At 40.8% G+C, this 144,179-nt stretch overlaps 1 protein-coding gene across 2 annotated transcripts; it reads left to right on the top strand.

Moving 5' to 3' along the window:
* The first annotated feature begins 29,621 nt into the window (after positions 1-29,621).
* On the top strand, positions 29,622-136,000 carry MCTP2 (multiple C2 and transmembrane domain containing 2). 2 transcript variants are annotated; one of them, XM_057418149.1, is made up of 22 exons: positions 29,622-30,186; positions 35,941-36,003; positions 37,697-37,805; positions 49,292-49,434; positions 50,236-50,312; positions 51,472-51,583; positions 53,615-53,650; positions 61,989-62,153; positions 63,949-64,079; positions 70,736-70,922; positions 71,799-71,892; positions 75,794-75,896; positions 77,870-77,972; positions 87,711-87,812; positions 88,541-88,615; positions 89,409-89,528; positions 112,699-112,821; positions 115,587-115,628; positions 126,159-126,268; positions 128,910-129,019; positions 131,001-131,098; positions 133,319-136,000. In XM_057418149.1, exons 1-22 carry the CDS (start codon positions 29,641-29,643, stop codon positions 133,385-133,387), a joined length of 2,718 nt encoding a protein of 905 aa, XP_057274132.1. In that variant the 5' UTR covers positions 29,622-29,640; the 3' UTR covers positions 133,388-136,000. The 2 variants fall into 2 exon arrangements, with proteins under 2 accessions (XP_057274132.1, XP_057274210.1); XM_057418227.1 differs by lacking the exons at positions 29,622-30,186; positions 35,941-36,003; positions 37,697-37,805; ... (2 more) ...; positions 51,472-51,583; positions 53,615-53,650 and having other exon boundaries at positions 62,037-62,153; positions 64,014-64,079.
* Positions 136,001-144,179: the final 8,179 nt, after the last annotated feature.

The raw sequence follows: 144,179 nt of genomic DNA, 5'->3' as shown, positions 1-144,179 counted from the left end.
AAGCACTAAATTTGATACCCATGCAAATTTTTACCTTTACTTCTAAAAGCCCAAAGCGGGTGGTGGGGAAAAAGTTGCTATTTAGATAGGCCACAAATAAGAGTCAGTTTACAAACATTAGGAATATTTATGCTGTATCAGACTTTCTCAGCATTCCCACTCCTTCACACTAAGATTTAAAGCTATGTAAAATACAGCTGTGTGAAATATTCATAAAGGCAAATGAAGCAGTAGTCCACGCTTGTGTGGTTTTGTTTCCCTTGCACTAGGTATCAAAAAAGGGGGATATTTTCATTATTTTTTTTCTTTTCAGACAAACAAATCCAAGTATTCATAAATAATCTTTAGAAAGGACACTTGTTTCAGGTGGGAAGTGACTTGCTTTATAAGATTCCATGTCTGTTCTAGTTAATCTGCTCTGTCTTTGGGGACAAGAACAATAACTCTACTGGGAAGGTGTGATTTAAAGAAACCATAATGGACCCTATGGTGTGATCAGAAGTGTCCTCTTCATATAGCTAAGATGCTGGAAAATATTACTGTTCCCCAGGTTATCCATGTCACATCTCACTGCTGCAGGTGGTTCCCTCATTAGAGGCTATGGCAGAGTGATCTACTCCCCGGGTGGAATGAGTTGGGTGAGTAGGAACATCTGAAGGGGGCTGGGGAGGAGGCAGAGTCCCCTTCTGCTGATGCTAGTTTTTAAAAGGCTGTTGAACCTCACCTTCTCTTTCATAGCTCCAGGTGAAATAGGTTCAGCCAAACCCGATTCTCAACTTGCATCAGTCAAAATAGCCACTCAGATTTATGCAACCAGTTCCGGTTTTTCCAAGTGCAGAATAAAGAGAATTCAAATGCCAGTCTATTTGGGAAGAGTTTTGTATGAATGCTGGGAGAAACAAAGGCTGTAGAATAGGGTTTTGGGGTCATTTTGTTTTTGTCTCCCCAGCAATTGTTTAGCAAAGTTACTGCCAAATGCAGTGAAGTGAGGAGGAAGATATGTGTTGGGTGCTTGAGTGCAAGGTTAGAAGGGATGGGAGGATAACATGAAGGCACCTTTTAATTAAGCTGAGCTGCATCAGCATGAAAAGGAACTGTAATGAATTGCCATAACTCATCTTGTGCTGCCCCAGAGCAGTGTGCAGCAGAGCTGTCTGTTCCTGTGTGTCCCCATGGCCCCGCGCCCTGGACCAGGGAATTGGATGGAATGAGCTGTGTCCTCTGCTAGGTGGAGCAGGTAAGCATTGGGATCATAAATCCCCTGCTCATTGCAGTTTTGCTGCTTACAGTATCTTTACTTTCCATTAGGATTATATTAATCTCACATTTCTTTTTCCTCCTTATCTAGTTCTGGAACATCCTGAAGCAGTGGCCACAGGGAGAACAACAATGTAAGATGAGCCAGGCTGGGCATGGAAAATAATTCAGGTATTGACTGGAGAATATTCTCTGCCTTTGGAGGCTTGCTAGGTTTGGTGCCAATATTGGCAAGGACCTTTAGAGTCTTTTCTTTATTCTAATGTGTCACAAGGGTCTGCTTTCAGGGACTGTCTGCTGTTTTTACAAAGCCACTGTCTTGCTTTTAAAGGAATCTGGTAGGAGAGAAAATATTTTAGATGCTTTTCTCTGATATTTGCCCAAGGGACCTTGTTTCCTATAGTTTGTGGTCTCCTATAAGATAGATCTGTATTGGTCCTAAGGTAACATAATATTGTTCTGTGGCGTCTGAAATAGTGAGTGAATGTTGCGGACATCCTCTAGAATTATAAACTGTAGCAGGGTTGCCTGTATCTGCAAAGCTGTGATCTACTTTCTTTCCTAAACTAAATCTTAAGGTGTTTACTGGTAGTGGGGAGAAGAACTTGTACTTTTTCCTTTACCAAATCCATATACCCTTTCTCCTCATGGTTCCCTATCTAACTTCCCAGATTACTAGCATGTTTTCAAGGTCAGAGTTTGGAAAGATTCCCAGTTTGCTTCACTTAGACACCATTGTAATTATAATTTCACAGTTGGCCTTCAGCAGAATTGAGTGCCTCATCTCTTGGAAAGGAATATGCATAGGAAAATAAATAAAAGCACTTACCAGCTGGTGCCTAGTGAATTATACTGTTCGAACTTCAAGGATATTGAGTAGTACTTGCTTGATTGGCACTTATGTGGATGTTTGACTAGCACCATTTGACTCTTTCTAGCACTACATTCAGGAATATATATGCTAGTGTAGTTTCTTTCTTGCATTGTGAAAAAGATACTTAAGCTCTCATGAACCTTCTTTGCTCCTTCTAGATATTTGAGCTCTTCTCTTCTTGCCAGCAAATGGTCTACATTCACTTCCCTCCTTCTTGATCCCACAGGATTGCTTTCTTTGGTCCCCTTCTCATAAAACATAGGTGGAGACAGTCTGTAGCAGCAGCTGGCTGCCAGAAATGCCTTGATTGCAATGCTATTCCAGCAAGGAGGAGATGTGTGATGTGCCTGCCTGCTGTCAGCTCTTAACCTCTTGTGTTAGTGCTGGATGACTCTCTCCCTTTCTGTTTCTCCCCTTTATCCTTCTCCTCTCCTATCGCCTCAGGAAGGGGCTTTATAAATTGCATGTGAGGATTAAAAGGTAAGTGAGAACGCTTTGGTCTCATCCTCCTTGTGTAAAAGGTGTCATGTCTTCCTTCATCAGCTGCTAGGTCACAGCTTCCAATCTGGAAATGCTGTCTATGTAGAAAGAATGTTTTAAAAGTTAACATGGGGAAAGGCTTTTCCCTAGAAGTGTGGGAGATTTGGAGTCTGGTTTCTACTCCACTGGAAAAAACAATGAAATGATCTTCAGTTATCTCCAGGATTTATCAAAAATAAGACACTTCAGTGCTAAGGCTGCACTGTAATAGAGTCTGTATTGCAGGGAGTTAATATGCTTTAGAAAGCAAACAGTACAACCCCTTGTACTACACTGTTGAAGCTTCTGTAGCTGTTCTTTAAATGGTCATGGAGTGAGTTGAGATTCTGAACTTGCCTGAGCAGCAGCTTTTGTGAAGGGTTTACTGGCAAATTTATCTTAGTAAATCAGGAAAAGTTTAGCTACCTATAAATGTTCACAGTGATCAAGGAGCAAACAGTTTTCTATGGTGGCAAACGCCCTGTTTTCTGCAAGAGCAGATCTCTTCTTATTTGGCTGCCTCATCTTTCTTAGGTACTAAATTATTTGCATCAATTTGAGATTCATAAAGAACAAGATGCTTAAATGATGCATAATGTTGGAACATCCTGCCATGTGATTTATAGAAATGCCATAAAAGTGCATGTATTATGCTAAGCATTAGGAAACCTTTTAAAACACCCACACTCAACAGGTTGTTTTCTATCCTTTCTTTTGCTGTATCTTAACTCTAGATATCGAGGTTGGTAAATGTACAGACATAAGAATCTGTTCTGGGGATAATTCTGTACCATAATCTTTGTTGATATCCCTATGCAAAGCAGAACATGCTTTTATTCCCAATTTATTGATTCTCACGTGGCTCTTTTCATCAGTGCTGAAGCTGGATGTATAAAGCACCTGGCAGTCATTTCTGGCTGTTACCTGGAAACATCACTCTCAACTCTTTAGTGTTCTTTCTCCCCTTCAACTCCCCTTAGTCCTTAAGTAAATTGTTTATATTAAAAACCTTAACAGTAACTTGTTGGGTTTATCTGGGATAAAAAGCAAGCTTGATGTACTTTTGTGTGTACATACTCATTTTATATCAGTCACAAACTGCTGAGACAAGGAGTAGGCATTTCTTTAAAGGCTGAAGTACCATAAATCTCTAGACTGGCACTTGTAGTTTATAGGGGCTGAGTGGCTGTGGTGATCCTCCATACATGTGGAAGATGAATCCCAATGAGTGCTCTCAAAGTCAAGTCTCTTCTACACCTCAAATTCACCCAGTTTTTAAATCTTTGTTATATCAGGTGCTGCTCTGTCCTTTTGGCCTAATTACCTAAACTCAAGCTGGATCCTGTCAAACCAGAGGAAAGGGAATATAGCTGTGTACATAGAGGTGGGGTTTTCACCTGGCCTCACTTAAGTTTATGCTCTCAGTTAAAACACCTGGGTTTTTAAAGAGGAGGGATTAAGCAACTTGTGCTCAGGGATTGTTTCATTTACTTTTGCCAGTGCAAAAGGCTTTTGTTTCATGTCCTGTCTGCAAAATGTTCGACCTTGCTCTAGGAAAGGCTCCAAAGTAAATTAGAGCAGCCTTGGGGGCTGTTTTAAATCACAGCAGCTGAGGCCTTACCCCAGCACTTCATGCCTCCACCCTGTGCCTCTTCCACCAACACACTCTACAGTAACCTCAAATCTTCACCTTTTCATGGAGAAAACTCACTTCTTTGCTTGTCTGGTAGGTTTTCCTAGGCTGGGAAGCTATCAGATCTGTTTTACAAAGAGAATGAGAAACCAAGCCCACTAGCTTTGCTGGGAAACAGGCATTCACCAGTTACTGTAATTCAGCATTGCTCTTTATATTCCGAAGCACTTTGATGGAGCAGGAAAAACACAGCTAGAATAATTGCTCCTGGATATTGTGCTTTCAGATGCAAACTAAACCATTCCTGAAGCTGCTGAGGACAATTTTCCTTAACTTCCAGCATTGTGCAATCCACCATATGCCTTCTCTGGGGTTTCCACTTTGCTCTGACAAATACCGGCCTCTGATGGAAGCAGGGCAGGGAAATTGATGGATCAGTGGAATGATCCAGTACCAACAAATCCATAGTTACAAAAATAGGCAGTTATTCTTATCATTTCCTTGTTCTGACACAATTTCCTGCCCTCCTGTTTGCCTGTTCTGAAGATGGCCTGGATGACAGATCTGCTTTGAAGACTGTCAAACCCCTCTGCAAAGTACCTCTCCTGTTAGGAATAGCTGTCTGGAAGAACAATGGTTGGGAGCAGGGTCAGAAGCTGCGCGATGTTAACAGCCTTTGATCACTCTTGGCATGTATCCAGTCAGTGCCTGCTGTGGGCACTTGCTTGTTTTTAACATTTCTGATTATATCACACTCTTGTACAAGAACCCTGCTTTGCTTGATGAGTTTTATTGTACCTCCTAGAGACTCAGTTATCTCCAGCCCTCTTGGACCAGCTCAGAACAGGAGAGGGATGTGGGGGCCATGGAGATGCCCGTATATGAGCTAGTTAGGACATGACTGGAGCAGGCAAGGGAGGAAGGTGAACCAGTTTAATTAATAGGGTTCTGCTAGTGCAGGTTTATTTCGACAGAAGAGGATTAATGAAATCTCACAGCTGCAGCTCTGCTGACAGATCTGTGTGTAATAATGTCTGGCATGGGGTGGTAGTGAGCAGATGGAATTGGTAACCTTTTTGTCAAGTACAGCTGTCTGTGGCGTAGGAACCACGACAGCCTTTAACATCCCCATCAAGACTCTTATGGTCGATGTATGATGGCTCTAGGGGTCTATGTGACAGTTGGCCTGGCTTTGCAGACTGGTCACCTTTAAGTTGTCATCCTCAAACCTTGATAAGCTTAGTTATGATAGTTCTTGTCTCATCTTTGGACATTTTGCTTCTTAAATATTAAAACCTAATTGAAATTAAAAGACTAAAGAGTCCACAGGCCAGGGTTTCTTTTAGAAGTCTAATTTGCCTATGGGATAATGATTGGAGAGCATCACTAAGTGAGGCTCGAAGCAGACTTGTGGCTGTGTCTGTATGTAAAGATTTTTTTCTGGTCAGGAACCTTAATATTGCATAATTCATTCATCATCTAGAAGTATGTGACAGACTAATACCCCTCAGAGTCAACACTTCTAGTTAGCCTGATTAAACAGTGTACTGGAAATACATATTATTAACATGTATGGAGTCTGCTGTGCTCCCAGTTTTAGACTCTGGGTTTTGGTTTAATGAGAGCTCTGTGCTGTAATTAAGTGATAAGCGCTGCAACAGAAAAATATTATCAGTAGCAGAAATGAAAGCAAGTAGTTATTTTTCCTCATTCAAGTCTATTATGAGGAATGCAAAGCTTGCTTCTTACCTATCAATTATTAATAAACATAGTTAAACTCTCCCATGCTAAAAACTTCTCGTGTAACTTTTCCTTCAGCTATCCCAGATCACAATATATGAGCAAATGCCAGTTCCAACAGACATCGTGCAAGGTAGGAAAATACTCTCTTGAATATGCACTTCTCTGAAAATTGAAAATAAAGAAAAATGGCTTACTTTTTAGAGTCTGGAAGGGAGTACAACTCTTAAATTCATGTCCCTTTTCTCTACAGACAGGACTTATAAAGCTTGTGTTTGCATGTTCTTCCTATGAAGATCAGTTTGTGAGAAAGTGGGGATAATACACACCAACGATCTGTTTTTAATATGTAGTTAATACTGCGTCAGTGTATGTTTTAACCTGTATTACCTTTTGGCTTAGTGTTTAAATCTGACAAAGAGGAATGGGGAATATGTGTGAAGCAGTTTAGCTGGAGTCAAAGCAGAAATGGGTTAAGTATGGGAGATTTAAACTTCTGGCTCCTGTGTTTGGAGCTCAGCAGGAGCTGGGACCTCCTTCCTTTTCCCATGGCAAGATCTCAACATTGCCTGGTGCACCTACTGAGCAGCAAAGAGGGACAGGGAAGCAGTGAAGGTGCCAGTCTCACCTACTTCAAGGACCTAATGCCTCCATGCAGCTCTGGTAAGAACACAGGGCTGGAAGCTGAGAACTCCGGGCACCAGTTGTCCCTTTTCAAGAAGTACAAGCAGAAGCCTCAAACCAAAATAAGGCACTCATCTTTTCCTTTCCTACCAAACGCTTTGGTGTTACTGGAAGGATCAAAATTTCATATTCTATTCCTGACTGTCGCTGGTTTCCTATGTACCCTTGAGCCAAACATGAAACAAAACCTTAGATCATATTAGTCACTTTTATGGCAACGCTTCTGAGATGTGTGAGGATTAATTGATTAATGCTGGTAAATTCCTCACAGATTATTGGACACAATTGCTTATTTAACTCCCTGAGAACATTTTTGTTCTAGTTGTCAGCTGCTCTCAGGGGCACATGTATTGGCGCTACTGTTGGGATGAATCAGAAGCTGAATCTTCAAGTGTTCTTAAAGATCATTGTTTGCATGCTAAACAGTCCTCTGTATTGCTGCTCAATGAATTGTGTCAGGAAAATGACTACATAAACACTAAATTATAAGATCAGCCACAAAATGCAGCCTGATTAAATAGCTCTTTTTGAAACCTATTAGTAAATCCGGAGTGGTTGAGACGGTTCTCAACTTCATTCTTACCAGGTACAGCCGATCAGAATGTAACCAGCGCTGAATGGCTTGAAATGGTTAAACTGCACACAAACACCGGCATGTGATTAAATAGAGAGAAGAGGAAACTTGAGGTGGTGATGGTTTCATTTCTTTGAAATTCAAGCTCGGGTTTCACCATGTGGCATTTCCACCGTTCAGACAAAAAACGGTAAGTGACATTTCAGAGTAGAGAATCCAGCTCTAAACACTATGTAACACATTTAACATAGAAGGTGAATCATAATCACTTCAAGTGGGATGAAAATGTGTGTTTTCAGGGTAAACTGCTCCAGTTGAAGGTGAGGAGTCAAACCATAACTAATCATTCATGTCTTAACTGACATGCTTAAGTCTCTTGAGATCTTGAGTACATTTATTTGCACAGAAAGACTTAAACATTGCAGCTAGCTTAGTTTGCGTTCTGGGAATGGCTTAATGCTCACAGACCTGGGGAGCAAGCACTCGCTTGGTCCTGCTCCAAATTCTGCCTGTAAACCATATGCTCAGCTGCAAGGCAAATGAGCTGCTCTTAGACTTGTAATTCTCTGTGCTGTGGTCATCAGGACTCTTGCGACCCAACTCTCCAACTTTGGAATAAAAGAAATAAAGCACAGCACTGAACTCTCACAAGCTTCCACCTTGGGTTTTTTAAAAGCCTTTATCAGTTACATACTTGAAGGGTTTGTGCCCTAGGCTAACAAATGTCAAAAGCAATCTATTAAGCAAACTTCTGTTAAGCAAGTCAGTAAAGTTGGTGGTGAATAGGTGGGTGCAAACAGAACTGCTCAGAGGCACAATAAGGGGATCTTCAAACATTCGGGTGGTGGGATAGGAGCCATGAGGAGGAATCACTGAAATGATTTTTACTGAGTTCAGAGGCTTGTTTTACTACATACACTGCCCACGGGGCCAAGAGGAAAGGGTTTTTTAACATACATGAAAGGTCTGTTTTCTTCTGTGATTGGAACTCCTTGTGCCCCTGTACATACAAGTCTCTTCCTCACTACCCTGAAGATGTGCTACTGGAAACAGGCTGTGCAGAGAGGTGGGCTGGATACTGATACTTCACTCACTTGCTGCATCTCTGAAGGCAGCAGAACCTGTGATTAGGAATGCAGCTAAATGTAATGTCTTAAGTAGCCTCATATTGAACCACATTGGCCAGGTTTTGGTAAAGGCTGGTTAAGTCATTTTTTTTTTTTCTTTTAGCAGTCAGACTATGTGAGGAAAATGAGGCTAAAAAAGTTGAATTTTTTCTTTGCTGAGAAGAGAGCTTTTCTTTCCCCTATGAGAAAATGAGCCTTTCACACAAAAGCTGTGTAGGATCTGATAATGCCAACTTTGGTTCTCAATTACATATTTTTCTATTTTCATCCCTCAAAGGAATTGATAATGCCATCCTTAATAAAATCTGGAAGAAAAATGTTTGTGTTCATGAAGGGAAGGTGACTCCTTGTGAGTATTCCTGGAAAGGTAATAAGGGATCTTGTTTACATGTATGCACTTACATTTCTCCTGTTAAAATGTTTCTTTGCTATGGTTTTAGCTCTGCATTTGGTTTTTGATGGTGTGTTTTACACTGGGATTTAATTAGTATTTATCCCTAAGTTCTGTACTTGGCAAGTTAATGTCAGAATGATATCTTGGCCCTTGATGGCTTCAGGGTGCATTGGATATGCTCATACAATATCCTCGCCTCATGCTTTATGTTGACCTTTTGCTGCCTTTAGTAGGGTTTTGGTGATATTTCCGAAGTGTCACATCCCCCCCTGCTCTCCCCCTCAACCTGCCAGTGATGTCAAATTATTCTCCACAGGATCTGCCCAGTATCATCCTCTTTCTCCTTTCTTGGTAAGCAGTGAAGTAGCAAAGAGCTTTGATGTTCGGGACACTGTAGGCTCAGATAGCATCCCATCACTGTCCTAACAGTGGCTATCACCAAATCTGGGCTGATTTCTCCCATCACTTCCCTTATATTTCTGCAGCGAGGATTTATTTTCTTTACCATTTGACTTCAGAAAGTCTGAGGGATGCTCACTTCTGAAAAAAGATCAGCACACAGCAGGCAATGTTTGGTTAGCTGAGAAAGTCATCAGTTTTGAGGTCTGACCTTAGTACATTCTGGAGACACATAGTACATAATGGTCTGACCATAGGACATATGGAGACATCTCTCCATTTTATAGTATTATAGCAGCTTTTGTCAGATGTACTATACCTATATACTGTAGTAAACTGTCCACAGGAATTGTTAAAGGATCTTTTTTTTTTTTTGTTAGATAAGTAAAATAAGTATTAGTATTTGTTAAAAATATGTAGAATTAACACAAATACCAGTAAATAGGTGTATTGTTTCAAATATAAGATAAATACAGGATGAGGTCTCAATAGTTCTTGTTTCTTGTTTCTTTGCTATAGTTGGATGTTCTGGGAAAAACATTTTAGCTAACTATGAATCTATCAGATAGAGGAAAGAGGACCATGAATAGATCAAACAAGGAAAGAGCCTACAGGGGCTGAGTAGTACTGAGTCACGACATCCACCAGCCTTCACAGGAATGAGAACCCAGATGTGACTTCTCTTTGAGTATCTCTTAACAATAGCATGTCTCAGTGAACATGTGAAACCAATGCTGTTGTAGAACAAGGTTTTTCCACCTCTGTCAGTACCTTCTCAATAATATTTTCCTTCTAGTCCCTCATGCTAGTATTTTCCCAGCAAGGCACACAATGAATGTGTGCTGATCTCCCACCTTTTCTAAATGAACTGTTGAAGGACAAAGATAAGCAGTGACCTGGTCCTGATCGGACAAACACAAAGGCCTCATGTAGTCCCTGTAAGTGGCATGTTCCAAGGCAGCTGGAGCAGCTATCACCAAAGACACCTTCATATTTAGTCAGAATTGAATACAGTTGCGTGATGATTTCCAAGAGAAGAAAATTTCTCAGGCTAATCTTTTCCAGACCCCACAGTTGGGCAGTCATGTAACAGTTAATGGATTTATCTTTCTATTGCCACTATCTCACAGCAAGCTCTTCTCATTTAGCTGCATGTTGGGTACAAGAATTTAATTTTTGCCTCTCTTGTCTTCTTCCCGTTGCAACCAAGGAGCACTGTTACATTTCATTTTGGCAGACACACGCACAAGCTGCTTTTCTTGCTACTCCAAAACCCATCAGTCTTCTTTATTAGATTGCCCTTGGGCATGCTTACAATTTTTTCCTCTCTTGGCTGTAGTCTGTGACAAGACATGCACAGAACTATTTTTGATACACATTTTTTTGGGATCACAGAACTAACAGAAGAGTATTTTGGAGACTATGCTCTTGTTCCAAACTTTTCCTAATTATCTGAAGCTGATACCTTTCTTGGTTTAGATGAAAGGATGGCAACAATATTAGCAGGACAAAGTTTTCCTTCTCTGTTTTCACTTTAGGTGATTAGTTTCCTGTTCTCTGCCAACTTCCCCTTAAATTCTTCATTGCAAGAGCTAAGTGAAACTGCTAAGTAAAACTGCATTTAGCAAAGCTTTGGGAGTTATATGCACTTTAGAAGTTGCTGCAAACTTCTTGATATAATTTTGACCACAGTAACTTAACGGTGTTTTTTGAGGCTGTGCTGGGACATCAGGATCTGATAATTCAAACATGATGCTTAAGTCAGGAGGCAAAATAAAGCTTTGCTATTTTTTCTCCCTTGATCCTGTAAAATTGCTTATGTGTCCAAAGCAATAACCTTACCTCTCTGTAGTTCCTTGCTCCTGATATTGTGGATCATTGTGAAACTGTGCATGTGCATGAACTCTTTCTCTCCAGATTTGGTTGAACAAAATGAATACTGGCTTTTATGATGTTTTCCCCATGTTCTTATTCAATGGCTAGTGGAATGATTCTTTGCACTGTGACAAACCCTTCCCACATGTGCATGTCAACTTCTGTTTTGCAATGGCGTAACACAGTTGCATCACCAAGTTTCAGTAGATGACAGGAGGAGAGTGTCACTGCGTCAGCTAGGCTCTTGGACAGCGTGCAATTTCTGTTGATGAGGGTGATAGGTATGGAAGGTAAATTCCATCACTAAGCTCTTCATTTCTTCTTGTCTCATTGCTCTGCAGCTCACGCAGTGATACCACATTCAACCGAGGTTAAACATCACAGGTGGGAGTGGTGATGTGAACCAAGAAGGTGTGTGGTGGAGCGTGAGAGCTGGAGTTCTTCAGAAACAAGCTGGGGGTGCAGGAGCTGCGGGGCAGCGTTTGCTCTTTCACGCTGTAACAAACCTATGGAGAAACACGTGTGGGACCTTGTTTCAGCTGCAGACGTGCCAGGTAAGCAAATCATCTTGCCTGGTCCTGCCTCGGTTTCTTTGCCTGAGCCACGCAGCTGTGATTCTTGGCCCCTTTTTTAGGCACCTGGACACACAGCCAAGGAAAAGCCTTTACGTGGCAGGGCTGCTGCTCACTTTATTTCCCTTTGCCTGCAGTCATTACGTACTTTCCACCTCCACCCTCACCCAGGAGAGTGCTGCCGGGCCCCTGCCCTCCGCCACCACCTTCCCTATGGCTTTTGAGACAAAACCCCCGGGCTTTTGGATTTGGCCGGGGGATGCGGGGAAGGGTGAAGGCTGGAGCTGGGGATGCTTCCGGTGGCTGGTGGTGGTGCTCCGAGGGAAGTGATCCTCGGAGGGGACATGGGGCGGTCCAAGGGTAATGGGGGGTGTCCGAAGGGGGAAAATGCACTAGGATGCTCGGAGGGGGAGGCGGGATGCGGTAAATCCAGGAGGTTCCGGGGCGGGAAGCGCTCAGGGAGGTGCCGGCAGCGGGACCGCCCCGGGGGTGGTGGCGGTGACAGCGACACCAACACGTGCCCGCCCCGGCGCCGCGTTCACAGCAGCGTGGAGAGCCCGAGGGGAGCCGTGCGGAGATGGGCGGCTGGGGGGTCCCCGCGGGTCTGCCCGGCACGCAGGTAACCCCGCTGCCCCGGGGAGGGGGGGTATCCTCGCCGGGCTGGGAGCAGGGGCTTGCCGCGGTGCTCGGTGCTGCCTGGCACCGGCTGCCGGCGGCTCTGGGGCTTGGCGCGTCCTGCCGTGCTGCTTTGGGTACCGAGTGCATCCGCTTGGGAAGAAAGACCACAGCTGGATGGCGGTGGGGGTTGTTTATTAATTTATCTATGCTAATGCTTTTTATGTTGTTGGTTTGTTGTTTCTTTTTTTTCCCCTTATCTATGTTTGGGGGGGTGGTGGTGGTTTTTTTTTTTTTTTTTGTTTTCAAGAATCAGATTGGAAAAGATCTTTAAGACCATCGAGTCCAACCTTAGCCAGGACTGCCAAACCCTCCACAGCCCTAGACGCTTAGTGGATTTTGCCCATTTTGTGCTAGCCAACTTGCTGCCCTTGTTCATGCTTTCCCAGCTATCCTGGCGATCTAACTTCATAGTGGAAAGCTCGCGGTTACTTTGTGCTCCTCTGTGTATTGCTTTAGTGATGCTGCATGGGATACTTGGACCTTGGGTGGATGTTTCTGTTGTTGTTTACGTGAGAAAATTATCCTCTCCTTTCCCAGCCAGCTTTCCCTGAACTGATCCATCCCTGTGTGTACTTGCTTACTGGCATTGAGTTGGGTGGTTGTGGACTTTAGTTAAAGAAATAGGCTATTTGAATGTTGGATATTTAATAATATTTAACATTTTATTATTGGATATTTAATAATAATCAAATATTTATTTATTGGATATTTAATAATAATAAAATGATCCTTAAAATGAAAGCAAACAACAAAGAAGAAACACGCACACAAGTGCAACAATGCAGCAAAGTTGCTTTAAGGGTACCTTTGAAGGAATTTGAAGATGTAGGGTATAATTTAAAAAAACCCCATAAATCTGTTCATGTGCTTCTAATGAGAAATATTGTAATTTTTCAGTGATGTTCCCATAGAATAACTATGCAAGTGGCAAGAAACCAGTTGGTGCTCCTAGTTTTATGACAGGCAGTTGTTCAGTGCACACTTAATGCCACATAGTAGTAATTCAGCTTCAAGAAAGTAGAAATTCTCACCTGGATAATTTTGTATTAATTTTCCGTGGTTAAGCTGTAGAATTTGTCATGTATTTTACAGTGATTTTGGTTCATTCTCAGGAGATTAGACTGTTCAGTGGGTATATCTAGCTGTCAGAATGAACGAGTGTATTTGAGTGATAATCTTGTTTGCTGTCTTGCTGCTGTTCAATAACATCACAAAACAGCATATCGTAAAGCAAATAGACTTTAATATGATGTAGTCTGAAGATGATTCAGTAGGTGTAGTTTCATTTTGCAGTTGATGTGTGAAGAAGAAAATGTCACAGAGGACATGAATTTCATGTAATAAATTTTTTGGCACTTCATTTTTTTTCATAGGACTGGTAAATTTTGTGCTGTTAAGTTTTAAACTTTGATTATATTGGAGAAGCTACAGAATAGTTTGTAGTTTTGTGTATTCAAGGTGTTGATTAAGAAACAAGGGCAGGAAGAGGGGTACAGCTGTCACTGACAGTGGGTGCAAGGCCAGTGCATAAGACAGTAAGAGGACTAGAAGCATTGCTTATCATGTCCTTTGAGGTAATTATGCCATAAACTGGCTCAACTTAACTGCAGGTTGTTTTTTTCCAGTGGCTTTTGCATTTAATAATACAAGCAGCAGCTTTCAAACTAACTGCACTGATGAAATTCCTCTTACCTGAACAGATAGCTATTCAAAAATGTACCTGCTTAGGCAAGAAAGGCTCCTGAGGAGAGCAGCAATTGTGCTTTGTATGTTGAAGTTCACTGGGATTTGGGGCTGCCTGTGATGGAGCTGGTGTTGGGGCTGTGTGTGTGGCAGGGGTAGGTTTGGGATGAGGGATAAATCTCACTTCAGAAACTTCTCAGTTCTTCCTGCTTTGATTTTCAGGCAGTATTGAGTGTCTGCAGCTGCTGCTTTAGTCTGCATTGTGCTGATTTGCCCTTCTTATCTCTTAACACTAATTTCTTATTGATAGCTGAAGGTTGCCATGAGACTTTCACCACTGGCTGTGAACTTCATGTGGGACATGTATGAAGACAGGTTGAGAAAGTTGGGGCTGTTCAGCCTGGAGAAGAGAAGGCTGCGTGGAGACCTCATAGCAGCCTTCCAGTATCTGAAGGGGGCCTATAGGGATGCTGGAGAGGGACTCTTCATTAGGGACTGTAGTGATAGGACAAGGGGTAACGGGTTAGAACTTAAACAGGGGAAGTTTAGATTGGATATAAAGAAGTTCTTTACTGTGAGGGTAGTGAGGCACTGGGATGGGTTGCCCAGGGAAATTGTGAATGCTCCATCCCTGGCGGTGTTCAAGGCTACGTTGGACAGAGCCTTGGGTGGCATGGTTTAGTGTGAGGTGTCCCTGCCCACGGCAGGGGGGTTGGAACTGGATGATCTTAAGGTCCTTTCCAACCCTAACCATGCTATGATTCTATGACATAAGCAACACCTTGTGCTGTCAGTTTTTTAGGAGACCCTCAGGTTTTATGTGTTTTGGTCACTTATTTCTATACCATGAACTAATTTAAGGGCTGGGCTTTGAATTTCAGTCTGCCAAGGAGCAGAGAGATGGGGTCTCTCATCATCTCCATGCTGGCTGTGGTCCTTCTGCCTGGGCAGCAGTCTGCTGGCATGGGAGAGAGGGAAACTCTACCTTAGCAGAGGAGAGGAAAACATGCTAAATATGCTCTGCATTTCCTCCACGCCTTTTCCATCCTTGAGTGGAAAATTGCTCCCAATTTCCTCAGATTTGGAGAATTTACATTGGCACCCTTCCCACATTCCCATTTTACTTCCAGTTGTATTTACTAGATAACACACGCTTGCATAGAAGCTTGTTTATAAGCCAAAGGAACATTTTTCCTCAATCTCTTCCTACCAGAGTTAAGCACTGAGATGTTCCCTGGGTCCCAGGGGGCTGTTTCTCAAGACTAAATTGGTCCTTGCAGGATTGTGAGGATGTTAGAAGCCTGAGTGCCTTGAACTTTGATTTGAAATTGAGTATTGGGATAACCGCTGCACCTGAGTGCACCTCTATTTTTTAAGCTGTTGATGCTATCAAATCAAATCATAGAAGCAGAAGGAATATTCATGTTTAGGTTATTTGTGTCTAAAGGCTTTCTTTCTGTATTCCTCATTGCCTTATGCATGAGGGTCCTAATGAAGACTGGGAATGATAAGAGAAACTGAGATTAGTGTCCTGTGTTTTATCAAATGATTGATCGCTTTATTATGTGCTTGGCAATTTCTCTCTTGAAATTAGTTTGGGTGTAGCTACAGGTTCACCAGCATTGCCACAGAGTGGGGTGATTGTTGTGTGGGTAGGAGGTTTTGGTCCAGTTTAGGGATCGGTAATAAGGAAGCCTTGTTAATGGAGACCTTGTGTTAGATGTTCTCCATCTTTTCCTGGACACAATGGATGTATTCAGACAATTCACTTATCTCAGCTCCCCCCCCCCCCCAAAGCTATTATATGCCTGCTTTGTGTGGCAGTTCAGTTGTTTGGATGGCATAGCAGTAACCAGGCTCCTTGAATGAGCTGTGATTTTCAGTTAAAAGGAATTATTAGAGAGGATAAGGCAGAAGTAGGCAAAATCTGAATGATACGGAGTAAATATAGAAATTATTCATAATTTCAAATAACTCCAAATTTTAAAGGGGTGGGAATAAATAAGCAAACATAGATGATTTTTTTAATAAGGTACTTATCAGTAAAAGGAGATACTGTTTCACAGAAGCACAGTTTATCTGTGGAACTCACTACTGCAGTGTCTTTCTGTTGCCTATGAATTTTAAAAGTTGTTAGGCAAGTTAATAGAGAAAAGGTATGCTAGGATGATAATCACGAAGATGCAGGTACAATTTCTAGTGAAGCAGTCCCTAAATCCCAGATTGCTGGAAGCCAGGAGATTATTTTGCAGGTAGAATCATGATTATTTCCTGACTTTATATTTTTCTAGCATCTGCTTTTGGTCAGAGTTAGAGGCAGCTTAATGGGCTAAATTGCTATTTGGAGTGATGCAGTCCAATTAGATGATATACGTGATGAAAATTTGGATGAGTTTTTCTCACATGACTGCTGCTTTGTCCAGAACAGTTCCATGCAGGTCAATGTTAGATATAACTTCAGTTTTCACACTTGCGGGAAAACCTGCAGTAAATAACGTGATTAGCTCTGTGTTTCCTTAAGTTTTGATTAACTGCCTATTTGTAACCATCTGTTAAGAGCACAGATTGAGCTGACATATTTCAAGGCTACACAGCTGCTGCAAAGCTTTTGTTACTTTATCACTGGTGAAATAATTGGATTATTGTGTGAAAATCTGGAGGATGTTAAGATTTTGGGTTTGATTTCTGCTTTCTTAACTGTATACTGCTTTTTTTTAAGGAAGTTTATTTCTTCTTTGTTAGCTTCACATAAGCAATCTCCCGACCTGTAGGCATTGTTTTAACCTTTGGTTTTGATGCTTACACCACCTCCTGTTAAACCTGCGTCAGGGCTGATGGTGATGGATTGTGTGCATCCTCACTTTCCCATTGACTTCAGCTGCTCCTTGTGTAAGGACCCTTGAGCTGGGAGTCTTCAAGGCTGCTTGTGGAATTGGAGCTGGAATGTTTCCAGTTTGGCTGTGTAGGTGTCTAGAGGGGACCAGAGAGGTTCCTTGTATGGATACGTAGGATGCACGAGACTCGGAGGAAAGCCTTTGGATAACACTTTCTGGTGGTCCTTAGTTAAAACTACTTAGCTTTATTGTTTGCCTCTAGTTTACGGTTGGTGTATGGTGAGAGTTGGAGCTAAGTGACCTACAGGGTGACTTTTCTGCCTGCTGCGGTGGATGCCTGTTTCTGTATTTACACAGATGCTCCTTCACTAGCTTGTTTCCACTTTCCCACAAAACTTGCTAAAATACAAGCAGTGTGGGTTTTGAGATCTTTGTTTTGTTTGCCTTTTGGGATGGGGAAAAAAAAAGGGATATCTTATTCATATCCTTCCTTTCTGGAAAGTACTTGTACCCTTGACATTTCTTCCTGTTGCCCATTCCTAGGAACTACATTTTCAAAAGTAAATTTTGCTTTACTGGAAACTTTAGGTTTGGTCAGACTTCATTGTTTTCAAAATTCTTGGAATTGTATGGCTTTGCTCTCTTAAGATCAGAGATAAGGGCTAATTTGGAAATGAAAGATTCCTGGCTCTATTTGATACCAGAAATTAAGGAGCAGAAGCAGCTCTTGTCTTTTCAGGATTTGTGGGTGTGCTTTCATTCTTTGCTACTAAATAGATAAGCCCTGCTCTAGAAGTAAGCTCTAGCCAGGACAGGGTCTATATAACCTATATTGTTTGATAATCTCTTAATGTAGATGGATGCAAATGAGGTGGCCATACTAATGTATTTGTTGCCATTGATGTGGACGTGGCAATGATCTGGAGCTGTCAGCAAGGATGGGGTAGACTCTCTTAGATCATATTATCATGGCTGTGGGTTATTTTTAAAGTATTTGGGTTTAAGTGAGAAGGGATTATGGAGCTCAGATCTTTGAAATTTTATTGGATGCAAGTTCCCCTTAAAATAAAATCCTATGAATCCTAACATTTTTTACAAGTTAAATTAAAAATATCCAAATGGATGCAGTAACATAACTCAGCTCCTTGTCGCTGCTTCCCTGGGTTTCAAGTGGAATGTTTTTTTGCTGTCTTCCCTCATGGGAAACATCTGCAGAACCAAACGGCAAATAATTAATGCTCATTCAATAGCAGGCTTTGTTCCCAGTTTCTTGTACTTGGAAACAATTAACTGTAGAGTTTTGTTTTGTCTTGTTTTTCTGTTTGAGTGCAAACATCTAATTCCAGTTACATATTTTAGTGGATTCTGTAGAAATCCTGCTATTTTTGATTGTGGTTATAATGGGTGCCCCCCACCCAAATTCAGACAGTGGTAATGGTGATAGTACCTTTTTTTTTAATGTATAAATGACTGAATTTTGTTCAGGTTTGTAAAACTATGACATGTAAAACCTCATGACAAGCTCAGGGAAGACATTTGTGTTTTGAAACGCAGCCCGTTTCCTCCAGTTCAGGAAGTGTTCTGGTTCAAAATCAACCACACATGGTTACCTCATAGATTTTTATTTTTTTTGCTAAGTAATACTGTCTGGCCTTTAATACTGAGCAAATAAAAGCTGAAAAAGATCGAGCATTCATCTACATAGGTGTGAAAGTTGTTCAAATCAGAGTACTTCCAAACCTATTTATCTGGCTGCAAGCAGTTTGTTTTAGGACACTTGGCCGTATCTGGTAGACACAGGTAACTGGAATGTGGGTAGCTCTTAAATCCGTTCAAAAACATTACTAGATATTACTGTATCTTTAAAGGTTTTTATTGACACCTTGCAAAAGTTTTGGTCTGAGCTCTGTGTGATTTTAATCCATTAACTAAACCAGCCTTAGGCAACATGGTCTAGTGTGAGCCATCCCTGTCCATGGCCAGGGAGGTTGGAACTAGATGATCTTAAGGTTCTTTCCAACCCAAACCAGTCTATGATTCTATGATAATGACAGCTGAATTAAAATGCCTTTTAGTTAGTATTCGTCAGAATTTAACATCCACGATTAATAAAATCTACCTTTTGTTTGTTAATTAGGGGCTAAGTGGTCGTAATTTAGGCATTAACTTTTGAGACTACATGAATGGGGCATAGTAATGGCAAGTGTAGTGATCAGTTTGAGCTGCTCTAAACTGCCTTGCCTGGAGCTTTGTATGGATAAAGGAGGATTAAAACCAAAAACCCCCACTGTGGGTAGCAGTATACAAATGAGCAGCCACTGTGGTTGGGCAGCATGAGCAGAAAGATACAGATATCCTTAAGGGAAGGTACTTAAAGTTTACCAAACTTTATCCCACCGTACTTAAGGCAAATTTACCCTCGATGAATCAGGATTACAGTGGTTTTTAAGGACTCTGTAATGTGTGTGCAGTTTTCCCCAATAAAACAGTTTGATTTTGACAGATATTAACATCTTGGGTCCACGACCTGGATGTAGCATGAAGCTTTCACTAGCTCTGTTTGGACCTAGGATGCGTGTTCTTGAGACTGATGCAGCTGAAATGGGATAAAATCCAGCAAACTCAGGCTCTAAATGGAGAATCTCTTAAATTCTGTTAAAAATACTTTTCTGTTGTCATGAGACACCCAAACCTCAACATGAAAGGTGAGCACTCCATTATTTGATGGTGTACAGTGGGAATAAATAACGCTCTTATGGATGCATGCAAGTTCTGCCAGGAATCGCTGGTCCATAACAGTGTTCCTCAAAGTGTGGGGTGTTTCCTTCCTCCCTCTTCCAAAATGCATTAAGGGGGTGTGTAAATGATTAATGTGTTGTGGTGAAGTGAGACAGGCATCAGATACTGCTGTATGATGTCCCCCTCTAGCCCTGACTTAGGGGCAACAGCTCCAGCAACTGTTTTATGCAATGTGATGATGGTTATACTGGGTGAGATCAAAGGTCCATGTCCCTAGGGCCTGATGTCTGACAGTCACTGGTAAGGCATGTGGTTAGAACAGCATTATATCAAAGAAGCCCTTACTGAGGCTCAGAGAGGACACATTCTGAAAACCTGGAAAATTCTAGGTTAGAAACAGAAAACAGGAGGAAATAAGTGACTGGAACACTTGTGTAATGCCAGTGAGCCTAATTCCTACATAATAGTTGCTTGTAACTGCAATGAAGACGAAGGTGTGCAAAATGAAAGCTACAGAGCATGTTTATCATATAAATCAAATGTCTTAGAAGAAATGAAAGTGAATTTTGAATTGCTTCATCAAGCACAAGTAAGAAGCATAATACTAGCTCAGCTATGCCAGCGTTTCTGGTTTGGGGAGCTTTTCTGATTGCATCACTTCCAGGAACACACCAGAAGTAACAAAACCAGGCTTTATTATAGAGGTGAGGTTCTCTGAACTTCTGCAGGTAAAATCTACAACAGCTCACTTCATACATTGTAGCAAATTCTTATATTTAATTTTTGACCATTTTATTCAAACTTAAATTAGTTACTGGATTAAGAGTCTGTGGTTTTCTTTAAATGATGTTGATATTTAGGGGCTTCAGTTTTAGCAAACCAAACCCCCAGTGTTAAGACTCAGGAAATGCCAAAGTGTGATTGCCAATGAGCATAAGTTCAATTTGCCAGCTTTATCTGCTCTTGTCAATGGGAAAATAATGCTCTAACGGAACGCAGAGACAAGGTGAGTATTTCTAGTGCCAGGAGGCTGAAAACTCAAAGGGTGTATGAAAAGATAAACCTCAAAGCTGGTTCTGTACTGTGACAAATGACTGGCATTTAGAGATGTGTGCTGGCATAAATTTTAGTCTCTCCAATTGGGAAAAAGAAAAGTTTAAAGAAGTCTTCAGGTTTATGAAGCCATTTATGTGCTGAACATTTTACTGTTGTGAGTTCAGGGGAGCAGTGTGTTTGTTTTTAGTTGCGTACTTTGGCTTCTTCATATGTAAAGTACTACATTATTGTCCAGGATTCAGTTTTTTCACCAGAATCACAACTATGAATAAGGAGGGTGAAGCTCCTTTAGTGCAGGAGAAGGGTGTCTTGATGCATTGGTTGCTTTTCTGTGTAGAACAATCTTGCTAATGGAAGTTTTGGCATTTTTTTTTTTACCCAGAAGTGAGGCTTAAACAAGAGATGCTTTCTTGGTGTTAGTGATTAGTTTGGGTGTACCTTTTTGATGTTGTTTATTATCAAACTAGTGTTTTGCTGCTTAACTTTATGAAGTTAGCCATATAATGTAGTCCTGGTAATGTAGGCCTAGTCTTATTATCTAAGCTACTGTCATCTGTAAAAGCATAGCTTATTGCCGAAGGTTAAAATTCCTCTTAAAATTGCTTCCCCCCTTTCTGTAGCAGAATTTGGAGTAATGTTGTAACTGGATTTAGAGTAGCTGAGGATCCATGAAGTCCGCTAAAATGTTCATGTATTTTGAAATAGAATTATGTGGGTGAGCTTTGTCTTTAAGTTATTGCGCTTGTAACATGTATGCAATAGTTCTGCACATAGTCGATTTCTTAGAGACTGGAGAAATGCTGTGTGTCTTCCAGCAATATATCCCTAGAAAAACACATCAGTGACAATGAGGGGTTTTTGTTTTCTCTCCACAAATAAACACTTGTTTAGCAGTTACAGCCTGGAGGTCAGGCCACAGATTCATTGTGGCTATGAGTAAGGCTGAGGATCTGATGACTGCTTTGAATGCTAAATATTTGTTTTACTCTTCAATTGAAGTCCCCTGTGCTTCTCACAGGCTTTCAATTTCACTTGTGGTTGTGGTCTCTGTGCTGTTAACTGGGTGCAAACTGTGTGTGATAGTGCAGGAGATGGCACTGAAACCCTCAAACATTTGGCTTCACCAAGAGCTTCCAAAGGGCTTTATTCATATGTGGGTTTTCCAGTCTTCCTTTCAGCTTTCTCAGTAGTGATGCACAACCCCAGATATCCAAGTGCAGTGATTTTCTGTAAGGTAACTTGTGGTTCTTGCAGAAAATGATGATTATTACTGGTGCAATTCTCTCATTCAGTGATACGCTACAACACACCAAACCTCTATTTTCTTTAAGGGCAGTTGCCTTCAGTCTCCTGCCATTGTGAATTAGGAGACTGTAAAAGCACTGGTTCATTTTATCTCCGGAGATACCCAAACCGTGCTGAGATGTTAAACGTGAAAGGACATTTAATCACACAGGTCAATACAGATTCAGAGTACTCTCAACTCTCCTGTGTGTCCAGCTTTAACTGTGATCTCTGGCCCTGGCACGCGCCACATTGCTGTTTGGAAGAGGAACGTGCTCTAGTAAGGAAGGAAAGAGGGCAAACTGCATCAGCATGCTTAGCACGAGCTTTTGTCCTGTTCACGTTTCATCAGGCCGTTTCTGTGGACCAAAAGTGTTCTGTTTAGGCCACTTTGCTAAATCTTTGTTAAATAAAGAACCATGCAGAGCTTTTAATAGATCTTTCCTATGTAGCCACTGAGTTTTGATAAGTAGTGTGACAGTAATAGAAGCTATTTAGGGAGCATTGCTGGCTCACACTCAAGTAATTTGCATAATAAACATTAACTTCTTTTATTTAAATATGGGACTTAAGTGCTAGTAAAAGGCACTGGCTCATTTGGCCTCCAGTGGAAATGAGTCTCCAGTTTCCTTCCTAGGTTTGTTTTCCCTGAGAGTTATGAAATGGGATGGTCTATTTCTGTGCACCTCTTGTTATAAAAATATACCTTTTGTTGTAAAAGAGATGAGCACAGGCTTGAAAGGAGAGAGTGAGGAGGAAGGAGGCTGCAGGGCTCCACTGGAGCTTCTCTTGATGGGCACCAGCTCCTGCAACACTTTGCCTGATTTCTCCCGATCTTGTGTTGCTCCTCATGTGAGCCCTGATAAACCTCTCATTTCTCTATTTATTTTAGAGCTTTCCTTATCTCGCTCTTACTCTGCTTGTACCTACAACTCTCCTTTCCCCTATCTGCTCATCTGCTTTTCCTCTTCCCTTGCTCCTGGAGGTGCTCTGCTCTAGGTACTGCCTTTACAAGGGATCACCTGAACTGACTGGGAGCAATAAGGCAAGTTATAAAACAAACATAGCCAGTGGTGAAGCAGCATCCTGATTATTAGCATGATCTCAGCACATGGCACTGTGCCTTCCAGGGGCAGGATTTGTCACTCCAGGATCTTTCTTGGAGTCTAGTTTGACGTGCACCTCATCCCCTGTGGCACAGGGCTGCGGGAAGCAGATCTTCATGCATAGGTGTCCCCAGAGACGTTTGATGCTCAGATGGTGTTTGCGCTGTAAAGATCACATTTAATTGTACCAGCTTGGTGCGGTGCCATGAATTAGATTGAAAAGATTGAAGGGGCCTTCTGGCTTGCAGAGGTATGATCGTAAGCTACAGTATTTTGAAAGAAGCTGAAAGAGTGGAAGAAACTTGTGAAATATCTTTTGTAAAGATACACCCAAACACTTCCTCCTCCATTTCCCCCATACTCATCAGTTTTCTTTTGGTTTAGAACAGACAGAAACAAAACAAAAGCAACACTTTTATAAGCTGGAGGCAGGTGCAGGGCTGGTTGGGTTTTTTTTTTGGTAACTTTCACTATCAGATGCTATTTTAAGATGCTTGTAGCAGCTGATCGTTCTGTTGCTTCTCACAGTTACTGTCTGCTCATAAACCTTGAGAAAAAAGCTCTCCAGATTGTGCAAAAGTCTCTAAGGAGTTCGAGCGTCTCTGTTCCTCTCTTGTGTGATAAGTGGAGGAAGACGTGCTCATTTTGTGTGTTTGTGAAAGATGAAGCTCGTCACATTAAAAAAATGAAAGCCAAGTGTGGGATGAGAAAGCCCAGAGCCTAATAACCAAGGGGTCTCTTAACCACCTCCCTGCCCCAAAACAACAAACCCAAAGCCTTGAAAAACCCCAACAAAACAACAGTCTGTCTTAAGATGCCTGTATTATCTGCATGTAATAAGCAGGCTTTTCTTAAGCGTTGTATTTACCCTGGATAGTTTCAGTGATCTTCTGCAAGGACTGTAGGTTTCTTTCAGCTTACATCAAGAAAATAAGGCTGCTTTATTGGGCCTACTTATTTCCATTGAAGCATATAAAACTGTCTGTTATGAAGCAGTTGTACTACATTGGCTGACAGCAACAGGTCAAGTTTTTACTTTAAGTTTAGCATCCTACTGCACTTTGCAAATGAGTCTAACAATAGGGCAGCATAAAAGCAGGATCTGTATCAACTCACTGGCATCATTTGAAGCCCTACAGGGAAGCTTGAGCTCAAACACAGTGGCAAGATGTGGAAGCTGGCCAAGACATAACCCCACTTTTGCAGCAAGTAACTGATGCAATGAAGACTTCAGCTACACTTCAACAGTGTGCTCCCTTTGATGCTTGCTAGTACTAAAAATAATTGTAGTGCTGATTTCCCCAGGGTAATTAGCCTATGCAGCATCAGATTGAAATCAGACTTTTTCTGGTGCCTTATCAAATTGAAGTTCAGGTATTTACCATATGCTATAAGACTCAGCTGCAGGAAGAAAAGGTGTCTTAGTTTCTCAGTATTGTGATGTATGTATCTAATTCAGCATCCTTCTTAGCTTCTGTGATCAGACCTAGAGAGGAATGGTTTCAGGCCCACCTAGGTCAGCCTTTCGTTTTGGGCTTTCTTCTGCAACACTTGAGGGTGCTGATAATCCAAGGAACATCCTGCCCCTGGTAAAGTACTCTTTTCTTTTAGATGTTTTAAATATCATATATATGAGTGCGGTTGGTGCTGGGTTTGGAATCCTCCAGGATAAAATAGTAACTCTGAACAAAGGGTTACTTTGTTTGAATGACAGTGTCTTATCGATGTGGCTGTTGATGCTTATCATAAAGCTACTGTATTTCCAGATATCATAAGCTATTGCAAAGAAGGTAGTGTAGGTTTCTTTTTCTAAAGTAACTATACTCATTAGTAATGTTTTATATTTGACTGTTCTAGACACAGTGATGAGAAAAACCTGCAGAATTTGGTATTATCTGTTACAGAAATAACCACCCAGCACATACAGCTGTTACTCAGCTGAGAGCTATTTTCCTGATATGAGGAATGATTTGATTTATGACTCCTAGAGCCAGACAATGGAGTTTATAGCAAAAAGTTGAAAGAAGGGTACAAAAAGAGGATCCCACGCCTTTCTTCCATTCCCTTATCTCCTTCTTGATGTCAGTGTTTTTCAGCACACTGAATTCAGAAATTATAAATCAAAAGTATTATACTCTTATTAGAACTTTCAATAGCCAAATACTGTGCTGCATAGCAGAAGTGTAATTAGCCTTGTTTATGGCTTGTATAATATTTCATGCGTTAGGTTTTCAGCTTGAGTCTGTGCCAGTCAGGCAGAGATTGGGGTGACTATCCTATGCCAGAGCAGCCAGAATCAATAGAGGTTTTGCAGTGAGGGAGTTTTCATTAGTTCCTTCCAGTTTGAGCCTGTGCAAGTGAGGAGCATCTTCCTAACAGCCTCTAATGCCTGTTAGTAATTTCAGCTACAATGGATTCAAATGTTGGCTACTCTTTAGTTGTAGCTGAAAACATGAATGAGGCATTGCAAAGACGGGTGGCATGTGAACTGACCCAATGTTTTCACCTTCATTAGGTAAGCAAATAGAGTACAATAATTACTAGACTTAATGAAGGTTGTAGTAGGGGTGGTGGTACTCTGTTTCATTTTTATCTCCTCACTGGCTTTGGAGGGTGCTTCAGTGAGCATCGTGCACTGCTGGGTGCTTATGGTCACTTAGTGAAGAAAGACAACATATTCCATAATTTCCAGTGTGTAAATCAATTTGGTTTTGTTTGCTAGCTTAGCTACATTGGGTACTTTCATAATGTTTTCAGAGTATCTTGTAGCATTTCTCACTTGTGGCTTTCCTGGCTTCCTGACAAGACAGTAAGTGAAGTAGATTTACAGAATGGTTTCTCTAGGCTTTCAGTGGTGTTTGAAATATCTCTTATAGCCACCTGTTATAACACCTAAAAAAATCACTTAGCTCTAAATATTAGAACAGCTTAAAGGAGAGCTTAGAGCCTTAGAGTGACAGAAACCAAAGCACATAAAAAAAAGTCCCAAGGACCATAATTAGAATATACTTAAAGGAGGATAAAATGCTAGAAATATTTGTTGTATCAGTCAGATGTGAGCTGTGACCACCTTTTTTGTCACTAACGCTTTCCTTCTTGCCCCCAAAAGAGGAGGAAACAGCAAAAGAAAAGCATACAATAAAAATGGCAAGTGCAATCAGAAGTGGTCTCCCTGAAAGAAGAGATTAAACTATATGGATTCTTCTGAGCATTTGAGATGTAGCAGTATATTAAAGAGAAGGCTGAAGAAGATAGGCTGAAAAGAACTTTTCCTTTCCTTACATAAGAACAAGAAGTCATTCAATGAAATTAAAACCAACAAAGTTAAGATGGATAACAGGAAATGTTTCTCTTTGATTACTGCTTGCAGATTTTTGGTACAATGTGCCATTGATGTGGGGAAAGAATAGAGAGGCCAAACTTAGACCAAGAATTTGGCCAAGTATGCTTTCCCCTCTGGTTGCGTAGGGAATATTTGGCAATATGGTTGGCACCAAACTTCTGAGGCTGTGGAAGGAAGAGGGAAAGCTGCTGGCCTATGAAGGATAAGGAGTATGTGAACAACATGTTGGTACAGAGAATATGCTTTTTATAAGCAAGGAAGAACTTCTTGAAAATTATGTGTTTCTATTGATGATGTGCAGTATGGAAAAGTAAAGGAAAAAGTGATGTAGGAAGAAAGAACAGTTGTGTGTGTGAATACATTCTGATGTAGCATGGGGGTATCCGTGAAGCCTGCCACTCCTGGCTCCAGCACTGTGCTGGGGAAGGAGGGTGGTCCCTTCCCTGATCTTCCAGCAATCTCTTTGGGGAATAGGTCTCTGGTCATGGTGGGGATGTTTCTTTTTTTCTGCTTGAACTAGTGAAGTGAAAAAAAGTGTCACTGTATGGATGACTGATGCATTTGCCCTTCAGACTGTATTCACCCTTTTCTCAGATCAGAACAGATTGTGTACTGTTATTTGTGTGTTATAACCATCATTTGGATTAGTTTGTAAATACAATATTTACTCCTGCAGCAGGAGTGTGGGTATAAGGTGGAGTATGCCCAAACTCCTCGGCAGTTCAGGGATGAGCTTGCCTTTTCTGTGGCCTCAGTCCAGGCAATCCGCTGCTGCTTATGCAGTAAATATCACCTCTGTGTTTTCCCAGTGTGGGAGCTACTAGGTAACTGGAGTCATACACTGCTATTCTGGGTTCAGTGCAAGTGGGTCTTAGATACACAATATGGTACCCTGCGTCATCCTTGCTGCATAGCCATTTCTATTCAGCAGCGGAGGGCATGAAACTGGGAAAAACATTCAACTTGGGGAAAGTAACTGGGAAAACTTAAAGGAATAAGCCCACTGCTAGGAAACAAAATCTCGAAGTAAACAAAATAAAAACAGCAGTGGGTTGTCAAAATGAGACAGGTAGAGAATAACAGGAAGGGAATAGGAAGCAGTAAGAGCCTAGGGAAGTGGATGATGAGCGCTGCCCTGCCTTTATTTACAATGTCTTCGCTTCAGTGTGTTTCTGTGTATGTAGGCGAGCAAAGCGGAGAGCACTGGCAGGAGATGAGTTGTTTAAATGAGTCCCAGCAGTGCGTTTCATAATGTTTTGTGCAAATGTGTTTAGCCTCATAATATCTGTTATTGCCATGGGATGCAGTGCTTCCAAGGAAGCCTGTGGCTGCCTTGTCAAGCTTTTGTTTAAAGAGGGAAAAGCCTAAGTGAAAGCCACAGGCAGATGAGAGCAAATTCAGCCGTGTCTCTGCTGAGCTTGTGCAGGTATCGCGTGCTGCTCCAACACGGGCATCCCTGCATCTCCTCCAGTTAAATGTGGTAGGGGTGGCATTTATCTCCTTTCTCCCCCTCTGTAAATCTGCTCATCTTGTACTTCACTCTGTAAATCTGATTAATCTTGTACTTTCACAGCAAGAAAAGAAAGCCCCACCATGCCTTTGTTTCTCTCTCTGTGAAGCTCAGAAAATTACTTTTGGTTCTTAGTGATGATGTGAGGGGTGAAAAAAACAATTTCAATTTGTCCATGTGTTCTTTGATACTGGGACTGAATTCTGGAGATAAGAGGTGAAGATACTGTGTTAAGCTGATGTATCTACACTAGCACTGCTTCCTATTTGGGCAAAATCTGTTACTGCCTTGTGAATGCATGTAATACCATTAAGGCATATTAATTTTATATGGAGTATAATGATGCTGTTATTACTCATATATCAATATAAATAGGGGGAAGACTGTGCAGCTTTAATTACATAGTAATACAGTTAAAGCATTTTTTTGTAGATGCCTGAACACTCTGCAAGTATAGTAGGGTTAGTCATAAAATTATTTAAATAAGTATCTGGCCATACAACTTCATTCAAATTAATTAATGTAAGAGGTTTCTTTGAAAGCAGACAGTGATTTCTCTGTCTGGATTCGTGCAGCAGATGTATTTCTGTTGCCTGTTCTGATGTTTTCTCTAGTGATCAGGAAAACTGTGGAATAAGTCATTTTTGGTCAATAATGCAAATGTTAGAATGTAAATACACTGAGTTTTGGAAGCGGCGGTCATGTAGTTAATGGGTATGCATTTCTAAGGCCATAGGTATATACTCTAACCACTGTATGCATGTCTTTGCAACTGTAAAGGAGTAAATCTGCAGGTTCCATCAGCTTTTTTCCTCAATGAGTTTTGATAATGATTTGACTATCTCTGCTTCACAGAATAAGGATGGTTTCTCCGCTGTTAACTGCGAAAGACGCTGTCTGTGAGGATATTCCTCTGCACGGAGGGGTCCATCCGACTGCACTCTTACAATGCAGATACAGTAGGTGATTTTGTTTTGGTCTTCTTGTCTCTTCCTACTGTAAATATGCTCAGTGTGAACCAACTCAAAGGCGAGTCCACCAAGAGGTTTCAAAATCTGTGACCCATCCATTTTTCTCCTCATATTCTCTCATTTACCTTCTTTGTGAGGAACACTAATTCTGCTGTGGCAACTTTCACTGGCAGTGGGTTAACATAAGGGAGTGTTCTGGGGACTCAGCTGGGATTTCTCATGCTCTATGTGCCCTCTTCAGTCTCAGCTGATTTTGTCATGGTTGTCCACTAACACAGTGTGTAAGAATCCATGTAGCCTAGGAAATAGCCCCCAATTCCCTACACAGGCTGGAAAAACATCAGCAGAAATTACAGTGCCAGCTCTGACAGCATTTTTCATGTGCTAGCATTATCGTGATTTCACTCCCACCGGTAAGTTTTGTACAGAAACAATTTCAAATTGGATAAATCTCAAAACTTTCTCTAGCTGGGACTTGGCAGAAGAAGAAATATAACATTTCCTATCAGCAATCATAAAGCAGTGGGCAGACGTTGCATTTTAGTGTAGGATTAAATGCTTGTTCCTGCTGTTTTCCACCTAGATAATCAAGCCTACCCACCAGATCGAGATTGTATTTGGAAGCACTTACTAATGCGGTGTGCTTTGTTGTAAGTGTTTAGAAAAATGACTGAAAGTTTCAAGATGAGACAACATGAATCATAATCTTTGGCTGCTGTTCACTTATGATTGACTTGCCTTCTTCCTACGTTCCTTTTAGTCCCCCTGGGAATTGTTGAAGCCGTTCCATGCAGGAGCGTCGTGGTTTAAGCCCAGCCGGTAACTCAGAACCACGCATAGCGGAGCTTTCCCTTGCAGCAATGGACTTGGATAAATCATCTGTCTGGGGATCCCTGAAACAGAAAACCAGACCATTCCTGCGAAACCTGAGCGTGAAGAAGACAAAGAAGAGGTCTAGCAAGATGGTGGAGAGGAAGGTCCGTTCCTTGGACCGACGCCTCAGTGTGTCTGTGCCCGACATGCTGGAGGTGGAGACTGTTACAGAAGAAGAAACGACTTATGTGAGTACTCAGGTGTTCTCGAACTGCTCCCCCGAGAGCTTCTCCAGGTCTGTGATGTCCATGAGAAGCAGGAACTCTTCAGTGAAGCCAGTGGGAGAGGACTGGCCATGGGCATCGCAGCAGGTGTCACCCACGGAGGAGACGGTCACCCACCCGGATGCACAGGTTGCAGGCAGCCCTGTGTCCGAGGGGAAGAGAAAACCCAGCACCGACCTCTTTGAGCTGCTGCAGAGCACCCACCTGAGCGCTGCTCTGACGGACGAGGGGGCAGAGGTAGGTGGCTTGGGCATCAGCCAGGCTCTGTGGCCTCATCGGGGTCGTGCTTCTCCTTAATTGTCAGGGTTATAAAGGGATGGAGGAGGGGGCCCTATTCAAGGAATGAATGGGGGATAAAAATAGACCTAAACCATATGTGATATACAGATTATTGGAGACTAATTTAGATATCCTTTCAGTCATAGAATCCTAGAATGGTTAGAGGTGGAAGGGAACTTAAAGGTCATCCAGTTCCAAATGCCTTCCACTAGATGAGGTTGCTCCAAGCCCCATCCAACACTGCCAGGGATGGGGCAGCCACAGCATCTCTAGGTATCCAGTGCCAGCACCTCACCACCTTCATAGTAAAGAATTTCTTCCTCATGTCTAACCTAAATTTACCCTCTTTCAGTTTAAAACCATTCCCCCTTGTCCTGTCGCTACATGCCCTTGTAAAAAGTTCTCTCCAGATTTCTTGTAGGTCCCTTTTAGGGAAGACTGTTAGAAGGTCTCCCCAGAGCTTCCTCATCTCCAGGATGAACAAGCCCAGCTCTCTCAGCTTGCCTCCAGAGCAGAGGTGTTTCAGCCCTCTGAACATTTTTGTAGCCTTCTCTGGACTCACTCCAACAGCCCCATGTCAGCTCCAGAGCTGGACGCAGGACTGCGGAGGGGAGGGGTGGTCTCATGAGGGCAGGATAGAAGGCGAGAATCACCTCCCTCAACCTGCTGGACACGCTCCTTTTGATGCAGCCCAGGATGCGGTTGGCTTCCTGGGCAGTCTAAAGCTACAAAATAAGCCTGCTCCAGTTCGCTTTTACTTTATTCTGACAAGGTTATGATCCTTCAGATTTGTTGGAATTGCCTGCTGAAGTCAAGAGTTGTTGCAGCTCTCTGGGCTCTGGAAAGTGCTGCTGACACATTTGCCATAGTTACCCTTTTTGGTTAATATAGCTTACCAGGATCAGTTTATAGCAAAATCAATTTATCTTCTGCCACTCAAGGCCCAGCTGAAGGCAAGAGGTAAAAGGTGATGGGTGAGGTGAACTCTGCCTGTACCTGGAATTAACCAAGGAAAGCATGTGGTGGAGAACGGGGAACATGTAGCAGCATGCTCAGGGCTGTCCTTTGGGCTTGCATTGTGATTATTCAGAGCAGTGCAAAACCAAAAGGTTTCTTCCGCATTCCCCATCTTGTCCCCCTTCTTCCATTTACTCTGCCTCTGCGGTCAGTACTTCTGTGGCTGGACAGAATGTCCCAGGAAGAAGAGGATCAAACACCAGTGTGCTTCAAATCTGACATAAACCAGTAATTCCTGCCTGGCCTGGGCAAAGTGGGGAGTCCTGTGGATTACACAATCGCTTTGTAATATAGACAGCAGATGAATGCATGAAACGAAATTTCTTTCATTTATGTTTCATGGAAGTTTATCTCCTGTTGAGTTTTCACTGGGCAGGTTAGACTTTGAACTTTCTGAATCCTTTTTCCCATACCCTCGTTGTTACAGCTGTGGTAACGACTTTCCATAGTCATCCGAGATACAAAAATGGTGAACACGTTTTGGTTTAAAGCCCTCCTTTGGGATTGGTGGTTTCACAGGTTGATTAACTGCATGATCACAATGATGGTTAGTGCTGCCATGGGAAAAATGGTCTTTTCTGATATAAAACTGCTTGTTCTGCATCTTGAAGGTCTGTGTATTCTTATCAAAGCAGTGTTAGTCTGTTGTGATGCAAAGTGTCAGACTCGTAGTGACTGACCATCGCTTCCAGTTCAGTGTTGCTGAATTGTTAACAGATTTGCTTCAACTTACTGGACTGTACCATAATGGCCTTGAGTTGCACCAGGAGAGGGTTAGATTGGACATGAAGAAAAATTCCTTCATCCAAAGGTGTGTTAGGCATTGGAACAGGCTGCCCAAGAAAGTGGTGGAGTCGCCATCCCTGGAGGTATTTAAAAGACATGTAGATGTGGTGATCAGGGATATGGTTTAGTGGTGGGCTTGGCAGTGCTGGGTTAACAGACTCAATGGTCTTAAAGGTCTTTCCCAACCTAAACTATTGTATGATTCTGTTATTATTCAGAGGTCTACATAAGAAAAAAGCTGAAATAGAATATCAGTTTTTTCTGTGCTTAAACCTTACTCTGAAGTTGTAGCAGCTCAGTATATGGTAGGCTGAACATTATGAATGTGTCATTATTTCAGGAGTTCTCTGATAGCCACAGTTCTTTCCTGCTGATGTAGATGAAAACCTCTAACCTAGAATCTACAGCAGCAGCACCAAAATTAATCCTAAATCCTGCTTTGATCTGGGGCAAGCTAAGTGCTTTAGGAGAAGGAGGTACTTGTACAATGATGGAATAGCTTAACTTCAAATCAAGTTTCCTCCACATGCACAATCTGAGTCTGGCTGATTCTCTGCAGCATTTATATCTTTCCCAAAATGTGTATTTGTGTATGTGCTTGTGTAAGTCATTTAGTGTTTACTTCTATGGCAAATCATCTTGCTGTGTGAATATCCTGCCTTCCTTCCTGTAATCTGCCTCCATTTACAACTTTCAAATGCAGAAAGTTTTTTTTTTTCTAAAGAATATATACTGGAGTGAAGCAAAGTCGAAATGGAAAAGGAATATTAAACAAATTTAGTTATGTTTTAAATTGAATTTGGTGAAAACCTCAATATTCAGTTTTTCTGTACTTCACCGAGCACTACAAAATTTGTATTCCATGTGCCTTGGATGGGATCAGTTTATTGTGGAAGTTGTTGGTCTCCTAATAGTGGATGGGGTTGCCGTGAGTAGCACGACAGTAATTCATATCTTTCTTTTGGGAGCATCATCCACTGATCAGTGAGGTAAATCAGGAGGAGGAAGGCAGATCCCGGGAACAAAACAAACTAAAAAAAGCAAAAATGTAGGTTGAGCTTTCTTTCCCCCTAAATTGCTTGTCATATGGCACCTACTCATTTCCTGGTTATCTCTGGTCACCCAATACCATGAGATACTTGCCAAGCATCGTGCATGAGCTTAATGTGGGCTTGTGATTTTTACACTCACCTGAACTCTCAGTACAGAGCTGCCAGTGCTCTCAGATTGTGCCATCTTCCATAGAGGCTCTTGACACACTACTGTATTTCCATTTACTAAGAGATTTACTATTTCTGTTCTCTATTGCAGCCCAGCTAGGCAAACTGGAGGATGAGGAAGTAACAGAAATTGCATTGAACCCCTCTCTAGAATCCCAAAATCATAGCATTTTAGAACAGTTTGGGTTGGAAGGGACCTTCAAAGGTCGTCAAATCCAGACCCCCTTCAATGAGCAGGGACATCTTTACCTAGATCAGGTTGCTCAGAGCCACATCCACCCTGATTGATTCAGGTTGCAAAGGGCACTATTAGTGCTACCTTATGAGCTGCGTTTTGGTTCTGTGTCATTGCTGAAATGTGCTAACATCACTTTGTTTCTTACTAACACCTTGCAGTGTGTCACTGGCAACCAAAAGCCTCATCCCGTTGCTGATGCACTCAGTGCCCTTTCTACCTTTCTTCTGCAGAAAACAAGAGGAGATAAAGTTACAAATCTTATCAGGAGGAATATTTGATTGATTTATATATATGTGTACATGTGTATATACGTACACACACACACACTCTTGTTTGATTTGTCTTTACACAGATATATTTGGAACTATGACCTGCTTGGTGAATGTGGCCACGTTGGTTTATACTTTGAAGTTCAGAAACATCACTGTAGTTAGATAAAAAGCTAGATTTCAAGACCATATTTTCAGTGAGTCTTTTGTCTATATTCAGTGGGCTCACTGCAGTTGTGTACTTAAACTAATAGCAATTTACATTATGTGGAGCTAAAATGAAAAATCAAAGTTTTTTAATTTAAAAGTTATAATCTTTGTTCAAAACCTGATGTAATGGAAGTAAACAAAAAGCAGAATAAACACAAAATCATAACTTTGAGGGTAATATTATTATAAGAGATACCAAGCTAGCAGAGAGGGTGCTTATTATAATTTCAATGCAGTTTTGTGATTCTGTGTTTTTGCCATGTAAAACAAGCTGTAAAGAGAAACCATTATCAGTGCCAATGATGGTGCCTGAAGGAGATCCCTGTGAAGCCAGGGATTACAAGAAATGCTAGGTTTAATGTACACAAGTGAGATTTTATTCATACTAGTCAGGAAATTCACAGTTAGGGTTCCCCTAGCAGCTGTAACTCAGCTCTGTTGTGCGAGAAACTTCTGCTGCTGCTCTTTATGATGATGATTTTTCTACTTTTAATGTGTTTTTGCAAGGTGGCCAAGTTACGATTGCTGTGGGAACCATAATGTTAAATTTTGTCTGTCTTGCAAGTGAAATTTTCCTTGCAATGCTTTATTACTGTACTTCCTGATATGTAAGATATGTATCTGGGAGGAGGAGAATCACTACACAAAAGTGTATTTATATTTATTTCAGCATATCGGTATCTTTAAGATTTATGATCTTTGGTGGTTCCTGTTTTTTTTCTCTATTTGTATAGTGCTCCACTCAATGCAGCTCACATCTGAGAAATTTGGATGTTACCACATTGCATATAATGACATTTTCACATGAGGATCAAATTCCACCTTGTGTGCATTTCTGTGGACTGAGTTTATTCTTAGCATAAATCTTTAGATTTGAATGGGCTGTGATTGCCCTGTGTTAGACCAGAAGTGTTGCCCAGGCACATAGGTCCTCTTCAGCTAAAGTGATGATCATAGACTTATAGCAGTCAAAATAGCATCAGAGTGTATTGACTGATGAATCCCTTCCATATGTCCAGACAGTCTAGACACTGTCTCACCATAGCCTCAAGTTTTTAGATGAGTCAGTAGTTGGGAAGAAATGTTTGACTTCCTCTCCTGTGCTGGGCACCAAATAAAATCTTTTGGATCTTCCCATTACTGCACAAAGTGGGAGAAAGTACATGTCCAGCATCTAGTTTCCCCTTTTGTCGTGGTTTAACCCAGCAGGCAGCCAAACACCACACAGCTCTTCACTCAACTTCCCCCTGCAGTGCCAGCTACCATCTTCCATACCAGAGAGGCTTTCACTGCTTGGCTTGCTTGATTGCAGTGCATGTTTCTCACTCATGCTTGAATCGGTTCCAGGCTACTGCCCCTGTTATCCCAGCATTGGATCAGCCAGGTGAGAATGTGCATGCCTGGATGGTGGCCAAAATATTTTTGCGTATCTCAGCTCACTCAGAGACAGGGATCAGGATGTTACCACCTCATCTGAGTTCTGTGTCTTGTCCTCCTGTTCTCATGATGGCCCTGCTTCAGTGTAGTCTGCCTCTTGAGCATACTGAATAGAACTGAGCAGGGCTCTGTAGGCATGTGCCAGGCCCCAGCATGTCGCAGTGGTTTGTGTCTCTAGAATTGACAGGGTGACAGCATACTTGTTCCATATATTTTATTAGTCTTTCAGAATTCTGCACTTGTTCAGAGGTGAGTTCCAAAACATTGGCGGTACCTACTGGCCTAAGTACTTGCCTGTACTATCCCACCACTCATAACTATCCAGCCTCGGGGTAGATGTCTGGGTGGTATTCTTAAATAGTTGCTTAAGTTTAAACAAGACCTGAAATGCATTCAGGAGTAGGAGACAGCAACAGGAACGTGCTGGCTTGAACATCCCAAGGATATTCAGAATTCTCAAGGGCTGTTGTAACTAACCTGGATCCTTAAGTTATTGTCGTCTAATTCGTTGTATTTTTTTGTTGTTGTTTTATAGTACCCGTGTGGAGAAATGGATTTAGACTCTTCCACATCATCTCAGATTTTTGATGATCACATGGTAAGGCCTTTCATTTTAAAGCATTTTGAAACTTGATCAGAAGCACAACTTTAGCTTTAGGTTCTTTACTTCCTACAAATTAAAAACCCCATCAGGTGAAGAAACCTTCTATAGGTTTCCCCAGTGTGGTATTGTCCTGAGTTCAGCAGTAGCAGTCATTTTTCTCCTTAGCTGGTGCAGTGCTGTGGTTTTGACTCTCAGCCTGAGAACAACACTGATAACACCGATGTTTTTAATTGTTGCTCAGTAATGTTTACTCTGAGCAAGGATTTTCTGAATCTCATGCTCTGCCAAGGAAGAGGGGAAACCGGGAGGAAGCAGAGACAGGACACCTGACCCAAACTAGCCAAAGGAGTATTCCGTATCACAGCACATCATTCCCAGGATGTAGAACTGGGGGCAGTTACCTGGAAGGGTTAGATCACTGTTCGGTCAGGCTGGGTATTGGTCAGCGAGTGGTGAGCGGTTGTATTCTCTTTGCTTGTTATTTCCCTTATCATCATTATTATTACTGGTGGTAGCAGTAGTGGTTTGTGTTATACCTTAGTTACTGGACTGCTCTTATCTCAACCTGTGGGAGTTACATTCTTTCAATTCTCCTCCCCATCCTTCTGGGGGCAAGATGGGGGAAGAAGGAGGGGGACTTGAGCAAGTGGCTGCATGGTTCTGAGTTACCAGCTGGGCTTAAACTATGATTTTGTTTAATGGTGTTTTTTGTGGTTTTAGGTTTTTTTTGGGTTTGGTTTGTTTGTTTTTTTTTTCAGTAGTGCAAAGCACTTGCTAATGCTTCAAATAGACCCAAAAGTTCTGGATATTTTGAAGTAGTCTATAATATCTATATTGTACTGCTAATGGATGAAAACATCAGGATAAATACTTAACTAGCAGCCCAAGAACAAAGTGGATTAAAATAAAGACAGCAAGTACCTGAACGTGGCTGTAGGGTTTGTCAGACAAGAACAGTTTGAGGGCAGTGTGAAAAGGCATTGGCAGTTTTGACACACATTTTGCATATGATGCGTGTTTGCTTAATCCAGATGAACTTCTCTACCTTTGCCCTCTGATAACATCTCAAGTGCTGTCCAGAGGCTGTTTTTGCTGGATGATGCTGAGGTGTGTAACCTCTCAGCATCTCGCATGAACAAGAAACTTCCTGAGTTTTACTGCAAGATCTCACAGCCAACACTGCCTACTGCTGTGTTTCTCTCTTTTGAACTGGGTAAAGAAATGCTGTCCTCTCAACAGCTATGTGAAACGTGCACTTCCTTATGAGGCCATTGAGGAGTATGAATGAAATTGATGATCCTCATGGGTTGCTTCCAACTTGAGATAGTCTATGAATGCACAAGAAACAGTTAAAAAATAATAGTGCAGAAAGTTGGTAGGATTTGGAAGACTGCATAGAATCGTAGAATGGTTAGCATGCATTTGCGATTGTTAATATTACTACTCGCCTTCAGGTATAACCCCTCTTGGGTTACCCCTTGCTTTGTTGAAGGTACCTGATGCTCATAATTAGCCATTTGCTAAACAAAGCCTGGCAAAGAAATAGCTTTCTTTTTCCTTCTTTCTGTAAAAATTTCTATAAGGAAAGACAAGAACTTTGTCTCTGCAAAACCAAGAGAACACCTGCTTCATTCATGGGCCACTTCAGGAGGTGCACAGCAGTGACCAATTTCTTTGCTCTCCTTAGGTTCTAGAGGAAGCAAACGATTGCTTGGGTGACCTGCCCAACCCCTTTGCTTACCTGCTGACCATCCACCTGAAGGAAGGCCGGAACCTGGTTATCAGAGATCGCTGTGGTGAGCCCCACCTTTCAGCTCATTTCCTCTGAAATTCACACAGCTCTCCTATCAGTCACTTCAGTTTGGCAGCACTTGGCTTCTATTCATCTCTGATGCAACAAGTCACTGATTTATATCACTTGTGCAGGTCAGAGCACTCAACCATTGGGTTGATCCACCTTGGGTACACAGGGGAGACAGCTGCTCCTCCTGCCTGCTGTGCAGCTGCAAAGCACCTTCTTGGCTGGATTTGGCATCTGCACCTATTCAGGAACTGCAGAGTCAATAACCTGGAGAAATTCTATCTGAGCTTAAGAAAAACCAAACCCCAAAACCAAACAAACAAAATAAAAAAGGCCAAAGAATACGTTGAAATCTGTTAAATGGTGGAGCTGCTCTAAGAGTGCTTTTGCAAAGAGTTATCTGCAAAGATTTTATTGGCGGGGAAACCATAGGAACAGGGCTTGTAACACAACAATCCCCTCTAATCTGGGATGCAATTTAAGTATGACAACGTGCCAAAAAAAAAAAAAAAAATCCCAAAACCCACCCCCAAAAGACATAGCACATAAATTGGAAAGTATTTGGGGAACTCCTGGATAAACTGTGGGGAAGTGCCTGTTGCTGTTAGCCTGGCTCTTCTTCAGGCTGTTGCAACTGGGAGTAAAAGTGCTTATGAGCAACCAGCTGGTAGTTTCTCTGCTTGCTGTTGAGGGCTATCCTGCCAGAGGTTCTGTGGCTGCTTCAGAACCTTCAGTCTGAACCTGTCAGAACTCTTCCATATGTCCACTCTCTCTGCATTTTACACTTATTCCTTATTTCGTATCTTTCTGTATGTGGAAACAGTTCTGTTGTGTTTGCATTGCAAAATAGATGAGCAATTTGGTTTTTTTTGAGATGAAGAAATAGGGTTTACTCATAAGGTTTTAAAGCAAATAAGCTTGCACAGCCTAAAGGCTTGTGAAGGTTTGCATCTGCAGGGATCCATCTGGATTTGGAAAACTTCTCACATGTGGTGCTTGTTGTTGGGATTTCTATTATCTGTTATCTTGGTCAACTTTTTCCATGCTGGTTCTTCATGTCTTCATGAAACAGTAACTCTTGGCTGAGTATAGGCTTGTTTTTCCTCTTAGCTTTTAGAATGAGTGAATGAGTACTGTCCTGGTTTCTTCTGGAATAGCTAATTTTCTTCCTAGTAGCTGGTACAGTGCTGTGTTTTGGATTTACTATGGGAATGCAGTTGATGACACCGATGTTTTAGTTGTTGCTCAGTAGCACTTACCCTAAATCAAGGACTTTCCAGTTTTTAATGCTCTGTCAATGAGGAGGTGCACAAAAAGATAGGAGGGAGCAGAGCCAGGACAGCTGACCCCAACTAGCTAAAGGGATATTCCATACCATAGAATGAAATGCTCAGTGTATAAACTGGGATGAGTTGGTCCAGAATAGCTGGTTGCTGCTCAGGGACTGGCTGAGCATCAGTTTGCCGGTGGTGAGCAGTTATGTTGTGCATCACTTGTTTTGTTTTTTCCCTTGGGTTTTATTCCTCTGTCTCTCCCTTTTTCATCATCATAATTATTATTATTAAATTATTAAGCTTATTCTTATCTCTACCCATGAGTTTTATCTTTATTCCCATTTCTCCCCATCCCAATGTGGGCAGGGGAGTGAGGAAGCTGTTGCATGGTATTTAGTTGTCAGGCTGGGCTTAAACCATGACAAGTACTTAGATTAAGTTCTTTACTTGTTAAACTGAAGCATGTATTTCCTAACAGTGTAGCAGTTAATTGGATTTACTAGGAAGGCAGCACAAGCCAGGACACATCTAGGTGTCTCTATGGAAAAGATGCTAAAAGTGAGCAATTCTAGTAGAGTAATATTTCTAAAGGAGACAAATTATAGTTTGCTCTGGGCTATGTTTTGTTGTGTAAGAAAGCAAATGCTTGTCTTGGTGAAGCATTGGACAACACAGTGAAACAATGTAAGCAAGGAGAAAAAAGCATTTTGATGTTGCTCTGTGCTTTGTGGCAAATGACTGCTCATTTAGCAAACTAAGTACGTGAGGTGATGCATCATTCAGTAAAATTCCTGCTTCCTCCCCCAGCACTGGGAAGGGGGAAAATACTGGTTTAATGTTTATTCTTCAGTCATCATCATGTTGCAGTGGTGGCTACTTAAAACATGCTGCTGATGTACATCTTTATAGGTCTCTGAAGTCATCCTGGTTACTTAGGATCTTTGCTTGCAACCACTGTGCATTTTGCAATGTGCTTTCAGAAATGGGAAGTTGTTGGCTTTGCTCATCTCTCCTGTGTGAGAAAACCTCAGAGTAAACTTGTGGGCTGGGAGAATGCGACTTTCCCTGTCTTCCCCGACCACAATGCTGGATATAGCCGTTGTGCTGGGGTATACCAGCCTACTCTAAATAATCTGAATATAGGAACATGTCCTGCAAGTCAGACTGTAGCTTGGGCTGGAGGCCAAGTCATCCTCATTCACATTTTGGGAATAGCAAACTCCTAGTGCTAACTAAGCAGTGCGGCCTGACACAGCTGGGAAAGGGTTTCAGTCCCTCTTCCCATGGTTTTCTGGGGGCACTGGGAGCTCTCCAGTGGGTTGTGTCCTGAGTTTTATGTGTGTATTTGAGTTAGAAGCCTAGTGTGTGCAAGCGCAAAAATGCTGTTGTTAGGTGGGAGTGGTAGCAGAGCGTTGGAGTTCATAGGTAAGAGTAACAGTGTCCTGCTGTTAGTTGAATAAAGCAGTCACATCTAGTGGTAACATCTTGGCTGGGAACTAACTCCAGGTACTGTGTGGAGCATGCTGTATGTTAAATAACAAAATCTTCACATGAAAACCATGGACTGAGTGCAGAGTGTGTGCCAGCATCCTTAGTTGAATGCTGACCTAATCCTTAGGTTAACCCGGGTTAATCTAAGTTTTGTAAATGTCCTAAACTTTAATATTCAGTTATTATGCTATCAGCAATTGCTGGGGGGGAAGTCTCAAAGCAATCATCAAGCAATCAGTTTAGGTCTTTTTTGGGGTGTAAGTTATGTATCTTCTTAACTAAGGAAATGGCACCCAGGCGCAGTGTCCTGTCCTTGTCTCTCAGGTTCAGTTTCAAGGTACCACTGCTCGCATCGCTCAAGCCCAGCACGGGTGGCTGATGCCCTCTCGTGGCGGTTCCCCGCCGAGCCCGCAGCGCGGCCGGGGAGCAGCGGCCCCCGCTCCCTCCTCCCCGAGCTTGCCGCTGCCGGCGTCTGCTGCCCTTAACGGCAGAGCTTCAGAGCTGGGAGGGGATGCAGCAGCTTTAGTTGCGTTTAATTGCTTACAGGGTTGGATGGGGCTTGAAGCAACCCGATGTAGTGGGAGGTGTCCCTGCTGTTAGAACAAGATGCGGTCTAAGGTGCTTTCCAACCCAAACCATTCCTTGATGTCTCTGCTGTGTCTTCCAGCTCTATAACAACTTTTAGTGTAAGAGGTGACAAGCAAGTTTCTTGGGAAACCTTAGAGCAGCCTTCCAATACCTAAAGAGGCCTATAAGAAATCTGGAGGGCGGCTTTTTACAATGGTACATAGTGGTAGGACAAGGGGGGAAGGCTTTAAACTGGAAATGGGTGGATTTAAATTAGATAATAGGAAGAAATTCTTTGCTCTGTGGGTGGGTGAGGTGCTCACACAGGGTGCCCGGAGAAGCCGTAGCTGCCCCATCTCTGATGGCGTTCAATGCCAGGTTGGAAGGGACTTGTAACAACCTGGTCTAGTGTGAGGTGTCCCTGCCTGTGACAGGCGGTTGGAACTGAAGGAGCTTTAAGGTCCTTTCCAATCCAGTCTGTTCTATGATACGATGCTATAACATGATAAGTACTCAAAATTTGAGCAAAGTCTCTTGGTCTAGCTTTCTGTCTTTGTCTCCGCCTCTGTTTTTTCCCAGTGTAAGAAGTATACACCCATGTGTGTATAGCAACATATGAAGATAAATCTAAGGTATGTGGCAAAGGAGAAATATTTCTACCATTGGAAACTCCTTGTTCTACTCTACAAATTAACTCATTATATGCATAACAGTTGTTAAGTAGGAATTAATTACACTTGGTTGAACAAAGGTGACTCGTAGTTCTGCTCATAACTGCAAGCTATAAGACCAACATGTGGCTTTACTTTTTCCCAACTTTCCAGATATTTTTCCAGACTTTTTGCCTCACTATGTACTGCTCTTTCCAGCATATGTTCCCTTTGGTGTGATTTAAATTCCTCCTTTAGTTTACCAGATTTTTGTTACCCCCCCCTTCGTATTATTCCTGTTAACATCTACTCTCTCCTATTTTTCTCTTCACTGAAGGTTATGGATCTGTGTGTTTATATACACAATAGCAAAAGTTTGGGCTATTTATAGTATACTTGTTATAGTATTACTAATAGTAGATGTATCTTGGTGATGGTGAGGAGTTTGCGATCTATGTAGTTTTAATACTGTAAGTACTTCTGCAGAAAAGAGAAATAATTATCTGGTTTAAAATTATTAAGCATTCTGAATTACCAGTGCTCTAAATGCTGTCAGTTTGTTGCACCCTTAGTGGTTTTATGGCCCCATTGAGACTTTTTTTTTGGATGAACGTCGCAGCTTCCACTTCCACATGCTTTGAACTGGGAGAGGCTGGAGCCCATTGTGACCTGCTGGCTCACCTTGATAGGGCAGGGCAATGGCTCATGTTTGTTTTGGGTAGCCTAATGAAACCTGAAATGTCTTGCTCCCTTACGGCTCTGAGATGCTCTGATTGTGCCTGCACAAGTCACCTGTTCACAATGGTGATGCTGTGACACCGAGCAGCACGTGATGCTGCAGCCATAAGGAAGTGTTACCGTCACTGAGTTGACAAACCTGGCTGTAAGAAAAAACAGAAACTGGGGTTTGAGTGCCTGTAAGGGTGAGGAGCACCCCGTTTCCAAATCCTGTGCTTTCAAAGTATGAGTATATCCTTTCATCTGTTAAACGGTGTGGTTACAAGAAATATGTTTCTCAGATTTGATGTCAGCTGGTGAGTGGCTGTGGTTGCTGTCTTTTATTCCCCCCACCTCAGCCTCATTGCTCCAGCTTGAATTTTTCTTGTGTCTCTTTTTCCACATGGTTTTGTGTTTTCTAGCACTTTACAGGACCTTTGTGCCCCATCTCTGTTTCTTTCTTTTTCAGGTTTCCTTTGCTGTTGCCTGTTGCTGCACTTTGGTTTTGCTCTCATTTCTTTCCTCTCATGATACAGGCAGCTGCACACTGAGGGAGCAGGGTGGGTTGGCTGAAGTAGTGCAGAGCATGCTGTCATCTCGCTGGGTGCATCCCACCTCCCCATCCAGAGCACATCGTCTGCTCTCACACCAGCACCCCACACTCCAGAGGGTCCCAGTGGGCTCATGCTGCTGGCTTTGCTTGTGTGAGTGGCTCCTGAAGCTGGCTTTACTGCATTATGGGCAGCTGGGCAGCTCCTAGCATTAGTATGAGCTGTGCCAAAACTCAGTCTCCCAAGGACAAAATAAAATGAAAGAAAAAGGACACAATAGCATGTACTTTCACCTTTAAGCAGTAATGAACCCACAGTAGCCCACCACTCATAGCTCTGGGCTATCCACTGCCTGGGTCCACGCTGACACCAGGGTGCTGGAGAACGGGATGTGTTTGTGCTGGGCTGGGTGTTTGTCAGCTTAGAGCAAGTCCATTGTTTGGAAAGCAAATGCTCAGAGCAATTAGGCTGAATCGCTCCCTGCAAACATGCTGATTAATTTAGGCTTCCTCTGTTTTGAGGGTATCTGCAATTAGATCATTAGTCCTTCAAATTTATTAATTATTGAGATGTATTAGGCAACTTTTCACACTTATTTTTGAAAGGCGTAATCATGGCTAATTTACAACTGCTAAGAATTTGAATGGTGCTGGGTACTTATTTTGATGTTTTCTGGATCTCGTGTAGCTCTGCTTGTGCTGCAAGCACTTGTCTGTGCCAAATCCAGTTTCTGGAATTGCAATGTGTGTGGCTGAAACTTTGCCCTAATGCATCGTGATGCCTGTGAGCATCCCTCCTGGTCTGGCCACGAGGAATGAATGCACTAAGTCAGGAACCTCAGGAAAATAGATTGAGTCAAACAAGAGCAATTAATCCATTATATTTTGTAGCTATATTTGGTGAATTAATGTTAAATTAAGAGCTGTAAAGATGGCAGCAGAGGAGGAGGACACATAGGCCCCAGAGAATACCCTATGTTTCTTCTTTTGTGGGCAATTGTAATTCAGAGCACAGGTTTCTTAAACTGTCCGAACTATCTCTGCTTTAACAGCTTTCACTGCATCTTTCTGGGATCCCTGTAAGGAGATTTTCTTAGGCCAAAGACTGAGAATGCAAGAAGATGCAGCTACATTACACTGAAGGTCCTCAGTGCTGTCTAAAACAGAGATGTGCCCTGTCCTTGTGCCCTCCTGTGCCTTCATAAGCCCTGACTGGGAATACGGTGTTCAGTGGGACTAATCTTGCCATCATCTGTTCTTTGTGTTATTCTTTCCCTCTTGTGCATCGCATGGTGTTTTGGTAGAGTCTGGTGGTTTTTCCTTGTTCCTTTAGTATTTTTAAAACACCATTTCCTATGTGTCTTGCATAGAGCATGCTGTATCTACTTCTGTGTGGTTCAGGCTTTTTCCCCTATCTTTTTAACCTATCAACTGCATGTTTACATGTACTGTATACTTCGCTGGTCTTTTTTGTTTATTGTTTTTTGTTGTGGCGGGTTTGTGTTGCTTTCTTTCTTGTTAGTTGGTTTATTTTCCCTTGGAACCTGTTGGCGATGCTTGTTTCCAAACAATGTTTCACTTCTATCTGGCCACATAAAACTAACTGGGCACAAAACTTTCCAAAATTACCTGAATTTCCTGCCAGCAGAATACTTTTTCTCTCTGATTTCCCCTCTAAGCCTTGATCCCAGCTATTTCACTACAAGAATACAGCGGTTTTCCGCTTAAGAAGAAAAATGCGTGTTCCATTTTAAAATGTCTTTTACTCCTTGTTGTAAATAACTCCGGTAATTCTATTTCTAGGAAGACTTGAAGAAATGTATTCTTTACGTGCATATAAAAGAAATCCTTCATTTCCTTCTTCAGATTAAAATCTAGGTTTTAACCAAAACTTAAGATGGCCTAGATTATATTTCACGCTGTTCTTTGATATTTTTCCCCAGGATTTTAAGGCAACTTGGTGGTAATTTTTTATTATTTATTTATGTAACGAGACTTGTTTCATATGCTACATTTCCAGTAAGTTTACTCCTGTAAAACAGTGTGTGGCTTGAAATGATATCTGGTCTTCTGGTTTTGGTTTGGTTTGGTTTTGTTTTAATTAAGTCTGTAGTAGTATTACACACGGTTGATGTGATGCATCCCTCGGTAGCTGCTAGAGGGCAGCAGTATCCATTTAAAAGCACCATTAACAGTTTCTTGGGCTGCTGAACCCTCTCCTGCTGCTGTGTCCCAGCAACTTTTGTTCCCTGAAGCTGCCTCACATTTTAGCTGATGGTTGGTCTGCCTGCACTGCTTAGTGTTAGAAAATAGAAGTAAAATAGGTATTATACAAATGAACTCAAGGGAGCATCCCTGTTGAGGTGTGTATGTTCTTTCTCTAATGGGAAAACAGGCCCAGCTGATGCAGTGTTGTTTTTTAGAAGTAATCCTTTCCTTTTACTGGACTTTTTTCAGGCTAAAAAGTAGGTAATCTTCTTTGGTTTATATGTTTTGTCCATGCATTTTACTGTGTGAGAACCTTCTTGTCCTTGCATAACGTTTAAGTTAACCTTAAAGCGTTACACATTGCCTTTCCCACTAGAGAGGAATTTTTTTCTGGCTAAATTCTCAGCTGGCTTCAAGAATAATTGGTCTTCTTGTGTGACTCCCTCAACATTGTTACAGTTGTTGTGACCGAGATGAACAGGTTCAGACCTTGCATGCCAGAGGAGCCTGGGTGCATGTGCTTAGAAACTGTTGACTTGTTTGTCTGTAGTAGGAAATGGCTGCTGGAAAGCTTTTTTTAATAGTCTGATGTCTTCAGAAATTTCTCAACTTCTGTTATGTTTAAAGGAAAACTATAAGCAAAAATCCTTCTTTAGATCAGCTCATGCCTAAAATCACTAGGCTTTTCTGGCTAGGTTGTAGACTGTCTATAATAAATAGTTTTTTAATAGATCCAGACATCTTTCTGATCTTGAATCTAGACTTCAAGCCTTGAACTCAAATGCAGTTAATTTGCAGTCTGTGCTGTTCATCCCATCAGGTGAAGCTTGTCATCTAGCTTATTTCTCATTCCCTGTCTCCTTTATGACCTATTTTGATTACCTGTGTACTATAAAGAAAACCAGGAATGGACACAGTGACCCAGGAGCTTCATCAACATCCCAACAGCAACTTAAGGGAAGCCTTTGTATCATCACCCCCATCGTTTCCCTCTTGGCCATCAGGTCTACCCCAGCTCCTGCCATGGAACCCTGGTGTGTGCCGGCTTCTTCACAGAGGTGAAGGTTCGTCTGTTTGCTGGCACAGAGATGTCAGCCCGTCATTTGTATGATCCGGGAGCCGTGCTCCCGCACTGCCGGCCCCTTTCCCCTTGCCTGCCTAGTTGAGATGTTACCCCTGTGACAGCCCGACAGGCGAGCGCCGCCAAAGCCCGCTCCCCACCGCAATTATTTTCCCTAACAATTAACACCGGTACTAACTTGACACCTTTCCCTTGTTTGGCTTTTGTAAACCATCATCCCCTTTTCTATTAATTCCTGGCATTAATATTTTCTTTCGCCCAAGTGCTGCAGCTCACCCGTGAAACAGTTTGAACATTATGTAGCTGTCAAGATAGCGAGGGATTACCCAGTGTGCCTTGCCGGAGTAAGTGACACCACTGAGGCCCCGCTTTGAGATGTTTATTTTGAGAGTAAGCTGACAAGCATGAAGGCTTGATCCCAGAGTGGCAATCTTATTTAATTAAAGGCCTCTTTTTATTATACCTCTTTTTTTTTTCCCCGTTTTTTTATATATTTTAACAGAAATACATATTTATATAAATATATACCCCTTTTGTATGTGCATGTTTTCATGCAACAATGTTTTTATAGAAATGTGTAGAAAATATAGAAATATATATAAATAGAAAGAAAGACATTATTGTTAAATAGGAAGACATTATGTGTATGTGTGTGTTTGTGTGTATATATATATATACACACATATATGTATGTATAAAAGAATGATTGCTAAAGTCTGGCTCACGTGAACAGTTCTGGGCAGCCCTTCCCCCTCTCTTTATTTTCCCTTACTGTATAACAACCTGGAAAGCTTTCAGAGCAATAATGCAGTTGGGATGCTTGGAGTTTTATGCTTGCAGCTATGGAACTTGCTGGCTGTTTGCTTTCTCTGCATCCTATTTTTCCTCTCTCTGTTCAGGTTTTGCCCTTGTTCATGGGTTTTTTGTGCCAAAAGCAGATGAGTTATGGCCATAGACCACCTGCCTCCATCACCCTCTTCGTGTTTTCATTTCAGCAGTTGTTTTCCTTGTCTCAGCCAGTTGCTATTTCATGAACAGAATAGGTGTGGACGTTATTACTATTATTCCTAATAATGCAGCTCGCTCCTGGTTATCCTGTAAATAAAAACCAAACAGTTCTTTCAGTTTCTTTTTTTCTTCTGTTTTTTAGAAAAAAGGAGCTGGAAGAAACTAACACCAAAAAGCTTGATTTCTTAACTTCTGCATCCTCGGAGGGCTACTACCCATGTTGTGTGGCCACAGTTTATCTATGTGTTGCCACTCATGGACTGTGTACTGGCTTTAAGCTGTATATGTAAAAGCATAATCATAGTTCTGAGAAGTGTTCTTGGGAAGGGTCTAGCCCTAAGCCATTGAAATGCAATGAGAAGCTGCCCCCTGGCTTTGAATCAGGCCCTTATCCTTTCCTAGAGGAGAAGGAAAATAAATTCTTTTTAAGTTTGCAGCATTTTTTTTTTTTTTCCCCGAAAAGGGGTTGATTTCAACCATTACTATGTAAGAAAAGGATCAGCTGCAGGTAGTATTTGAAAACCCAACTGAAATTTTCCTGTGCATCAAACAGCCTCAATGTGCAGAATTGGGCAGGCTCAACAACTCTTCCCTTTTGAAATAAAACATAAGAAAAACTTTCTGTAAGTCCTAAAAAGTAAGTCTGTATGTTGCAGGAGCACAGTTCTTTACTATGGAATTCCCGATAGATGCGAATATATAGCTATATTTCTTACGATTTTAAGTCTGTCTTCATATAACACTAATTAGAGCTTTGGATGTTTAAATATGTGACTTTCGCATTCTCACTGTTCACTAAACTACTGAGAAGACAGAGTATTGGTCTTATACTGTGTTATCCTGCACTGTCAGGCGCTTGTCAGCCAATATCTCTGTGGGAATCAGGGAGGACAGGTTCAGATTGATTCTGGATGGAAAGTCTGGTGTAGGAGTCAGTCTTTTTCTGCCAGCAGCCCACCCTGCAGGCTGGGGGACAGCCAGGACCCTCGAGTTAGCTGTTATTCTTCGAATGAAATGGAACTGTTAGGGGGGAAGTTTAATTCCAAATATAAGGAATGATACAGACAATATTGAACATGAGAGAACAGCGGCACTTGGGATCATGAATTGTATATGCTGCTACACCTCAGTTTGGTTGGTGTTAGTGCAGATGTCACTGGTTTATTAACAATAATAAAAAGTTGATTTCCTCTTCTGTTTTCCTTTGACAGCTGCAAGTCTTTGTATTGCTGCCGAGTGGTATGAGCTTCGCACTCTGTCCATGGACATCTGCTCCATAAAAATAGGGACATTATTACCACGTCAAATTGTGCCATTTGGATTAAAAAACGTGTTACCTGAATATTGTTTACGGTGTTTATTCTGTGCGTGTGTTTTCATGCTGAGCTGGTGAACAGCATCAGTGTGTTTTTCACTGAAACTTCACATTTAGTTTTAAGTAAATTGGCGAGTCACAGCAGTGATGAAATCTTGTCGGGTACTTCAGCTATTGTTACTGGTTTCCTTGGAGCTCCTATCCAAGTTACGATGCTTTTGAGTGTTGGTCTTTTTATATATTCATAATCACAGGATCACATTTTCTCTCTTCCAATGTCTGTGGTGTTAGTTGGCTTGTAAAAGTCCTTCATCTCTGCTTCTGTTTGCTCTTTTCCCAAATTAAAATGTTAACTAAGTTATTAAAGACTAATTAATCTTCTTTAAGAAGAACACAGCAGAGATCAAGCAAATGATGAAGAATTTTTGTTGCCTGCTTTCAAACAACTTTATGGTTCTGTTCTATAGATTTCCTGTATGAAATAAGAATTTCTATATAGGTAATGAAGTATATGCATGTTTATATAAAACGAGTCTCTACCATTTTTATTGTTATTTATTGTTCTATGAAAATTTAAGGTTGTGGGTACTAGATAATCTATTTTTTATTCATTATCACAGGTACAAGTGACCCATATGTGAAGTTTAAACTGAATGGGAAAACTCTGTATAAAAGTAAGGTAGTCTACAAGAACCTCAACCCAGTTTGGGATGAAACTGTTGTGCTGCCTATACAGAGCCTCGATCAGAAACTCTGGATCAAGGTAAGCTTTAAGTTTCGGGTTTTAGATTTTTAAAAGATCAATATTTTTTTTAAGCCATGATTTTCAGCTTCAGAAACGTATTGATTTTCATTCACTGCAGCAGCGTAACATAAACCACAACCCACTTTAAGAGTTCCAGCAATTTCAAATTAAAATGCACATATGTCTTTTCCAGATTTTACTCGCATGTTTTGCTTTCCATCTGCAAAAACCCACGTTGAAATAAAACCCCTTGACTGGATACGTTTTAAAGCTGTGGGAGCTAAATTCTGCTCGCTCTTACCGTGCTTATGCAAACTCAGTGAAACCAACAGCGGTTTCATAAGCACGTTTTAAGAGTGTAATTTGGCTGGGTTGAGCAGAATTATTACCTGGGATGCAGCCGTGACAAGTAGCAAAGCCTTTTCTCATTATGAGTAACGTTACAGTTACCAGAACCGCAAGCTACCAGTTGTGAGCACTAATTGCTAAAACATCTGTAGCCAGGAGTACCTGATTCCTGTGCAGTGTTTCATTATGCGATCGAGCAGAGCATAAAGGAACAGGCAGCATCCGTAGCAGCGCACATGTCTCTGTTTACGTAATATTAAGGAGATACTTTCAAAAAGCTCTTTAAATAGTTAGTTAAAAATACAAATTAAAGCAGGTAGCTGGAAAATTATCCCTGAATTGTAGCTAAGCTTTGATCTATCAAAGACTAAATTGAACTGAAAGAGCTTAAAATATCTGTTCTGTTATCGGCTGGGATAAAACTGGATTATGATGTGGAAATCAGATATATTTATTTTATTTTGCTACCAGGTGTATGATCGAGATTTAACCTCTTCAGACTTCATGGGTTCGGCATTTGTAGCGCTCACTGAACTTGAACTCAATAGGTAATATGTTTATTTAACTAAAGGTTATTAATGCAGCTTATTTGAGAAACAGGAAAATAATGAAATGCTTTTGCTCTAGCTTGGAATTTGTCTATTCAAGGAAACTTTGATAGAAGGGTGGGGAGCATATTTTAAAAGAAATCACTTGAGATAAAAAGATGTGTACAGGCTTTATCCAGCGTTATGTACCAGCTTCAAATCCAGCCTGGATGGAGCCTGGTTCAGCAGAAGGTGCCCTTTCCTTGTCATGTCTAGGAATAAGAGTTTCTATATGCAGCATTGCTTAGGGAGGGCTACACCAGAATAATTTATGGAAGAAGAAGAAAAGGGGAAGAAGGTTGAGACCCCCCTTGTAGCCCTACATAACATGGGGTGCCTTCTTCTGTGTGTAGCTGGGCTGGGGAGCAGTTTGCCTGTCTGTGAGCACCGGGTCTCCAGCCTCTCCCCCCGCAGCCATCCATCCCCACAGCAGCTGCATCTGGCCCTGATTTAGTGCAGAGGCAAGCCCTGCTCCTTTTGTCTGCTGCTGCTTGGTCTCAATGTGGAGCTGGAAGCCAGGAATTCAAGTTTTAGTTCTCCCTTTTATACTCCCTTGCTGTGCAACTGTTTTTTCAGGGGAGAAAATCGGTTCTTCCTGTGTGGGTCTATTGCAGCTCCCGTGGTTATTTGAGTTTCTAGAAATATTAAGGAATTTATCTGTGAGGTAGTGCCATCAGGTAAAAACCAGCATTCCCATTTTCAGAGAGGGAACCGAGTCGTAGAGGGAGATAAAACACAAGTAGAGATAAGGCAAGAATAAATATCTCCAGAGTCAAATTCCAGCCATTAGTGTTAGAACTTTCACTTGGATAAGTTTCCCTGTCACTCTTCTTCCCCATGAAGTTGGGGTCATAGTAACTTAATTTGGTGTGTACCTGGATGTGGAGATTTATGAGTATTAAGCAATGCTATATGAACACTATGCTGAGTTATTGGAAGGGGGTTGTATTGTCAGAACTCTGAAGGAACCCTCTAGATTCCCCGTTTTAACATTTAAACTCAATATTAGGAATTTCAGACAAGAAGCTGAAATTTGCACAGCTCAGTGTGACCTTTAATAATCAACCTGAGTTAACTGGAGTCAATAATTGCACTTTTTTCCCCCCTTTTTTTCTTGTAGAACTACTGAACAGGTTTTAAAACTGGAAGATCCCAACAGTTTAGAAGATGACATGGGAGTGATTGTGTTAAACTTGAGTCTAGCAATCAAGCAAGGAGACTTCAAGAGAAATGTAAGTGGCTTAGGAAATCAAATTTATAGCTGGAATGTGGCTGTGGGGGAAGAGCTGGCATAATCTGATCTAGTGGGAAATGCCACCTTTATTTTCATCCTACAAAAGTCAATCTTGAAATCAAGACAGATCATAACTTAAAAAAGCAGCCTTATGTTTTAACTGGGTGAAAGTTGTGTAGACATCTGTAGCTGGATGCTTTGTCTCATAGCTGTGATGTGCACCGTGGCAATGCTCTCTGGGTACCACGTGTGTGATACCCACCAGTGCAGTGTGCAGGTTGCTGAAGTGAATGTATGAACCATGCCTGCTGTGACTGCTATTCCAGAGCATATTGTTTTCTGATTTCCACCTGGGAGTTTAACACATAAAAAAACCCAAACCTACCAACAACAAAAATGACAAAACAAACCAAAATAAAAAAAACAACCCAACCAAATTAAACTTGTTTTTTATTTGTTTTTTTTTTCTTGTTTTTATTACAATATAAATGTCTATCCATATGAAATCTAAAAGCAGAGATTTGATGTTAAGACTTAAACCAGTCTTGCAGAGGAGCACACTGGGTGGTGGGAGTAAGATGTTGCTTATAAATCCCCTGATTTTTGCCACTGACAGTTTCGTGCCTGAGTTCAATAGAACTTGGCTCCTGGTGCTGAAATATGGTGCACTTAGTGATGCTAGAAACCCAGAAGAACCTGGGCAGAGGCTGGGACCACCACGACCGAAGCTCTTAGTTTTTGAATTTCAGGTCCTGCACATGGAAGTTTTGGTTTTAGCTTTTAAGACTCCTACTCTAGTATCTTACAAGAGTGTAAAGCATACCTGTGTTGGTGAACTTGTCCTGTTCTTGGTCAACAAAGGCAGGATTTACTTGGACTAGCGTTAAAACCAGAGCTAACTTTAAATATGTGTAATACATATGTAAAGAGAAAATATTCCTCCAAATCTCCTATATAGTCTAGTAGGAAAGTTGCTGTTTACAGCACATTATTAAATTATAGGTATGGAATTCCAGTCTAAGTGAGATTATTTATAGAAACATAAATGTTTCAAGGGGTTGGAAAGCAAAGTAAGAAAAGCTAATGTGGGATGTCTGTCATTCATTATTCATTTTTCAAATAGTTGCTTTTTTGAACGTAGTAAAATCTCAATAATAAGTGTAGTTATTTGTAACTCAATATGTGATTACTTAAAAGCTTAATGACAACATTCAAAACACTATTGTGGTGTTTATATATCTATATTATGAGATCGCTTTGATCTGGGATGTGAATTCTCCCTCTAACCTGTAGAAGAGATTGTTGGCACACATGGTTACTGGATTGCAGGAAGGGGTAAAGCAAAGACAAAAAGTTTCTTTAGCAAAAAAAAGCAGTTTAGGGGAAAGAGCCTCAGGAATTATTCTGGGATTTTTAGGAAGGCATGGCCTAATATGGACTTAACCAGTGAGGCAGCAAATACATTGGTTTAAAGTAGCAGCTTTTGGTACTCTTGGGTGCTTAGTTAACATTCAGAGTGCAGATGATAGAAGAGTTGGGTGCACACTGTAATTTTTTTAAAGACAGTGTTTTAAGCCCTCATATTTCAAATGCAGATTGCTCAGCCATTTCCAGTGGAATCGGAACAGTGAAATGGCTCTGTCTACATTAGCACTTAACAGTAAGATGATTTTTTTTCCCTTTCTAAATTAGCTTACTGTAGAACCAGATGGCACCAAAAGTATAAGCTGTGTGTCTTACTAATGGCTCTAGGTCCTTCCACTTTTTATTCTTGATGGCTTCTTTTAATTTCCTCTTTTTTTGGTGCAGTGCAGGTATTTTGAGTTTGGCGGTTGCTATATTTCGTGAGGGAGGGGAGGCAGATGAATACAGTCATAGTTCCAGCCCCCTACTCAGTAATAAACTTTTTTAACACATTTGACAAGCTGTGGTTTGAATTATTTTACTAACCTCTGTCTCCATTTTACTCCTCCTCTGTTTCTTCTCTCTGGCTTCTCTTTGGTGCAATGGTGTGGGGACTCATGAGTAGAGATGGTCAAGTCGGAAGAAACGAACTTCATCCAAGGTAATCCATATTTTTTTTTCCTCTTAAAGTCCTCTCCCAAAACTCTGTGCCCTCTCTAAAACAGAAAGTAAACTTAGGAAGCTCTGAAGTACAGTTGCAACCTGTCTTAATGTGGTGTGATGCCCTTTGCTTGAGCTTTTTTTTTCCAATGTAATGAGAAATTGTTTCCTTGTTGTGGGTGCTATGGTAGCATCTGGTGGCAAGAGAGAGTAAGACTCCATTCATTAAAGAGGTGTAGAAACAGAGAAAAACTGTCTGCACTGAGGAAATGGGTATAAATTCAACCAAAAAAAGGAGCTGTAGAGGATTTGAGTTGTTTAAGGATATCCAAAAGGTGGCTTGTGGTTGGTGCTGGAGTGGAGCATGGGTCTTCTGGATCCTAGTCTAATTGTTTAGGTTTCTTCTCGGAATGGGAGGAATTTTGTGAGGCAGTATTTCTTCTGTTTGCCCTGTGGATTTTGAAATTCCTTTTGTGCTTGGGATGGAGACCAAGCAGGGGATTTTTCATTACCAGCAATGTAAAAGGATTCCCAAGATTTGTGTGTTGCTACATGTCTACACAACTTGCTTCCCTCGGTCTTCTGTAGTGTCCCTGCAGGCTTCTGTTACTTTTATATTCCTGTACTGTCCTGTTTTTGCATTACATTTTAATTTGTTTGGGAAGCAGACTGTAGCTTTCTATTTGTTGTGTAAAGCTCTAATTTGCTATTGAGTAAATAACAATAATCTAGAGGCTGCAGGCCCCAGTACACAGCTCGAGAGCTGTGCGGTCTAACTCTCTGAAAAGCAGAATTTGGCTCTTACAAGAACAAAATGCATCTTGATATTTTCCCCTTTATAACATTGCTATGTGCCTAAATAAATTGAATAATTAACCTCCTCTTGTTTGATTCAGTTCAACTGTGGTGTGCTACGTAGAGGAGCCAACCCTCTCAGGTACTGTGCCAGCAAGTATATTTTTGTCAACAGAGGAAGTGCAAAGTACAGCCCTTGGGGCTGGACGGCAGCTCGGTGAGCCCTGGTCCTAGGGTGTCACAGCCCTTCACTTGGCACTCAGCACGGAGAGCCACCATGCATCCCTGAATGCTGTATGACAGAAAGTGATGGAATAATTGAGGAGTTCAGCACCTGAGCTCTTAACTAAAGCCCGGGAAATTATTGTGCCCTCAATCAGTGTAGCTTGATCCCCCTTTTTCTCATGCATGCACACACAGCTGTCTCTTGACTCTGGTTGGCTTTGGGTTTTGGCAAAGAGAGCCAGGTTTTTAAACTCTGGTCCTTTTTGTTCCGAATAGCCAAAATTCTGTCTTGGTTGCTGTCATTGGAATATTTTTTGTTGTTGTATGTTATATCTCATTGCATTTTCAGTCATTTTCTTATATGTGGGGTTTTTGGACCTTTTGCTGTAAGCCCTTCTGGCAGGTCTCTCAGTTCCCAACTGGCTTGTGTCTTAACATCTTTTAAAGTAAATTTGAGAGATGGTGAAGCATGGTACTGGTTTAGGAGACATGAAAGTATTATTTCAAAGAAGAGGGGGGAAAAAGCTGCAACCCTGTGCTCTATTCTGTTCCAGTCACTAGAGGGTAGGAGAGCTTCAGTTCTTCCTAGAGAAGACACAGTTCATGCTCCAGTGTGATCTCTAAAGAAAAACTCTGTGACCATCCAAAGGCAGTAAAAAGTGTTTCCCAGCATGCGCAGGAAAAATCTGACAAAGCAGTATTTCCTAGTTTATTGATTCTGCTACTGCACTAAAACACTAGTACTGTACATCAATAACCATCTTTAGTTAGGAAACTCTGGTCTGTGGAAGCAGTACTAGCAGTTTGCGGCAGAACATAAAGGCTAGAAAGAAAAATTGTGTGCATGGGGAATATAGGTGTCTAGGGAAGGCACAAGAGGTTATAGAAGAATAGCCAGAGTGCGTGATGGGGTAGAAAACAACGTTGCTGGACGAGATATAGATACAGGAATAAGGGGACAGGGGGAAATTGAGAGAGCTCTCTAACGGGTACACAAACTCATCTCTTTTTTCGGCTACTGAGCTTTCCCTGAGCAACAACGCAGGGAAAAAGGCCATATACTTTCCATTTTTGCTGCTGAGGCAGATATACATTTTGCCTCTATAGGTTTAGGCAAATTAAACTTTTTGAAATAGTTTTCCTGGGTGTTTTGTGCTGAGCTGTAGCTGACCTCTACTGTAATATTGACCTTTTCTTCCACAAATACAGGTAAAATGGCTTATGTTAAGGATGGACAAAATGAATATAACTTCCACAGCTGTTTCTTAATCTGTATTGCCTGTATGAAACAAATCTGCTTATACTTGAATTTGACCATTTTGTGTTATCTTAGTGCAGATTTGGCACATTGGTGTCCTAAATAAGTCTTTTCACATTAATCATGGGGTTCTCGCTGCCTTCCCAGATTCATCTCAGATGCTTAGTACATTGATGGCATTAATACCTGTTGCAACTCCATGTCACTATTGAAGGGGTTCACATGGGCTGTTGTAGACACTGTACCCTTTTTATGCATGTACTCCACGCTCCCTTACTTTTTGAGGGTAAAGCTACATTTTCAGACAACACTGAAAGCAGCAGCACAAGATTTCCAGTCTACTTCTGGTTGTTTCACAGTCATTACAGATAGCACGCAGGAAGGATTTCAGCATGTCTTTTAAATCATTTTGGCGCAAGAGCTGTTGAGCTAGATGATTCAGCTCTCTGTTGATTACACATTGTATATTTTTTCACTGCTGCTAGAAGGGAATCATCACACATTTGTGTGGACTCCCAAGACATGGGCAGTGCATCCAGATCCCTCATTTTTCAGGGGAGCTGAGAAATAGCATTGTCCTCTGTGGGAGCTGTCTCCAAGAGTGCAGCATTCTTCTTTCTCTCATGGAGGGTGGCATTGCAAAGGGAAGAGGATACTATTAGGCAGCATTAATATTGACACTCGTATATGTGTGTTGGCAAGCTCTCCCCTCTTTCCTGTCTCTCTTTCTGGGAGCAAAGGGACTTGGTAGCCATCTCTGCTGGAGCCACACATGTCAATGCTCAGTAGCCTTGTTTGTCCTGAGTGTCTTGAGTCTCACCCTGAGTGCCCCGCATGTTATTTCCAGCATTTGTACAGCTGAATAACCTTTATGTGTTGAACATTTATGAAGCAAATAAGCAGGTTTGCTTGGGGTGGATTGACCCGCAGCAGTTCAGTCCTGAAACAAAAGCGACGCAATTGCCACCTTGATAGCGTAAGCTGATTGAATAAATTGGCTGAAAGGCTGACCGGACTGAAGTGCTCCTCAGCATCTCATCGCAGGGGAAAATCCCTCACTCTCCTGTTTTTTCCCCTCAGTGTGGGCTGTTAGGTTTCATTTTTGTCTGCCTCATTGTATTTGGCTTTCTCCCACAATACCCCATGGGCAGCGACGCTTCCATGGAGCAGAGGCACTCGGTTGCCACAGGGTCACGCATCACAGCAGCAATCTCGTGTTGGTTCACTTGCCTTTCTCCCTGCCCTCTCCTCTTTCCCAAGGGGAGACTGCCTCTGCAAAATGGTTTCTCTGCCTAATGAGGAGAGGTCCAAAGAGTCTTCCTATTTGTGTGTTGTTGTTTTCTCAAATGGCCCAGTTTCAGTGCTGACCTCTTCACAGGGTTTGCAGCAGGCTTTCTGTTGTCCTGTCTCATCCTTTTAAACGAAAGATGTGAGAGATAGGCTTGCTTCACACTTGGCCACCTCACCGTGTCATTTAAATGTACAATTTTTCCTCATCTCTTTATTGCTTCAAAAACAAGTTTGAACTTTGGGCATGTATGTGTGTGTCAGGAAAAGAGACAGATTTGAAAGCAGCCCTGATGTACCAGAGGGGATTTGCTGGGTGCCTAGAAAGGGAGATTATATACAAATGGTGTTATCAGTGAGACTGGAGCTCCTAAAGGATTTTTGTGAAGCCGGGTCAATGAGCTGGTTCTTTCCCCTCCAAAGCTCTGTCATTCTCACTCATCTCCTGTATTTGGCTCTGTGAAGGCAGAATATGACCCACCTGCTCATTCTTGTCCAGCTTTCCTCTTTAAACTAGAACCAGAAAATAATATAAAAACCGAAAAGTTGGTGTGAGAAGCTTTTATATTCATTTTGAAACCAGGAACTAGATCCTGAAAACGGTACTGTGAGCACTGACTTCTAATTTTCCTGGACAGAGACGTGCGTGGTTACTGGGCTGATGTTCTTTCTAAGCAGTAGGGAGATGGACCATCATCTGTTCCTTATGTGGCAGGGTCCTGCTCTATGACCAGGCCATACTTTTGCTTCAGAGAAGATTACTCATTACTTGCGTGGTGTTGCACAGTTCCTAAGTCTGCAGCAAGCATGGGCTTTTGAAAACATGTATTTTGGTTTTTAGAGTAAAGCTTTCTGGTTATTCTTGTGCTTATTGTTTTCTTTCTGGCTGGCTTGTCTGAGGGCTGTTTTCTGTTCAGTTTTTTATTCATTTTACAGCAGTGGCCTTTATGGTATCACTGGTTATTTGCACACAGAGCCCAGCCAAAATCAGAGCTCTGTCTGGAGGCAACCCTTCAAATTCTAGTCTCGAGGCTATCTTGATTTCAGAAGTGATTGGGGGGGGAGGGAGTCAGGAAGGAATAAGCAAACTTGTCCAATGTTTTGAGCTTGATATATATGCCAACTTCCAGCATAAAGCATGTGTTTCCTAATTTCCAGCCTTATAGCCTGATCCTAGCTTCAGACATCTTCTGTACCTCTGCAAGGCTCTTTTACTTTGGTCTGGGATGTAGCCAGTGTGAGCTGGCTGACTGCAAAGAGTTTATAGGAAAATATAGCAGGAGAGGCCTGAAGGACCTGGCATCCAGTCTGGGAGCACAGCTGGAAAGAACTTGTGTTCAGCAGCAGGAGGAGCTGAAGTACCCAAATGCAGAGGCGTCTGTAGCCTGCGATGTAACAGGGAAAGGGAAGAGCTGAATAGATAAAAACATGTTAAAATTGTCACTGATTAAGCATTTGTGTCCTTTTCTGATTGATATAGACAAGGGCTTTGACTTTTGTGGTCTCAGTGCGAAGGCAGGTTGGAGTACTGATGGCTGGAGGGGAGGGAGAGTGTTTGGTGTGTTTCTTTCAGTGCTTGTTTTGCCCTTGAGTAACTTTGCACTAATCACTGCACTTCCTTGCGCTCTGCTCTCTAATAGTTTTGCCAACTCAGAGGGAGGCTGTGAAGTTTAATCAATTAACTCTGTGTAAATCAGTTTGAAACGAGTAGGTGAGGAGTATCAGAGAGGAGGTAAAGCTTCTAAAACAAATAATGCAGTATCATTTTCTTGTCACCTGGGAGGCATTTTCCATAGTGCAAACTTCCCCAGGCAACACTAAGTTTGACTCATTGATGGTTCGGGTCTGTGTGTCTACCACACATCTGGGTTTCCCCAGATGTGCTTCCTTCCAGAAACTGTGAGTGGAATCTGAGACACTGTCTGTTTCTCTGGGATTTCCACCAGGGTGGTCAGAGGAACAGCCTGCCAAATACCTGGGGAGGCTGGAGAGGTGGCCACAGAGCGGTTCTTTGCTGCGTGCGTAGATGATAGAAGGCATAGAAGACATGCCAGACCTGCTGAGCACACACTGTAGGAATGACCTGGGCATGTCCAGGAAATCCAAAGCATTCCTAACGTGATGGGCTGTCTTGCAGGGGCAGGAAGCAAGCAGCCTTCTGTGCTGCTCCGTTTGGACAGAGGCTTTTGATGGTGGCAGAGCTGGGTTGGGGGAGATAGGAAGCAAACTGCAGTCATCCAGCCTGTGTCGAGGTGCTGCAGATCAGCACTATGCCATAAACCAATTGCAAACATCTTGGCTTCTTTAACCAGTGTGATGCTCTGAAGTGATGCTAGATCTCATCCAGAAGGTCCTGTTAGCTGGAGACCAACATGCCCCTCCTCCAAGATGAGCACAGGATGCTTTTGCAGCTGCAGAGCCATCCGGAAAGGGGGTGCAAGAGGCTGTTTGCTAGGGACCACCTGTTTTGGAAGGTCAGAGTTGATGCACTGCAATATGCCTTAGTGATGGTGAGCTGCAGGTGTTGATTTTTCCCAGGACTGTGTGGAATCCGGGCTGGTTTGGGTACCTCCCAACAGTCCTTTGAACTGTCAGGTCAGTGGATAAAAGGATGGGGTTATTATGTGTGTTACAGAGCTTGGGTAGGAAGGCCCCCAATGCAGAGTGACTCCCTAAAATACTGGACTGGTTAATAAATGAAAAATACCCAAATTTAATTTTAGAACTGAGCAATAACAACTGTCTTCAGTGTTCAGGCTGGAAGCTTTGAAGAGAACTGGATGCTTTGTTTTTAAAAGAAATTGTAATGTGGATAATAAACTTTCCCTGTTTTTTTTTTTTTGTTGTTGAACTAACATCAAATACCTCTTCCTCCTCTGAGGAAGGAGCTTAGGAGGAGGGAAAATCCTTGGTCCTAAAGCAGCAAGTACATCACATCAAACATGACTATGTTAAATACTAAAATGTTCAAAGTACAACTGAGATAGATAAAGGCTTTGATGGGAAGTGGATATTTCCCAGGGACATTACAAGCAATAATCCAGATGTTATGGTGTAATGCAATGAGTGTCCATGGATAGATGGGGAGCTCAAGCCAAGCAGCTCCTGCTGTAGGCCTTAGCCCTCCACTCCCATGCTGTTACGCCATATGGAAGCAATCTCCAGGCCCCCTTAATAGCCAGCTTTGGATTCCATTTTCACAGGGCTCATAGAGCTAAGTGGAGCTGTTTTATGGACAAGTTAGATAGAAGCCTTTCCAAGATAAACATCCAATTCGAAATTAGGACATACCAAGCTGCAAAATTATTTTAGGGCATATTTCATGGAAGCACTGCCATTTTTTTAAGGCGATTGCCAGACTGTAGAATGCCCTTTGATCCCTTGTGGACATTACTCCCTTCTTTATAAAAAGGATTTTGAAATAGTTGCAGTGTTTAGGGAGGAATATATCTGCTGGGACTTTGAAGTATGTCCATGGGAACAGTCATGCTTTAGCTTTTTGGCCCGAAAGACGAACTTTACAAAAAAATATCTAAAAAAGAAATTACGTTGCAGCTGGATTTGTGAATCAAAATCTCTTTTTCTTTTTAAAGGTAGGAATTTTTAACCAGCGTGCCAGGAAAGCCAAACGGGGTGTTTAAATAGAAGTATATTAATATGCTCGTGGGATTCAGAGTTGGGTATTTTAACCAGTAAAAAGCAAGTAGAAAAATTTGTGAGTCCACCACCCATGATTTAAGAATTTTGTTGCTGGGTAATTGATCCATAAAAAGTAATCTTCAGACATCAGGTGCTTTTGCAATCGTTTTATTTAGCAACAACATTTCTTACTTGCTTTTAAAGCTAACACGTCCTGTTTTAAAGTGACTTGTGAAATCTTCTCCTCCGTCTTGCTCCCACCTGTGTATGACATGATTGAAGCTCCCAAGTGTGGCAAGTTAAAAGTTGCTTCATGAGAATAAAATATGGCAGGGTTTTTACTGCAAGACGAAAATCATAGCCTTGAGTTTTAATGCTTCCAGCTCACTCCCTCCCAATAAAGGCCTATTTAATCATCCTCTGTCCAATAAAATACTGCCAGTTAGCAAACTGTTAGCGCAGCCATGCTATGTAGGATGAAGCTGCGAAGGTGACAGATGTGGCTACCAGGTAACCATAACTCCAGATAAAGAGCCTGGTGTGTTTTTCAGCAGGCATCAGTGGTTTTGATTCGTGAGCTCTGTTTCTGGAAGCAGGCTCTGCAAAGCAGGCGAAAGAGCTCATGGGGATGACAGCGGTTGAGCGATTGAGGAGATGGAAGATGTGTGTTCAGCCTTTCACCTGGCCATAGGGCTTTATGACTGTGGGCTGTCTCCCACGGGAAGAACAGACCCGCGTTTTATGGACGTAGATGGAGACATTTAAGAGTTTACTTTAGTTTCTCCCCTTTTCTGCCTCTCCTCCCCAGCACTCTCCTGTGTCTTTCTCTGAGCCAAGCTAACAGATTGCTTTCAGTGCTCGAGGTCTGCTCTTGCCAAAGCTCAGCCGGGTTAGCTGAAGTCGTCTTCTCTGGTGGTTTAAGCTAACCCTGTTGTGATTTTTGCGCTGATGCTTAGTATTGTCCCTTCAAGGGGGCAGCCATAGTGTAGTACAGGCAGAAAATCCATAGCATCCTACTGCTGTCCGTTCTCTGTACTCCTAGGGGTAGGAGTATCACTTCTGGTACTTTCACACCGTAAAAATGTGGAGTTTGTTTGGGTATATGAATATTTCATGTTACTGATTTGATTTTCAGTCGAGTTTCCTGCGGAGCGTGCGACTCTCTGACTCCTTGCGTAAGAACCAGTTGTGGAACGGACTGGTCACCATCACTCTCCTCGAGGGGAAGAACATCCCCGGAGGGGGCTTGGCAGAGATTTTTATTCTCCTTAAATTGGGAGATCAAAGATACAAGAGTAAGGTAGGTATTACGGCTGAAGGCAATAAGGTACTTGGTATTGCTTTTACTGGTGTGGCTACCTCAGATGGGACTATTCTTGAATCTCTTTTATATAAGTGAGATCAAATCCAGGAGATCAGATCAGGGATATTAGCATTTTACTAACATGTTTTACATGCCGATATTGAAGTAAGAAGGTTGGAATATTTTGTGTATCTGGTTTTGTGCGTTAAACACACTCATCATATTGATGGATGTTTGCCATTAATATGAAATGAAATAAAGCTATGTGCATCACACATGTTTTGTTCTCTGCCAATACAGAAGTTAGGTTTGCAATGTTAGTATGCTGGAAAAGCAGACCTGAAGTGGCTCCCAGTGCAGGGGAATTATTACTATTATTGCTATTATTATTATTTTCAATTTAAAGCACCTATCTTGAACAATGTTATGTATAGCAGAAGCCACACCCGTCCCCCAAACACAGAATATTCCATGGTTTTGATTTCCATTTTTATTCTTCTAGGCTATAGTTACTTGTATCCAGTACCATTTAATGGGAATCTAAGAAATGGATGGGGTTCCCAAAGATATGCATTGCATCTCGCACGTCTAATAAAGAGAGAGGCTCTAATTAAAATAGTGTTCTGTTGAGAAAGCACAAGCTCTGCATGTCATGAACTGGAAGTGTGGAAGCAGGAGGTGGAGGAGGAAACAAACCCCCTCCTGTACAGAGCAAGTTCACAGAACATAGCCTTCAGATGTAGGCTCGTCTGAAACCTGCTCTCTGTCTGTGACATCAGACCTCAAACCAAGGTCATGATAGAATGTTTTTATTTAGAAAAACAGCTTTGAGAAATAGCAAATGGGTTTGTTATTTTAGAATAAATATACGTTATTCCAGTTAAAATCCCTTTTTATTCTTCTCTTTAATGGTCCATAGCCTGTGCCATGAATCTGCAAGACTGCACTGTTTGCAGTCACAGAAAATTAAGAAGGGGGGTCAAGTACAGTGTTGCCTTCAGTGAGTTAATTGCTTCGTATTTCTGTCTGGGGTCCAGCAAAAGTTGGGGACTGCTGCTTTTACACCCTAATAACTCTTCAGATTGTCAGTACTTCACATCCTTTCCTGGAGTTTATTCAACTTATGAAGTACAATCTCTCATGGTCCAGAAAAGCAGACAAGATGGGAGAAATCTCAGTCATGGTCCAGCTAATCCTATCTCCTGTTCTTTCAGTGGTCATGCTGATATTAATGGTGGGTAGTGTAGTGTGATACGAATTGCAAGTGATTTAAGTCCCAATCCAGTGAATACTCAGAGTAACCTGAACACATGAACAGTCTCACCGAACTCAGAGGGGCAATTTACAGATCTCAAATTAACTGGGTGTCAGTAATTTCAAGGCTGCTTCTTCTTTGCCTTTATCTTAACGTTGAAGGGTAAAAAATACTGGTTTAGATTCCTTAATTCATTCAAACCTGTTTTCAGGTGATTGTCCTCAAAAGGCTTATTCTTGGTTTCTTCCAGTGTGTGATGTCAAATAACCATCACAGTCCACTGTAAGTGAAGCTGGTGGATCCACCTTGCGTTCAGTCATGTTACACTTGCACATTTATCATTACTGGGAGAGAAGAAAGAGAGTTTCTAAGGAAAATAAGACTGCCCGTGATGGGCTGGGGAGCTTTGATTGGAATGAGCTTAATACTTGATGCCCTAATATCCAGCCTTGTTCTTGTAGAGGAAATGATATGTGCTTTACTGTGGAAATAAGTACCGTTTAAGAAAAGTAAATATTATAACTGCATGTTTTCTAGACACTGTGTAAGAGTGCAAATCCTCAGTGGAGGGAACAGTTTGATTTTCACTACTTCTCTGACAGGAAGGATATGTTGGACATTGAGGTCTGGAGAAAGGATAACAAAAAGCATGAGGAGCTTTTGGGAAGGTAAGGCGCTTTTCTTTTGTTGGGTTTTTTTTTGTGATTTTGGTCTTTTGGGGATTTTTTTTGTGTGTTTTTGAAGGGGGATAAGTGCAAAAGATAATGTTGGGTTTTATTATCATTAAAATCAATTGATCAATTAAAAAGACCAAACCCTAGCATCATACTTTCTTTCCTCAGTTCGATCATATCCAGATGCCTCTGCTAGAGTATGGTTATTAAAACATATTAATAGGTAATTGATAAGCCACAATCTGGATGCAGAGACACCCAAGCTGACTCTGCACATGCTGGCTGTAAAATCCCAAATCCCATGGAAGCTCAGTGGCAGCTGTTCCCAGGAGAGCCAGCAGTAGCGCAGAGGCAGTATCTGTTTGTTTCAGGGTGATACTGCTCGAGATCCCATTGTGCCACCAGGCTGGTGGCAGCTCAGGGATCTTTGTGCTCCTTTCGAGGGTGGCACTGGTGTACCTTTCTTCTGTTTACACTTGGATGGTGTGTTCTTGTAGCCTTGTTTACCTATGGGTCCTGTTACCTGGGCTTGTTTCCTTCAGTTAGTCCTCTGTGGCAGTGAAAAAGAGGTTGATCTCTGTGGGTTTGGTACTCCACACTGTTGCACAAGCTCATGTTTCAGACATTGTCTTTGGGAGCAGCCTTAGGCAATTTGCCCATCTCCTGGCTGATTTAGTCCCACTATAGCTTTGGATTCTCAAGTAATGATCTTATGCCACATTAGCAAATGAGACTTTTTGTGGGATAGCAGTCAACCTTTTATTTTAAATTTGGACTGGAATATAATTCCTGCTCTTATGCCCTGCTCTTTTCCTTCCACTCTAACTCCGTAATACAACAGTATTAGTGCAGTCTTGGTTTCCTGGTAGTGACTGTGTGTTCTTTTGACTTGCAGTATTGTCATCTAGAACCATCCCCCCAGACTGCATCTGCACAGTTGGCTACATGCAGCAGGTCCAAGAACCCTTTAATTTACTGGAGCCCCTTTTGGGTTATCTGTGAGCCCCTGTGCTTATCTGTTTGCAGGATCAATGCCACAACCTCTAAATTCTTAGGGGCAAGTTGTTTGCTGTTCTCACCTGGCGAGGGTTTCACAGCTTGCAGACTAAATAACAGTAACACATAAGAACATTCTTTTACTTTAAGCATTCAAATAGTTTGAAACTATTCACTGAAAAGAACAATGCCCTTTGGCTCTACAAATGTTTGTGGTTTTGCAGAGCAGGAAATGCTTTCTGGCTGAATGCTGCTGCTCATCACATGGAGAAGTGGCTGAAGATGAATCTGTTCCTTCCATTCTCACAGTTACTTTTATTACTTCTGATATTCTCTTTAGAGTTAAGAAACGTAGCAGTGTTTGTGGCTTGCCTCTGTTCAGCCTTCCCTGATGCTGGAACAATTCTTCCATAGTCTTTTCTCCCTCTCTTTATTTTTCCTACTGATTTCTGGCAGGTGGTGTTCAATGTGGCAAAAAATTATCAGCAAAATGCTTATTCCATTATTAAAGATTTCAGCACTGGGGAAGCGTGTGATAGATTTACCTTATTTTGGTGTCTCTGCGGAGAGAAAAGTATTGCTGCTGTTGCCTTAAGTGCAGCAAAGCGTAGCATTGAAATAGGAAAAAATAATACTACATTTTAAAGAATAGGTAAACGTCAAGTGCATAACAACAAGTCTTCTTTTCACAGTGCAGAAGCTTTTGACACCCCATAAATAGTATTTTACGAAGGGTTCAAATGCAGTTTAATATGCAAAAAGATTCTGGAGGAAAACCAGCATTATGAGGTGCCATGTTTATTGTCTCCATGACTTCCAAGTTGAGTTTTGAGATTTCTGGGTTTCACAACATCGTTGTAAAAAAGACTCTTCAGTAAAATATTTGTGGGTTATAGTCAGTCATTACACATAACAGTATGCCCCAACTGCCCTCAAATAATTTGTATCGTTTTAAGGACAAGGCAAAATTTGCCTGATCTTAATAATTCTGTGGTCAATTTGTGGATATAGTCAGAATTCATTATGCTCCCCTTAAGGCTGTATTGGTTAAACTGCATTGCTTAGACCTTTAAATATGTATTTTCAATATTTAAATGAAGTTGGGGAGATGAGCAAGGTGGAGTCATGTCTGATAATCCAGACTGCTGAACTTCTGTGGAATAAAGATTTATCTGAGTTCCTTTAGACCCATGATTTCATGTAGGATGGATGCCTTAAGTCCCTGGAACATGGCTCTTTTCCCAGGCATAATTTGGTTTCAAGGTAAAATATTGTTCTTGAAATAGGACCTGAAGTGTCTGTGGAGACTGTGGAACATGTAGAATAAGAAATGTGTTGGACCTCTGCTACTAAACACTAACACCTGGGGCATTTGCTTCTGAATTAGTGAGGAAACATTCAGTGGGATTTCATGTCACCCTTCTCCTATCACAAAATGAGCTCTTGCTGTCAATGCACATCACAAGCTGAATTATTGCATTCAGCCTACCTGCTTTCTCCTTAGATTTTCCAGCTGGGGCCAACTTCTTTTCCTTGCTTAAAATACTGCAGCCTTGAGTGGTTCAGCTGCCAGGGTCTGACACTGAGGGATGGCTGGTTTGGTGCTGGGTGAAATAATCCCTCTATTTAGTCTGCACAAAACTGTTGGTAACGTTTATTGAGTGCTTTTTGTGTCCTTTGGGATATGAGGTATGCTATAAACAGGAGATGATGTTAATGTATATTAAGAAACAAAGGTGTTAACTGTGCAGAATTTGTCCAGGCAGAGTTAACTTGTTTACGCCGGGTTCTTAGAGAGGGTTTCTGCACTAAGGAATATGGTTTGAAAAAGAGATGCTGCAGAATGTTAGAGGTTTTTTTCTTCACATGTTTACCTCAAGAAAGAGGTTATACAAAAATTCCTGACTTAGGACTATGAGATTGGACTGCATCCAATATCTTTATGATGAATGCCTTCAGGAAACAGTGTCTTTGCAGCAAGAAACAATCCTTATTTTAAAGGCTGTGCTGTTGGGGTGGAGCAGTAAAATCTGCTATGGCTGTGTCCAAACCTCTTCTTTAAATTTTATGAAGCCAGAGGAGGAATGAAACAAGCAAAATTTATGTGTAGAATAAGTCAGAATAACACCTTATTAATTGTCTTCCTGGCACCTGTGGCATTTGAAGCTCCTTTTCAAATGTTAATCTAGATGCATCTTACTGTATATTGTGATAATGATTCTGACCTCTTCTGTGAAGGGCTTTCAAGAACTCTGCACAGAAAAAAATAGCAATGGTGTGTGCAGATGCTTTTGTAGATCCTTATATATATTTAAGGATACTTATTATAATTTGATGAACTGTAGATTGGGTAATAAAATACAACTCTGTGGCCACTGGTAAGAGTCAAAGCTCTACCTTTAAGTGAAATTTTAATATTTGATTACCTGATAAAAGTTAAACAAATAATTTAACCCCCAAATTTACAGTGTAGTGTTCTCAAGTAATATTTTTCTGCAAAACAGATAAAAAAAGGAAGGGTGGGGGAAGGTTTGGCAGCAAAAGATGAGGGTTACAAGTCAAAAGAACAGTCTTAAATGAAAACTAAAGCTGTGGTGCTATCCTCTACAGAACTAGAGGTTAATATAGAGGTGTAGACCTCAGTATTGATCAGCAGGAGGAAGGAAAGCGTTTAATTAGTTGTGGTTAAAAATAGTGATACATTTGTGTGCACGATGCACTTTTAACTTACAGAACTGTATCCCCTGTAGGTCATGCATATAACCGTGGGTGTGAAAGATTATATCTGAATATAATGTGTGATGTAGCAAAAGATGGTAACAAGCAGAGCTATTCTGTTCTGAGATGGGATTACTGTGCTGAGAATTTAACTCAGAATATCATTTGCATCATCTAAAATACAAATAATCTGAGACTTTTGCCCTTTGCATTCAGATCAGGCAACTTTTGAGCAAAAAGTGGATTGCCTCCATTAGTTTTATACTGTGCAAATCACGATAGCTTCTTCCCGCTTTCCTGTGACATAATTATCTGTAATAAGGTCTTGCCAGCTAGAAAGCTGAGAAAGAAAGAAAGGAAAAGTTTCTGTTTCAGGAAGAGATAGGGGAAGTAGTTTGGAAATCATTAGACTCATTTTAATAGTGCAGAAGTGTTTGTGTGGAAACCACTGAATTTATATAGCAAATTGGATGTCTAATAGTTTTACCAAGCAGCATTCTCTGCAGCCTGATCAATTACGTTGTATAACCTAAACGAAACAGATTGTCCTTTTTATTTTTCCTTAAGCCTTTTGCCATTTGTAAGTGCAAATGTGGATTTTCTTTTCAGTTCCTCAAAAGAAAATACAGAGGCATACCATCACCTTGAGTGAACACAGATGTTTTAAGGAAGTCAGTTTGCACGGAAATCAGACATGATTTGAGGAAGAAATGCTTATATTCCACCTCCTGCCGTTTTCCCCTCCACATGTGCATCCCTCCTAGCCTCACACCCTTATACTTGGTCTTTTCTTTGACCTTTGGATAATAAAATCTCTTTTAATAAGAGAAACGATTCCAATTTGCCTAAACAAACTAGAATTATATTTAACTTTGCCTCAGAGGTATGTGAGATTTCTGAGGTTATCTATTGGTGGGAGATGCACCGCTGTCTGAACAAGTTGTCTTTTCTCTCTTACCCCCTTAAAAGTTCTTAACATAAGAAAGCAAACGCAGCTTTTCCCAATTGTGGACTGTGTTGAGTGGGTGGTGGATGAAATGCTGATGTGGGAGATGTGGCCTCTATTGCCAGCTGAATCACAGACCAGCTGGGTGACCCTGAGTTTGCCTTCTCCTTCCTTCAGTTTCTTCATCTGTAAAAGAAATAAAGATAACCCCTGAGATATCAATATGTTCCTCCTTTTACACTGATACCTAAGGTATTAGTAAAACTGCTGTAGTCTGAGATGCAACTGTGTTAATGCAACCAAGGTGGTGATGACCTCCAGAGTGGAAGTGATAAGGTCTTTTTCTCAAATACTTGCCTTTTTTTTGTTGCTGCTTTGTTTTCTTTTCTGCTGTAACTTCTCCTGTCATATCTTTCTGAAGAGTCTAGGCGTAGCAGCGAGCTTTAAACGCAGCCTCTCATGCTTGGAAATTGTGCTGAGAGGCAGCCTACACACCAAACAGTGCTAGTACTCTTCCTGGTTTATTTTCTTTCTCTTTCAAAGCACTTGAAAGCAGTTAATAAGAGTAAACTTGCAACCTGTTGTACGTTCAATGCAGTGAATAGCAAAGAGCACACTTAAGGCAAAGTCATCCCCACTGATTCCGGTCAGAAGCAGCTTGCGCAAAGAGCTGTGTTTTAATACACGGATCTTCTGGATGACTTATAAATTCATCACAGCAATGACTTTTACTTCATAACGTAGCTTCTTGGGTTTTCAGGCAGAAATGTTTTGGGTTTATTTGTTGTTGTTTTTTTTTTTCTCCCGCCCCCTTTAGCATTCACAGAAAATAGGCTGTTAAGAAGCGGAAAGCATGCAATTTATAGCAGATGGGTATAAACTGCTCCAGCTCTACTACTGGAATGGGATCAATCAGGAACACTACATGCACCATTTACCCAGAAGAAACCCACCTGGGGGAACCCTGTGGAATTTTAGCCTATTAAGACAACACCTTAACAAGTTTAGTTTAAATAAAAACTTGTCGGCAGGCATTAAGAGGAGCAAAAGCTCTTACTCTCCATCATTCGCTCGCCATCCCTTGGAGAAATGCGACTCCCCTTGCACTGGGCCAGCAAAGCTGCTTCTTCCTTGTTTTAGGTTTTATTCCTTTCTCATCTGTAACTTTTGTTCAGCCTACTCTTAAAAGCCAAACCCCACGGAGGTTCAGGAAAGTTCCACTCCATTTACTGGACTTCTAAATAGGAGGCATTTAGCCAAGCCAAGTGATTAGGCTTTCTGTTGCATTTAACCGCTCCCTTCGTGTGTAACTGGCTGTCTACTGATCTCTGTCTGCCTTAGCCCATGCTCATCCTTTATTATTGTCTCTTTATGAATGTTTCTCTTTTTTTTCTCTCTCCTTATTTTTGTTTTTAGGGGAAGTATCAGGTTAATGATACATATTAAGTGCAGGGAGTTTGGGGGGGGATGACTTTAAAGACAGTCCTGCCCTTTGGGAAATATAACCGTACACTGAAAATGGAGCTCTAGTAAGGCTTGTAAAAGAGATTGGGGCATACAGTATAATGTAGCATAAAATGGAGTATGTGACTAAAGAAACTAATCCATTTTAGGCTAATGTTTTAAATTTTGCATTTGCCCTTTTTCTTTTCCCCCAGGTGAAATAAAATTGCGTTTCAAATCCATCACAAAACGCTTGGGGATTTTAGAGGGGAAGTGAGGCAGGCCAGAATGAAGTTTTCCTACTGTACTTGCAGCCCAAACCTTTTACATCTGCTTACCAGTAGGTGAACCAGAAAGCAGAATTTGATGGTACATGCAGCAGAAACTGGCTAATTAGTTTCCCAAATTTGAGATGCTTATTTTTTGCATTCTTTCCATCCTGATCAATGAGTTTTGGTGCTCGCTTGCTACTGAAATCAATATAATTATTGCTTTCCTCCTCCCCTCACCTCTGTTGTCTTATTAACCCTTGGTGATGTTGTTCTAGATGCCAGGTTGATGTTTCTGCCCTGCCGATGAAGCAGACCAATTGCTTAAAGCTGCCTCTGGAAAAACACCCGGGGTCCCTGCTCATGTTGATCGCTGTTGCCCCATGTACAGGAGTGTCTATCTCTGATCTGTGTGTCTGCCCTTTGGGAGACCCCAGTGAACGGCAACAGATCTCACAGCGATATGTGAGTTTGCTTTATTTTACCTCCTTTTTTTTTTTCTCCTTCTCTAGTTTTGAAAGTAGTCAAAATTGCAGGAAGAAGGAAAATTTGTCCAGTCATAAGAACATGTTTCCTACCAGAGAAAACTATTGCACGAAATAGTTATTCTGGTCAAAATGACAGGGAGATTGGTGGGTCAGATAGACCCAAGCAATTTGGCTGCTTGTATTTGAGTTTTAAGCTAATACTTTTTTTTTTTAAACTTGAATAGTATTAAGAGATTATCATGGAAGTGGGACCCACCAGATAACATGGAAAGATCATAGCAAGCCTAGCTTGCTTGCCTCCTTTGGGGACGATATGTCCTGGGCCATCAGCTGTTGGAAGACAAAGCTATATGATGGCTTCCATGCCTTAAAAGCTGGCTAAGAAGGAATAAGTTTATCTCTCTGAAATGGGTTGCAAGGCTGAGGCATGAGGACTTTGAACCAAACTAAAGGTTTTGAGGAAAGATGCCTCACTCCTGATGGGGAGAGGGTGCTGCCTTCCTGACCCATGCTGCTTCTCCAGGTCTACCTGTCCCATTTTCTGGTTTATTTGGCAGATGATATTGCATAAACATGTAGGTAGGACTCCTTCTAATCTCCACCATAAGCTTAGCATGTAACTTACATGATAGAGAATTTCCGTAGGAGCAGGTAGCGTGTGATGTTGTGCTCCTCAGAGTCATGATGCAGTGAGACTGGGATAGTGGGCATGTATTTATAGGTGTATCAGCTGCTAAACTGAAACACTGCAGAAATAGCAATGGGTATAAAAATGGAAGTCATTTAGTATTTTAATAATTTGTTTCTTACTGACTTACAAAAGAAATACATCGTTATGCTTTCCTCCTTACAGTGTATAAAGAATTCCTTTTGGGACATAAAGGACATTGGCTTCTTACAAGTCAAAGTTTTAAAGGCGGTGGATCTGTTGGCAGCAGATTTTGCAGGTATTTTATTTTTATTTTGCAGCATATGTTGCTAAAATATATTGTGAGTACTACTTAGAATGTGCAGTACTGTCAATTGATCAAAGAAAAGTCTTCCCATCATTTCTTCAGTGGTGAAACCTGCCCTGGGGAAATGAGATATGAAATGGTTTTTGCTCACAAAAGTATGTGGGAAGGTCCAGTGAATGGAGATCTGATTTCCTCTTTAGATCTGACTGGTGTGACTGGTAACACAGCATGGTGTGCTGTTATATTTTCCAGCAGGAATATGTAAAATAAGAATTGATATAAAGTGATGGTGCCTGCAAAGCAGCTGCCCCATCTTTTATCAGGTTCCTTGTGTGTCTGTGAGCAAGACTGAAAGGTTTTGGGGGTGTCTGACACAGTGTTAAGTGTGTGGGTTTGGGTGGTGCTGCAGGCTGTCACCTGAAAAAGAAAGCTTGCCAGTGATGGGGATGTGAGTGAGATTTCTCTTGCAGCTCGTTTGAGGCTTCAGTTTGGGGTGATCTTTCTGGAGCTAGCTCTTATTCCAAGAAAAGGATAGATTTTTCAATGAACTGTACCTCAAACTGGCATTTGGTCCTGACAGCAACTTTAAAAATACAACTTTATATTCTTTTTCCATAGAATGAGTAGCAAATGGGTACTTCTTTGTAGTAACTGCCTGGATATTCTTATTACCATATATTCCAGGAGTGTGGAGACCTTTTCATTCTGTATCTTGCAGCAGCTCGTAATTCACAGACAGCATCGTATGTTGTGTATTAGCTGACATAGTCATTTTTACAGATAACTTGTTGATAAAGGCATGAAAGGTCATAGAATCATATAATGGTTTGGGGTGGAGGAGACCTTAAAACTCACCTGGTTCCAACCCCCTGCCATGGGCAGGGACACCTTCCACTGGACCACATTGCTCAAAGTCCTGTCCAACCTGTCCTTGAACACTTCCAGGAATGGGGTATCCACCCAGCCTGCACGCTTTGGGTTGCCCTGAGGTTAGTTCCCCCTTTTCCAAATGCTAGAGAGAAAACACTCTTGCCCCATACCCCAGTCTTCATGAAGACATCACAATATACGAGAACATTACTTGTAAAATAAGGACCAAAGGAGAAAACCCAAGATGAATGATTATGTTCATTTTCAATTCACTGCTTAACCCTGCATTGCTAAAAAAGATTATTGCAGAAAGCAGAGCTTTAGAGAACTGAAGAACTTAATTTGAAAACAAACACAAACCCCTGCCAGTATGAATGGTATCTTGTATAGAAATCCATTTCTAAATTGATAGAATGTGTACATTTATTTATATGGAATTAGGAGTGTAACTGCATCTTACTAACAGATTTAATAAGGGTACCACAGCAAAGCAGAACTTTTGGCAAATGGCAAGGCTAGGGCTATCTAGAAGCACATAAGGTTTTAATACAGGCAGTGTCCAGGGAAAGAGCCTGGAAGGTTATTTATCCTTTGGAAAACTTCACTGATGCTAGTGCAGTTGCATCAGTGATGGATTTGGCCCCCTTTCCCTCAATACTTAAACAGGAACATGTGGGTGGATAATGAACATTGGAAGAGACACACAGGTTCTTGATTCTGCAATTCAAAAACTTTTCATACAGAGTATGTGACACACATTCCTTGTGCATAGCACAGAATGAAATTCTGCTTAAGTAAAAGGTTACTCAGTCTGTCATTATATTCAAAATAACCCAGGCTTTGAGCCTGATTCACGAAGCAAATGACAAATTGTTTTTCAATGGCAGTGCTGAAAATATCCTAGTATTATGCTGTAATAGACCCACCAAATTGCAAAAGGATGCAGCCATTTTAGGTAAAAATAGCATAATTTCTGATCGTGAAATGAGAGACATAAAGATTAATTATCTGTTCTGAGCCATTCATAAATGATTAGTGTAGCAATTATGGGCTTCCATAATAGAGCCCTCCTAGAGCAGTGCCATATTTCCTGCATTGCCAGGGAGACTGCTCAGATTTATTGTTATTGATAAAAGTAAATTCAAAGTCCAACTAAAAATCTGATAAAGGGAGTATCATAGAGACACTAAGAGCTACAAAGATTTCCAAGGGTTAACAGAGGAGCAGTATGAGCAGGTAGTTTTCCCTCCCTGTCCTGTCTCATAACAGTCGTGAGTGTTGTGTGGGTGAACTTCTGCAGACCAGTCATCTGACCACAAGCGTAATGCCACCTTATTCCCATGATAAAGATTGGATTTTGGTGCGATTGGGATTTCAGTTTTCATTATAATTTTGTTGGCATTATAGATTTTAATTATATATTTTAATTTCAAGTTTTTAGTCTGCTATCATAATAGCTATCAGAAAACAATATAGTATCTGCTTTGGTTTTCAACAGAGTTTTGAAAATCCATATTTCACCATTTAACATAAACTTTAGGCTAGTTTCCACGCAGCTATATCAAATACGTAGAAGCTCCTCAGCCACAGCTAGCTCAGTTTGAGGCTTCCATGCTTTTGTATTCCTAGATAATAGTTTTGTTGATGTGAAAATGACTTTTTCTGCTTTGTTGGATGTTTTCTGTGTATGCACGAGAGTTCTTCTCAAACACTGCATTTGCTCACTGACCAAAAAATAGCATTCAGAGTACCAAATTATACAGTGGGATTGTTTTTGGCATATACCAGTTTGCATTTCAAGCAGTTTCTCTGAAAGGCTATGTGCATTTTCCACACTTATCAGGGAAAAGGCACGTAAGCTGAAAAGGAGAAGACAAATAGATTCCAGTAATACACACGGTCTTTAAACTTTACCAATATTGACTAGTTAATACCCCACTGTTTACATACTGAAAAGATTCCTGTTTAGTTTATAAACTTCTCAGTAATAACCTTAAGAGCTCTGTATTAATAACACCAAAAATAAGGATTAAATAAAAGACAGCTTTTTCTTAAATATCTTGTTTGTCTGCTATCTAAATCCCTGCATTGCTGACATATTTAGTTGCCTATGTACGAGTCAGGCTGGAGTGCCTGTGTCTGAGTTATACATGAACACTGAAGATGAGATTAAATCAGATACTGAGTCAGACATGCTCATAAAGGGTACTCTGCTCATGATGGAAACTGCTGATCTGCAGTAAGTTGTGAAAGCTACAAATTCATGTGATATGAGTTATCAAAAATAAAACATTAGTAAACATGTCTTAGCTGTAATAGGTTCCATGACAATATCCTTATTTTGACAGGAAGTTGGATTCTTTCTGTTTTTGGGGGGTTTGCTTTATTTGCTTTAAGCAGTATACCTGTTTCGTGCATGGATTCTCCAGTTGATGCTAGGTTTTGTTTAAACTGTGGCACTGTGTATTCTTCATAGCTTCAAGGGCTTGCTCACATGGAACTCATTGAAGAAATTCTGCCGATACAGATGGTGTTATGCTTTTCTTCCCATGGTGTGGGTATTTAATTCTGTAATCATCTGAAGACAACCACAGACTCTAAGCAGAAGATAGAATAGAGAGCTGTAACTGCAGCAGTGGTACTTAGATGGCTCAGGACGATGGTACTGCTTTTGTAATATCATCTGAGTATTGTCAACGTGAGCAGATATTTCTAACTATAAAGACTTAGAGATGATTCACTGTAAGTCTCAGATTTCAGGTATTAAGAGGGAAGCCACCTGAATGAGTTGTAAGGTAAGTGCTAAGAGTTTCCAGAACTGAGGATGCATCGGGATACTCTTTATTTAATAAGTCATTCCAACAGAGCAAGGCAATTTACAGTTGTCTTAATGGATCTAATTTTATTTGGCCAACCACTTCCTCAGCCTTCCTGCAACGCAAGAGTGTAAATACAAAATAAAATAACTGGTCCATTTATATTTTTTTTCTTTTTATTTTTTTTCTGTCTGCTCTTTCCCTAGGTAAAAGCGATCCTTTCTGTGTATTAGAGTTGGGAAATGACATGCTTCAAACACACACCGTTTACAAGAACCTCAATCCAGAGTGGAACAAAGTTTTCACATTGTAAGTGGATTGCTTTTGAAAACAAGCTGCAACACCACACAGCGGCTTAACTATAAAAGCTATTGACTTTGGGAAAATGCAAAGGTCAGGTTTAAGATATGTCATTTTTTTCATAGAGAGGATGTTAGAGAAATATCATCTATAACTCAATTAAAGACTTTTGCCTTTTACTAGTTCTTGCATGGAGTTTATTAATAGAAGTCATTAAAAGAAAAATTACTGTGATATTTATAGGAAGAATCATGACTAGACGTAATGGAGTCATAGCTGGATCCAAGAGATAATAGAAAGTAGAGACCAGATACTCGTGCCTACATTTTCCATAATTTAAAATAGAATATGTTTCATTGAACCATAGTAGAATTATTCTTTAATTTGTAAGCAAGCAGAAAATTAGAGCTCATGTTGTTCATGGTGTATCTTCTGAGTTTAAACGAGTCAAATTAGGGGCTTAAATTTTTATGGAAATCAAAGTATTCTCTTTTATTCTTGTTACTTTAATTAAAAAAGTGATAAGGCATTGTTTTTTGACAGCAAATTTTTCTAAAATCTTGTTTTATGCTGACAAAGGTCTTTGTGAAGTGAGACGTGTCTCTAAGACTGTAGTAGTCTGTGGCAATGAAGACAACTGTGTGAGCTGGTACAGGAGCATTTATGATATTTGTACCTATCCACTGGAAGAACGGTTTAAGAATGATGAGCTTCTTGCAAAAGCAGCATTGATAAATCCTGGGCTGGATAAGAACACAATTAAAAGTATTTGATCTCTTTGATAGAAGTACTTTGCTGGATTTCTGTTTTATTCATGGGTGCAGCTGAATGCAAGCCTCTTGGAGACCTTTCCGTTACTTCACTGTTCTCAAGAAGCTTCCCCTCATCACTGTTTACTCTGAGATTGTGCCAGCAGATGAGTCTTCTTGGATGTTCAGCCAAGAAAATAAATCTAATAAGAATCCAAAATTATTTTAAAAGAACGTTTGTGTCTCTGCTTCCTGTGTGTCTCAGAAGTGTCAGCTCCAGGTTATTCTCCAACTTTCCTATTGCTGTTGTGTGGTTAGTCCAAGCATCACATCTGCAGAGCCGGGCAGGCTCTCACATCTTCCTTAGAGTTCTGCCATTTAAAAAGCTTTCAATTAATCACCTTAAAAGCTATTGATGTAGATTTCTTTTGGAGAAGAGTGAATTGCTTTGACTGGATGAATCTGGAGCTGGAGCATTCAGTACCACCAGAGAGCCCTTCACATCATGCGCAGATTTTCTGAAACACACTTATCTGTGTGTGTCACTGTGGGGTTTTAGTATTTTACACCGCTGGTAGCTGTATCATATGGAAAATGATAATGTCTTGGAGTGGAATGTGGCAGTATGATGGCAGAAGTGGCAGGTTTCAGTATATTTTAAAGTTATAATGTCTTGAAAACATTGCGGTGGCTTGTCTGACACCAGATCGTATCACTGAACATGCTACAGCTTCTAGCTGGAGAGACAGCTGGGAGCAACTCTACCATGTTGCAGCATAGGTTCTGAGAGCTCTGAAATGACCTTCTTTTGGGGCAGAATGGCTGTATTAAGTTCAATGAAGTTATGTATGTTTGTTTTCTGTATTATTTCTTTAGCGTCCTAAAGGCTGGATTTGAATTCAGCCCTTGACATCTCCCAGTCACCAGCTTTCTCTGTTGGAGAGCTGAGTTTTACACTGTTGGCATCACCAGTGCACAGAAGATGTCACTATTTGTGACCACCATTTGATAGTTACTTTCTTTACCTAGTTATGGGACTGAAACATGAAGAAAAAGCTTGGGGAATACCCATCATTTGATTCATTTTTGGGGGAATTTAATTAAAAGTTAATTTTATACTCCAAGGCAATACAAAATTAATTAGTAAAACAATCTCCTCTGATCTTTGTGGAGCCTACAGTGTGCCTGTGTATTGAATGTTATTTTCTTATGTGTCTGCACTTTTTGTTCCAGCCCGATTAAAGATATTCATGATGTTCTGGAAGTGACAGTGTTTGATGAAGATGGAGATAAACCCCCAGATTTTCTTGGAAAAGTTGCCATCCCATTGCTGTCTGTAAGTTACCTTTGTGTATCATTCAAAAATTGATGGTTTTGCTGGGAAAGAGTTGCATTTCTTTTCTCCGTAGCACAAAGTAACACTGATTTAGAGATAAACAGGTTTTGTGATCTATATATGCCTAAGTTGGCAGTGTTTATAGTTCTCCTTAGTGTAACGAGTGTTGCCAACCCATTTTAGTACAAATTTGGTTGATTGGAAAGAAAATTGCAGAAGTGTCTGTACTTCATCAGTACTATATGCCATGTAGGTCTGAAAACATAATTGAGTTGTTCTGTATGTTTCCCCATCATCTTCTGAAGGTAACATTTTAAGCATGTCTTTGTTCTGTTTTGCTTCTTTTTACTCCAAGGAAGTAATTGCACATCACGGTAGAATTGACTAGAGATAGCTGTTGTTATTGGCACAGCTGAATAAAATTACCTAAAAGGGGTGTTTTCTACTCCATAGTGCTTTTAAAGACTGGTGGCTTTTGTTCTGTAAACAAATATGTGAAGAGTGAGCACTACTATGGGAGTATAAAATCAAAACTGGGAACAAAGCAACCTCAGGGGAAAGTCATTGCTCTGGAGACTGAGAGTTGAAGCTTTTACAGAAATAGCCAAAAAAGGTCAAGCTAAAGAGAAGGGAACATAAAAGGGCCATCAAGAGATATTAATAGAGAAAGGGGGGAAAACAGCATTATGTTTGGTACGACTGATTTAATTTTGGAATAAGGATGTTAGTAACAGAGTGAGTAAACCAGATCAAGAGGATATAAACAACTCCGTGTGTATGTACAGTATCACAGAAGATTCTTGTAACTTTTTGGGTAATGTTTTGAAAGAACGTTCTCGGCCGTGACTTTTATTAAGTCAATTAGTAGATGAGGCTTGAAACATCATGGGACTCGTGCTCTTATCAGTCAAGCTGTGTAAACACGTTTAACTGTGAGCATGGGGATTTCCTTAAATTTTGAGGCACTGATGTTTTACAGTAGGTTCCCTATGCAGAGGAGGGTGTGACAGGTATTTATGCAGTGAGTACTGCCTTGATCCCTGCACAAACATTCATGCTTGCAATGTATAACATGGTTCGAGTGATATATGGAGTAGTGAGATGCTTTCGGTAATGCACAGTGTGATGCTCTGGGTAATAGCACTCTTGAGTAGGCAGGCAGTGAATCCTGATTGAAATTAGAGTACAAAATTGCAGCATTGTTTTAAAACATCCCTGTGAAAGCATATTCACCTCTGCAGAAAGGCTGGCACGCATCTTTCATGGTTAAGGCAAGAGTTTGTCTTTCAGTTGTAGATGTGAGCTGTTGCAGGAAAGGCAGTGTTGCAATAATGGGTTGGTGGGGCTATGTCCTAGCAGAGATTGGAGAAACAGGATGTTTCTAGAGGGAAAGCAGAGCTCCCATCTGATCAAAGCATGCCATATAAGACCCATGGAGTCACCATAATTTAGGTAAGGGACCGATCAAGATCAGAGAGGGGAACTGCAAATATTTAATGTTTCCAAATAAATAATGAACTGCCCAGAAAGAATCTTGAACTGGTGTAGAGGGCATGATCTGAATCTAAGGAACGCTTTATAGTGGTAAAGAAATAGGCCGATGTACTCCAGTTTTGTTGTTATTTTGTCTAAATAAGTATATTTCTTGTGTATGTGAATTAAAAGCAATGTGGCTTCTCAATCTCTTCACAAAAATATTTGTTCTCATCCACTGTGTGCTCTTTCCAAGTTATATGAAGTCCAGAACAGGGGAACCCTTGCATTTTGGGGGCTATGAAGAGCCTAAGCTATAGAGGCTGAGCAGTAAATACTGAGCTCTTGGTGCCCACACACTGTTGTGTGCTTTGCAGTCCTCTTCCCTCCGTGGCTTAGACGGCAAGTACTTGTTGTGGCTGGGGCTATTTTAGATTGTTTGTCTATTCTAGTAGCCTGAGTTGTCAATATCTCCAGTTTCAGAGCAATATTAGAGTCAGTTGGGCATGGAGGATGATTTGATGTTTACAGGGAGGAAAAAACCTCTTAACATCTTTTATTCCATTTTTGATCACTTGGTTAATTTTTCCCCAAGTCCTCATATCTCTGATGTTACTGGAAGAGAGTGGCTGGAGCAGCTGCTCTCCTGCAGATCCGGCGCTTGCCAAATGGTCTGCGTGATCGGCAGCAGGCTGTGTGGGCTCACAGTGAGAAGATGTTAGATTTGGATTTTCTGTTGATTTTATAGGCATTTGTCAAGTATCCCTTAGGAAGCATGTAACAAGGCAGAGGAGGGGAGTGCATGTGTGTGGTAATGTCCAAACTATTCAGGGTAGGATTTTTGTCCAAGGTTGGAGACAAAAAAATAAAATAGAAATTGTTTATGCTTTCCCTTGCCAACTGAGCTTCTTCCTTCCTGCCCAAACTTCTCTGTCTCCTATTTCAGTCAAATCTAGTGTAAATATATTCATCTCTGCTTCTGATTAAATAACATTTTGCACCTATTAACTTAGTCCGATCTGAGAACTGCAATTTTCTAAGCTCTTTTTCTTTCTTGAAATGGGAATTTTGGTGTATGTTGTCAATATGACTATAAATTTTAATGTATCCTTTGAACCATTTAGATACATATACTGGAAGAGAGCAATAGTTAGACTCGAGGAAGCCTCACAAATCACATAGATTTAATTTCTCTAGGTAATCAGGCCTAATATTTGACTTGCATTAAATTCTCTTTTGAAAATAGAAGTGCATTTGCCATTCCCCCCTCCCTTTAAAAATGCACAAGTATGACTTGTGAGCTGTCAGCACATGAAGTAAGTTTACTTTGAATTGTTCATGGATGACTAGGTTCTTAATGAAAAATTGCCTTGAACAAAGTATACGTTTGGGGGATTTGAAATGTTTAATTAATTTGACAACAAACTTGGTTTAAATGTGTTCAGGAGTCTTACACTGACGTTTTGTAAACATGTGTACACCTTCGTTGCATTGACATTAATGCACAAATAACCTTACTGCACAAAACCTCAGAGACAGTGAAATTACTTAAACTTTCCATTCATCCTGGACTGTGAGCTAGCCTTATTGCAGGCACCAGGTAAGAAACATAAAAAACTGGGCAGCATAAGGAAAGTTTCAAGGTATTGGAGGATGAATGCAATTCTTGCAGCCCAGAAAGCCAACCGTATCCTGAGCCGCATCAAAAGGAGCGTGATCAGCAGGTCCAAGGAGGTGATCCTACCCCTTTACTCTGCTCTTCTGAGACCTCACCTGGAGCATTGTGTGTAGTTCTGGTGTCCTCAGCATAAAAAAGACATGGAACTGTTGGAACAGGTCCAGAGGAGGCCACGAGGATGATCAGGGGACTGGAGCACCTCCTGTATGAAGACAGGCTGAGGAAGTTGGGGCTGTTCAGCCTGGAGAAGAAAAGGCTGCGTGGAGACCTCATAGCAGCCTTCCAGTATCTGAAGGGGGGCTATAGGGATGCTGGGGATGGACTCTTCATTAGAGACTGTAGTGACAGGACAAGGGGTAACGGGTTCAAACTTAAACAGGGGAAGTTTAAATTGGATATAAGGAGGAAATTCTTTCCTGTTAGGGTGGTGAGGCACTGGAATGGGTTGCCCAGGGAGGTTGTGAATGCTCCATCCCTGGCAGTGTTCAAGACCAGGTTGGACAGAGCCTTGGGTGATATGGTTTAGTGTGAGGTGTCCCTGCCCATGGCAGGGGGGTTGGAACTTGGTCCTTTCCAACCCTAACTGTTCTATGATTCTAATGATTCTATGAAACTTGATGTTCTTCTACAAACTTTATAGATGTGATGAAGCAGTATTGGATGAATACACATTTTGCTTTGTTTCTCATACAACTCTATTAATAATACACTGTAGGGATACTGATTTTGGTACCAGTATATCGAATTTGGGTGCCAGAGGGAGAGAAGATGACCATTTCCACCTCTGGACAGAGTAGGCTTTTGTACTAGAAACTGAAGAACCTGGGGAAAGGAGAAGTAGGGCAATAACTTCATTGCTTCAAGCAGGAAGTTTGATAGAAGTTTTGTTAGCTTTTGAGGGACTTGAACTGATAATCAAAGAAGTTCTTTCCATCTCTCTGCTCCTTTCTGCCCTAGATCTTAGTAAAAGCAGCTGTGTTTTCTCTCTGTGAGGGTCTGTCTTTTTTGTTTTGCTTCAAGAGGCTCTTATCTCCTATAAGGCTGGAAGTTATTAGAGACATGGGAGCATATAGTGTGCTTCAGTGCATTTGAAAGCAGAGTATATCAAATATCCTCCACCTTTGAGTGAAGAGTTGTATCTCAGAATGGAATGTTTTTTATCTGCTGGATTATCAGCTCAGAGAAGTCTTTAGCTGCACCCTCTTTTTTCAGCAAACAGGAACAGGTCTATGAAATATTTCTAAGTGCCAAGCAAGGTTGGTAGACAGCGATCCACTGAAAACAAGTTGTATGTCTTTCGCAAGCTTAATTATCTAAAACATGGCCTGGATTCAGAGAGCAGACACCTGTCAATTGCAATTACTTAGCACTTGACTGTAAGTGCACAGCCTTTTCCAGGAGAAAGCTTTAGAGTTTGTGAAAAGTGAAAATGCTGGTTTTATGTGATAGAGACAGCTGGGAAGTGTATTGTCTGTTCTGACTTGCATCCCTACCATCAACCAGGAATTTTGGAATGGAGGAGGAAAAAAAAAAACAACCCAATTCTCTTCCAGGAAAAAAATGACACTTTGTTCCTGTAATTAAATTCTCTCCCAACAATGCACTCCTTACCGAAATGGTATCAATGAGAATGTTTTTCTTGAGTATCACCTAGTACCCTTCTGCTCCCAAGCTTTTCAGCTTGTCTTCAGACTGCCTGGAAGCACTCCTGTGGCTGCCCTGCTTTCTTTCAGTCCACAAGCTCCATATCTATTTGGTCTTTGGATATCAATCCTCTACCAAGAACCTCAATCTCTATTCTATTTTGGATCTCACAGAAGACTGGTAAAAGTAAAAATGTTTGGGACAATAGTTTTGGGATGAAAGAATGGGTGTTTTGTACAAAATAGAATCAGTGTGTATTGTGTCAGTAGGAAGAAACAAAACCTTCTTTATTCATGTCCAAGCGGATCAAATATGTGGCTGGCTTTCCTCTTTTCCTGGGGAAATATGTCCTTCGATAAGGGTAGGTGTGTTTCAAGACAAGCTTTATGTTGTTCAGGGCAAACGGTATGACATTGTGCATCAGCAGTGAGCTCAAGCAGGAATATCAGAGGTCCCAGATGCTTCAGATGAATTACCCTTGGAGGGTAGCCATTACCCTTTCCACACGTCATGGGTGTTGATGTACAGAGGTTGGACCCAGTGTTCTTCTGTCAGATTATCAATATATGACATTGAATCTGCATCAAAGCTGGATACAGAGTGAAGTTTTCTTAAAATCAATGTAAAAAAATAGCCACTAAACCATATTTCTTTGAGACAAGAGCAATGAAAAAACACGCTTTGCTGCATAAGGGTCCTGTCTTCTCTGTGTTTTGTGTCATATCAATCTTGGCTTTTGCTATTTCATTAGAATTCCCAAGCGGTCAGAAGGTTGTTGCTTAATAGATTTAGCATTGGCTGGCTACATCAATACTGTGTTTAGTCACATTTGTTTTACTGGGAGCATCTGTGGGAAGAGTTTAGCAAATATATTCATTCATTTGAAAGGAACCCAATGCACTTTGGGCCTTGACTGTATGGTGGTCTCACAGTACCTGAACATCTCCTTCAGTTAGAGGCAACTTCTGGCAGTGCTTTGTCTGAAGTGCCTCTAGGTTGAAATACTTGCTCCACAAAGAATTTTAGCTTTTATTCCAATGGATAATTTCCTTTGCTTGGTCCTGTATGGAGAAGGGACTGTGATATAGACTATAGAATTTGTTCTGTGAAAATACTAATGCTGTTATTTTGTCTTTCTGGGTTGATTCAGAACAGGGAAGTGTCCCAAATGTCAGAAATTCCCATGGGATGAAAATCTTGACCTTTTTTCTGATGGTGACCTTGCAAAATGAAGCATGTCAGTGGGGCAGGCACTACTGTCCTTATGTTAATCACATGGTTATGGGCAATCTGGGTTGGTGATTGAGCCCCACTGTGTTGTGTGCTATTAAGAAGCTTTAAGAGAGTGCAGGCATTAGTGTTCAGTGAGGATATGAAACTTCATCAATAAAGGAATAATATTGATTATGTCTCTTGAAGGACCTCACCTGCAGGTATTTTCTCATTTAATTTCAATATTCCTTTCCTTCCCTTTTCCCATAAGTAGATGTAAATGTTCGTAAGAGAGACAGCCTCTTTTGGGCACAACTCTCAGGAATAATTGTTGAGTGAAATGCATGTGAGTTCATCAGGTATAGAAGTAACCTGATCTCTCTGACATGGAGGTTCATCCTAGGACCCCAGCCCTGGCTGCTCAGCTTTTCCACAGCTGGAGAGGGCATTTAAGCAGTCTTTGCAAACAACAGAGACTAGGGAAGAGTACCCAGAGACGAGAAAGAAATAGATCCAAAATGAAATTAATGTGACTGGCTGTCTCTCAAGATTGAGAAAGATGTTGAACAGAATCTGAACTCTGACCCAAGAATAGCATGCAGTGAAAATATGGAGTATTAAAAGCTCTTTTGCATGTTTTCTTCTGGGCACGGTTGAGACATGCCCTAGTCTAATCTCCATGAAGTCACGGGTGTTAGAATTACCCTATACCTTTTGTTGAACTGCACTGGGCTAGCACGTTGCCAAAATTGTAAGAGAGACTTTTGTTTGACATTTTTTTACAGGGTTTTTTTCTTTTTATCCAAACGAAAACACGATGGAGAACTTGCCATTTCATAGCCAGTTCTTCTCTCTTCTGCTTTTTTTCCCTCTGAAGAAGGTCAAAAGCTAGGATATCTGCATGAATGTTTAGTCTTGGGCTGAGTTGTAATTGCACATCTTTTAGCAGTCAAGTCAAACACATGGAATTAAAGAAGCCAAATGAAGCTGACTGTAAAACTGTATTTACTCTGCATTACTTTTTGCCCTGTTCAGTTTTAGAATAGCAGCAACAATAATAATGACACCATTTAAAACAGTGTCCAAAGCAACAAACAACCTCTGTTTCCAAATCCAGAGAGAGATGGAAGTTATTTGTTGCTGATGTGAAACTGCCTGTGTGAACGCACCTGCAAGCACACCCCAAATGGTTGATTCAGCTCCTGCTCTTAAAAAGAAGAGACTTTCCCCCAGAGTCAGAAGCATGCACTGAATTCAGAATACCATGATATCAGATCAGGACATTCTCAGTATGTCAGTATGACGGCAATTATTTTCCTTTTTCTACCAATTTAGCAGAATGACATTTTTTTCCTTGTTGGTTATGCTCTTGAAAGGTATAAAAAAAGCATACCCCATCCCAACAAGTATAAAGAGAACTTTCCCCTAGTTGTTGCTTCTAGGGTAATAGCATGAAATGTTATGAGAAATGTGTAACAAAAGCATGGAAATTCATTTACCAAATTAATAACTGGGAAGTCCAGAGTTATGATGTTGTGTTATAGAATCATAGCCTCATAGAATAGTTAGGGTTGGAAAGGACCTTTTGATCATCAAGTTCCAACCCCTTGCCATGGGAAGGGCCTCGTCACTGAAGGCTCTGTCCAGCCTGGCCTTGAACAAGCACCTCCAGGGATGGAGCATTCACAGCTTCCCTGGGGAGCCCATTCCAGTGCCTCACCACCCTAACAGTAAAGAACTTCTTCCTTATATCCAGTCTAAGCTTCCCCTGTTTAAGTTTGAGCCCGTTACCCCTTGTCCTGTCACTACAGTCTCTAATTGAAGAGTCCCTCCGCAGCGTTCTTACATATTTATATACATATATATATAGGATACCTAGATCTCTGCAGGCATACTGGGAACAATGTATATTCAGTCCTGTTGCTGGGGAGTTCATGAATCAAAGCTCAGTCTAAAACTGCTACTGATGGCATCCCCTTGGACCAAGGAGTAACAACCCCAAATCGAGTTCTTCAGGTCCCTGTATCTCTGCTATCAGTAAATCCATTTTTCAGTTAATTTGGGAAATTGAACAAGATCTTTACTTTCCAAATAAGATTTGTTTTGGCTTTATTCAGTAGCTTTTACAAGTATTTTTGCCATTGCTTAAGGGGGAAAAGAAGCAGGTGAAATAGCAGGATTCTTTATGATGGGCTGACAATACTGTATATGGCAGTTGTCCTGAGGACCTTCTGATGTCAGACTGTTTGGCCCTAGAAGAGAATCCACTTCAGCAGCTCTTCTGTCTTGGGGCTGCAAGTTATCTGAGCCTGCTGGTCTGCATAATAGTTTTTTACTTGCCCGTTTCTTGGGAGCCGCAGCATCCTTTGCTGCCAGCTCCAGCCTGGTGTGTACTCTCTGGCAGTGAAAGCAGAGGTGCTTTGTGATTAGTTTAGTGCAGTGCCTATTATTGTTGTTATTTATTGTTATTAAATAAATTCCATATATGCTCGCATAACTGCCAGCATCCTGTTAAGTAAAGCTTTGGATAAGAGCATAGTTAAAAGCTGGAGTTCCTGGTTGGATACCACTGAGGTTGTGAAGTTGTTCCTTATGGATCCCTCTTCTAATTATTAGCCAGAAAACCCATCTACCTTTTGATGAGCTATTTGGTACAGAAAGGGTGGAGTAACACTGGGAAGGAAAGTGACCTTTCCCTTGTCTCATGAAATCACTTGGTTCCCATTATGCTGGTTTTTTTTTCCTTACTCATTTCTGCCATGGTTTATATGAGTGCCTCTTCTAAATGCCAGAGCAGCAATAGCCATTTTAAATATGGTTGCAATTTCATGCCCCCAAATTTCCTCTGTTATCTTTAATCTTTGATCATTACAGTCCCTGAATGTAGCTTTTTGGTAAGCTGCAGTTTTTATGTTACTGCTGTTTGGAATTAACTGGTCTGCTTCCTAAAAAGCCAAATGTTTAATCAATACATATCCTACTGTGTATAATAAATACATTTCTGCCATCACTTTTTGAAGAGAGAATGCTTTTCATTTGAGCCAAACAGTTTACAAAATGGTGAGGGAGGTTTTTTTTTTGGTTATTTATATTTTTTAGAGATGTATAATGAGATGGATTAGAGCATAGAAATGGTATTGAAATTCAGGGGTAGGGTGGGGAGAGAAGTCTTCTACACAAATTAGTTAATTCTGAGCATTTGTTACATTAGCATTTGCTCAACTTAAGCTGATCAATTTCTTCGCATTGCGTTTGTTTCCTGGATAATAATTTGGCAACCTAATAATAAACTAAGCATGAAGAAGTGGGTTTGTGTACTAGAGCATGCAATAGGCAGGTAAGTTGTTGGTTGTGGCTGTTTTCCTGAATTTGGGAAGAAAAAAATCCCATTTTAAACCTGTAGTAATGGAGGCTGATTACTTCTCATCAACTCACTGGCTTGCAGGGCAGAATTTTCCGACTGGTTATTGCATGCACTGCTCTACTATAAAGTACAAGGTCTGTCAATTAAAGTTGGACCGTAAGAGATTTAATCTGCAATTTTATAGGTCTCTAATCCAACGGTTGTTTTGTATTTCAGGCTCCGAGTCTATTATCAGGGTTTAGGGGAGGGTGTTTTTGGTGTGCTTGGGAATTTATTTATTTATTTACTTGTAGTGTCTTCAAATTATATTGTGAATTACAGCTGGGAAAATATTGATGCTTTTTCTTTTCCCCCTCCCCAACTATAGATTAGAAACGGTAAACAAAGTTGTTACACGCTGAAGAATAAAGACTTGGAACGTGCTTCAAAAGGAGTAATTTACTTGGAGCTGGATGTCCTGTTTAATCCTGTAAGTTGAAATAGTTTGTCTTTGCTTATCGCTGCTAAGAAATGTGTCAATCTGCAAGGACAAGGGTGGGGGATGATGCTTTAGACACTGGGCGCTAAGCAAGGTAAGTCCTGACCTGGTTGTATCTGGTGGCGGGTAGGTATTACTGGGACATCAGAGCTCTGGGATGGCCCTTCCAGTGGATGGGGGCAATATGGGGTATTTTTGGACTGAGAAGTTACCGTGAGTGCCTTAGGAAGGACGTGCTGATTACTGTACACCACAGCTTCATTTGCAACAGCTAAAAAAGGGCTTAATCTTTAGTATATTATACGTTACTTTTAACACCTCCTTCCTTCCCAAAAAAGCTGACCCGTGATGCTCTTTCCAGGGTGTTGACAGGAAAATTAATGAGGCATGGACACATTGTGCTTAGTTTTTAGGTGGCTGAGTCGCTCTCAATTGTTAATGCCCTACAGTCTTTTACCAAGTTAAATCCTATTTATTAAGGCCACCGTGGACGGCACCACAGCTCTGCTCATGCTGAAGTGACTCCAGCCTTGCCCAGTTTAACTCATCCATATTTTTCCTAGCAGCTCCTCTGAAGTTGCTGAGAGGCTGAAAAGAGTGAAAGATTCTGAAATTCCTAAACCAACATGGGAGATAAAAAGCTGAAATAACACACTCAAAGCTACATGAAATATATTTTCTTAGTAATAATTATTATTTTAATGACTTTTTTTTTTTAGATAAAAGCAACTCTTAGAACATTCAAGCCCCGAGAAAAGCGCTTTACTGAGGAGAACCGCAAATTCTCTAAAAAGGTGACAATTGTGTCTGGGCTAAGCTCTCGCATCGGTTTCGGAAACATTTGAATTGCTGTAGCAAGGTTGCAAGAACAAAACCTATTTATGCATAAAATGCCGAACACGTGTAAATTCTGCGTATTTCTGTATGTATTAAAAGGTTTGTTTGCGTTAACATGAAACTGCTTTCTGATCTAGTTTGCATCAGTCGTTCTGCCTCATGCTTCAGAGCTGGGGAAATGATAGATGTGGATGTAGCATAGTTTGTAGCACCTGAAGTTCAATAAGAGCCTCATTCCTCCCTTTGGGAGGGAAGAAACCATGTCTCAATTAGTTATTTTAAAAGTCGATGTGATTTTAGAACAATGGCCATTATCCTTTTGTTAAGTAAAGGTGCCTTATAAACAGGCTAAAATTCCCCATTTTTTCTATGGACTAATCCGAAACATGTAGAGAAGAGGTTGTTTTGATTACGTTCTCTTGGGCCCTTTTCCTTGCTGTATTTTGAGAATGGAAGGGGAATGAAGGTAGGTTTGCATTAGTGTTTTATTTAGTTTTGGCATCAAGATGTGCTTTTTCTTTTTTTTTTTTTTTTTTAATAAGGGATAAGGAAAACCTGGCAGGTTTGGATGTAATCAAAAAGCAGACAGGAGCTGGAGTGTGTCTCTGAAATAGAGGCTTTATTTGTAATATGTGCTCTGGCTTGCATTTGTAGCTTAAATTATCCCTGTTTCTTGAAGCAATAGTAGGATATTAGAGTGTTTGATTAAACTCTTCTCCTCCTCCCCTCCTCCCACTCAATATTTATCAGATCTTATCAAGAAATGTTGATCGCGTGAAAAAAATCACCATGGCAATATGGAATACAATACAATTCCTTTGGAGCTGCTTTCTCTGGGAGTCCACGGTAAAGAGCGTGATAGCATTTGTGGTAAGTGGATTTCCTCTTTTATTGCATGAGGCTAAGTGGTATAAGATCTCGAGTGTTACCATGCCTTCGTCTCCACCGGCATAAAGCCCTTTATCGTTTGCTGTCATTGGTATTTTGTAGCTATGTGACTTACAGGGCTGAGGGTTTCAAGGCAGCTTGGCCCACGTTGGGCCTGATGGACACAGAAATTAGACTTCCAGGAACAGCCTTTCTTTGCTTGGTGCAGAGATGTTCACTAGCTGGCGCCAAGGATGCCCATGGGTGGGTGATGCCACCCTCCAAAGGCTGTGACCGTGAGGTGGCTCTGGAATTGTTTTATTTTTAAACATGGCAACTGGGCGGTAGGAAAGGGAGGACGTGATGGCCACTAGGGTGTTACAGGGAGATGCCTTTGATATGGATGATGCAGTGAGCTGATGGGTCTTGTCCATTCCATCTTCTACTGCAATGAGGCAGCAGTTTGCTAAATGTTATCAATGCCTGCTATGCCTGCGTCCCTGTGGCAGATCTGTTCATTTGATGGTAATAATACATTGCTTTGAAATAAAAGGAAAAAGCTGGTCAGTGAGTTCTGCTGTGCTCTGCAAACAAAAAGCCAAGTTCTCCACCTGCCTGTCCCACTTTTCAGTTCTCTCCTTTTTCCTCTCGGTAGTAAACACCCCATTCGCAGTTTTCACATAATCCACTCAAGCACAAAAAGGTTTTGCCTGCTTTTTATTCTGCAGTGTGACATTTTCTTCATGCTTGAAATGTTTGGCATGCCATTAAAGGTTGCAAAATCGTTTTGTGGCGGTCCAGCCTGCAGAAAGAAAGTTTTTTGAGTTGAGTGTTTATTAACCAATATTACAGTCGCATCTCCAAGATTTTCTCTCCCTTTTACTGTCTGTGAATTATAAGTTCCTTAAGGGCTCTTCTGAGGAAAACACTTCAGTGTATTTGCTGTAGATGAGTAAAGCAGACCATCCCTGATTGAAAGAACGTCCAGAGCAAAAGCAGAGGAGATTTCTTTCACCCTGCAGGTTAGAGGGATGATTGGTACATGAGAGTAGGTAGGATGAGAGGGCCTTTTCATTGTATTTTTTTAATTCCTGTTGCTCAAAGCTGACTTAGATCATATCTAAAGTTAATGTTCAAGAGCTGGGAGAGAGCCGAGTAGCTGGTACCTCGCTGAACCAGGTATGGCTGTGCAAAGGGAGGTCCATAGTTGTGCACAAGGGAATAGGATGGTCATCCACACTGGGGCTGGAAAGGATGTATGTAAAATGCCGGTGTTGATGTCCTACCATCACTGTACAGCAAGAATCTAAGCACATGTTTAAGAGATTTCCTTTTAAGAGATTTTGCACCTAAATGCTTGTGAAGTTGCAGCTGTGAAGTTCAGTTTTCTAGACAGGAAAAGTTTGGAAGTAGTGGAGAGGCAATAAAATAAGAAGGTGGAAAAGTGGGGCTACAGAAAAAGGAATCGATTCACGGTGAAAAGAAGGATGAGCAAGTTCCACAGTCCAGATTATTAACATCTTTACTGCATACCATAATACTGCTGATTTCCTGAAAGAAAGTGGGTAATGGGAAAGAAATAAAAATACATGACTCTAAGAATAATTACCGCAGGTTTCTTTTACAAACCAAAATGTCTGTCTGATTTTTTCCACATGGAAATAATTCAGCTCTGGCACTTAAAATGAAGTGCTAATTATGTATCTCCCTCTCACTATTTCCAGCATGTGTGTTTGTAGTACTGAAAATACGCACACAGCGTGGTAGGTGCAGCATCCCTCCCTGCCGCAGTCTGTGTGTAAAACCCACTCTTAGCAGGTTAAATAAAAGGTGTGCCAAATATTGCATTTTTAAAATCTTCATTCCCCAGCCAACAGCTTCTATATGCCTTCAGTACCTGGCTGTGTATCAATCTAGCCTGTACCAAATGTGTCATTATTGATGATCCACTTGTGCCTGATACTGAACACCAGAGGCAATGAAGATGCATAAAGCTTCTGACCAGTTTTTCAGCTGGGTTCATGAAACCATGGCTGGTAGATTAAGTGCCAGCCCTGAAAAACCATAAAATGCCCTTTTATTTGCCTTTTTTTCTTACAAACGTTGTCCGTTGCGCCATAACCCAATAACCCATAACGGCAATAACCATTGTGACCATATTCTACATATTTCACTTATCTTCACTGTGATAATCACAGAGTTTGGGTGGTCCTTAGGACCTTCCCCCCTGTTGTATTGCCTTTGGTTTCCCTCTAGAGGTAGCCCTTAACCATTTCTCCAAGGGGGACTTAAAGGGAAGGAGGAGAAAGAAGACAAGCAGATGGTATAATCATGTGAACCTCGTTTCTTAAGCAATCAGGCAAAACCCACTGCTGGACAGAAGGAAATATTTGTGAGCTCATCAGAGCATGCCAATAGGCAAGGACACGGTATCTTACACCTTTCTGTTTTAGTCTTCATTACAGCGCACCTCCCTCCCTATTAGTGCTGACAGCTCGTGTGTGTATGTGTGTGTGTGTGAGAGAGAGAGACAAGGACATTAGCTACTACTTCTGGGTGCACAAAAGAGGAACAGATAAAGAGGGAGGAAACAGGCAGGATGCAAGTGAATGAGGAAAACGCTATTACCATGTTTTCTCATTTATAAGAGACATCATCCCAAGATAAATTTCTTTATTAGTTTGTTATTGTAAGAGGAGACAATCCAAGAACATGTGAGTAGATACGTGTTTTTTGCTATAAAAATGAAACCATATTTTTTCATCAGCATTCTGTGATTTTAATCGGATGATTTTTAAATCCAAGTTAATTGTGTAGGGACAGAGAATGCTGGTTGGGCCTGCTCAGCCACAAATAAAATCAGATTTTTCAGGTTTAGAGGTTTTAGAAAATGGGTTAAAAAGGAGGTGAGGTGAAAAGCAAAGTTTCACTTCTGGTGATGTTTGCACTGTGCACACAGTGTTTGGGGCAAATTGGCACACAAATTGTAGATAAAACATCCTGGGGTTGGAGGAGAGCCATATGCAGGTTTTCAGGATTCTCTCTAATCATTGCTCTGGTGTGCAAAAATGGACACATGGTTTTGCACATGCCTGGGAATATTTTGAAATGCTGAAAGTGTTGCCTCTAGAGTTAATTGTGTTCATATCCCCGGAAAGATTGTAAAAGACTTAGTCCATGTGTTCTCCATCAGTTCAGGATTTGGTGGGATTTGTAGATTTTTAAGACCAAAATAGTTCTTCAAGCATCCTACTTTGTTTTATTTTGAGACAACTACCTCTGTATTCAAGATGATACGTTGCGTTTTGACTGCAAAACGTCTCTCAAGTATCTTTATTATGAAGATACCCAGAGACATAATCTAATACATCCCTGTTTGTTTTCTGCTCCTGTGCGTTATATTTTTTCATATCCTACTCTGGACAATTTGGTCCCAGTTTCCAGGGTGAATGTTGTGTTTTTAGCCTCGTCCTCATCACTTCTTCCTTTTGCCTCACCTTTCTCCGTTGAGGCATCACTTCCACGCTGTGTTACTAGTGTCCAGAACGCTGGAGCTGCGTGGTGAAATGTGCCTAGAGGAATGTCTGCTCCAAGTCATCCTGTACATCTGTGTGATTATAAACTGTTTCTTTTTCTACTTGTGCATATAGAAACGCATGTTCTTACCTTTCTCATAATTTTAAAACCAAATTTCTGGTCCTTTCTTCCACATGCAAACACTCCCTGCCTGCTCCGTTTCCCCTTCTTTGCTGGTCATGGAAGTTAAGTCCATAATAACCAAAACATTCTTGCTGCACAATATGTATTTTAAAAATATTATAAAAGTTAATTTTAGTCACAGAATGATTTTCCTGAGGAATTATGCATCATTGCACATTGTGCTTCTGATTTTATACAACATAATTACACCTTCTATTGACAGTTTTCTCTGCATTAATGGTAATTATGCCATTTAATGGAATTACAGTAATTGCATTAAAAAAATATAATCTGGTGCAAATTAAAAGGATATATTGACTGCAATTTTTACTATCATATGTATTTTTTTGTTGAAGTTTGCTTTATAGTTGCAAAGGACATTGGCAGGAGCAGGGGAACAATGGGTAACCAGCCACCTCAGCACCTCCAGTATGAGTGGCAATGCTTGCTGCTGGTGTGCTTCATGGTCCCTGCACACTCACCCATGCCAGCATACTTCATTTTTACTGGCAGCATTTCCCACTATATCGAGTTTAGGTTTCTTGCTAATCAAGGCTGCTGCCAGGGTTGGGTACAGGTGGGAGCTGTTTTTCAGGCTCATTCCTAGCTGGTAGCTCGGGCCAGCCAGACAAGGAATGCAGCATACACAGGCAGTTTGCAGTGCCATTGCAGTGTGTCCGATAATTGGTTTATGATGGGTTAGTACTGGGAGGAAAGGAAGGAATATGTGGAATATGTGGTGATGCAGCAAAATGTGTTGGAAATACGGAGTTTCTGGTGAAACCAACTGCAGTTGTTTAATGGTGGGCAGCTGGGAAGAATTAAAGGCATAGGATTACTTGGAGCAGTTTGGGTTTCCCAAAAAGCCAGCTGACGCAAGAGCGGGGAAGGCTTGGGGGTTGTGGGTGCTCAGCAGAGCTGCTGGGGGTTTTGGGTACAGCAGGAAACCCAAACTTAAACTTTTGGGCTCCCTGCTGCAGAAGTGAGATTTTTGGCACCTTCTCCATTAAGAACTCCAAAACTTTTTAAACCCAGAGAAATGTGGAAGATGCTCCCTTTTCAGGGTCTGGGCTGTGGGAACTGGAAGCCTGAGGAGTCATGGGGCAAGCTGGGTGAGGCTGCTTATGTGTGCATTGCTGTGCCAGTTTGCTTCAGTCCTAATACGGGATATCAGCAGAGAGATGGGTTGGAACGTGTAGCCCATGAACTTGTGGGCATCTGTGTGTGTGCCATTTAACATGCTGCGAATTAAGCTTGCAGTATGTGAGCTGGGTCCTGTTTCAACTCTACTATTAGAGGAGACACCAACCATCTTATTAAACATGAACAATTTTGTTATCCATGTTGAGCTGGGCTATATTTATACTGATGATTTACAGGCAAAAAGCCATTAACTTGTTGACAGTGTCCTCTAAAATCGCTAATTGTGTGTATCAGTAAGCGGATAATATGCTTTTCCCTCAGGAAAGATGTTTGTTAACTGAAAATCTAAGTCTTCTGGGTTTACTTGGGGTAAACCATTCATTCTGCATGTGGACAAGTGTATCCTGCATGTTATGGTTAGACTTTCCCAAGAAAAACACAAAATGTTCCAGTCCTGTTTGTACTAAGCATAATTCAACCCTGGACATGACAACAATGTATGGGTAAAACATCCTGTATAACTCCTGCATTGTTTTGCAAGACTGGTTTTTGTTTGTTTGTTTGTTTCCTTGATGGGAGGGGAATTATAGATCAGTAAGAGGAAGTTCTTGGGACAAAAGTTGAAGAGGGCATATGAGGAAATCAGTGGGACAGGGAGAGCAGTAACAGCTATGAAACCCAAACAACTTAGTATTGAGGCCAAATCGCCAAGCATCTCTTGGACCTCTGGCCAACCGAACAGAGGTTAATTTTAACTGAGACTTTGCTTATGGTTTACCAATAGATGGGATTAATTCAATCTTCTATAGGGTGAGGATGGAAGATGTGTGCATACGCCAGCTTCCCGAAGATCTTTCGTCTTTTCCCTATGAATTGTCTGCTAATTTTGAACAAGTAGTTCCCTGATACAAAGTGCAAACCGCCCTGCCATGACTACATGTGTAACTGATGACAAGGGTGCAGTCTTTTTTTCTCCCCCCTTCTTTTTCCTCCTCATAGCTGAAGACAAAATATAAATCATTGTTCTCAGACCATTTGGGAACAGCATTAAAGTAATGGTAGATTAAAATGTCTCCACATTAAAAAGCTAAATAAAATGAATAGATGTAATCCTAAAGTGAGAAGAATGAGTATTCTTCAAACACTGAATAGAAACTTGGAAAAAGCTTTAAAAAGAAGAAAAAAGTATTAATGCAAAAGAGATGGTCTTTACTTCCGCTTTACTGTAGAGCTTTTGCTAAGGGCTTTTCTCAGCCTGTTTGCAGCTTGTGTTTTGCTACAGTTTTAACGAAGCAGTCGGCAAAAGGACAAAATGCAGCTCATATTTAAATAGGAGAGGTGTAAAATAACACTCTGCTACAAAAATTTGTTCATATTTAAGCCTGGAGCTGGTGCTGGAGGAGCAGTGAAAGGCAGGGTTTCAGGAATTTGACCTAGTAAGTAATTCTTCAGAGCCCCTAACATTTCCTCCCTTCTGTAAATCCCTGGCAAAGGCACATCCTTAAAATGATTGCCTCAGACGGCAGTGAAAAGGCTGGATCAGAGGCATGTTTTCATTCGGAGCTATTAGATCCCAGTAAAAGCATTTTTTCTAGTGACGGAGGGAAGGTTTACATCCTGCTTCCTCCACACTGCTCGTGGCAGTGCCTGTGAGAACGCACCATTTGTGCGTGCAGAGCGTTAGGAGCACGTTACCTGACACATGCGAGTAGCTGCTCAGATGAGAAACAGACTTCTCTAGACAATTAAAGGAGCTGCTTTTACCCTTCTCCCAGCAATTTTTACATTTCCAGTATTATTCTTCTGTGGTTGAGGAGAATACGATTTAAGCTTGAGATCCCAGGCTCTGCTTTGCTGCAGCAGTTAAAATTCCTGGAATAGCAACAGTGATATTGATGATGCTGAGAGACACACAGCAAAGTAAACACATGTTATTTCCAGCTCTTTCAAAAATGCAAGAACAAACAAGGACAAAGTTAATAGGGAAATAACCACTTAGAAGCTTGACAACACTATAAACAAGATTTAAAAAGCAAAGTTTGAAGCTTTGGAGTCTGGGTGAGGTGGAATTGAGCAGAGACCAGTACAAATATCCCTTTTAACTTTGAGAAGGATAAATGGTTGTATGTTTCCAGCTCAGGGGTCTTAGGGATTTGTTCTTTTTTTACCAGTGAAATGTTCCAAAATAAATAAAAATAAAAACAAAACTATGTTTTGCATCTGAGGACTAATACCCGTTTCCTACAGGCATGCTTAAACAAGGCACTTAGTCTGTATAGAGAGGCCCTTGCTTTTGGGGCTGGGGAGCTTCCTTTTAAATTAAGCTTATGCTGTGCTCATATTTTTGAGCAACAGTAGTGCTTTCTGTGCTGTGTACTTGCATGCATCACATAGGGATGATTCCCTCAGCCCTGGTAATGTATCAGACCTAAATCACTGCCTCTCACTCTTCAGTTGCATTGTGTTGTTTTTAGTTGATGATAAAGCCTTTCAATACCTCAGTTGTGTGTGTTTATAGCCAAAATATTCAAGTAAAAGCCCAGTCCTGCCGGAGGATAAGCCTGAGTATAGCTGGTCAGCAGGAATGTGTATGCAGGCATCCAGTAAAGAATTAAAGCAATGAGAAGGAAATTCAGCTTTGTTACAATATATAGATGTATCCCAATAAGGTGTCTCTGTTAAAATACACATCTTCATCTAGCTATCTGTCTCCATAACCGGATTATAAATATATAGTTTTCATCTGTTTGGCTATTGAATGAATGCCCACAAAGCCAAGCCCAAACGTGCAAACATTTTATCTAATTTAAAAATAATGTAAAAGGGTTCTTTATAGGTAAAACTTGAACTGAAAGCATCCTCAAACCCTTCTGCCTGCCTTTGTGCTCAAGTTGTGACCTGTTGGAGAACTCTGCTAGGCACTTGCGTTTCCAGCTAATTTGATATTGCCTTTTTTTTCCTCCCCTGGTTGAAGCTCTGTCATTTGCTTCGAAGCTGTCATTTGTATTAGTCTCCCTGGCTGATCTTTTTGGGCTCTCGTCAGGTGGTGTATGTTCTCCATTGTCTGCCTGGTCTTGGCAAGCTGTAGGTCCTTTTATTGCCATATGACGTGGGCGTGCTTGCAGCAGTAGCCTGTAATTATACCCACCACAGGTGACAGTTACAAGAGAGCTTTGGTAATAATTTTAGCTGCCTGATCTGATGTTTATGAAGAGCGAACCCTCTTTGTGGTCTGGCTGGAGTTTCCTATATTGTTTTGTACTTCAGCTGTTTGATTTCTGAAGCTTTTTTTATTAACCCCTAACATATAACGTCTTGTGTCTTTTGAAGTTCTGAAGTTTTGTGATAGATTATTGTCGCCCTTATGCTGCTTTGTATATTGTCCTATTTATTTTTTGCATATCTTGTATTTATCTTGCTTTGTCTGGCAGGGTAAAAGCCTGTTGCTGGTTTTATTTGTGTATTTAAAATAGCTGAACTCCTGTTTCTAACCACTCGTTAGTAGATATACTGTGTTATTGCTGTGAAACTAATCACAGATTAACATTTAATTTTACATATATATTTTAATCTTTGACTGTTATTTAAGTATTTTATGAAACATCAAATTCGCTACCCATGAAGGCAGCGCTGGTTCTTTTACTCTCAATACAATTGCATAATTTGCATAAGACAAAGGTGAATTTAACTCACAATTCTTACTGTTACCTTACAAACCTTCATCCTGATGTTAGGAATTTGCTACAAGAAATTGTGGAAAAGGTTGAAATGCACAGTACCTGCAAAGAGGCTTTTCTCTTGTATTTCTTTTTGCAGTTTAGATTCTTTAGAGGAACTTCACATTAAATGTCTTGCGCACCTTCTGAATCTGTGAGAAAGCAGTAATTTGTAATTCTTACCAAGTGACTGTAGGCTGGAAAACAAGAGGAATTTATTTGTAACCATTTGCTAGCTTATGTGGTCCTGAAGAGACCGTGTTCCATATCAGGATCCAGTAATTTGTATTTTCCCAATTTTCCCGTTGCCTTTCTGGAAAGTTCACTTTATTCCTAGATTAGAAATTGCATAAACAAAGATGAAATTAGTATTCTAAGGTTAATGATGCCGCATCTGTGTGAGACTCGTGAAACAGGGGTGTGAGAGAGAAGCTATTTACCCACCACTATTAGAAATACCAGAATTTGAGAACCTTATGTGTAAAATTCCCAGAGTTTGGCACAGAATTGCACTATGCAAGCTGGATGGAAAAAGGCATTCAGCTCAGCCCAACCAAAAAAATAATAAAGGTAGGAAACCCATAGAATCTATTATGCAAAGGTATGTATTACAAAGTGGAATTATCATTAAAAGTAAGAATTCTTCTACTTAGTGTGCTCTTTTCCCCTAGAACCGCAGGTGTATTGATTTTTTTTCAGTCAGGATCTACTTGGTTTTGTCTCATTATTCACATTCCTTTGACCTGGCACCTCTTGGAAAGTACTTTAAAGCACTGAGTTTTACAGGAAGGTTGTAGATGTTAACTGTTATCTCCCTTGTCATTGGTGGAACAACCCTATCAGTATTTTGTGTTTCTTTTCTTCCCTTTTATTTTTTTCTTTTTAAAAAAGGCAAATCCTTTATTTTAAAATCCGATGCAAGCTTAAAGCGATGCATTCCCTTGAAACGTAAATGCAAGTTTAATTGTTATTATCTGTATTTTAGTTTCTTATGAGGGAATAAGCAGAGATATATCCGTAGGTGGTTTAAATCACCGCAACTCCATTAACTTTCAGCAAACTGATGTTACTTTTAGCATCACTTAAAAATCTCCATACTCCTTTTGGGGCAACTCCTGTGTGAGTTGGAACAGCAGCTTTTCTGAAGAGGAGGAAAATCCTGTAGGTGGCGATGGACCCTCACGAATGAGCCAGCTCTGGCTTTTCCAGGCTTTTGTCAGCTTTTTCTGGCAGGTTTTCTTTTTCTTGCTTGAACTCTTTTATTTTTAATTTAATTCACCCATTCTCCCAGCGCTTAATCTAACACTAGTTGCAGAAATCGTGACAACTGGAAGAAATTTCCTATTTGAAGGTAATGCAACATTTTGGGTTTATGATGGAGAGAGATGCACCTTGAGGGGTTTCTCTTAAGGCTTTCCTCTTCTTGTGGGGCTTTTTTGGATGTTTTTATTTGAAATAAGAAAGAGTTGGAGCCTTTACAAGATCTGAAATAAAAGGGGATTAGCACAGAAGCTACAGAGCAAATCCATTTTTTAAAAGCTTGTTCTCTTTTAGTTTTACTTTCCTTCACTAGCAACAAAGATGTGCTTTGACTTAGAGGCTAGTCTTAAGCAACCAGGAAGTTCTTGGGTTGTTTAAGGATAACAATAATAACAAAAATACCCTAAGTTAGGATATGTCACTTCCATTATTTTATTTATTTATTTTTTTTTAGCATTCATTAGGAAATAAAGCTGGAGCAATGGGATTATTGAAAAATCCCAGAAATCTGATTAACAAAATCTGTACTATTAATTATTAATAAATTTTACTACTGCCACAGTAAAGGATTACACCGGTACCAATAGTATCAATAGAGTTTTACTTCATGAAAATTGAATCTGTTATTCTTATGACATCCATACTGTAGTCAAGCTTAACTTGGTTTGAGGTGGGGATTTTTTTGTTTGTTTTCAAGGCAGTGCTGTGATTTTCAGAAGTGTTAATAAGTATGTAAAGCATGTAGTGATTTGTACAAGTCTAATATGCTGATTTATTTTAGCCTTAACATTACCCATGTAAAGTCAGCATGTTTACTGAAAGATGAGTTCATATGTGAGCAAAAGTCTCCACTAAAGAGCCTTTATTTACTCTACTAGCTCAGGTTCAGAACTTTCTACTTGCTTTTTGGGAGAAGTCGCTCTCTTCTGTATGTCCCTTCAGCTTTCATCTTTTAATGGAACAGAGGAGCTGCACAGCTCTGTATCAAAGCCAATTGTCAACTTTCATTAGATGCATTCTATTGTTTGTTCGGATCAGAAATAACAGCATTACACTTTGACTTTGAAGGCTTGTTTGTTTTTAAATGTACTAGGTATATGTGACCTTTTTGTCATTGTGATGCACTTGGTTTGGCAAATCCGAGATACCCATTTAAACAGCAGCAAAAACTATTTTTAATTCAGGTTCTTCACAAAAGGCACTTTTTGGAGGCCTTGAAAGGTAAAACAAAATCCAGCAGCTAATGCAAAGCATTGATAGGCTCATACAAGTATTGTTAGCTAGCACTGTCCCTCAAATAGACTACACAGGGGGAAGAAAACCCACTGCTTAGTGGGACTGCAGCAGTGGGCAGGAATCCAGTTAGCTGGTTTTAAAACCCCATTATGCATTGTCCATATGAGAACAGTTCAGATGTGGCCTCTCTCAGAACATGATGGCAAATAATTCTAATTCCATTTAGAAAAAGTAGCACTGAGCAAATTTTCTTCAAATGTTTAGAATATTAAATGGGGAACTGCATAATTGATACAGTGATATTGCCTCTTTTTTTTTTAACCAAAGATGCCCATCATGAATTAGATGATGACTTGTGCTAGCAGTTAAGAAAACTTCCCCAGATACTTCCATGTGCACCTTTGGGAAAATTATTTGCAATGATATATTTCAATTTCCTTAATAAACTAGACCTGACTTCCTAATTCCCTTTCCCACAAGTCACTCCACGGGGGTTAAGACTTGAAGTATTTTGAAATTATTATCAGATAACTGTTTCTATGAGTAAAAAGCTAATCTCTGCTTTTTTTTTTAAATATATTTGGATTCCAAAGCTGGGAAATAAACAGTGGTGGTAGAAAGGAAATATGAGATTAATAAAAATGAGGACATTTTGCAGAGCTACTCTGGATTGTTTTAATCTTTTTTTTCCCCCTTTTTTCTGGGAAGTGGTACTTCTGTAAGAGCATGCATTGCAGTGGCTCTTCTGCTTTCTGTTTTAAAAGTTGTATGAATGCTATCAGAGATAGTGGTCCTTTAGTGCCCAATGAATACCGCCTCACACACTGATACCTATAGTAACACATATAGAGTGACTATGAGATCAAATGCTCTGGTTAAAAAGCCTTAGGGAAGCATTATGTGTCTGAGGTCTGATCTATTGTCTGGGAGGTCGGAGAGTGTTAATGCACTCTGCAAAGATTAGACTCCCTCTCTAATTGCTCCAACACTTCCTTAAAGGATTTAAACAGGCAGGAAAGGTGATGCTCCTTGTCAATTTTTGTCTTCTGACAGCTGTTGAAGTTTATCTGTCTTTCCGTGGAGACCACTACATCACATAAACCAGGCAATGTCAAAAGCACAGACCTGAATTAGGACTGAGAGCAATGAATGCTATTATTTACAACTTCGTTATTTCGGTTTTTAAATACTTTAAGGTTTGGGACAGGATGCTTTCACATGCTGTGCTGGTGATGGGAGCTCCCAAAGTCCCACAAAAAGTTTAACTCATTGAGTCTGATGAAAAGTAACCCTTTTAATAATTCTAAGTAGATCACATTATTGCCTGCATCCCTTAGAGCACATCTGGTGCTTCCCCAGTGCATCTCTGTGGTACCACGTCAGTGCACCTAACAGCCACAGCCATTGTGTGTATTACTGCTTATTTATCAAGGTACAATGCTAAGCCTGAGCTACTGTGAGGCACTGTTTGCTATTTACTACTAATTTTTCCTTTCCCTCATGAAGTCTGATAAGAATTTGATTTCCCTTGGTTCACAGAATCTAAATCCTATAGGAAAGCTGACTCAGAAGCTCATGCAGGAAAGTTTTTCTGCTGCTTAACCACCACGTCCACACTGGCAAATGCCTCACCCCCATCACTGGCTTTATGAAGCAAAATAGAAATTTGCCCAATTAAAACCAATTAAAAGAACGAGCTTCTTATTTTGAAGTGTAGCTATTTGACAATCAGCACCAAGTAGCTTTGCTGCTGGTTTAGATGACTAGCTTATTCTAATGGCTTATGTTTGCAAAGGATGCTTCTCTTGCTTGGCAAAGAGCTTTAAGAGCAGGGGATTAAAAAAGGTGAATTATTGAGAAAGGAGAGAAGCACAGCTCAACACCAGGAGAATTTGGAAGATTTAATATTTGAGCAACAAGGCCACAGCATCCTCACATTCACAGCAGGGTAATGTTAGTGCAACAAGAGTGCAATTTGACCCATCTCTTTAGAAACGTCTATTCCTGTTTCCCAGACAGATGTGAGTGCGTCCTGTTTCGCTGCAGCTCCCACAACGTGACAGGTCCTGCTAAACAGAGAAGCCACCCTGTAGTTATTTTTTTCCTGGTGGATCAGAAGCATTTTAATTTGATAGTGTCTGTGTTTTTGCTAGTCTTGCAGCATCTAAATGTGTTGGTGTATATAATCAATTTCACACATCCAAATGTATAAATTTGACCTATATAAATATACATCTATTCAATGCCTCTTTTCTGGGCTCTGAGCAGATGACTAATACAGCTGTTCAAAGGAGAAAAGGAGTTTTTTTCCTCTTATTTTTTTTTTTTAAGAAAAAGCCCTCTTGGCTCTGAATCGGAAATTGAGGAGCAGAATTCATCAAGTGTATTCTGATCGTTCTCACATGGGTAGTTCCTCCTTCCCTTCCTGCATAGCATGTTCCTTTGCACTGTTGCTATATTACATGAAATGTTTCATCTGTATATAAAAATTAAAAATTCAAGCAAAAATCTGGCCCATATGAAGAACAGGCCCTTTGGGCATATGGTTCATTATGCATATTCGTTTAATTACTAAAACACTTGGGATGTCTCTACTGCCCTTGCTTTCAACTTGTAAAGTTGGATCTGTTCTGCAGCACAGAATATGTTGAACAGGCATGTGTCATAAAGGACTTCAGTTTTCTCCTACTTAAAGCTCTATATTATGTTCTTGGCTGGATTGTTAGGATTTACTGAATATTAGTTCAATCCTCTGCATCAAAACAGCAGTTCGGGGTCTCTTTTCCCTTAACACCTTCTCTAACACAAAAAGGCAAGTTTTACAGTGGTTAGTTCAGAGTTGTGTTTAGTACCAAAGTAACGTGAGACTGAGGATTTAGATTTCAGGCACATTCCCACAAAGCACCTAAAGTCGCACGTTGAAGCTGTATAACTTTTATTAGCTAAGAAGGGATCGCTGTGATAGTGTGACTTTAATTGATTTTCAGGGCAAACAGGTGGTGATGGTTTAGGCATCCCCTAGTCTCCTGCCATTCCTAATTTGGAGCTGCACATATAATAGCTTTATTAAAACAAACAATCTTCTGGCTGTAGTTTTACCTGAACAGCTGCCTGAAATTGCAAGAGTCTTGCAAGTTGGTTTTTTTTCAGATAGTTCTGTGTTTTGGAAAACAAGATGCTATAGGTCTGCTAGTGAAAAATCTGTTACACAGTCGTGCTGTCAATGCTTGAGGTTTTTTTTGTGTCACTGCTGTTGTTGCTAGTACAATAGTAATGTATTTAGGGTATAATTACAGTGAGTCTCCCAGTCATCTCCATGCATTTGTTCTGTAGTGAAGCAATTTTGTCACACTGCAGGTTATGAAATGATGTAATCTCTGTCACTGTCCTTGGTGTGTGTCAGGTGTGAGAAGGGCTGGGGTTCAACTACCGGTTTTGCTCTCCTCTTGACTGTGGAAAATGGTCGTTGAGTTGATGAGAGATTCTGGCACTGGGCTGTGATGAGGAATCCCATGTACATCCTAAGGAAAGAGAATAGCCTGAAATTCTTTGCCTGAAAGGATATTGTCATACTGCTTTGAATGTGCTTTATAGGTGTTCTTAGGTTTTGGGTTTTGTGATCTAAGTTTATTGTTTTGTGGTGGTTGTTGTTATTATTAATGATTTTTATTTATTTCAATTTACTTTTTCTGCTTAGTTTCAGTCTGAAAACATTTCTTTAGGACTGGAAGGTTTTGAAATGGAGGGTATGGGACAGTTTTGCAGCCTTAGAGCGTACAAGCGTCTATTTCTCATTAATGTGGATTTACTGCAATCTGATTTATTTTTCATATGTTTTTTTAATGCCATAGCTGAGGATTGTCAGGGAAATTACCTTATGTGTGATCTTTCTGCTACTGAACACTGAATGAAGTCTAATTAAACATACTTGCTTTATTAAAGATCCCTTTTCCCCTTACTAATTCAGATCTAATACAGTATGAATGTGAAGGAGGAAGTCATTAAAGTAGTTTAAACATATCGTTTACACCTCCTATTTGCTACCAGTTGGAGCCCACTGTCGAGAGCCCAAAGTTAAAGAATGCTTCCACCAAATCCTCTTTCCACCCCTGTACAATTACGTCACCATGTGACCCTCACTGCTAATGTTTCTCACAGCGTTAACAAATATGTGTCCAAAGTAAGTGGACATTTATCAGCTCGGCTAATGATAAATTTTTTCATGACCCTTTTAAGGTGTTCACCTTATCCAGAATAAATAAAATTAACCTACATTTTTTTCTTCCTTTTAAATAGCACAGATATATTTTTTCTGACACTTTTGGGAAGAATTATTTACTATAAGATCAGGCTTTTAACTTGCATAATGCCTGTCTTCCCCGAAGATAGATCATAACTTTCTGCATGAGAGTAATACTGAAACTATGACTCTGCTGATAAACAAACCAAAACATTAGAGATAAAAATGACCATTTAATTTAGCTACAATATAAAACAAGTTTGTTGTTTGGTTTTTTGCATGCCAACTCCTCTTTGTTTTAGGATTCACTCCATTGCCTTTGTCCGTGATAGAAATAACATGCAGATTTATTCCCCTGACCCACTCCCAACGGATTACCCCAAAAGATAGAAAACTGTTGTAATATTTTTTTCCTGCTTTTTTTCAGTTTTAAGCTTTATTGCTTGAGGGTCTTAACTGTATTTTACTTGGCACAGAAGATGTGAAATATGTTAGATAAAAGCATGAGGGAAAAATTAGACCAGTCAGCATGCTAGCAAACAGCTATTTCTTCAGTGTCTGCAGCCTAAAAGGATTTGAAATTTTTACCCTAAAACTGTTGTGCATACATAAATATAGAACCCAAACCTTGTAGTGTTGTAGTTGTTTGTTTTGGGTTTTTTTTGTTCTTTTCATTAAGCTCTTTTGGGCTAGGGATAAAGAGTAAGTATCAGCCACAAGAAGACTGGATAGAGGCACCCGGTTAGACTTTTGATGGGCTGTTAGGCTTTCGGCTTTAAATGTGGGTGTCTTAAAGGACAAAGGTGACACCTCCAGTCACACACTGTTTTGTGTTGAAAATGATCATCCGCACTGACCAGTCTGACAGATAATCTTTAAATAAGTGGAATGCAATATGTGCATATTAACTTACGTAAACTTAACAGGTGTTAAGTATATGTAAGTTAAGTTCAGTGAAATAAGCTTGAATCAAGCAGCTCTTTTCTGACTGCTCATGAAAGAGAGATCTCTAAGGATCTTGGTTTTAATTTTCTAGGCTGGCTAATCTCATTAATATAACTAAAATAATCAAAATAAAGGAAAACTCTCACTTTCTAATTAGTTTGATTTTATTTTATTTTTGTTCCTCTCTTTCTGATTCCAGGCATTGTTATGCATAAAGAATTAATCCATTAAACATGTTACTGACAAAAAGTAATTCAGGATCAGAGTGTGCATTTTGTGTTTGCAGTCTTCAGCGTAGCATCCCACCCTTCCCTGATGAAGTTACCGGCAGCAGTGTCCCAAGAGGGTGGTGGAGAACAGATTGTAGTATTGTCAACTCTTCTGATTTCACTGTTACTTTTGCAGAATAACATGGTTTTTCTTAAAGCTCCATTTCTTAGAGTCCTGTGATTGCACATGAATCACAGCTTTCATTTAAAACACAAATGAGTTTCTACTTCCTGGCAGCAGAAAAGAAAATGAGATCCCCCTGAAGAGTCTAAACCAGACAGTGATAAAAAAGACCCTAGCACATATTGACTTAAACTGTATGAGATTTTTTGTGTTCTTTGGGTTTTTTTTTTGTTGATTATTTCATGTCTTATTTTGTTGGGAGTAGGTGGCACTGGGTTTTTTCTTTCCCTTTTGAGCGTTCAAACTGGTGTTAAAATTGTGACCCTGATGACCAAAGTTCCTATCCTCCAAAGGCTTTATTCTGTCATTCCATTTCCTTGTTGCATCCTCACAATGTAAATCGTCAAGCACAAGCTGGATGTCTTGGATTTGTTTCCTCTCCATTAATCTCATCCTTGACCATTTTCTCAGCAAGCTGCATCTGGGACAAGCAGCGAAGAGACATGTGGGTATGGCAACAGGACATGTCTTTGCACTGTGTCATTTGGCCTGTGTAAACAGCAGAGGTGGGCAAATGTGGCCATGTTGTTTGTTACCCAAATCATCTTCTGAAAAAAATATCAGGTAGATTTAGATGGTAGCAAATTGTACAAACATACCGTTTATTCCTGCTTCTCAGTTCTGTGCGGTCATGCATGTTGTACAGACTGAGTTATTTTGGTTGTTTTGGTTTGGATTTAGGGTTCTTAGGTGGATTTTTTCTGTGTCTTTGTTTTTAGATTCCAATTGTGTTTGCATTTACTATGGAAAGCTTGTGTAGGAGAGCTAAGCTTTTTGCTTGTGACACACCCTTAACAATTAGTAAATTGTACACTGATGTGTGGAGCAGTGCAGAAATAATTGATAATGTGGCATAAATATTTAAAGACCTCTATTCCTTCTGGTCATTTTTGATTTTGGTCATCGCTGTTCAATACAGAGCATGTTTCATGCTGCCATTGAGATGCTCTGCATTCTTTGGCTGGGGACACAAAAATTGAATCTAAAATAAATAGATTTCTTCTGACAGTGCTGGTTTGTTTAAGTATAATTTCTCTTCCTGCCATGTTCATTCTTACTGCATTGCAATGAAGAAGTGATTCTGCTCATAACTGACCCCTCCTTGAGCTCCAGCTTTGGTGGCTGTGAAGTGGCACTGGAGTGCTCTCAGTTGGATGTGGGAAGGAGACTATTAGTACAAGCAATTCTGGAATACATCTTTGGAAGAGGTTGTGTTCTTAAAGAAAAAAGTGAATCTTTTGGAGAGGGCCTTTAGTGGGAGATACATAAAACGTGACTGCCTCAACCCGTCTTTGCCATGCCCTGATGTGGGGCTGTATTAGTCTAATTTTCATAATTCTCATAGGCTTCTTTTTGTAATATTCTCACTAGTCCAACCTACCCACCCAAAAGCACAAAGCACAAACACACTGCTCTGTGTGAGTGTGTTCTTTCGCTCCTCTTCTACTCTCCCTTTCTAAGGACAGGAATAAGTATCTGTCAGAAATAATTTGTTGTCGACAGGCTTATTGCCTCCAAGGGATTCAAATGCCCTTTTAGGGAGCAAGTATCTTATGTTATTGGCTAATATCCTGCATTTTGTTTGGGGCAGAGGACTGAAAGCTTAGGAAAAATATATGATGGAGCGTTGGTCCCTGAATATTGAGCTGCAGAAATTTCTCCTTTTTAATAGCGTCCGTTTGTGCGAACACGGCAATTTGAGACTACGTAACCCAGAGATAAGTTAAAAATATGTAATTCATTTACCCTGTAAATAAAGAGGATCATATCTTTGTGTCTCAAATTGAAATCAGTGCTTTTGTTTAGTTCAAGACATAAATTGGCCATTCAAAGCAGCATCAGCTCAAGTTTTTCTCTGGGCTGCATGAATTGCACTGGCCGTGTTTATAAATTGCAAGGAAACTTTTGAGGAAGCTGTTAGTAGTTTAAAGTTCGGATAAATTGTGTGTGGTTTTGAAACTTGGAGTTTCAAATCATATTTTTCACAGCTCTGCTGATGAGGCATTTCATTAGCATTGGAGCCTACAAGGGCTGAGAAAATAACCTTTTACCGCAGGTTCCTTGCATGCGTTTAATCTCCTTTCACTTTTATTTTTTCCATCTGATGGAATGTATCCCTCTCCTTCTCCCATCGCTGTTGTTTTCCAAGGATTATTCTGTCACACAGCACAGCATCTTTTACTTCTCCGCAAAGATTCAACAGGTCCAAACCAGCTTGTTTTTTAGACTTAAAACATTATATAATTACTGCTTAGGAAAATTACACAGAAGATCTTATCTAATGCCAGGTTTCTAAACCTCTTAAATGTGTTCTATCCCATGACTGTGGGTTTGCTGGTGACAAATGTTTTATGGGCATACTTTAGTAGACACCCGTCTAAAATCTGTTCTTAATAGATCCTAAATTGGAACCAGAGGGTCAGAAAAACCAGATTTGAAACGTGTTTCTAAGGGTTTGTTTTTACTTTCAGTTGAGACTGCCTTCTCTCATCTTTTGTACTGCTGTCAAAAGGGCCACTCTTATGGTTGTTCAAACTCCATGCTTCTTGACAGGAACAGTTGGACCCCTCTTCAGCGATTTTCAGATGAAACAGCTTCCAAACCTCCAGAGCTTTAACTTGTAGTTATTAGGCCCTTTGAAATAGTAACACATTAATCAGCTGAAATCAAGTGGTCCTTTCTCCAAGGCTGTGATATTGCTGTTCTCTTCTAGGTAGAGCTCTCATCTAAATATCAGTTTCAAGAGCTCTTCCCCCCCCTCCCTCTAGATACATTTACCATTGCTGTTTCTATTCTGATCATTGTTTTATAATGCTGTGAATTAAAATGCTCAGTTCTGTAATAGGCTTTTATACTCTCCAATTGCATGAAAAGCAGTAACGCAGAAAACCAGATTGCACTTGTGTTATTTTAGAAATTGGCTTCTGTCCTTTTAACTTCTCTCATGCACAGTATGAAGCCCAGCAGAAAAGGTATTGATGATGTAATGGATTATGTGTGACAGAACTTGGTCTAACGATGATGTGAAACATAGAAAAAGGTATGGTTTGTTAAAACTGGATCATTTGAAACAGAGGCTTGGTTTCTGTTCCTGACATTTGTGATATTGAACAAGTGATCTGAACCTTTAATGACTTCCCTTACCAGTCTATGTATTAGGCAAAATGCTGAGAGGATTAGAAGAAATCAGGAAGATATTGTTCCTTGCAGTAGCCATTATAGAGACATATATACAGATTTATTTGAGTTTGAACTTAAACAGGGGAGATTTAGGTTGGATATAAGGAAGATATTCTTTACTGTGAGGGTGGTGAGCCATAGGGTTCCCAGAGAAGCTGTGGCTGCCCTATCCCTGGAAGCGTTCAAGGCCAGGTCAGACAGGGCTTGGAGCAACCTGGATTGTGTGAGGTGTCTCTGCCCATGGCAGGATGTTGGAACAGGATGATTTTAAAGTCCTTTCCAACCCAAACCATTCTATTATTCTGTGATTCAGTACGTCAGCAGCTGAACCATTCTTGACTTTTGTCAAAGAAATTATTATAAGAAAATAGTTTAGGGAGCAGAATGCAGAGCTTCTCCCAGGCTTAAGGTATCACTGCGGAGACAATAAAAACATGCACGATCAAGATCCTTGTAATCTGAGGTGTGAGTGTCCATATCACAGGGCTGCTGATGCTGTAGTCAGTGTCAGGGAGCTGCCTGAGAGCTGATAAAATAGGACACGGGGCCTGTTTGGGAACTGCTTTGAAAACCAATGTTTCAGAACTACTCAAAAGGCTGTTAGAATGCAGAAATATTTCCCTTCGCTTTATAAACACCCTCTGAACTTTTATTATGTACTCTGTGTTCACAGCAATCATTTCCCATACCTCCAAGGCTAAATAATTTCTGAATAGCTAAATCAATTTGTCTTGTGTCTGTGTTGTGTCACAGTAATGAGAGTTCCCTTTACTGCGGCGGTAGCAGTAAAGCAACTCTTCTTAAGGAGATGTGGGAGCTCTATCAAAGCATCACAGCCTGAGATATAACTCAGCAACCGATTAACCAGTCAGCATTAGAAAGGAAGCGGCAGTATGCCTCAGCTATCAATTTGAGACTACAGTGAGATTTTGTAATTAAGTTTTAAGGTCTGAAACTTAATAATACACAAAATGTACTGTTGGATCTAAAATCACCAAGGTCTTGATTTTGTATCTTGCCTAAATGACCCGTGATTGCAAGGTTGTATTATACTTGCAACCGAGCAGGGTGATGTTCATATAGGATGGTGACAGATGCACTAAAATTGGTTCAAGTCCTGCAACTGAATGAATGAAGAGAGGTTCTTCAAGAGCTTCATTGACTCCTGTAGGACTTTGCCTAGCTGACTGCTGGTGGAGTCTTTTTGCTGCGTTAAGACAAGACTGAGTTTGAAATACCCCGCGGAGACGATGTAAATGCAACCTCCTCCAACAGGCTGAAGCAAATGTTTTGAATTAATACCTAGCAATATGAATTTCCATGAAGTAGTTTACATAAGGATCAGATGTATTTATGTGTGTGTGTCTGTTTTTATCTCTCCATATATACCTGAGATAGATATCTGTATAGATGTGTACAGTAACAAGTCTTTGTTCTTTAGAGTGACATTTAAAGTAGGATAGGAGCTGGTATCAGCTTCATTTTGTCTTACAAAGCAAGGGAATTGGAATAGCTTCAGAGGAACTTGCTCAGATTAGAACTTTTATATTTAGGGAGGACTTCTTAGGTTGGAATATAACAGTTTTTGAAGTCTTTATTAACTAAAGCCATGCAAGAAGTCTGTAAGGCAGACCAAGTACCATGCCTTCTTGGCCAGGATTCTTGTGTTTCTCTTGCCTTGTTTACATATAAAATGTGGCAGTTGGAATCATTATCACTCCTATGGTGAAAATCAGGACCGGAAATTAAAAACAAAACGAATCCTCTTCTACATTCCTATGCTGCAAATCAGTGGCATGGGGATATATTGTCTGGCTGTCAGCCCATTTTATAAATGAATATATCGCAGAGATTGTTTTACTGGCCCACAAATGCCAATAATAGGATGACAGTCTAATTCCTTGCGTAGCAGCGGATAGCATAAAGTCAGGTTCACTCTAGAAAATGCAACTGCTGTTTGGGGGAAGGTTACCGATACAGTCATTGTTTCTTGGTTTATGTTTGGCCCGTGGTAGATATTAACTGACCACTTGCTTGATGTCTTTCTGTTTTAAAATTACAACAGCTGCTGTTTTGTAGTGGTATAAATTCTCACCGTGCTGAATGCAGTGTGAAATTCTTATTGGTACAGTGTAGTTGGACTTTCAGATACATAACACAAAAATACATTGCCATAAATATCCTATTCTGCAAGTGTCAGTGTTGCTTTTATATATGTAATACCTAATGGCCCAAGGATGAAGGGCGGTAGAGATTTAGCTTTCTGATTACCCATAGAGTTTCCCTTTTGTTGCAGTTTGAGATACTTTAATTGGATCTGACTAATTTTCACCTACTTGTATTAATCCAAAAATGTGTTTAGTTGTTTTTTTTTTGTTTCTGATCAACCCAGGTTCCTTTTGAGGAAGAAAAAACAGTTAAATGTGTTTGTGCTTTGTCTGTAGAGGAGAGTGTTTAAAATAGCTTCAGATTTCCACCACCATTAGGCAGTTCTTCTGGAAACACTATGTATGAGTAGAAAAGGAAATGGGATCACAACATGCATTTTATGGCAGCTCTGGATTTAGTTTGTTAACTTTGCATTGCCAACCACTCCAAGTTTGCCGTCTGTTCGGGTACTGTTGGTACTGCAAGATAGGCTTGCAGCTTGGTTTGGTATCAACCAGTGAAATCGGAATATGTCATGCTGAAAAATATCAAGGGTATGAGAACAGAGACTTACTGAATCCCTTTCCAAAATTATGTGCAACCTAGATCCTTCTGGAAGGAAATGATGCTGCTATGCTGAGAACATAGATGGATTAATGGTGAAGGTGTGTTTGCTGATTGTCCCCTTTGCAGTGACAAGGGAGCTGAATGGTTCCTGTTACACAAGAGGATTAAACTCTCCTCTAACCTATGAAAGATCACATGGCAAATAGGGTTTGATCAAGAGGTGCAGGTTTACCTCTGTAAGTGGGTCTGTTATTCAGTAGTACTAAGGACAAAAGTCTTTCAGGCTTGAGGGGGTCCAAGGAAGAAGTGAATAAAACCTTCAGACTGCCCGTATATTCATGGCCTTGTACTTCACCAGATACAGGGGATGAGAAGCTATGAAACAGAAGCCTAATGGGTTCAAACAGCAGAGAAAGAGAGCATGCTTTGAGAGCAGATTCTCTTTGCCAAAATAATAATAATATGAATGAGATTAACAGGGATTCAAGGATGAGTGTACATAGGGATAATAACTGAAAGGCTTGCTTATATGCCTTTCACTTTAAACACTTGTATGTGTTCCCTTCTGCTGCTTTATTTCTCCCAGGTATTTGTGGTCACCGTCTGGACCGTGGAACTGTACATGGTGCCCCTGGCTCTGCTGGTGCTGTTTGCATACAACTTCTCCCTCATCACAACAGGCAAGATCAACAACACCCAAGATGCCCAGGCAAGTAAAGTGGCAGTAACATTTCTGGCATCCCCAGCTTGAATTTGCCCATGAGCAAAATGTTACATATTTTAATGGTATTGAGCAAGTTACGTAGCTAAATAGCATTTCTATTTCGAATTTACTGAAAAGAAATGTCAACCCTCTCAATTTTCATGATTCAGTTCAAGCAATAATCCATTCAGAGTCATAGGAGAAGACAAGGAGAGTGTGTAGGATGGGGATTTTACTTACTAAATAACTACAAATGTTTTTAAGTTGAAATAAGAAACACTTACAAAGCGACAAGTTTCTAAAACCCATGACCTTATTACTTGTACGCTTTGTGTCACACTAATGATTCATGATTCACAGAAGAGGAAAGTCGATAGAAGCCAAAGGAGAAGTTATTTTTAAATCTTTTCCTGTGATTGAGACTTTAGGAAGCCCTTATTCCTCCTTCCCACCCCCCTTTAAATGACAAATGCTTCCCCTCTGTCATCCCATTCTCCACCCCCCCCCAGCCTTCCCTTGATCTGGGAGAAAAAAAGATTTAAATATAAAAATAATTACAGTATGTGTGGCAAAGTTGCTGGAGTATGAAACGCTGTTTGATGTTGGCCACTGTCTCTACTTACAGAGCAATGGTAATTACAGTTAGAAATGAAAATAAGTTCATGAATGTCCATAATAATCTAGTTTAAAATGTGTAACCAGTAATGAAATGCAGGTTGAATTATAGGTTCCTTCTAACTTTGTCTAAAAAGATGATTGACATTTGTACCCATGAAGAATACCTGTACTCAAATGAATCAAGTGGATTTTATGCAAAGAAATAATATCCTAGAATTAAAAAGGCTGATAGCTGGCTTATTAGTTTTAGTGAGAAAAGTTGCTCCTAGTTCAGTACTCATCTCTTATGATGTGGAAACATCGTTAGAAAATAGGGAAAATTGCATTATCCAGACTAGAATACAGACTTGATTTGAGAACATGGCGAAAGAAATGCTTATCTCCAATTTCAACTAAGTCCAGAATAACATAGAAAGATACAGTGTGTCTTCAGTAACTACTTCATTTGATCTGAAAAATGAGAGCTTCGCATGTAGGAAAGTCCCAGCCAAACAGGTGGTTTTGTTTTTAATACAAAAGGTGATAAATAATAATGACCTACCCAGAAAAAAATACTCAGAGAAAACCTTCCAGCACCCATCACTCATCCTGTGATGAGTTTGTTGCATGTTCAAGTGAGGAGCATTTCACATAAGTAAGCAAAATTGAGCAGTACATCATTTATGTGGGTACTGCAAAAGGCTATGCATGAAAATACAGGTTAATTGTAGTAATACTGAAGAAAGGTCCATCAGAAAGTTGGCCCTTTTGCTGTCACACATCCTGTGAGCGATGCATTGCAGTGAGTGAAATTCAGGCGTGCATTCTGCATAAGCAAAGTTACACATCTGCCTAAGTGCTTTGCAGGATTGGGATCATATGGAACAAGTAGTCAAAGTGCCTTTAATATTACCTGATTTCTTTTTTATGTGTGCCTGTGATTCTAACCATCTGTAGGTCAGAAATAGACAATCAGGTGCTACCCCATGTCACATCTGTCCTGCAGATGAGAAAAGGTTTTCTTCAAAATACCGATGCTTTTTATACAGTCATTTATTTACCTTTTCTTGCTTCTTTAGGCCTTGGCTGCATGTGTATTACCTTTGGGTTTTGTGTGCCAGCATGCACATTTTGTGTATAATGCGAGTAACACTCCTTGCAAAAGTGGACCTTGAATTCTCTCTGATTTCTGTGCTATAAAATGAAAATAACAGTATTAACTTTGTACGCATGATGCAGTTGCCAGGAGGCTAAATTCATAAATATTGGTAAAATGGCTTATGATTTACAGATGGGATGTTTCTGTGGAAATGTAAACCATGCTCAGCGTTAATTCAGCTGTTTGGGGTGTTCCAGAGAGCCAAAGAGTAAATCTGGGTATCTGAGCATACTGGATGCAACTGCTTTAAAACACAAATCCAAACCATCTTTTTATTATGATTCTTCACATTCTTTGCATGTTTGCTGTATTTAAACATGTAATGCAGTGATTCAAATGTACCTAGTAAATAACCAAGAACTTAGAGGACCCTGTTAAAGGCTCAGATTATTAAATACCTGAATTGAAAGCCAAGTGCTCCTAATTTCAAGCCTTAGCCAAGTCTTTTGTTTCCCCTCCTACCTGTCAGCGTAAAAGTTAAAGGGAGAAAATAATGCTGCATAGAAATCTGACTGTGATTTGTGAGATTGATTATGTTCATCTGAATGTATTTTCTGAAGTCTAATGTTTCAGTAACGGCCCTAAAGGGAGGGAACAGTCATTGTAGCAGCAAAGATGGAACAAGTTGAGTATAGAGTCCTCAGCCTTGACATGCCAGCTGGTTCATTTGTCAGACTAAGAACAAAGCTGTTTACAGACATACATAAGTTGTCAGTGAATTTGAATGCCTGTTGCCTTCAAACTACTGGGTACAGCCACTAATGCTTTATTTAGACTTAAAATTTGTATAGGGTATTGCAGGCTTTGTTCCGGATACTGCAAAAAACCCAAAAAGTCCTTGAATACAAAATGTTATTTCTGAAAGGTGAAAGCAGTGGGGTTTTTGATGACTTGCAGTAGAAGTGAGAGAAAACTGTGTAATGAAATGTTGTGGGAGTATCAGAAGCTTTACAAATGTTGCCTGTCACTGAAAAATAAGTGTAGCATTTTGAAATGTGGACATCTGCTTTTGCAGGAGCTTATGGGCTTGGATGAAGATGAGGATGAAGATGATAAGGTAAGTGTATCTCACGATTGTGTTAGCTAGAATCAGAAGGAACGTGGGAGAGCACACACCCACCATCCTATTTCCATGAGATCTTCATGTATTATGTGTAGTAACTGGAAAAAACAATTGTTACTAGTTTGCTCACTGGCAAATTTGAAAATATGAAAAGATTGGTTTATGTAACATTCCATAGTGGTGTAATCTATGCGAGATCTCTGAACATTAACTGAATCTGAGCAGTCCCCACTTTGTGCTTGAAATCGTAACAGGCACGTGTATGTATGTGTACTGATAGGTGTGGGTAGGTGAGGGTATGGGTAGGGTATGGGTATGATGCGTATGGGTAGACAAGGTGTAAAGACACACATGAGTATGTAAAATCCTCCACCTGAATTTCTGGTGTTGGGTCACATTTTGTGCTAATGGCTTTCCCCAGAAGATTTGGCATTTTCATTTCTGTTGGCCAGAATTGGTGTAATACGTGGAGAACTGGTTAGAATTTTCTTAACGTTTCTTTAAAAGCTTGGGGTTTGGTTCATTGGCTGAAATATAGAAAGAATTGGAATTGGCAAGGCCTGTTTTGTATTTTATTGGAGCATACTTACTCATTCTTCTCACTGTGAAAAATTCATTGGATTTTTTTTTCGAGTTTATCAAACCACAGTGACAAATGATAAAAGGATTAGAGGGCATGACATCTGAAGAAAGATTAAGAGAACTTAATGTATACAGCTTGAAAAAACATAAGTAAGTGAAGGAGGATCTGATAATCTATAAATACTTTAAAGCTAAAAGGTGAGGAATTATTTAACGAGCAACAGCATGCAGGGGAACATTAGCTGTTAGGAAGAAAATGTTCACAAGGCAATGTGAAACTTTCAAATTGCATACTAAGTTAATAGGACTCTTGAATATTCTATGTTTTAAAAGTGTTGCAGTGAAATTGTTGATCATTGAGAAGTAAATCAATACCACAGTTAGCAAGTGCACCTTAACTCTTCTCAGTTGAAGACACTAGAATTGAAGCTTCGCAGTCTAATTGATGGGGGGGTAGTTATTTAAGCTTAACAAGCTCTTCTATGGTTATGTTTTAATGAGAAACCAGAAATCCGTCAAAGTTATAAAGTGAATTTTAGCCAACCTAGTTGAATTACAGGTTTCGTGTTTAAATATTCCCATTTATAATTCACTCTCTGCATTGTAAAATTGGACAACTAAAAGGACCAATATCTGGGATTCACCAGAAGTTGTTAAATGAAAGTTGTACCTTTTCCAAAGGAACACTGTGCATCTCTAAAAGTCAATAATTTATATTCTGTGGGTACCCAAAATTAGACACCTGTAAATATTGAGCCTACATCTTATTTGTGTGATGCCTAAAGGTGTAACTTATTTGCTGGAACTAATCCCATTTTCTGTCTTCCTTTTTTCATATGCCTCTTTCTCATTTGCAAGTGCTGAGGTGAAAAAAAACAAGTTAAAATGTATTAAATAGGTATTTAATCCTCTGTTTCCTGTGCTGTGAAAGAGATTTATTGCTGCAAAGCCAAAATATTCTAGGTTACATTTACCCTGGATTTATCTCCAGTGGCTTTGGTTCTATCTATAAATACAACTGGGCCACTTAAATATGGATCTGATCGCTTTGAATTTTTGCCACGATACCCCTCCAGCCTCTCTCCCAAGGCAATTCCACTGTCATCCTCTTTCTTGGTTTCTTTTAACTAAGTATGCCAGTGTGGGAAAACTCCTGAGAGTCAATGTTGATCTTTTCTCTACCATTTTGTAATCAGCATTGCCTCCATCTCTGTTTCCTGCATGCACTCTTGAAAATGGAAAGCTACTAGCACTGGCTAAAGCAGTAGACGCCTCCAGCAGGCTTTCTCATCAAGATAGCAGTTTATATCCCAACATTACAGCAATAATAATTCATAACTTGTATTAATTGATATACTAGTGTTATGGGTCTATGGAATCCTGACACAGAATTGCCAGGAGAGAGAATTGCCAGCCACTACATGTGTCCCATGACAAGTGCTGTGCAGCATGGCCTTAGTGTCTTCATCCTGTCCTGGGTATATTCCTGCTTTGCATCATTGATGGACCATGCTTGCACTGTGATGACTTGCATGTTTAAGTACATTAGGTTATTCCAAGTGACTTTTCCAAATCTGAGGGTGGTCAATGCTCTCGAGGGAGTGTAAGAAAAATGTGATTTTGACATTATCTCATAGCAATGCCAACATTTAAACAGACAATTATACTTTAGAAAGAAGTCTGTGTATTTTTTTTCCTCCCTAATACAAGAGCTCCTAAAGTTGGAATCTGCTAGTTGGGTTGTGGTATACAAGGTCACTGTTTCTGTTTCCTATCATCGTGCTGTATCAAAATACTCACACACATAGCCTTTCTGGGTTCTGCTGCATGTTAGACATAACAGGCCATGCTTCTGGGAATTGTAACACACGCTCTAACAGATGAACTGTTTACAAATTAGAAATACACAGACACTTAGTTCAAAAACCCAAGAGCAGATTAACTCCCCCCACCTAAACTATCTGTCTTAAATGACAGGGCTTAATTGCCAACTCCCCCTTTCTTTCCCCCTCTGCCCTCCCCAAATACCAGCATGGAGAACTGCAAAAGATAAGAGAGCTCTGTCCCTTTGGCACAAGCTCTTCGGTGGATGAATGCCTTCTCGGATTTGTGCCATCTTGGACATGGAGTTCAGGCTGCATCTTGTCGGCTCTGGGGTCTGTCAAGCTGTCTGAATAAGGATTGTTTTAAAATTACATCACCAAAACATCTTTTGCCTGCCAGTAGGAAGGTATAGACAAGTTACATGTAGCTCAGTGCAAATTGTTTGATTGTTGACCGTGTCTATTTATTTTACTCCTTTTTTTTTCCTTTTTTGACAATGACTGTATAGCTTCAAGAGCAGGCAGCTACCCTGGTTAATGAGTGTGTCATAGCACCCGGCTTTAAAGAGTCTTCTGATGATCTTAAGTTGTATGGATAAAAGCTTTCTTCTCTTCCCAACCAGATAAAACTTAAATGATTACTAATTCCAGGTCTAGTAACTGAATCAAAGGAAAATCAGAGAAAGAAACTAAATCAACAACAATTCCTGTTGTGTTTTGAGGGGTATTTTTTTGTGTGTTTCCGTGTTTGTTTGGTTTTGGGTTTTTTGGATGGTCTCAATCCAGTGGTGAGCCAACATAGCCCTGCTTGGCTAATGGGATGTAATAGGGAAGTATCAGACAACACCGTGGCTTTAAGCCAAGTTATCTGGCAACTTCCAAGAAATGTTTAATATCTCATGTATTGGAAAAAAGAACAGTGGGAAAAATCCCCCCCCAAAAAATCCAATGTTTCTTATGTAGGAAATTCTCTGTCAAAAATAGGGACAAAAAAATATACAAAGTTTTATGAACACGATTCAGAAAGACTCCAGCCAAACAAATTACAGTCAAATTCATCCAGTAGCAAACAGCTGACATTTTCCATTGGAGTTAGATTCAGCATGTGGAAACCTTCCGTATGGATCTTATTTGTACGGGTGGATTACGATGAAAATTGCATTAATTTTCTCCACTGTAAAGGTCAGTAATTGAAACATGAACCAAGAGTCTATTGTGTAAGATGCTATATCCCCATACTTAGGAAAGGTCATCAAGACAATATCATCTCATTGTTTTCTTCCCTGGAAGTATAAATAATTTCATTAGTTTTTTTCTTTTTCTCTTCAATACAACAATTGCAGTATAGCATTTCAACATCTCCCGTTAAGACTGCTGAAGAGACATGATGATAAAGACTTGAAAATACCCCATGGTGCACAGGGTATGTTCAGACTAGCAAGGGCTCTCCACAAAAGAAGCCCCAAGGTGTGTGTTTGTGTAGGCGTGGACTCCCTTAAATTGCTGTTCTTTCTTCGTTTGGCTTTTTGTGGCTTCTCGCTGCTTGCTTCTGTGAACATATTCAGAGACTGTGAATATGTTAGTGATGGAGAAGCTGAAGGGATGGGTTCTGCTACTTGCCAGAGCTATGCTTGGTTCAGAGCTGGAGGATGTGACACTTCTAAGCACACATAATCATCCGGTCTTGCAACCATCTTGACTGAAGTGTAATGCAAGTTTCCAGGTATCACTTAAGATGCAATTACAGCTTCTGTTTTTTCCAGGCTTCTTATTAACCCTATCAAACTTGTTAATACAGAGTGCAGGGGTTTCTCTGGTTGTGCTTCGTTCTTTGCTTGGGAGCCTCCTGCATCAAGAAACTGGAAGATAAATGGTCTGTTGTTAATTCTTATACTGCAGCATTGTTTAGGACTGCTCTTATCCATAGACATCGCATACATTGTCACAGTCCTTGTCTCAGCATATTGACCTAGTAATTCATAGGTTTAGAAGTGATGGGAGAGAGATGCTGAAAGGAGGGACTTGCAGAGGACTTTTAGATATCTTGGGGACTGTGGTATGGTTCTCCTTACATAGAAACCTTAGCAGCCCTATGGCAGTCTAAAATTCTTCCTCTGGAGGTAGGTAAACCAACACCATAGCTTCTGTATGTCCCTGAAGAAACATTAAGTCGTAGGAGTAGGCAGGTCACTGGATCAAGCACACAAACCTCATCAAGTTCTTGTCCCTTAGGAGTTCCAACTATGTAAAATGTTAAAATTTATTTTGAATTGTCCAGAAGTATGAATAGATCTATCTTTCTCTTGTACCCAAATTGCTAAAGACCATTACCTAGATTGTAGATGACGATCCAGTAGTTTAATTCTAATCCCCATGTGATTGTTCTTAGGTCTCTCGTGTATTTCCAGGAGAAAGCACTTATTTTGACCCTTTTGTTTTCTTTCACCTTTTGTTTTTCAAATCAAAGATTTACTGATGACTTTATATTTCCATTCAGGCTTCTTTTTTGTTGCTCCTTATGTTCCTCACCTAGTGGTGTTTTATTCTGTTGAGACTACCAGTATTGCTTTAAAATCTGTAGCGATGCCACCCGACTTTGGGTTACTTTACATGTCTGTGAAAATGTGTGCAAGTACAGAAAATGCCTCTTAACCCCCCCCCCTACATTTCATGCCTGTGTAGAGAGAAAGCAACAGAGTTAATGACCTAAACCTCTCCACATAAGTTTGTTTATGGGCTGGGCTTAGAAGAGTTTTGCTGGTGTCTTGTACACGGATGAGATTCATCTCATGTAAGCAAAGAAAGTGTAAGCATTGCTGAACAAGGCGTGAAGTGGTCATCTCTGCCTTTTAGCCGGTGTTCCCCTAGCCTTAGCTGTAGGATGATGTGCCATTGCTTTTGAAACGCGTCCTTTTAAGGCCGATGGTGCTCTCCTTCGTAACATCAATCCGAAGTGATTCAATTGGCTCTGGTGGAATTATTCCAGATTTCACACCTTTTTAACTGAGAGCATAAATTGACCCGTATGTGTTGCATTTCCTCTATTTGGTAATTATTTCAAGTACGTGCAGATTCACTCAATTTCCACAGCCAGGCAGGCACATTTGCAGCATGGTGTTAATAAACAAAAAGATCCTGTGATGCACAGTTTCAGGCCTGCAGGAGGCAATTGCTGAGAGTTTGGCAGCCATCCTCTCCGGGTACCCATCCTCCTGGAAGCTCCGAGAAGGTCTCCTTGCCACGCAGCAGATGCTGCAGCACAGGGCAAGACAGTGACTCAGCAAGGCAGATTGCTGGGTTCCTTCCAGCTGCCTTTGGCTCCCATCAGAGGCAGGATCCAGTTCAAGGTTGCTGTGGTGACTGTTTTCAAAGCTCTGCCTGGAATTCATTTTAGCTACCAAGAGACTGTCTGTCACTCCATGGCTGTCACCTCCCACAAGAGCTTCATTCTGCTGCTAGACTGAAGCTGTTAGTGAAGGGTTCCCTGCAGACAATAGAACTCAGTGGTCTGCTGCTTATAGCCAACAAAATCTATTTGGTTTCAGAAGTTCTTCATCAAGGAGTATTTTGGCCTTAAGATGTTGCTTTGGCCCAGGTTTTGCTGGACACTGGTAAGGTCAGAGTTGTGTAGTCTAGCACAGAGCAAGCTGTAAGTTAAATCCAATTTCAGCTAAGTCTGCCTTTCTCTAAACCACAGCATGTTTGGTTTGTTTTAAAAACCAAAACCCAACAGAATAACAGTGGGGCAGAGACATGCATGCCCGAACTTTTTTCCTTTCTTTACCCTTTCCATCAATCTTGTTTGTTGCTAATGCACGGGGGAGTTCATATCTGGTATGTGGGACGAATCCTGGTAAAACATTGCCCTAATGTGCTTGCAGCAGCAGTGGTGGGATAATGAGAATAGCTACTGTAAAAATCCAACCTAATCCTGAAAGTTAGGCCAGCCTAGGGCTGGGCATTGAATTCCTTTGAATTCCTGAATATTCAAGATTTTAATTCCTTAGCTGTCTGTATCCTGTTTTCTTCCTCCTTTTGCATTAATTGGTATTTATTTTTTTCTCCTCCCCTTTTCCTCATCCTTGCCCCCAAGTGTTGCTCAGCTTTGTATATTGAGTTTCCCTTGGCACGCCAGAGATCTGCTGATGAATACCACTTGTCTGAAAAGTCACATAGATTTCTTTCTGTGCAAGTGTTTTATGCGAAATCCAAGTGAGCAAGTATTTAGAACTTGTTCATGGCTTCAAGCATCAGTTTTTAGTTGTATGCAGTTGATATTGGAAGCATACATCAGAAATACACTTAGAGAACAATGTTAAAAATTGTGCGTTTGGAGTGTTGCTTACTGGTTTGGATGTATCCGGAGGAAAAATATCTGAAGGACAGATTGGAAAAATAGGGAACAGCTTTTGGTAAGGATGAAGGCTATTAATCATTGAAACAAATGATCACAAGAAGTTAGAAAATCTCCACCATCCAAGTTTTCAATTCGGTAACAAATGCTCTTTTAGAGCAGAAGTAGTAACTAGCATTACTTGGTCTTTGAAAAACAGACAGTCTTTGCTTTCAGACTCTCCCTCTGTAGATCTTGTGATTTTTCCCTTCCAAGCCCAGTTCTCAGAAAGAGAGCACACCAATCATGAATTGCCATGTTAATGCTCAAGATGTCCTCTCCTGGCCCGCCCCACATTTCATACGCTTTTAAAGTCTGTGGTGTAGGAATTACCTCAATTTTGGGGTAGTGAGGCAGATTCTTCTGCAACTGTCCCTGAATGTCTGGCAGCGGCATAACACAAAGCCATAGTAACCCTTTGAGTGCATTTATGTGTACTGTTTATTAGCTGTTACGTATTTCAGAAATAGAAAAATCTAGAAGTACATTTCATTCAGTACAGCAGAGATTTGGTGTCTTCATTGCCAAATTTAAGTTGGTGTGCATTAGCTGGGCACAAAAGACTTAACTTCTGAATTTGCTGGGTGGTTGTTGTTTTATTCCCCTCTTCTCTGACATGCTTAACCTTTTTTTAAGTCCCCTTTTGTGGCTTTGTTCAGGCAATTAATGTAGAAATGAAGGTTTCTAAATCAGTATATGCAAGGAAGATTTAAAGTAACACACTGATTATATAATTAATTCTCAGTTGTAAACTTATTTTGATGGAGTTAATTCTTTCCCAGAGGCTGAAGACTAGTTCTGGTCCACCCACAGTGCTGTAATCACCTCAGAAATAAAGAAGCAAAAGGCCTTGAAGGAATGGACGTTTCATGACTGGTTTTAGGAAAAAAATGCCAGAAACAGGCAGGATATTTTATTTTTGATTCAAGCAAAAGCTTCTGAGCTGTGATTTTAAACCATGGGTATCCAAATCCTGTTTTCAAGCAGCATAATATATCGAGTCCAAAAGATATCAGAAAGGAATGATACCTGAGGAGGAGGGAGAAAAATTGTCTGGATGATGGGACCTTGCACAGATGGGAAAGTGGAAGACATATTTAGGATTATTTATTACATCTTCCACAACTATGGAAATGTTCAAATATAGTTTTCTGTCTGAGAATTGCCCACTTACTAATAAATATGGACCTGTGGCTGTCCTCTTGATGGACTATTAACTCTTACTGCTTTCAACAGTGTTTTGTAAGGTGTCAGCTTCAGAAAGCATAAACAGCCCCCCAAAACCTAAATAACTTGGAAAATCCCATTTGCTGTACTTCATTTGTCTGCTTCTGTCTTGCTTAACCAGCAACCTAATCATCCTGTAGATGTGTTTAGACTGCAGGTTGCCAGAACAAAACAAATAACCAAAAAGCAAATAACAAAATACCCCAAATAAATAACAAAGAAAAGATCTCGACAGATTTCCAGGAGTTTTAAGTGATTCTGCATACATACTGTGGTGCGTACTGAATGGGCACTTGGTAGCCTATTTTACTCTCTAATAACTGTTTTCATGTACAAGGCTTTCTAATCCTAGTCTATCTCTGTTTTTTCCATGGTTGGGCATATTTTGTATTATAAATTGAAAACATCTTTGTCTAGGTATGATTTTAGCATGCATGCTAGGTTAGAACGTGCATGCAATTGTCATTATATCCTGGGAACTTGTAGTTTCTGTTCTATTTGCTTAGTCTGCCCGGTGGCTGCAGCAGAAGTTATGTTGTCTTGGTTAAATTGCATTATCACCACATTTCTAAGCTCAATCGAAGACGTGTAAATGAAGTCAGCATGATGCAGATAGAGCTGACAGATGATCTTCCTTGCAGCTCTGGGTAGCAAGAGTAGGCTTGCCCTGGAATACCACTTTAGATAAAGTGTTTTCTTTACCCCTCTGAATTTGAATGGAATGAAATTCCCACTGGCTGGTTCTCCATGAACTGCTCCCCAGCTTCTACTTCCAAGTTTGGTGCAAAAAAGCCAGCTCTGGTTAAGGGACTGCTGTACCATTCTAGTGAGTGAATAGTTAAATATAATCTTAATGTGTCATTTAAATTTGAGCCTAACAAGGTTATAACTGGAGTTGTGTGAAAGTGACTTTTTGGTGCTATTTTCACATAAACTGACTATTTATTTATTTATTTTGTTCTGGGGTTATTTCACACCCCAAGGGTTTCATTTTTGTTGGTTGTTTTATTAATGTAAAAATACTCATTTTCGCACCCAAATGTGTGATTATTTAAAATGCTGCGTCTATTCATTGTGCACTCACTTGCAACCTAAAGGCAAATATTCAGATGTCTGGAGCTTGATAACTCCGGTGGATTTGGCTGGCTTTTTCATCTCCAAAATTACTGTGAAGAGAAATGGGCATTAAGCAATTCTAAAGGGTTACAAGTGCTGTAGTGCCATGTCTGCTTCTCAGCATCCAAGGATGGTTCCCACATTACTCCAGCACACAACGATGAGCGCAGTCCCCTGTCTCAGATGCACACAAGCCCTCTCACAGCATGGTAGTGCCAAAAGGCTGTAGGAATGAGCTTTGATCTCTCTGGCCCAGTGTGACTTTTAAGTAGCCTCTGACCCTCTTTCCTGCATGGAGAAGTAGTGTGGGTTCACAGCACAGAAGCAGAGTGAATCTTCCCCTTACTCCTACCCATCCTTTCCCCTGCCCCAGCCAGTGAGGACCACAGACAACACGGATCCAATGTGCATTTTACCAGCATCTCCCCTCTCTGGGCACTGACTGGTTAAAATGCAGCTTAAAATGGCCTTTTTTTTTTTTTCCTAAATTGAGCTGATTTTTTGAGTGTCTAAATGTGATTTAAAATCAGTGTCCAGGCCTCTGCATTTTGTAATAAGTGAATGTTTTGCTGATTTCTCACTAGAATATCTGCAACCACACCAATTTGCATGCCTGTATGTGTGTTAGATTGCTGGCAAAGAAATGCTGAATGCTGATAATTGTATACTGATTTCCAAGGCTGATTTAAGTAATTTTGATTTTTAATTCATTCTGTGCTTCCTTTTTATTTCTGCACATGTGTAGTAATGTCCTGTAATGTTGTTGCCTAAAATAAGCAGTAAGAAATGAAGTTGTGAGATGGCTGCTGTAAAAGGAAAATGATTTTTTCCTTTGATTCTTCCCCCCCCAGTAAAAGAATGGGTTTCTGTATACAGAATGTTCAAAAAATATTGTATTCGCTGTCTTGCTGCTAATCTATATACAGAAAACAGCATGGCTGATGGGAGTTTACAAAGCACAGAAAAGTGATATTTAGAAGTTCTGCACAGGAATATTTTTGTTCCTGAGAAATCCTGAGCACCCAGCACTCCCTTACATGTCAGCTGGACTCAGGGGTGCTCAGCATCTCTTCTGGTTTGATATGAAACTGGGTTATTCACTGAAAGTCTGGTCTGAGGTGCTGCAGTAGGTTTGTGTTAAGTGATGATGAAATCTCTGCCTGTGTGTCTAAGGAAAGAAGAAAATACAGGGATCTGCATGTCTTCATGTTGATTGTATGTGATAAACCCAGAGTGTGTATTCTCTTCTTCCTTCACTGATACACTTGAGTTTATTGATGCGTCCCCAGTACTGGGAATGTGACTTTCTTTACCTATCTGTGAACATGTTAGCAAATACAGAATGTATTACAAGTTTTGGTTGTTTTTTTTTTTTTTTGTTAGGAATCTGAGAAAAAGGGGTTAATTGAGAGAATCCACATGGTCCAAGAGATCATCATAGCTGTGCAAAGCATCCTAGAAGAAATAGCATCATTTGGAGAGAGGATTAAAAAGTAAGTGGGAATTTTTTCCTTGCTTAGCCACGATTTGCACAGCCAGGAGGATTAAGGTGGAGTGGATGTCATGCTTTGAAAATAACTGCAAGGTTATTTATCTGCACCAGGAGAACGTGGCCAGTCCCACCACTGCTTCTTCCTTTAGAGTCTCTTATTCCAGAAACCTTTCCAAAGCATATAGTTATAGGCTCATAGAGCGGTTTGGATTGAAAGGGACCTGAAAGTTCATCCAGTTCCACCCCCTCTGCCACAGGCAGGCACAGCTTCCACTAGACCAGGCTGCTCCAAGCCCCGTCCAGTCTGGCCTCGAACACCGCTGGGATGGGACAGCCAGAGTTTCTCTGGGCAACCTGTGTCAGTGACTCACCACCATCACAGTAAAGAATTACTTCTTAATATCTTATCTAAACCTCCCTTTCAGTTTAAACCCATTTTGCCTTGTCCTACATGTCCTTGTAAAAAGGCCTTCTCCAGATTCCTTGTTAGGCCCCTTTTAGGTATTATCTCCTTAGAAGAGGAGAAGCATATGCTCTACTAATGTACTTATCACATTTGTCTAGATTTCTGGTCTTGTCTGGGATGGGATGGGGAGTCATGAATGCCCCATAAGGGAAAAATATTGCTTGAAGATGTGGGCGCAGAAGTATTTGGGCATTTCTTTTCATTTTCTTCATAGAAAGTAGGTAGGAATTGATGGTTGGCGTTGCCTTTCCCACGCCCTCTCCATGGTTACAGGAGGTTACCAGTCACTTATTTCCCTACCCAACACATTGGTGTTATTCTCTTTTTACCATTTTGAGCTGTCTGCTTCCTGCTGGTGCCACGAGGAAGACCAACGGGTTGCATAGGGAGGCCCATAGAGTATTCCTGACCTTAACAAAGGAGGGAGGTGAAGAGCCTAAAATATAAAGAAAATCCCACACACAAACACACACAAACTTTTATAGCTCAGTCTTAATTGACCCACATTGTTTTCTGTTTTGAACACAAAGTGATGGTTTGTGATCGAGCCACACTTTAATGAGGAGCTGGGTTCAAGCTAAAAATACAGCAAACGCATGTGCTGTGGTTCCACACTGGACACCCCAGCTGGGTAGAAGTGGCCCGAAGATGTATCCCAGTCTATGAACAGGGCACTGTTCTGCCCAGCTGCATAGCAGGAAGACTCACAGTGCTTAAGTACTATTAATTCTTATGTTCATTTTGGTAACAGTGGTCTTAAAGAACACATTGGGTATTAATGCAGATGCCCAATGTAATTTCAGAAGAATTCTGTTGTAACTCAACAGTAATGTACCGTTAACAAATTGCTACTGAAGTTTTTCTGTCAGTGACAGACTGAATTGTGCTGCAGTTTCCGTCTGTCACTCCAGTCATACAATCACAGGGAGTTTTAATAGTTTAACTGAATTGAGCTGTTTTGCTATTTTTTTCCTTTAACTTAAGCTACGTTGATTGATAACAGTGTGTCCTCTCCCACCTATCTTTAGTTAATATTTAATACATTTATTGAAGCTTAAAAGTGATTCTTTTAGCATCCTATTAATTCTATCTGTCAAGGGAAGTTTGTCTTATTTTAGAGCCTGATAAGTGGGTCCACATTCATTCTCTCTTCTTCCTACTCCCCATCACTGTGATGTGATGAAGTTAACAGGCAGATTGTATTAAACAGACATGCTCAGATCTGTAAATTCTCCTGTGGACTAACTGGCATTCATGTAGTCCAGGTATCTCAATATTTGGTGCATGCTGTAGGGGTGTGTCTTATGGGGAACCAGGGGGATATAGTAACATCAAAGATGTGTTAGCAATAGCTGCTGAGCTTAAATCCATCGTGGTCATAGAAATAAAGGGTCTGAGTGAAAAAAAGTCCCACTTTGTGCTATAATGCTGCAAAAGTCTGAAAGACTGTAGTATCTAAGCCCCTTGAGTGCTTCTCTTGGGAAAAATCTGATGCAGGCTGATGGTGTGCAGAAGCGTGGCTACTGCCAGCATACTTTAGCTTACCCAAGGCAGCCTCCTATATACAATGTAGTCAGGAGTTGCTGAAAACACAAGGAAACAGAAGCAGATATACGTGTGTTGAGAGGTTTATATAGAATATTATTTCCTAATATGATACAGAGAAATAAACTGCTCTTTTAAGGTTTAGCATATGTCATAATCAATCCATTACAAGTTGGTGGGGTTGAATTTGGCTGCCTGCCATGTCGTTCACTGACACGCATCCCATGTCATCTCCACTGTGGCCCAGTGGAGCCAGCTCAGATAGCTCACACTCGCAGTGTGGCCTCATCTCCAGATCAGATAATCCGCCCATGAATAATGGAGAGCTGACCGATGAGCAGAGATGTGTAACAAGTGCGACACGTATAAAGAAGAAACAAAAATGACCTGCTACATGCCTTACAAGTCCACTGAGCTCCCCAGAGACTTGATATCGGCCTCTTAGATATCTCCCTTAATGTGTTATAGCATCCTGATGCAGGAATCTGCATATCCACCTTCCAAAGAGACTGCAATTTAAGTGATCTGAATGCACTGAGCACTGCAAAGAGGTCGTTATTATTGGGTAGCAGAATACAAGCAATGTCCAAGAGCAGAAATGTTGAGAAGGATTTTTCCTTTTTCTTTACAGCACATTCAACTGGACGGTGCCTTTCCTCTCTGTCCTGGCCTGCTTGGTCCTGGCAGCAGCCACAGTTATTTTGTATTTCATACCACTGAGGTACATTGTTTTAATATGGGGTAAGTACTCCACTGTGTCTTATTTGTGTGCGATAAATAAGGTATAAATCTACAGAATGAAGTAAAACAAGCTTTAAATGACCTGTTAGACAATCAAGTGCTGTTGCTTAGAGGTAAATAAATATTCTATGAACTTCTTAAAATGGCCATTTCCCCTCCACCCCCCAGGTGATCCAATGATTTGCTTTTCTTAGGGTTCTTTATAAGTTTCCAAGAGCACCACAAGAGCATTAGCCTAGATGAACTAGTGTTGCTGTTCTGCAGGAGAGTAACTAGCTTCCTGGTGCTGGAGCCTCCCAGCTGGGAAATGGTAGGGAGTGGACAAGGTGTGTTTTGCAGAGCTGGACCCTGGAAGCCTTTTGGGTCTTAACTCTCCTGTACTCAGCCCTGGTGCAGTTCTGGGCTGTAGGGACCCCACATCACTGGGGCTCAGCCATCAGCTGCTGCCTTGGCTCTCATAGAGGCAGAAAAGGGAGGTGATGAGAAGGTGGAAGTACAAACAGCCGCTTTTGGGGAGGAAAAAAAAAAGAAATAAAGGATTAAAATAAAATAAAGGGCAAAAGGGAAAGAGAGAAATTGCTAGGAGTAGAAAGTTCAGTAACAAAATACTGCTGTGCTCGTGTGGAAGACATGGGGAGTACATAAAAACTATACATCCATTCAACATCATCTAGACTGACAGGGCCTTCAAATACAATACATGTTAAACAACTACCCTGTGGCAAGGCCTCAAAAGACCTTATGGTATTTTCTGTTTTTTAAAAATCAGGTACACAGAAAATTGTGTTGGCATTTTGCTACAAGTATATGGCTTAAAAGCTGAATCTCGGATGTGAAGCAGGTACATTTCCGAGAGAGGAGAATGCTGAAGCAGGCATCACATTTGAAATCACTTTCAGGGAAACTACTGGACAGGGGCATGATGGAATTGATTCCTGTATTATGATGCTCAGAGGCAAACAACATTTGATATTTTTTTGCTGTTCTTTAAAGTGGGTTAGCTGATTTCACCTATTAGGAAAGGAGCATTGTTCCTTTGCTCTTCTACCACCACACCTTTAGGTAACCACACTACCAGTTGCTATTTCTCAGTGGGGAAATGTTGGCAGTAGGATGTTAAGTGGCTGCATCGGCACAAAGGAAGAGCTGGGAAGGATGCTCAGGTCTCTCACTTGACCATCCCAGCCCATACAATTGAGGTGGTGCTGACTGAGGGCCTTTCCTCAAAGGGAGGAGAAGAGAAGACCTCATGAACACCACAGTAATATGAATGCTACACTCCCGTGGGTCTTCTGTCCAGATTAGAGACTACCTCTGATATCTGAAGCATAACTAAGTCAATGGAGACAGGGACCTCTGTTGCTGCACTTAATAAGCCAAATTACTTACCCTAAAACCCTAAAATAAAGTAAATCTTGCGGTAAGTTTTTACAGTTTCACACAGCATCATAATAGGCCGACTTGTCAAATCTGGTTCTGCAAAGAGAGGATAAGCTATGAGACATGGAGGGGATGGGAAGCTTTCATTTTCAGAAGAAAACGAAGGAAAAAAAGCCCTTATGCTGCCCAATTATTTTCAGAGCCCTCCAGTTCCCTGGGCAAGAGGAGAGGGAATGTCTTTGGTCATGGAGGACAGAAGATTTAACAGCATTCTCGGCTTTTAATTCACGTATTCTCTGCACAATACCCCCCAGAATAAATGCGTGCTGCAATCTCTTTTTGCCATGTTGTTGACAACAATCAATCCCCAAAGTAAAGAAATACCTTTATAAATAACATCCTCTACTTCCTCCAGGAGGCACTTGTGAATGATTCCACATGACAGGGAACATGTGCATGGCTTTAAGTCCAAGGCACTGTTTTCACACTGATTTTTACTTGTGAATTCCTCTTCCCTTTTTCACCTTGCCTGAATGATTTAGGAGGGAGGGATTAGAAAAGAGTTATATTATTTTGTTTGCCTTTTTTTTTTTTTTCCTAGGCATAAATAAATTTACTAAGAGGCTTAGAAATCCCTACGCCATCGACAATAATGAGCTACTAGATTTCCTCTCCAGGGTACCATCTGATGTTCAAAAGGTAGGTAATGAATGGCCACCGCCAACAGAGGCAACAAGCGGCACTGAGAGCGGCTGGTGCTGGGCTTGGGGACCATGATGCCAGTGCACTTTTGAGTAATGAAGATAAGGAATTGAGGAAAATCCACAAAGGTGGAAGGGGGGGAGGGTGTTAGAAGAGAGGGGAGCCAAAATCCTTTGTCAGAAGGATAAAATGATTGCAGAAAAATTATCCTGAAAAGACCTACTTTAAAATGATCTGGAAAATCACCCAGCGTGGTTACTGAACTGTGGTTTTCGTCACCTTTCTGCTCTGGTATTTGTATGGAAGGAAGGGGAAAATAGTCTCTTTGATAGAGATAACCATCCAAAAGGATTTGCTGAATTCTTCCTTTTCTCAAAAAAAGAGGCGTGGAGGGCATTATTTCTGTGACTTTGTGCTTGAGCTCCAGGCCTCCCTTGGACAATACTCTGCTCATCTTTTCCTTTAAAGATAGCTTTGAGATGTGTATTAAAAACTCTGCAGTTGATCAGATCAATCTTCTACCATTATGGAATTATAAGTTTTAATCTAACCAGAGTCTGTCCTCCCTCAATTTCAGTCAAGTCTCTTCTATTTCTTTGAAACAACAACACTGTCTTAGTAATCTTGCCTATCTTCCTGGGAATTATTTGAACAATAAGTCCTTCAGAATGTCAGGATCTGTTTGTTTCTCTTGGAGGAAGGAAAATAGTCTTGCTGGGTAAAGAAGCCACAAAATATAAAGGATTCTTCCTTTTGTTTTAATCAGCTGGAATCTGTGTCCTCAGGCCCTGATCCTGATGCCCTGGATCCCACTTATGTTGTACCTTCCTCTGTGAATTGTGGTACTTTCACAGTGAGGTGCTGCTCATTGTGAATAAGGGGTTCACAGTTTTGCCTGTAGTGATTTTACTCTGTTGGAGACAGAAAAGTAATTGCTGACATGCAGTGTCGAGGCATCTGGTAGAGAAACAAGGTTGGAAAGGCTTCTGGTGACATTTGTTTCAATAGGCTACCAGATTGGTTGGTCTTGATCTTGAGTGAAATCTCGCCATAGACTGGTGGGAGAGAAAAAAGCTAAATAGAAATGATCATAGAGACATTAAGCTTCAGCATGTTCTTTTATTTTTGTCATTACTGTTGTAAAGCATGCTGGACTTGCAGTGATGGTTTGCATATGCCCTTTTAGTGTTTATGCTTAAAGATAAGCTGCTTTTCTGTTTATGCTTTATTTAACATTTACATTTATAACATTTCCCTGAGTGGTTTCCATCATTTGGGGATCCCTTAAGCTTTCCAAGGAAAATAACTATTTTCTATGGGAGGAATGATAAAAGTTCCTAGGCTGGGACAAACCTTCTCAGAGTTTTCCACTAGTCCTAAAAATAGCGAGCTTATGTGACAGCCAGACGCTCATCCATGGCAGATCCCAAGTCCCTCTGTCTGCTTTTACATGCTATCAGTGTTTTGTGTTTTTATTTTTCTGTGCTGTCAATACATCATCATTTCACTGTGGTACTGCGATGAGTTAAGAAATTACCTCTGTCTGTGGTACAGCCATTTGTATACCACCCGCATGTGTTGGACAAAAGAGGAATGAAAAAGATGCAATGCTCAGCAGAAGTTGCCCCATGATTTCGATGGAAACGCTTTTCTGTAGAACAGATGATTTGGCGATTACACCATCCTTGTCAGTTTATAACACATGCTTTAACCATTATATTGTATATGGAATTGGTTTGAAAGGTGGAGGCAGCTTTGTCCAGGTTCTATTTGGGAAAATATTTTCCTTTCTCAAAATGATTGTGTCAGCATCCTGAGGTCTGTGGACGGTTTTAACAACTGTCATCTTGCTGTGTATTGAGATCCACTTGAAACTCCTGACAGAAGTTCATTAAATTTACAGGTTAATGCCAGAAAGATAAGAAAAAGACCTCCCAAACCAAACCCAAAAGATCTAGCCTACATTGCTGTAATCAGGTAGAACCCCATGTATCTCATTAGAGAAATCTGCTTTTAATATTTTTGTTTCAAGAAATGATGCATGACTTCTCAAATCCTTCCTGCAATTAATCCCCCATGTTCCTGTGTTTAGAAAATGATTCATTACTTTTGAACCTTCCTTAGTTTCCCTTGGTTTGTCCTCAGGGAGCCATTAACACACACTGCAGTGAGCTAGAGTTACCTAACTGCAAACGTCATGTCTGTTTGTTTTTACAGGTGCAGCATGCTGAATTGAAACCATACAGCAGCTCCAGTCCCATTAGGAAGAAGCGGAGCGCACTATAGGATGCAGTGTGATTTCAGAATGCAGCATCTCCCTCCGTACCCCCTACGCATGAACATGAGCTTCCCTCCTCCCCTTCTTGTTTCAGAACAACACTATAATCACTGCAACAGACTCACAGACTTTGGTTTTTGGGTTTGTTTTTTATTTGAAGATGTGTTTTTTTATAAACACCTATCTTGGGTTGTCCTTTTTGGGTTGCCTTTTGAGCATGGAGTTGCAGCCCCAAAAAGAGCAAGGTGGAATGTATGAACTAGTTTTTGGAGTGGGGAGGAGAATGGGAGAGGATGGTGCAACTGCACTGCTTTATTTTTTCCCTTTGGTTGCAGAAGCTGGATGTGGCAGCACTCCCTGTTTTATGTAGGAAGAGATAATTCCGCTTAGTGTAGCAGATCAGCTGAGCTGATGTGAGGAGATGCTCTGAACCAGTTTTTAACATATCCGACAGATTTAAGATATGAAAGCTATTCTTTTCGGAGTTAAATCACTGTGCCTAGGAAGGTTTAAGCTCTGAATTAACGAGTCTTTGATACCCATCTTCTGTTCAAGCAATGTACATTTTAAGAAGTTTTTTATCATAATTAGCAGAAAGAGTGAGGAGCTCCAACAACATCTCAGTATTTCATCCAGCACTTGTGGGTTTTTTTTCCCATTTTTTTCCTTCCCTCCCCCCCTTCTTTTTTTAAAGCCCACACTGTGTTTAACTCTTTGGCTACTGGAATCATCAGAGATCCATTGCTGGCAATGGAAGCATGAGAACCTTCTGCTGTAAAAGGATTAAGAGACTAGAAAAGCCTAACTCGCTGACCTGAACAGACTCTGTTGACTTGCCTTTTATAATTCCATCTTGTCAGATATTTTCAGCATAGCTGTTGTTTTCCTGTCTAAATCCAAAGGGGTCAACACTACACATCCAAGAGAAAAAACACTTTATAGCCTTAAAGAGACAAGTGTTTGTGCAGAAAGACAGCATAATACCTGAAAAAGCGGTTGTGCAATAGTGCAGACTTTGGTCCATCACTGATGTCTTGGACTCTTTCCTGGTAGCTCACCAGGAGAGGATCAGAAAGTGAAGTCATATGGAAACTGAGCAGCAAAGAGACAGAAGAAAGGACCCCAATTTCTATTCTGAAGAGAATGTGATTTCTTGCTTGCTTACCAGTCTTTTGGCTACTGTGCTTCTGCTTTATAGAATTCAGATAACCAGCATTATTCATGTTGTTTGACAGGGGAAACAAACACAGAATCCTATGTAAACCTGCTTAATTTTGGTGAGAGTGTAGCCCTCAGTCCTTTAGGTGCTGTAGGACATCACTGGAGCAATTTGTCAGCACAATAAGTCAAGAGCTGAAGTGCTGCTTGTAGTTCCCAGGCAAGGATTGCCACCAGCATCACCTGGGGTAGTTCACAGTCCGAAGAAATAGAGAATCCTGAGGGACAGGTTTATGTTTAACAAAAGATGACTTTGGAATTCATGTAATTAAAGGTGAAACGAGTAAAACCTTGCTTATGGATCAGTGATCCAAATGGATTTGAGCTATGTGGTTCAGTAATTCAATCTTGTGGGCCTATTGCGTGAATTTGAAGATGGTGTATTAACACCAGAGTATCTTCCACTGGATTATTACTCAGATTCAGTGATTTTTCAAGAAGTTTCTTTTTCAAAGTAACAATCTGCACTTGCCTTTGAATGAGAAAGGCACGTTTCCTAGGCTCGATTGGAGAAGGAATGTATTTTGGTCATGCAAAGCTATGTGTAGCTGCGAGTGGAAAGGATAGAAAAAAGATTATCGTGGTTTAAAAGCCACAAAAACACCTCTTTGTCTGCACGTGTGCTTGTGTACCCATGCATATACAAAGTTGTGTATAAAGAAGAGTACATGTATAATGTATTTATAGGTGAGTGTGTGTGGGAAAATGGGTGAATATAGAAATTTAAAAGCCTTGAAGATGTTTATGAAAAATGCCAAAGATTCTGAAGCTTATCAACTTGCATCTGTTCTTCTTCATTTTGTATCTTTCCCGGCATGTCTCTCTGGCTGAGCCAGATCTCTGCATGATTTGATTTACTTCAAGTTAATGAAGCTGGTTGGAAAGAGCCTTGTAGAAATTACAAAATCTCCAGTAAATCTCCTTCTTGTGCATACAATAGATGTCCACGGACCCCTTTTGTTAAACCAGTTTCTCAATCTTCTCTGTAAACAATGCCTCATTGTCTTGCTTTAAACTATCATCTGGTTTATCATACTGAGGTCTTGTCATTTTGTAAGGACCGAAGTCAGACATATTTAAGTAGGCATGTGAGATCTGATCGTTTATTTGAGTGAAAACATTCCACTGCAGGAAAATTGTTTATTTATTCAAAAGTTGAGACTGATAATTTAATATTTTTTTCCCTATAGATTTTTCCATGTGGAACTGATTTCTCTTCAGGAGACAGGGTGATGTCTTTTCTTTTTAGTGTAGATATGTTGTATTTAAGAATGATTTGTGTTAGATTCTTATGCTGGAGGCATTCCAAATGAAGGGGTTTGGATGGTCCAGTACCTATATATGTTGTAATGAGCTTTTTCTTTTGATAAATGCTGTTTGAAATGCAATAAACATTTGAGGTTGAGCTGATGCTTTTAATTTATCTGTATTATGAGATACAGAATCATAAAATCATCGAATAGTTAGGGTTGGAAAGGACCTTAAGATCATCAAGTTCCAACTTCCCTGCCATGGGCAGGGACACCTCCCACTAAACCATGTCACCCAAGGCTCTGTCCAACCTGGCTTTGAACACCGCCAGGGATGGAGCATTCACAACCTCCTTGGGCAACCCATTCCAGTGCCTCACCACCCTCACAGTAAAGAACTTCTTCCTTATACCCAATCTAATCTTCCCCTGTTTAAGTTTGAACCCGTTACCCCTTGTCCTGTCACTACAGTCCCTAATGAAGAGTTCCTCCCCAGCATCGTTATAACCCCCCTTCAGATACTGGAAGGCTGCTATGAGGTCTCCACGCAGCCTTCTCTTCTCCAGGCTGAACAGCCCCAACTTTCTCAGCCTGTCTTCATACAGGAGGTGCTCCAGTCCCCTGATCATCCTTGTGGCCCTTCTCTGGACTTGTTCCAACAGTTCCATGTCCTTTTTATGTTGAGGACACCAGAACTGCACACAATACTCCAGGTGAGGTCTCAGAAGAGCAGAGTAGAGGGGCAGGATCACCTCCTTTGACCTGCTGGTCACGTTCCTTTTGATGCAGCTCAGGATACGGTTGCTTTCTGGGCTGCAAGCGCACACTGAAGCCGGCTCATGTTCATTTTCTCATCAGCCAACACCCCCAAGTCCTTCTCCACAGGGCTGCTCTGAATCTCTTCTCTGCCCAACCTGTAGCTGTGCCTGGGATTGCTCCGACCCAGGTGTAGGACCTTGCACTTGGCATGGTTAAACTCCCTACGATTGGCATCAGCCCACCTCACAAGCATGTCGAGGTCCCTCTGGATGGCATTCCTTCCCTCCAGGGTATCAACCGAACCACACAGCTTGGTGTCATCGGCAAATTTGGTGAGGGTGCACTCAGTCCCCCTGTCCATGTCACCAACAGAGATGTTGAACAACCATCATCAACAGATTCCTGCCCCCCTGATGGGTACCCAACCCTGGCCGATTTTACTACCGATTGATGGGTTCCCGTTCTTTGCTAACTGCTTACTGTGCTATAATATTTTGTCTGACAAGGTGAGCAAGTACTTCACTTGGCAGTGTAACAACTGATGCTGGAGGCTCTTGAAATGGAGACTGTGCTGCAGCCAGAGAGGAGGTAAAGTCTTGTCCCACCTGCTTACAATTATTGAGTGGGGTTTCCTAGGCCCTACCTAAAGGAAAGGAGGGTTATGTGCCTTTACTGCACACTCCAGTCAAAATAACACTTTATTCAGGTTTTTCATTTGATTCTTAAAGTGAGATACAGCTGATGCATATTTCTGTGTGTCCTTTTGCCCATGCAGGTTATCCGGTTTTGCATTGTTAATCCGTTCAGTGTATAGCATGGGAACAATAAACAAAGCTAGTAATTTCAGTGCAACAGTGACTGAAGTCTCCAAGACCAGAAGGTATTCCTAAATGTAAATCTAACTATGGGTCTATTGGATGACTGTGAGAGTGATGAGACACTGGCACAGATTGCCCAGAGAAGCTGTGTCTAACCTACCCCTGACAGTGTTGAAGGCCGGGTTGGACAGGACTTGGAGCAACCTGGTCTAATGGAAGTCCATGGCATTGGTTGGACCTGGATGATTTTAAGGTCCCTTCCAACCCAAACCATTCTGTGATTCTACAGAATCATGGAGATACTGGAATATGAATAAAAAAGTAAGTGTGTAAATAACTGTATTTGACACGCGTAAATGCAATATGTACTCAGGTTTGCTCAAATATAAGCTGCTGCTGAAGGCTGGTTTCTTGAATAATCATAAATAAGACCGAGGACTCAGCTCCCCTATGGATCACTGTCAGTAAAGCTCAGTCATTGAAATGCACATTGTGGAAAGCAAGCGAACAACTGAATAAAGCAAAGCTGGTGGAAATGTCACGCACCTTTTATTTCCTCTGCTTGCAAAGCTCCGGTTTTAACCTTCAGCTGTAGCTGTTCCTCACTCTGCTTCCCCCCCAGTCCTCTCTTGGGCCACCCAGAAAGCAATGGAGAGCTCAAGCTCTGTCCTGCTGACCTGGGGCTCCCACCAGAGAACACTGCCCAGCATACCTGCCACCCCAAACCCATTTGCTTGGAAAAGGGAAAGCATTCTTTCCCTAGAAATTAGACTGCTGCTGCTAATTCACTGCCTGGGGTAAGAGTCTTAACTCCCTGATTTGGGCTGTCCCACTAGCAAACAGAGGCTCGCCGTTTAATTTCCTGTACTCTACATGGGGCTATGTTTTATTTTACTTTTTTTAATTTGGAGGGCCTGATCCTGCAAGCATTCCCACAAATAGAACTGGGGTTATTTTCCCATCAGACTGGTAGGTTCACACCAGGAAGGAATTTGGCATGTCTTGCGTGTTAAGAAAAAAAATCAACAAAATACATTCTAATCAAACCCTAACCTTTAGATTTCCCATCCTTTAAACTAAGCTGATAGACTGTTTGAGAAACATTAGCTTTGACTTCAGAGACTGTGGCATGTGTTAGAAGTGAATCCTGTTCTGACTAAATATTGTACATGTATTTTATCTGTAAAGCTACATGTGTCAGGACTCTGGTGCATTTGCCCCTTCAAATCACACAGAGACATGATAAGAATATCTGCTGTTCAGCATCCTTAAAAGCTAGCACCTCGGAAGAAAGCTGAGATATTATAAATGATTGTTAATCTGCTTTGTTGCAGATGGAGTGTTTTTAGTTGTTCTCAAATTGGGGTAAATTAAGCCAGGTGAAATCCCATCATTTTGGGACAGTCTGCCTGGCAGTTTATCACTGGGGAAGACCCTCAGCAGCAGCAGTGATTACATACTTCAAAGGCCATGTGAGCAAAAGATACGTTTATGATGAATGTAAATATTCACAAGCATTTAGAAATAATGTTGGAGTTAAAAAACCAGCCTCTTGAGATTATAGTGTTTTTAATCTACTTCATGATGCTTTGACTTAAAACAGTGCAGAATTTCAAGAGAATTCAGAAGGTCATTTTGCTTTGAATAAAAAACATGCTCTTCTGACATGAATCGTGAAACTGAGCACAGGGAAGCAGGAGGCAGCATGCAGGTCTCAGTGCTTGCCACAGCAGCAGCACCTGGGCGGGCATGAGTTCAAGTTCTCAGCGTGGCTTTAACCTGAGGGCTGGTGATTCTTGTTAAATTTTACGTGAAGGAACGCTGCCAATTGGTTTCTGTGTGTTGGATTGAACACCTGCAATTTCCCTCTTGGCTGAACAAGATGATGTGCCTCTTGCAGGGGAAGAAAGTAAGAGCTGGAAGACATGCAAACTTCGTTTGTGCTGATGTCCTCGTGCAGCCAGCCTTCTAACCTCTTGAGGACTTCCTTACGGTAGGAAGGTAGGGCAAGCTCATAGACTGGACATATATATCTGGTTCTGGGACTTCCAGGGCCAACCGTTGTCAGATTCAGATGATCAAGAGACTATGCCTCACATCAGTGATCGTTGGCTACTAGAATGGCTCAGCTAGCACATTTGAATAGTGGCCTTCAGTCCATGGAGGGAGGATAAAGCGCTGGGCTTCAGTGATTTGAGGGGTGGATGAATGGGTGTTTGTAGGGAATCTGTGCTAGGGACTGCTTCCCCAGGAAACCTAGGGACTGCTTAGCTAGGGATTTCTCCTTTCCTCTGTTTGTTGTGATCAAATTTCTAGCAGATGAATGAAAAAATTCTTTGCTCTTGATCTCTGCGTTTTTATGAAGTGACTTTTATAATGGCAAGGATATTAATTGTTTGTCATCTACCAAGTGGAGATGACAAAACCTTAAGACTTGGATCTTGCACTTCCAAATACATAATCAGCCTAGATTCTCCTTCAGTACCAAAGGGATGTGGAGATAAAATGGCACTGGATCCAAACTCCTTCAGGGAAGTGCAAGATCTGCTCACCAGAATTGTTATAGTGGCTTCAAAGATGCTGGCAAATACATCCGTTGTACTCTTAATAATGGCAAGTAAATATAAGAGGTTTATCATAGTGACACTACCCTTTATTCCTACTGTGGGTGTTTTTTTTTTTTTTTTTTTTAAAAGGAGATAGAAACAAACCAAAATGCATTTTTTTTTTTTTTCTTGAGCAAACGCTGCTACTTCTATTCTAGCTACTGTATGTGAAAGATAGGATTTGACTGATCTTTGATCTCTCAATATCATGTAGGGCAACTGCTTCTAAGTCCCTGAGACCCTGCACAGCAAAACCATGGATTAGTCACTTGCTCAGTACTGCCACCTTCCAAAGGAGAGAAAAAAATCTCATCTTCAAGTGGAGATGCACAGTGGAAAGAGCATATGTTCCTACAGACAAAAAAAGCCTGTTAGTTTCAGGGTCTTGTGTGCTAAATCATGGCTGTCTGATTTCTCCCTCCACCTTCTGTCTGCCTGTGGTTGGCTCACTCCACAGAGTGAGTATCTGGAGCCGCACAGCAGCTACAACCTTAGAAGGGGTGGGAAAGGGGTGAAGCCTCCCTCCATCTCTGGCAATAGACGACTTTACTGAAAGTCAATGCCATTGCCTTGCATTTATCACTGCCACTCTTGCTCTGCATATTTTTGGTATTCGCCATGCATTGTTAGCAGTGATTGTCATGTAATTAAATCACTGCTCATCACAAGAGCCTATTTTTATGCTGAGATAAGCATCAGAAGTCTGCTGCAGCGTCCCCCAGATCAATAAAGATGTTCCCTGTAGGATTACAAATAGTCTGAGGTTGTACAGGGCACTAGAATTAATTAGGAATGATTTCTCTTTTTCTTTCTTCTTTCAATACATTTTTAATTGTTTATCCATTTTCGATGGGCTTGTTTTGAACTCTACCATGATGGCCCAGATGCTTCTTTTCAGACCTTTTGAGTATGATATGATATCAATTTGGACAATACCATTTGCTGTAAGCAGCCGCTATTATCATCATTTTTCCACAGTCATGGGCTAGTCTGTTGCTTCAAAATACATTTCTGAATGAGATATTTGCATCTCAGGCTTTGCCCTTGAGATTACTGTTAAATAGGTTTATTAAGTGGTTGAACTTGGAGATCCAAATACGATGTGTAACCTTCAGGTGCCATCCTGAAGATTTTGGCCTTTTGATCAGAAGATCAGAGAGCAAGTGGAGAAACTTGAGCTATTTACTGAGGAAGCATTTACCCAAGGTCACAGAGCAAGTCTTCTGCAGGAAAAGGATTAGCACCCTGGATTATTTTGGTTTAGACTTTCTTTTCCTATGTCTTTACATTTTCTTCTACTTAAGCACCAAACCGGTTTTATCATCCTCCATGGGGCATTGATCCAGCATCACAATCTGCTGCTCTGCACTGCCTGGTGACCTGTCCTATCCACAGGGAAGTCCAGGATTAGCAACAGCCTTGTGTTGGGGTCCTGCTGAGAGAAGTGTGAGCTAACGCCAGGAAAGCCTCTCAAGTCCCATCATTTGCTGTAGAAGTAAGAGCTGGTAAAAGTTGCAATGGGTCATAAAGGACAGGATTATTCAAAAGAGCTCTTTAAATAGAGGCTAACCAGAACAAAGTCAATTAAGGTGTCTTTTGGGGAGCAGGGTAAACTAGAAGCACAGTGTTGAAATTATATAGGATTGTCTGGGTATATGAATAGAAGCTGTGGACCATCTGTGTAGGACACTGTATGGTGAGACAGAAGTTTCTGGAATGTTTTTAAAAACAGAGGAGTGATGTCCACCAATGGATGAGGCAAGATGAAGGTCTTAATTTTCACTGCCCTTCAGTCAAATGGCTGAAAGCCATATCCTTCTGATCTAGTATCATCAGAAATGGAAACAGCTTCTTAAGCTGTGCTGGGGAGGGAGTGTTTGCTCTCTGGAAAGCTCAGGGAAAAGGTGAATTCCTTCCAGGGAACAGAAGCAGTGTTAGGATTCTTGTAGGGGAAATAGAGCCACTTCTCTACATGAAAAAGAAATTAACAGTTGAGTGTTTTGCACTTGCATTGCTATACTGAGGTGGTGGTCTTGATCTGTGCCTGAAGTGCATTGAGCTCAAACGCCTTCTGAGCTCAAAGGCTTTGGATCAGTCTGGCTACCTCTGTGAAAGGGATAAATAGTGGCCAAAGTTGCTGCTGATTAACTCGGTGCACCTAATACAGAAAGGATGGTGATGCCCTGGAAGAGCATTCATAAACGTGACATGCCTTGGAAATGATTCTTGTAACTGGCACATGACCACTACAAAGTGAGGAAGGAGCAAGAAACACTGCTGTGAGCAGTTCTCACTTGATCATGAATGCTGTGTGTTTGCACCAGCTTGGAGGAGAGGGCTGAAGCTTGTGCTCTGCTCTCAGGCTGTCTGTCCACCTTCTTGCTTCATGGTGGTGATTAACGGGCCAGCCCTGCTGACATCGTGCCAGGGTGTTCCAATTTTCTGAAGAGCAGAAAAATCTTTGCCTTGATTCAGTGACAAAGAATTGGGCAGCAGCTGTTCAGAAAGCACAAGGACCCTTGAGAGCTCCAAGCTGGTGCAAAGACAGTACTTCAGGTGTAGTTTTACCCCAAGCCAGTGTAGGACAGCCCATACCCAGACCTGCTGTAGCCAAGATGAAATACTTTCATTTCGACCCATCAAGATCCAAGGCCACATGAACTTACTGCCTGCTTTCTGCTTGCATTGCAAACCAGCAGAACATAATGTCTCTGTAGGTGGTGGGGTTTGTGGGGCATAAATATCTTCCCTCACAATCAGATGGGAGGGAGCTCCAGCACAGCTCATGTCCTGCAGGAGTGGGCTGTTTTCCTCCTCCACTGAAGGGTTGTCCACTATTAGTAGAGGAGACAGCATCTTTCCTGCTCGTGCCAGCAGAACCTTGGTCATGTCAGCACTTGGTCCTTACTTACCCCTGTACAACAGAACATTCAAGCTTGCTGCTTTTCCAGGTGTCAATTCCTTCCTGGGGGATTTAATTTGTGCCCTGAAGCTCTGCAGAGCTGCCGCTCACCAGAGTCAGCCCCCATGGGTGCAGTGTGCAATCGTTCTGACGAAGCAAGGAGTCTGGGGACACGAGTGGGGTTTCTGCAACTTTGCTATCACACCTTTCTATTGCACATGTTTAGCATGAGGCTTCTTAACAGGGAATTTCTTTCCAAACGGTTATTTTCTGTTTTCTCATGTGTTCAGACTTTTCCATTATCACAGTTCCCTGGGTACCTGCCCACGCACGGGTTCCCATTCTTTGCTAACTGCTTACTGTGCTATAATATTTTGTCTGACAAGGTGAGCAAGTACTTCACTTGGCAGTGTAACAACTGATGCTGGAGGCTCTTGAAATGGAGACTGTGCTGCAGCCAGAGAGGAGGTAAAGTCTTGTCCCACCTGCTTACAATTATTGAGTGGGGTTTCCTAGGCCCTACCGAAAGGAAAGGAGGGTTATGTGCCTTTACTGCACATTCCAGTCAAAATAACACTTTATTCAAGTTTTTAATTTGATTCTTAAAGTGAGATACAGCTGATGCATATTTCTGTGTGTCCTTTTGCCCATGCAGGTTATCTGGTTTTGCATTGTTAATCCATTCAGTGTATAGCATGGGACCAATAAACAAGTGTTTTCAATTAAAGGTAGTCATTTCAGTGCAACAGTGACTGAAGTCTCCAAGACCAGAAGGTATTCCTAAATGTAAATCTAACTATGGGTCTATTGGATGACTGTGAGAGTGGTGAGACACTGGCACAGATTGCCCAGAGAAGCTGTGTCTAACCTACCCCTGACAGTGTTGAAGGCCGGGTTGGACAGGACTTGGAGCAACGTGGTCTAGTGGAAGTCCATGGCATTGGTTGGACCTGGATGATTTTAAGGTCCCTTCCAACCCAAACCATTCTGTGATTCTACAAAATCATGGAGATACCAGAATCAGCATCCATGTGTGCAGTGTGCAATCATTCTGAGGAAGCAAGGAGTCTGGGGATATGAGTGGGGTTTCCACAGCTTTTCTGTTGCATTTTCTATTGCACATGCTTAGCATTAGGCTTCTTTACAGGGAATTTATTTCCAAATAGCTATTTTCTGTTTTCTGATGTGTTCAGACTTTTCCGTCATCACAGTGTGACTTGGATTAAGGTAATTCAGAACAGGAGACT

Source organism: Pezoporus wallicus, unplaced genomic scaffold, assembly GCF_028554395.1.
Source record: "Pezoporus wallicus isolate ANWC-B61680 ecotype Strahan unplaced genomic scaffold, APGP_CSIRO_Pwel_v1 contig_3952, whole genome shotgun sequence".
Classification (NCBI taxonomy): Eukaryota; Metazoa; Chordata; class Aves; order Psittaciformes; family Psittacidae; genus Pezoporus; species Pezoporus wallicus.
This window is presented reverse-complemented; position numbering and strand designations above follow the sequence as displayed.

Coding starts and splice junctions, on each gene's coding strand:
- MCTP2 (XM_057418149.1), top strand. CDS start 29,641: ATGCAGGAGCGTCGTGGTTTAAGCCCAGCCGGTAACTCAGAACCACGC. Junction 36,004..37,696: donor AGATTTTTGATGATCACATG/GTAAGGCCTTTC, acceptor TGCTCTCCTTAG/GTTCTAGAGGAAGCAAACGA. Junction 49,435..50,235: donor ATCAGAAACTCTGGATCAAG/GTAAGCTTTAAG, acceptor TTTTGCTACCAG/GTGTATGATCGAGATTTAAC.